This window comes from Paramormyrops kingsleyae, chromosome 9 (genome assembly GCF_048594095.1).
Source record: "Paramormyrops kingsleyae isolate MSU_618 chromosome 9, PKINGS_0.4, whole genome shotgun sequence".
Classification (NCBI taxonomy): Eukaryota; Metazoa; Chordata; class Actinopteri; order Osteoglossiformes; family Mormyridae; genus Paramormyrops; species Paramormyrops kingsleyae.
This window is the reverse complement of record NC_132805.1, coordinates 34,659,004-34,803,182: the sequence shown is the minus strand read 5'-3', so window position 1 is coordinate 34,803,182 and position 144,179 is coordinate 34,659,004. Positions and strand designations below refer to the sequence as shown.

Here is a 144,179-nt window from a genome sequence, read left to right as displayed (position 1 = left end):
AAGGTTATGGGTATTTGAAGGCAGACAGCATTTAAAGCCAAGCCTCTTCTGGGACAGGAAGCCTTTAGCAAATAGCTTGAGTTTTATTAGTAAGATGATATAAAACATGACAAAACAGCCATCCGGAGAAGCTCTGTGATTATCCCGCTCTCAGAGGGATAGGAATATAGGGCATGAGACCCCCCCCTCACATTTTTCTGCTGTAAATCGTTGATTGGGTGGGGGCACCATAGTATAGATAGGGAGGGAAGGGAGGAACGTTGAGCTCGCACTGGAGAACATACTGTAACATATCGTATCCTTCACTAAGACCAGCTTGTAAACCAGATACAACTCAACTGCAAAGGGACTGACAGGCGGCAACTGACCAAATATACTGGGGTTTTTATAGTGTTTGTCGAAACAGAGATGCTTGTTTACCTAGTCCGCATATCCTGTGGAAAAAAAAACGAAAGTGATTTTTTTTAGGTTCTTCAAATCGCAATGCGGTCGTTGCCTCAGACAGGGTTCTCCGTCAGATTATAACGACGGCCTTGTAAATCGCCGTGTAACAATCACACTCGCCTACCTTCTGTTGCTTCTCGGGGGTAGATCTACATATCTGATAACAATTTGTTCATAACTCTTATTAAATGTTCCCTTTTGGACCTGGTCTGTGGTATCTCGCTCGATGAAGTCAGTTTGAACGTCTCACTTTCCGATGTTGACATTTCAATTCATTTTTTTTCTCAGTATTTACATGATCTCACTACCTCATACTTCAGCTGACCTGTTCATGACATGCGGGGTCAGTTACATTTTTTTTGTCATAAGAGTATAAACATTCTCTAGCCCTCTTTGGGTGTTCCTTGCATAATGTTTATGTGTGTTTATTCATTTATTTTGTATCAGGTTGAACCTGCATTCCCCAGACCGGTGCTTCATTAATAACCCTGTTATTACTCGTGGTATTTGCTGACATTGAGGTCGGACACTCAAAGGAGGTAACTTTCCCTGCTTTCCGTGATGAAAAGCCAGACCAGTATAATCTCTCTGAAAATCGATCTCACCAGGCTCAACACTGCCCCCCTCTGCCTGTCTCCCACAGACTGCCTCAGCAACTGCTCCCCGACTTCTGACGAGTACTTGAGAAAACACCCCCAGCCCTGTGCCCCCCTCTCTGCCCAGACAGCCCCTTCATCCTGCACCGATCAAAAGGCAAACGCTCTTCCTGGAGCCCATTTTGCTTCTGCTCTGCGTCGTGCAAGATCCTTCCCAGCAAGGCCGCCCTTCCGCCAGTGAATATATCCAGCAGCAGCATGAATGAAACCTCAAAAGGGAGAAGGACAAACACCGGAAACAAACAATCGTTAACGCTACACAATTTTAAAGGTCAGCGTGCGGAAAAAAGCGCTAAATAAGCAGGAGGAGCACATCTGTGTCAAAACAACAGCTGTAATTATAACACAGCAAGCAAACACCTTAATAATACCCCCATCGCTACGTTTGTAAATAAACAAAAGACTTTATAAAATCAGGGGAGCGCTGCTCTTCAGCTGGTGAGACGTCACCTTCTCCTCCACACTCCACGCTTACCGTTCTCTCGATGGCGTCACATTCACGGGCCGCCGGCTTGAGGGACATGCGTGTGATCTCACAATGGTGTTCATGAGGTGAACTGGGGTGGGGCTGGTCCTATGAGTTACAGGTACAGGTATAGCCAGGACATGTAGAAGAAGGAGGTAGGACAGATAGGACAAGGTGGCGATGGGATGGAGGCTGGAGGTCAGATCTGTCAGGAGGGTGGTCCCTTCTGGAAAATTCCAATCTGCCCACTTAAGACCACTGCACCAGAGAGACACACAAACAGGTGGTGATGAGTTTCACGAGCGTCTGAGCTGCAGGATCATTGACGGATACAAAAACAGGGACAGGGATGTGGAAGCGGCGAGCGCTGAGTGGCGGAGAGCCGAACGTGGGGGACGCAGAAAGGATTCCTGGAAAACTATTTATAGAGCTTATTAGAGCTCAAATAGCAGAAACAGAATAGCACATATTATCTACATGTTTCATTCTACACTTATCTTAAATAATCTAACAACAAATGGTATTAATAACTGGTACTATTATTACTCGATCTTCGTGACGGCTCAAACAGAGCTGCAGAAACAACTGCCCTGGATACGTGATTAAAGCAGATGGGCGGATGGATACCATTAGTGGTGTACAAACAGTCATATTGATATTAATAATATATGCTTAGTCATATGAGTGGTGCCACGCAGCTGCTGCCACGTTCCTGTGGGCAGGCGACTCAGTGTCTGACAGCTTGGGCACAAGCAAAGAGATCTGCTGCCTGATGTGACTCATCCAGAAGGCCGTCCCTCGCAGGTAGACGACACGGGTGCCGTGAGCGGAAGCGGAGCTGGCTGAAGGGCCCTTCCGGGACCAGACTGGGGCGTGCAAAAGCACGGGAGATAAATTCCAGCATAGCTCACAACATTTGTTAGGGGTGTCTCTTTGCCTAGAGGATATATCGAGTGTCTGATGGAAGGGGGGAGGTTTCATTCCAGCTAACTGTGAACCAGTGATTTTATTCAGACCCTCTGTGAATCATTTTCCCATATAAATTCCTTTAGCTGAATCGGCCTTTGTGGGCGGGACGAAGTCTGTACTCAGATGTGTCTCCTGAAACCCAGAAATCTCGACAGCTGTGGTCAACAACGTAGGAAAGAGTTGGGGGGCTGGGGGCAGCAGAGATGGATAGGTCAGATCCAGAAAGTAAAAATCCAGACCAAGATTTAGTTTTTTAGTTTCAACCAACCAGGTTATTGTGACTCTTTGGACTCAACTGGTTGGTTGAAATAGAATCTGGGTCTGGATTTTAACTTTTTGGACCTGAACTATCTGCCTCTGGGCAGGGAGCACAAAGGCCTGATTATTTGGAGCAATGAATGAAGCCAAATTAAATATCTGGGGGTACATCCCCCCCCCCCACCCGGTTCCTATGCCCTGACCTGGGGTGCATGACCATATTTTCCGGACTGAATGATTGAGACCTCCACGCCAAACACTGCCCTCCCTCTGCCCCCCCCCCATGCCACCGGCCCCCCCTCCAGGCTCGGGCTCCTGTACTTGTTTTCGCCACCCTTCACCCTCCATGAAGCATGGAATTAGGAATGATCCAGCACATCGACCCACCTGCTGATAGAATATGTCCGGCCGATATTAATTTGTGCAAACGGCCAGCAGCAAATGCCGGATCAGATGGCTGGGGGTGACAGCATCACACATGCCTGAGTGTCCCCCACCAGGCTGGGGGGCCAAGACTATCCACCCACGCCTGAGGTGACAGAGCCAAACGCTCCTTAGGATGAGGAGCATGGAGACAGACCCGTTTGACTTTAGCGTCGGCTTGTGTTAACGCCTGGACATGCAGGCCCAGTTCCCTTTGTATGAAGGCACCTGCTCTTGTCCACTAACAGGCAGATTAAGAAAGAGGAATTAGAACATTATGCAACATTAGTTCTTGCCTGGTCTTTCCAGGACTGATCTGTTATGACTCCAGTTTAGGGCCAACACCCCCAAACCAGCCATTTCTTTGTTCCACAGACTCTGGTTGTCTCCTTCTGCCAAATGCCAAAGAGGAGAGGCAGGTGGGGGGGGGGGGCTGGAGGCAGGGGAGGAGAATCTCCTTAATTTCCACGTCTGATGCTGACAGCAGATTTTCCAGCTGCTGTAAAGGTGGGTCCTAATTCATAGAATAATTACCGTATGCAAATGAGGGCGATTTCACTGCTGCCCTTTTGCGGGTGACACTGATGCTCCATCCATCAGACATACGTTCCTGGGGGGCGATTTAAAGAGACGGGGTGAAAGCACTGAGACCCTGGGGCAGCTGACCCCCACCTCCCCACCCCTGCCCCCCCACACAGGCTTCCATTCTGCTCAATGTGTCAGCCCCCAAAGCATCATCATCATCATCATCATTGGTCAAAGTGATCATCGTAAGGCAGCATGGGGGGGTGGGGTCAGAGAGTAATGGCGGTTTCTCTGCTTCCCAGTGTGTGTATCCATACTAACCGCCACCTAGTGGTCAGCATGTTAATCCACACCCTGGCACCTGCCCCCACCTTGGCAAAACGAAGAGTAAAGCCAGGAGCTGCTATTCCAAGCCGCCAGTTTAGCCTGCAGCTCTCCTTACCACTCATCTGCAAGGCTACTGACTCAAAGGCAAATTGTCCAGGCTAACTGTCAGCACTAGGACTACCTGGCTAAGCTAACTGGAATACAGTGTAACCGCTCCACATTTGTTGTGTTTTTATTTGTGTCTTAATGCTTCTGCATTTTTTCTCATGTATGGCATGTCGCGCAGGTCGGCACATATAACTCCAAGGGCTGGGGGGTAGCGCCCAAACGGGAAGCTGAGCAAGGCCTGGAGATCTCACCGCATCTGGCTGTCATCTTTGTGACAAATCTGCACCTGGACAGCTGCCCCCCACCCTTTAAACTAGGCCAGGCTGGAGTTCACTAAGACAAAGAAAGAAAGTCAAATAAAGAATGGTACATTCTGACCCCCCCTACTCTGACAGGTTTTGGTAGAGTCCAGGCTAAAAGAATGCTATCCCACAGACCTGGTGTCTGTCATCACTTTCCATCACATGCCTGGTAATTACACCGTGACTGATTTATTAACTGACACCAAAAGATCTCAACCAATCTTGATTTTACGACATTCAATCCCAATTCCTCCTCCAGACTATTCCAGACCTTTTTTTTTTTTTACAAACCACCTTTTTTCTTCAAAGTAAGAGGGCGTTTTGCCTTTCCCTCAAACACACACTCACTTGTATGTATTCTTCAAGTCTCTGTCACATGCACACACCTGCATATGCAACTATAAGATCATTAAATGTGTGTTTACATGCAAGAAGACCATGTCTGTGCACTAGAGTCAGCTCTTATCCTCTAAGTAACAAAAATGCCCTGAAAGTGCATAGCTGCAAGACAGCAGGATTCAGACGGATCATGCACTACATCTTTCGCAGGACATCACACATAAACAAACCGCTCTGAGTGCATCAGCTGACTTGAAACCAGCCCTGTGGAAAAAAAAAATATTATAAAAACCCTCTGCCTCCCGGTAACAACTGTCAGTTTCACCTCAAATGACAGCTCTCGCCATTAGGGGGTGAGCTGCAGCGGGGAGAGTCTCTGCTCTGACTTCTGCCTATTTACACAATGAAAGAAAACAGTTTTATCACAGGCTGGGTTCAGCAACACTTTCCATTCTGCTTTTCATTACCGCCTGCTACAGTCAACTAACATCCTAAATATAAACCAAAAACAAAACATGCCACGATCAAACTGGCGTGTGGTTCAGAAGTCTGAGGACGGGCAGCTGACCTTCATCGTGTCCCTCAGAAAAACTCAGTCAGGTACATCCCCCATAATGCACTCTGCCTTTCTGCCAGTGCCCACTAGTACTTGCAAAACTTCACAAGCCTGAGAGTGACAACGCCATTGAGACGTCTCCCTTCTAATTGCAGAGCTCTCTCACTCCCCAGCCCTTGAGGGGCTGTATTGAGCTTTCTGCGAGTGACACTGAGTCTGAAGGAGCCATCGGAGACCCTGCAGTGACCCCCCCCCCCCCCCCTCCAAGCTAGAGGCATCTGGGTTGTGTTCGGTTATTTAAACAGCAGCATTCTGCATGAGACTTTGAGTTTTATCTGTTTATCTGCGGAACATCTTATGTAGAACCGTATAAAAACAAGCCTCTGGCTTCATTTCTCTGCTCCAACTGCTTCTCTGTTTTCTTTTGGTGTTGATGTCCTCTGCTTCTTGTCACATGTATGTGTTACGCCTGCAGGCTTGATGCCGTACGTGTTTGTAGATAAAAGCACCCGCTAAGAGCATAAACACAGATATAAATGCTCTCTGGGTCTTCATACTCTGCACAGGAAACTCACTGGTGCCACCTAGAGTCCGGGAGGACCTCTGTAACTCCCCGGAGCCTCGTGGTCAGCCTCAGCCTCGGGAGGCTGACTGTCCTCGCTTTGAGTAGGCGTGACACAGTGAGGATTTATCCTTTCTCCTTTTCCGACACTCCTCTGGAGCTGCATTTGAGGAGGCGCAGAGGAGGATGGCCGAGTCCTGTATCAGTCAGCATATCTTCCTCAGTTCCACCCTCTTTCACGTGCCAAAGCACGGGGGGGTGGGGGGGTGGAGGCAAAACAAATGGATGCTCGGCAAAGCAGAGGTCTGTCAGCGGTGACAGCTCAGTGCACAAAGCCGGTGTGTGCAGCACCTCCTGCACACTGTCTAACGCAAGTGCTGCAGCTGAGAAGACGCTTTACAAGACAGTGCAAACGGCGGATCAAAGCACCGTTTACCCGCAAACGCTAACGGCGCGACACTCAGGCAGCACCTGTGACCTGCTGACCCAGGAGACTTCCAGACACCATCTGCCCTGCAGACTATCATCTCTGATACCCGGAGTCTTTCCTGGTGTACCATGACAGACCATGATTTTGTCCCTCGAAGGTGAAATACATTCTCATAGGGTTATGGGACAGTCCTTGCAGAAGTCTGGCTTAGGGGTTACCTAGAGTATTGCTATGAAAGGTCTCACTCCTCTGATGATAGACAGAACTATAGGACAGGAGGATTGGCACAGAGAGATGTTTTTAACACCCTCAGGATTAGATGGAAATGGAACCTTTTAGTCAATCATGTACAGTTGGGTAGAGGGGTGTGTACCCTGACATTTCCCCACCCCAGAATATCCAGACCCCATCCACGTTTCATAACCATCTGTGCACATACAGACAGCAATGACTAATCTCATGTGTTACGCCAGGGGAAACTCTCCAGGACAGTGTAACACTGTCACTGGAAAACATATGTAACACAGGCACTGGGGCAGGTCCCTGTGAAGTTTGCCATTCACTTTGTAGCAAACTATAAGGGGCGGGGCTTGAGGCAGTGATGACAACCAGGCCCCACCCACCAGTGAGCGACTGTCCGCGAGGCTGAAGCTGACAGAGCAAAATCCCTAACAGACTCCGCAGCTCCAGTGTCAGCATGGATTCTGCCTGCTGCTAATTTGCTAAAAACTCTTCCGTTGCTGTTCCTGAAGTGCTGCCTTTGTCGGAGACGGACATCAGGGCTCCTCAGCAGCTTGTTTTTTCCCCTTTCTTCGCGTTTAAGTGCCATAACTGCTGTGACATTGACGACCGGGTGAAGCGCCTGGGATTATGTAACTCAACGTAAATATAAATATGGCCTCTTTCTCCCTTTCCCTGCCTGCTAAAATCCTTCACATCGCTCTGGCAGTGCTGAGACTGCATATGCAAATGGCCTCGGCACGCCGGCGGGTCGGCAGGGGGTGCGCAAGCGCGCGCCAGCGCCGCTGATGTGCCCGCGGACGGCGGGACATGCCCGCTTGCAGGGACTGGCGAAGGTGGCAGCGTCGGATGTCACACGGAGAATCCTTCACCCAATCGGGACATCAAGCACCAGGCTGGAGAATCCTGACGGTAGCAATAATGAGGAGATAATGGGCAAGGCAATTAAAAGGAAATAAAACAGGCTGTCAGCAATTCACTACATTCTGCATGTTTTATTTTTCGGGGGGAACAAGAGGAGTTGGTGGACAAATTGGATTTGCAGCCTTAACGAATTCCAGTTTAGTGAGTAGTCAGTAATATGGACATCAAGAATGACAAAATGTATACATTTTCCCAGAATTCTCCCAGATGTCCTCTGCGTGATTGATAACGAAGTCTTACTTGAAATAATAAGCAATGTTGTTCTATTGTGAAAAGGGTCGGCTTTAGAAGGTCAGGCATCCCTCACCTCTATAGACCCAGAAGACTCACACCAGTCAGATGGAGGATTTCACCAGTGTTTGTGGGAACCTTACAGGCATCCTCATGGGAAGATCTTTCGTGACAACAAGATTTGAAGTTTGGGACTTTCTTGGGGATGGTAAAAAAATGACACACAAGAAGTAAGAAGTAAAATTCCCTTTTCTTCACTCTGTTTTCACACTTCTTGGCTACCCAGGAACTGGGAGGGTCACCCAGTCGCATCTAAATGAAATGGATCACACACACACACACACACACACACAAACACACACACTGCCAATTAGGTTCTAATTAGCTCCTGGACACCCAGCCGCCCCCCGCTTCACAGCCCCCAGCATTGCCATTTTTTTGGTCTTTGCAGTCCTTTCATTTTCCCCGCAGTCCAGACCCCCCCACTACTCCATGTCAATGGCCTTTGATGAGGATACATTAAGCCTCCAGAGCCTCCTTCATCCCATGAACCCTTGGTAACGCCGCCATCTTTGTCTGTGCTCCATCTCACTATTCTCTCTTTTTTTAACCGGCTTCCCTTTCATCCACAGCCCCCCCCCCCCCCCCCCGCAACCCCCAGCCGTGCTCCTTTCTTTCCCTTGCTTCTCGCTGGCACTGAGTAAGGACAGTGCATGTGCGTGTGTGTGTGTGTGTGTGTGTGTGTGTGTGTGTTTTCACACCAGCTGCAAAGGGCCTCGCAAACACGGCCTGATGAGACGCGACAGCTCAGTAGCTCAGTGTGCTCCTCCCTGGCACTGACAGCTGACAGATGGATACCACTCACACAGCGAGGGGGGAGAGAGAAGAGAGACACAGAGAGAGAATCCCCCCCACCCCCCAGGGATGATTCGCCAGCATTACTCCCTGTTCATAGGGGGCAACATTTGATTGAGTTCTGCTGAGAATAATAAAGCCTCCTAGATCAGACACCCCCACCCTCAGGAATGTTATGATCCCCTCCCTTTAACCCCGCCTCCATTTTCTCTGTACATGCCCTTCAAGTGCAGAGGAGGTCCTGTACCCAGTGCTCAGAGTTTCTTCTCCATGCTCGGAGCACCCTGGAGCTGACAGGGAAGCTGAAACCGACACCCCCCCTCCACCTGTGAACACCACCCACACACCCACCCACATCATCACATGGGGGGCCAAACCGAGGGGGCCACCTTTCTTAACTTTGTTTATAGGATGTCGAGGCGAAACAGACTGGTCAACGTTGAGTGGCTGATGTCTTTATGGACTCAGTAACATGTCAGAGTATAGACCCGCCACTGGGAATTACCCAAAGTAGTGCCTGAATTTTTGGAGCCAAACACAGGACGTGTGACGAGGTCCCGGAATTGCCAGGGTTCCGGAACGCCGAGCACAGGAGAATGCTGTGCACACGCGACCCAGCTCTGTGTCGTCACGGTGACAGAGGTGAGCACCTTCACCTGCCATGGCCCCAGTGTCTCACCCCCGCAGCTCCAGCTGGGAAAATCAACCCCCCCCCCCCCCCCCTTGGGTGCCCCCCCGTTTTCATTGACGATCATAAACCACGGAACGCAGTCTTCCCAACGCACGTACATGACTCATCTATAATTTTAGTACTTCCCAGAATTGCATGAATATACACGCATCCTGGCCATAATTATTGTGTAATTTAAGAAAATATGGCGTTCTCCGTTTTGTGCACTCAGTAGAAAGAAGCCGGTGACAGCCTTCATTAGCCCCCTTCAGATGGCTCCCCCATTCTCACTGTAGCCCACACGTGTCACTCCCCTGGAAATAATCTCATCTAGTACGAGGTCATACGGGAGAGGTCGTCGGGAGGCGGGGCTTGGAGCTTTTCCCAGCAAGCACAAGGGGAAAGACATGGGAATCCTGGACAGGGTTCCAGTCCATCACAGAAAATAACAGGCAGATATAAATACAATCATACTATGGGCAAATTGGGGAGAGCTAGCTGGAAGGCTGAATGCTATAGGAGGAAACCCGTGTGACATGTCACACTACCCACAATGCTACTGTGCTGCATTTCTCCACAAAGAAATTAAACATTATCATCAAATCATTTAAAAATCAGAGTGAAAGAGCCACTGAATTCCACTTAATGGAATTAAGTCGCTGCGGACAGCAAGCCAAGCTAATTTGTGTAAACAGAACCTTGTTAACAGTAGTAATCAATTTAAAACAACAAGCTGTTTATTTAATTATGAACAATGGAGCTCTTTTTAATTGAGGTGTAGCCAGAAGCAGGCTGCAGGGGAAAGCCAGACACCTCCAGTTTGCCATGTGCTGTTTGTCTCATTGTGCCATGCTTCCTGGTCATATACACTTTAATTGGTCAGGTGATTCACAGACTATTGCCTCATGGGAGTTGTAGTCTAGCTGTCATGTTGCTTTTAGCTCACTTGCCCAGTCTGGCCCTTAAGTACTGTCATAAACAGGAGATATTAAGACCCAGCAGCCAGGGACGGTATCACGGCTTTATCAGGTGTGGCTTGGGTCAGCCTGCAGCCTCGGTCAGGTATCGGGCGGCAGCATCGCACTGCTTATCGAGGGAGGATCGTGTCGGGCTTCGCGGAGACTGACAGCAGTGACCTGTTAGCTCTCACCGATAGCCTCGGTTTCCTACCCACACCTAGACGGTTGCCTCTCGCCAGTGACAGTCTCAGGGGGAGATCCTGCCGCCTGCCCCCCTCCCCCCTACTTACGGAGCAGCTCGTACCTGACGACACACATGTTTATGTTTATCTGTACCCACGACACCATTGGCCAAAATCTGCCAGACGGGCAAAATGAGCATTTAAATAACACTGACCGTGCCATAGCGCCCCACAGAAGAACCATCCTGTTACCAAGAGGTGGGTCATTCCTTATTCCTCATTTTTAATTGGGATCCACAGTGCTGGGACAGGAAGCATGGCAATAGCATGTCTGTGGAGTCACATGACATGGTTAAAGGACGTGGTCACGTTCCGCTCACCCTACATGCTAAGGCGCTGAGCGGCTTCTGTGACCAGACAACAGACCGAATACGATGAAATGATGCCTTATTTGGCATTTGCACAAGTACACTGGAATGTTTCTTTTCACATATCCCATCATGCTCTCTTCTGAGACGTACAGACATATATATATATATGCAGTCGAGAGCAAAGCCTGGGGTTTGAGAACAAGGTCAACCTGTTTAAACAGAACAGCGCCACTAGAGCATTTCGCTGGGAATATGCAGGGAAAACAGATCCCAGAACTCATTCGCATTGTTCCAGGTTGACGAGCAGAGTGCCGTTAAACGTGCTAATGATCTGTAAACAAAAGATGTCAGTAATGTGTTTTTTTTTTTTTAACAAAAGCCTCATGTGAAGGTTGGCACAGGCACCCGGAGAATGAAATGGAAGGCAGGAGTTTGCCATGTAGCCAGTGTACGGTCCAGGAGAGTCACACATGCTGCATGTCGCTCTAGCCAGTGTACAGTCCAGGAGAGTCACACATGCTGCATGTCGCTCTAGCCAGTGTACGGTCCAGGAGAGTCACACATGCTGCATGTCGCTCTAGCCAGTGTACGGTCCAGGAGAGTCACACATGCTGCATGTCGCTCTAGCCAGTGTACGGTCCAGGAGAGTCACACATGCTGCATGTCGCTCTAGCCAGTGTACGGTCCAGGAGAGTCACACATGCTGCATGTCGCTCTAGCCAGTGTACGGTCCAGGAGAGTCACACATGCTGCATGTCGCTCTAGCCAGTGTACGGTCCAGGAGAGTCACACATGCTGCATGTCGCTCTAGCCAGTGTACGGTCCAGGAGAGTCACACATGCTGCATGTCGCTCTAGCCAGTGTACGGTCCAGGAGAGTCACACATGCTGCATGTCGCTCTAGCCAGTGTACGGTCCAGGAGAGTCACACATGCTGCATGTCGCTCTAGCCAGTGTACGGTCCAGGAGAGTCACACATGCTGCATGTCGCTCTAGCCAGTGTACGGTCCAGGAGAGTCACACATGCTGCATGTCGCTCTAGCCAGTGTACGGTCCAGGAGAGTCACACATGCTGCATGTCGCTCTAGCCAGTGTACGGTCCAGGAGAGTCACACATGCTGCATGTCGCTCTAGCCAGTGTACGGTCCAGGAGAGTCACACATGCTGCATGTCGCTCTAGCCAGTGTACGGTCCAGGAGAGTCACACATGCTGCATGTCGCTCTAGCCAGTGTACGGTCCAGGAGAGTCACACATGCTGCATGTCGCTCTAGCCAGTGTACGGTCCAGGAGAGTCACACATGCTGCATGTCGCTCTAGCCAGTGTACGGTCCAGGAGAGTCACACATGCTGCATGTCGCTCTAGCCAGTGTACGGTCCAGGAGAGTCACACATGCTGCATGTCGCTCTAGCCAGTGTACGATCCAGGAGAGTCACACATGCTGCATGTCGCTCTAGCCAGTGTACGGTCCAGGAGAGTCACACATGCTGCATGTCGCTCAGAGGCCGCCACAGACGTCGGGCTCAGCCCTCTGTGAGCGGCCCTTTGGGTTTGTATAGCAGGATCCTGACTGCTGTGCTGTGACTAACAGCAACTTTCCCCGTGGATCTAATCATATCTCAGCAGCCATTTTTTAACCAATAAATTTCCACTGGCTCTGTTCGTTTTTGTCCAGTAAACCAGTGACCACTGGGCTACGAGCCCAGCGTGGGAAGGGATGGGACCCAAAGAATCCTCCATTCGATAGGGGCGGGGGTTGGGGGGTTGCAAAATGTGGATGAATTCTTTTCACATTCAGACCGAGACGTGGGTTCTCACAGATACATCTGAGTAAAGAGGAAGCGCAGCAGCGGGTCCTGCCAGCTTCCGGCTGCAGCACAAAATCAAGGATTAGAATCCGTTTTCCTTCAAAGGCGGCGCCCCTGGCATCCTCGAAGAGCCGGGGGCCCCAAGCGCTCCCCTCTTTCATCCAGGTTCCATTTACTGCCACCTGAAATTGCTTCTTTCATGTCTCATGGCAGCAAGTGAGGCACAACGTCTCCCTGGAGACGGGCCATTGTTGCCGTGGCGTCAGAACACATTGGCAGCTGATGTGGCATCTGTGTACAGCTGTCACTCAGGCTGAGCCAGGCGCTGATGCATCACATACTCTTGGGGGGGGGGGGGTGTTCGAATACAGGGCAAGGAGCTGCTGACTTCACCTTGCTTCTGCTAATTTACTGGGCCTTGTGTGCATGTGAGATTATACTGCATGTTCCTGTCTGTGTGTACGTGTTACATTGTGTGTTCTTGTCTGTGTATATGCATGAGTTTGCATGTTCATATGCATGTGAGCACAGAGATTGCACATCTGTGTGTTCAGCTGGCCCTGCTTCCCAGTGACCCTCGCTGAGCATTTCCCCCTGGCTAAACAAACAAACGCTGCTTGCCAATCGCCTCTTTATTTTCAGCTACAAAGACATCAGATCTGCAGTACATTGTCTGAGAGGTGCACAGCTCACCAAGTTCACAGAGGAGATGCTTCATTGGTGCATGGGGCTCCCAGGTCTCTGGGTTGATGGAGAAATTGCTGCACTGTTGCGTCGGGGGCCTCATCAGATTCAGCGGATAGAGGAGATGCTGCAGTGGTGCATCAGTGCTCCCAGCTCACTGGAGTGATGAAGGTAACACTGCACTGGTGCATTGGGGGCCTTTGCACACAGGAGTGATGTAACAGATGCTGCAATGGTGCATTGGGTCTCCCAGCTCACTGGGGTGACAGAGGAGATGCTGCACTGGAGCATCAGGACATCCAGGTCACTGGGGTGATGGGGGAGATGCTGCAGTGGTGCATCTGGGCTCCCAGCTCACTGGGGTGAATGAAGAGATGTTGCACTGGTGTACTGAAACCCTCTGCAGGATAATATTTTGATCAAACTAATCTGTAATTCATGGAAATTTCATAAGCCATTAATAATAGAGTCAAAATGCATTTTTAGTCACTAGACAAAAGGACAAGAACATATTTTAACATATTGTCCTTGATGGCTTATTTCCTTTACTGTGCAGTTCAGTTTTAAAGGCTGCGTCTCTCGCTGGAGAAAGGCGACATCATCACATAGCAGACTTTAGCTGAAACCTCTCATATTCCCCTCTGAGCTCCACCTCTCCTGCGAGGAATGACGATGTCATCAACACCGGACCTAATTCTCTAACACAAGCAGTTTCCAGATCTTGATAGGATGAAGGATGCTTGGTTTTCACAGTGGGGTTGGGAATTTGGGGTTTTAGACATCCCATGCAGAAGACAACGTCGGAAACTCCAAAAATAATCCTGCGCGAGATGGTCGCGCAGAGACAGACAGTATATCAAACTGCGCCTGCCTTCCCAACAAGCTTTATTTTCAGTTCCTCCCATTTGTCATGCAACTGTGACTCGATCACATTCATATTCACATGCAGCAGCAGATATGGAAACGAATGGCATAGAGATCCGTCCGAAGAGAATGTCACGCGGCAAGTCAGGTGACGCCTCAGCGGTAAGAAATACACGCGGCGCTAAGACCCGGCTCCGACGCACCCAGAACGGCGGGGGATGAAATAAAGTCAGCTTCCTCCAGCCGTCCAAAATCACTGCGTTAATCAGTGCCCCCACCCACCCACCCACCCCGAGACCCGTGGTGAGGATCTGCTGACTTGTCAGGACCCTGACACACAGCTGTGTCTGGGCACAGGAAATTAGCCGCTTATGTAAATAAGTAGGGCTATCAAGTGAGGGCTACCAGTCCGTCAGGCTGCCTCATCCCCCCCCTCATGGCTGTGTCACATTAGTCGTGCCCCCCCCCCCCCCACCTCGCTTTCCCCATTCGCTCTCTTACTTGATTTACTCTCCCTCCACTCTTTCCCTGTCACCCCATCTCTCCCTTCCTCTTCATCCTCTTCTCCATCTTCAACTCTCACTTTCTCTCCTTTCACTTCGTTTCCCTCGCTCCGGCCTTCTCACCCCGCCCCTGTCCCCTTCTCCTCTCTATCCCCTACCTTTCCGCGGACTGCTCTCCCTCTCTTTCTCCGTATCTTTCACCCCCAGCCTTTCCCCGCCTCATCGTCCGTAGCACATCCCCCTCAAGCCCCCCTCTCCCACCGCCTGTGTTGACGTGCATTTCTGTGTAGTTCTGAGTCTTCAGTCAGCAAACTGCCAGCCGTTTGTAGTCTGGCTGTGAACTCGCCCGCTCCCACCCACAGCCGCCACACGAACGCGAGCAGCTGGTGGCCTGCACCAGTACGGCTCATTCGGCTCACAGATCGACGTGCTCCCGAGATCCAGCCACGAACACAAGGTGTCATTAACTGACAAAATCCTCGTCTCAGTTCAACCCTCTGCCATACTCAGGGTTGGGTCATTGTTCATTCAGGCAACTAGTGCAGCCGACCGTAAGGGCACTCGATTGGGCGATTTTTATGAGGAATCGCTGAGAGGCTAAAATAGGGAGGCCTGTCTATTCTTTAGGAAAGCCAGTCCTTGTCAAAACCTTATTTATTTCATTATTCGCTATCATACAAAACAATAAAACAAGGCATGAGATGGAATCGCGAGCACAACCCAATATAGGCAGTCAACAGAAATTGTGACTCCCATATTCACCCCCCCTCCTGGCCCATTAGCGAAAATCACAATTCAGTGTGCTTAACTCCACGTGACGCACACCCTCAACGTAAAACAGCGAAAGCAAGCGCAACATGGATCGGACTCCAACAGCACTAATAACGTCCAACTAAAAGAAAATACTCTGCTGGGGGCCTCTAAGGCAACACAAAGGCAGATGTAAAAAACATCAGTTTTATTTTAGTTTTCTCAGAAAACTGAAAATTACTTGTTCCAGGTCAGGAAAATCAATCATGCTCCGTTTTCACCATCGATCCAATTAAGCTTTGCTTAGGTTATTCAAAGGCCAGACCTGATATCTGCATGTAACCAGAAGAACATAAATATACATCAGCGACATATCTCAGTTCTCCGAAGCTGTCAGGTAACTAGCGTATATGAGCAACTTTATTACACAGGACATGCTCTGTCCTTTCGGACGAGGTAAACATGACATATTTCTTCTAAAAAATAGCCGCTGGTTCTTGCCCCCCATCTGCCCTCAACGACACCTGCGACTCACCGACCAAAGACAGTTCGAGTGATTGACCCGCCATTATGAAAACAATTTTCTACTCCAACACAAAAGTGAACTCAGTGGTTTATTCCACAAAAGGTCACACTTTCTTTTTAAAAAAATGTGTACAGGGAGGTCTGTTAAAATGCCAGCGCACTTGAGTGTGTTCGCGTTAATAATGCTACCTTTATGTGTTACCTCTATGTGTTAAAATGTACTTAATACGTGAATTTTGGGCAACTCTTAAAATGACATGGTCGCTGTTCATCTACATACATTTATGCGTCATCTGTTAGTTGTAAGAAGTTTCTAAAAATTTGCAGGGACTACACACACCTTAAAGATGGCGGAGAATCACGAAATCGCTTTCGTGATTTTGTCGAGTTACCACACAGTGATTTGCGATTTGAAAACAAAACTACAATGTTGTTATGAGATGTCGCTCCGTTTGGTGTGTCTGGATACATCAAATGTAACAAAATAAAATACAAAAACACTGGTGTGAGAAAATGTATTTATTTAAAATACAAGTAATTTCAAATTACAATACAGAAATACATGTAAAACAGTAACCGCACGTGACACGCGTAAGGGGGCATCAGCAACGTCAAGGTTACCGGTGGCTCCCCCCTTTTACTCTCAGACTCAGTGACTATAAAAGCTTCTACTTTTAGCTGACAGACATTGATTTTGTCCTTCGGAAGAAAAGTAGCTAGTCTGATTTATCGCTAATGCAGTTAATGAAACCTTTTATAGACGGACGGACAGATCTAGATAGATAGATATATTGTAATCTTATGCAATCTTATGAAATGGCGTTCCTTCAAGACCAACAGCGTAAATAAATTACAAAATAAAAACTAGGGAAGCATTTAGAAGTAACATGCACAATACACACAGTACACAAACAACCCGTATCCATGGTGATCCACGGTGCATTTTGGGGGGATTAGCAGCATGAAGAGAGCTTTTTAGCAATGTATCTCTTTTGTAGTGTATTTTAGTGCGTGACAAACCACAAGATGCCACTGCCTGAGCATGCCTATAGAAATTACCTGAATGCTAGCTATAGCAGGCTAGCAAGTTACAGAAATTCACAAGTTTTAGAGCACAGCCCTGCTGTTTGCTAATTACTGTACTTTTCTGTCCTATGATGACATTCAGTGAGCAATTTCTGACAGTCTATAGGCTATTACTATCATGGAAAAAAGAGGTTCACAATGAGCAAACTGGACCCAACAGGACTGGTCATGTGATTTATTTGCATCCAGCCAAAGACGATGATATAAGAGTCTATATGCACTGTGATGGGGGTTCTTAAAATAACAGAAAGTAAATAAATAAAATGACATATTTTATTAAATATTTTAAGTATTTTAAATACATAAAATACAATCTCTCAAAGTAATTTGTTACAAATTACATCTTATTTTTTTCCATCCTGCAAAATACAAAATACTAAATAAGTAATTTTAAATGCATGTCATTGAAATACAGCCTATCTCTGTATGTTGCTGTACGTTGCACATGGTTTCTCCTGGACTTCGTGGGGATTCACAAAAGGATGCTCTGCTTTATGGACGATGCGGGAAACTCACCCAAAAACATCTGCGATAATATGTTATCAATTTCCTTCTATTTTAGATTTTGAAATGAGTCGCATTAATTGTGTGAAAATGAGTCAATACATAAATATACATGCAAACATAACTTTATAAGTATTTTACTGAAACAGAAGTTTCCAGAAACTTCTCACGCCTAACAGATGAAGCATACAGGTGTGCAGATGAACATCAGCCCTGTGATTTTAAGAATTACCCAAACCTGAAGTATTAAGCACATTTTAACACTTTACCAAACACATTCAGGCAATTCAGGTTCTAAGTACTTCACTAAAAGGTACTACTTCAGAGCCTTTCTGGGACCTGAACCTGCAAATGTAGTTAATGCACCTGTTTTACCCAGAATCCACCCTGCTGCTCTGGGGTACTGCCACATTATTTGAGGGAGGAGAGTATTACTTAAATCAGTGTATTTTATTAATAAGACACATGCATCTGCGTCCCAGTGCTTTTATCACAGACGCATGCCTTCATTTTGCAGAGTTTAATGTTTCCCTGGGTCAGACGTGTTTCACTTCTTTAGCCAGTCACAGTCTTCATCGTATGACTTCACTGCATTAATTAAAAGCAGTATTTTCTATTAAGCAGCAGATTGCACAAATTTCTAAAGGACCTGTTTTATTGTGTGTGACATTTGTTATTGGACATGTCATGGACACAAACAGACAAAGCTTAGGAACATGGTTACCTGCAAAGGCTGTATGAAGCAATGAAAGGGTGTGTCTGTTTCATGATGATAATATTTACAAAAATATTAACAAGGCTTGAAGCAGCACCCTTGTGATCCCAAGAACAGAGGCTTAGCCTGCTGAGCCCCACACAGCCTCCGATCTGCTGACCGGATGGCTGGAAGTTCTTAAGTTAAATAATGAGGGGGAAAAACACACACCGACTTGATGATGTCATATGAGGAATATTGTGATTGGTTAAAGAAGTGAAATGCGTGCCCCTCCCTTCTTTACCCAGGGACACATCAAACTTGGCAAAATCAGGATGTCCAACTGTAGATATTTGCTCCTCCCTACACCGTGCCAACTTCACCCAACAAACGTCAAGGTCAATTATGCTTGGATTTGTGATAATCAAGTCTCAAAATTCAGGAGCAAAAATATATTCTTCAACATATTCTTCATGTCTATGAAACAAGCTTTGTTGTCCAAGGGACTTAAGAGACTCCAATACCCAGGACTTAACCAGCACTGAGGACTGTACTAGCAAGGTAGGTGCCCTGTCTCCACCAACAACACAACTTAAAGGTAGACAGTTCTGATCTTTATTATTGGAATAAAGATCTTAGGGATGCAATACCTTTAGTTTGTCACTTCAGTGGTTTTTCTTCATGAGAAAGGTACAGGAAGGCACACACTCCTCCGTGTACAAATAAACAGGATCGGTGCAGTTTAAGAGCCGGCAAATCACTGCTAGGGGCTCTCTGGAGATTTCACACATTCCTTGAGACGTTTTTGTCCCCACACTGGCAGCCCCCAGGGTGACAGCCCCTCCGGTCCCATGTGTTTGCATTATCCGCGGAATCTGGATCGCTCCACCCCGTAAATGATTCAGCTCCTCATCCCGAGGGGGGAGGAGCCAGAGAGCGGAACACTTCACTGGGGGGTGGTTGCAATCGGCGTGTTTATTCCACAGGAGGAGTGGCGGGAAAGGGGGTTGGCGGGGGGGAAGGGGGATCAAACCGCAGCTGTGCTCGGAAAACGGGACAGCTTCCCTTCGCCGAGGGAATCAGAAGTCCCGGCGCCGGGAGCGGCGCTCCACTCGACCGGCTGCGGCTCGGCTTTTTAATCGTGCGTGTGATCCCCCCTCCCCAGAAGACCTTTCCTGTTTTCCCTTCTTTTTCTTTTCCCATGCAGGGAGCCGCAGACCACACATAAAGCAGCCGTGACTGCACCGCTCTCCCAGTCCCCCCAGCGCCATCTGTGCGAATGTCTCCTGTCGGTGACGGGCACATCCGCGGAGGGTGGCCGCGCCGCGCGCGCCTCGCGCACCGATCGATCCATCACGCCCGGAACGGGGGGCTGCGAGCTGGAGCGCCGGCCCCCGCCAGATAGACGGAGATCCACCGTGAAACTTAATCACGGAAGGTCATGTCGAGGAGAGGGGAACAGATTAAATTAGCATAGCATTAGACATGGAAAATGATCTCTGTCAAAATCATCTTTACCACAATTATAATATGTTAATTACGTATTTCATTAAGGAAGTTTATTATGGTTCACAGATGAAATCAAGCGGACAAGAACACCTGGAAGGAGACAGCCAAGACCCATTTTCCAGCTCTGTACCTCTCTCTCTCTCTCTCTCTCTCTCTCATTGTGTCTCTCTCATTCTCTCCCTCACCATCTCAGGTTACCTGAATCATTAAAAAAAAAAAACATGCCCTTGCTGATTAGAGATTGCTAGAAGTTTAAGGGTGATATCAAGTCACACCATACTGGTTTAGTATGTCATTGCATTCCTGCACACCTCTATTAAAGTGAGCTGATTTCAGAATCAGAAAAACTTTATTGATCCCCAAAGGGAGATTATTTTTGTTGATACCCATTTGTTAAAGTTAATGGTCATCTCATTTGTTTGACCCAACGTCGCCTCTTTCAGTGTGATCTGGGTGCGATATGCATGATGCATCTCAGGTACTTAAAAAGAGTCCCCGTCGACCAGAGATGCTCCATGCAAAATGATCACTAGTGCAGAAATAGCTCCGCAAGCTGCCAAGGCAAAAAAAAAAGTCGGCTCTCTTGTGAGAAGGCCCTCCGTCACTGCGTCACTGCACAGCTGTGGAATGTACACCTGGGCCTCCATCCTGCCATGAGCCTCAGAGGCAGCCCCGGTGCATCGTGGGATTGCACCTGTGCAGAATTTCCTATTTGAAAGAACTAGATCTGGAGGATATGAGTTTAAATATCAGATTGGACACCATCCATCACATTACTATTGTCCAATTTCTGCCTGATATCGTGCAGTTGAAAGAAATTCTGTGAGGTGTGTGTGTGTGTGGGGGGGGGAGGGGGGGGCGGCTGGTCAGGTACACATAACATAACATTGTGGGGAACAAATCTCTCCACAACGTGATAAAAACCTGTTATTTTGACGTTGTGGGGACCATTTTTTTGGTCACCAGAAGGGGGAATTCAATTTTATAAAAAATCTGTCAATGGAAAAAAAAAAAATAGCATGCCAAAAGTCTTTGATTGGTTACTTATGGTTTCGGCTATGGCTGGGTAGGGGTTAAGGTCGTCATTGTTGGGATTAGGTTTTTTCCCATAGAGGTGAATGGACGGTCCCCACAAAGATATGAATATAAACGCGTGTTAATACTGTATATATGTACACAATGGTAGGTTGTTTTGTCTGTGCTTACAGGGCTGGCCTCTGTCAGGTCTGCCTTCCTCTAATGCTCCAGAAAACGTTGCAGTTAATGAGTGGTATTTGTCGCTGAATTGTCTGTGGTGTGTGTGAGTGTGAATACTTTGTGAGTGGTTGGAGTATCACACAGCACATCTTGTATTATACACACGGTGTTTCCTGGGATAAGCTCTTAGAAAAGGAAGACCAATGTGACCAGTCTGGTTCTCCTGCGAGATCTCTTTGGTGAAGTGACACTCAGATTCTGCAGTATTAATCATGTGAACCATGCTCTGTGAAATATCTGTTTGTCGAACCTTTTTCCATGTAAAATTCATGTAGCTGGAGAGGCTGAATATGAAATAAGAAATGGTTCATTTACCACAGGCCACTTGAAGAAGCAAGGAGGACCTGTGCTTTTTAAATCATTCTAATAAAATGATTGTTGAACAGATGGAATTTCCTCTCTGACTCTCCTCTCTGTCTGAAGTCGAACTGTTCTGCTAACCTTTTGCCTCACAGAAGATAGACGCGTGGGTGGAGATCATGAGCACCAGAGTCATATTAATGTCGCCGGTGCGGTTTGTGGACCGGCGAGGGCAGGGAAAACACTGAGTTATTGCTGAGTTACCCTTGTAATTGCTGCTGAGTCACCTGAACTTCAGCACAGAGAGAGGAGCCTCTGAAGGCCCCCGTTGGAGTGACCACTCAATTGCCTGCAAGAAAAGGCAGGCACAAGGGTACAAATGAAGTTCAGTAGCATGGAATGGGGTCCTCTCCTGGAATACTGGTTCAGATGAACCTGCAGCAGATGAACCTCTAGAGGAGGTGGGTCCAAGCAACTGGAGGAGGATCCAACACCCAGGAGCATCTGATTGGTTGGTCCCGCCTCCTCTATTTTCTTGGACCCACCTCTTCTACAAGCTGATTGGTTATCTCTATGAACTAATCATTTTTCATTCTGCCCTCAGAACATTTTTGTGTAAGTAAAACTACCATTAGCAAGAAGATCCTTCATCACCAACAGCATTTGTAATCTGTGATTCGGCCATTTTCAAGGACAGCTGAACCACTGGTGACTCCTGGGACAGCTGCGCAGGAAAACAGACACAGTAATAAACTAAGCCAACCGTGGCCCGATTCTTTTTTAATATTCTCATTTTATCCAATTAGCTTCATCTGACGAGCAAAAGGGGAGAACCGCATGGTTTTGATGTGCGGCCTATGCACACCACTGTGCTGAAAATGGCCCTTAGCATACAGCTAAGCTGCAGGCAGCGTGCTAAACGCTAAGCGCCACGGAGACCATGTATGCTCCTTAAGGAGTAGCCAAGATCAGGGAGCCACTAGTTGTTAGCATCCATTCTGAATAGCCAAATCGGAAAGTTTTCTAAAATGGGCTCAAGGTCGCTTAGCATTTCTGGGAAACGCAGGCGGGCCCATGTCTTCAGCGCGTACCACCGGAATCCTGACGGGAATGCAGAAAACCTGAAAGATGGATGGATTTCACTCAGCCAGAAATCCAGGTATATAAACCCCTTTTAATATACCTTAGGGTAGGCGAGATGGGGGGAGGACTGAAAGTATGGAGCCAGCAGTCCAATTAGTGCTGGGGTTAGCGTCTTATTTTTACACAAATCTGTGTTAACGTCAAAGGCAGGCTTGTCTGAACTGGCTTCCCACTTTCCAACTGCAAAATGCAAATATTTATTAGCTAATAATAGTGATCCCTCTCTGACGTCAGGCATTTCTTGATATGGTTAAATGACACCCATTAAGTCTCTGAAGTTAACAGCTGATAACTAGGGGCTACAAAATATTTTTGCTGGCAGTGAAAATATTTTCAAATACATTTTTCAGAGACTAAACACTTACAAACTGTCATTACTGAAGGAATGTCAAGCTAACCATGGCCTTTCTTGGGAGTTAAACTACCACACTTCCTTGAGTAAGTTCTCTTTGCACCAGTTCCAGTGATGGTAAACTGCATTGATTTATTCGACCAGTCATATCCAACATTGTAAACTCCCATTCTGGAAGGTTCCCACCAAACCTACTGCCAGTTACAGTCAGGCATCTGGAAATTTCCTTGAATCGTCCACTGGCTCAAAGAAGCAACTGCATCCTTTCAGTATTATTTATGATAAAATTCTCCTTCCAGCTGACTATATTATGACAAATCAGTAAGAAGCAAAGAATGGGACACAAGCAGGGCTGAAAATGAAGTTCGCCGACTCGCCTGAGACTAAAACTATAGACCAAGGGTGAGTGCAAAGAAACTGAACCCTAGCCTGCTGGCTAGAAAAAATGCATGTAGAGCTAATAATAAACGTTAATGTTGATTTTTAAAGTCATCACGCACTACACTTTCTTTGATTGCATTAATGCATGCATTATGTTTCCACCCAAATGGGAAAAAGTAGAGTCAGTCCTGCGACGAAACTAATGCATTCCTGAAAAACCTCACGTTCACTAAAATACAGTACTGTAGGTTAGAGGGAAGCGAGTCCCAAAGTTTGTAAGGTACACACAACGACAATGAAATAAAAAAGTAAAACAGTGATAACAATCGGCAATAAGGCATTATATTGTAATTTTAATAATAAACTAGGTGTTTTTACATGTTAATCTGTCAAATAATGTTAGATGTTTAGAATCTAAAACTTGCATGGATGTACAAAAAATGTGATTTTTTTAGATATGAAAATCAGTTCGACTGATTCACTGAAAAGAACTGATTCAAAAGGATGATTTGTTCAGGAATTGGACATCACTACCGTTCACTCAGATGGCCATATCTCTTTGTGGTTCGCTTAGTGCTTTTGTTAGAAAACAAATCCGATTGCGGCAGGGGAGGGGCATTGCTTGAGACTTAGGGCCCCATGAAGGCATATCATGTTGGGCCCCCCAGTCTAGACCAATCCAATTATTTTCCAAATTTTCTAGGCCCCCTGTCACTCAGGGGTCCTTGGAATCATCTTAACTTTCACTCCCCCGTATGGCACCCGTGAACTTGGTTACTAATATATGAATCATGCTGGAACAGATTGGCGGTGTGATGTCACACGTTGTAGCAGGACTGGTTGTATTTGCAAAGATGTTCAATAGAGACTTACGATATTCCTTCCAGGTTGTAAACAACACGAGATATCTGGTCGTGACTTTGCACAGAATGCTAGAATTCATAGCGAAAACCAAAACTCTCAGTTACCATCTCACAAGTAACGTGTTAGACTGTGTCGTGCTCTGAATGAGTAAATTGTTTGTGGAAATAAATAAGTGATATATTGTGATGTGATGTGATGGCTTTTGGTTAGCAGCAAAAATTCTTATGTTCCACCCCTGGATACAAGAGATAAACGACAGTCATGTGAACAGATAAGCCTAAAGATAATGAGGAACATGACTGATCTGCTGTGCTATGTAAGGTCTTCATATTTGCGGCTCCCTTAACATGCTTCAAACGTTAGAACGTTGAGTCAGGTCTGAGTAGTTCAGAACGTGGTTCCAGGTTTTGCTGGAGGTGCAACTCAAGGGTGCCTTAGACATTTGTCCTGGTGAATGGATTTCCAGGAGCTGGCCGCAATGCAATCCCTCTGAGGACATTCAGTGCCTTGAAGGTGACAAACGGTGGAGCCGCACCCTGGTTAACGTGTCTGCGAGATGCATGGAGGTGGAGTGGCATCAGTGAAGGAAAGCATATTTAATTCTGCTTAATTACTCTCTCCATCTCTTTTAGTCCTCATCGCAAAAGGTACAGTTCTGAAATATACAGCTGTGGCTCAGTCCTTTCCTTTATACCTCCATCTCTCCATCTCATCCTCTCCCTCTCTCTCCCCATCTCATCCTCTCGCTCTCCCTCTCTCTCTCCATCTCATCCTCTCCCTCTCTCTCCCCATCTCATCCTCTCCCTCTCCTTCTCTCTCCCCATCTTATCCTCTCACTACCCCTCTCTCCCCATCTCATCCTCTCCCTCTCCCTCTCTCTCTCCATCTCATCCTCTCCCTCTCTCTCCCCATCTCATCCTCTCCCTCTCCTTCTCTCTCCCCATCTTATCCTCTCACTACCCCTCTCTCTCCATCTCATCCTCTCCCTCTCTCTCCCATCTCATCCTCTCCCTCTTTCTCACCATCTCATCCTCTCCCTCTCCCTCTCTCTCTCCATCTCATTCTCTCCCTCTCCCTCTCTCTCCCCATCTCATCCTCTCCCTCTCCCTCTCTCCCCTTTCTCTCCGTAATCAGCACTGGCCTCAAAGCTGCTTTATTCCATGGACTCATCCAGCCAAGGGGAGAAATGTGGGCTAATCTTGGGGCTGAATGAGGCCAATCAGAGGAATAATGAGGGAGGCGGCCCCCCCACCTCGTGTCACAGCACCAGGCCCTTAGCAGTACAAATTCAGCTTTTGATATCTGATTTTGGGAGGCTGGGGGGTGAGATGTGGAGGTGGGGTGTCCAGATTGTTCTAGAGCTGCCCACTCAGGCCCAGTAATAAGGAGAAGCACTGGGGAGAGGATAGGGCTGATAATGCCAGTCAGTTTGCATTTCCTGTAAGTGAAACCACGGTGTAATGGTGTCAATACAGCGAGCACTCACTGCTCATTCGCAAGCCTCCGTCCCTCCTCCACCCCCCCCCTCTTCCCCGCTGAGCCGCAATACTGTGATCAGAGTCTGAGCGGCTGAGTCAGCTGCAAGGCCAGGCCCCTCACGCAGGTGCAGCGGGGGTGTCGGAATCGGCACCAGAGCAGGATCGTCGCCATAGCAACATTGCCACTGGGCTATCGCCGCAGGACCGCAGCCATGGCACCATTGCCACGGGAACGCCACTGCCGTGGGCACGTTGCCAAGGAAGGGCTTCACCTGAGCAGCGCGGGGACTGCCAGCATCGCTATGGGAACGTCGATATACGTCATCATGGGGCCACAGTCACAGGAGCACCATGTCAGAGTCGCTGGCTGCAGTGGCCTCTTGTAGCAGGAAGTTGGCGTGTGCTTAAACCACACTTCAATCATAGAGCCAAACGCTCTCGTCCATGTTCGCCAAATGGCCTTGCACTGCCGTCCAAATCCTTAGGAAGGACAGGCTCACCGAGAGAGACACAGCACCAGGCTGCACCGGGACAGAGATTAGGAGCGATCTGCTCCCCTGTGGAACAATGTGACCCATGTTGTCGCTGGCATGACAAAACAGTTCATCAGCAAAAATAAAGTGTCTGGGTATCAGGGAGCCTGTGAACCAGAGACATGAAATCGATGCAGCTCAACACCTGAGCCATCGAAGCACAAGCAGTTTTACAGTTTGTTCAAACCAACATACAAGTGAGCAAAGCCTGGGGCCAGGGAGCATCCATCTCGGGTTAAGGGCCCTTCTCAAGGAGCCAATTACTCTACCAGCCACAGGATTGAAACCCACATCCTTCCAGTCATTAATCCCAAACCTGCTGAGATACACATCACACCTACGCACTTCAAAGCAGAACAGAAATGTTTCATACCCACAAATGGTACTTATCAAAAGCATCGACTGACCCCTGATCTGTGACATCACAATGTACTGTCCCAACTCTAACTGATGTATGTAATAAGCTGGATAGTTAGTGCTGTGGTGAAGCACGGGGTCAAAGATTACAGCTTCTGACAGCTGCAAGAACTACATATCTCAGACCGGTATCTCAGACCCGTATCTCAGACCTGCCATGAAAACAACCCTACAAACTTCTAACCAAACACCATATCAGTAATGTTAAGAAACCAAGTCCTGTTCCCGATCAACTGCAGATGGTGCAAAGTCAACTTAGAGAGACATACAAGCCAAGGAGAACCAGGTTACCTTTGTTGAAAGAACATAGTTGTGCAAATGTGACCATGTGCTCTGATGGACTGGCATCCCATTCATGGTGTTCCCTGTCTTATGCTGCCTGGGAGAGGCTCGGGGGTCACTGGTTCCCCATCCAAGATAGGCAAAGATAGATGTGGGGACTTAGAATTCAACGTGAAGAAAGACAAGGATCTACTGTAGAAGTAAGAAATATGAGTATAAGGAATGATTCTTCATGAAATGTCTGCAAATTCTTGAAACATCATGCCATCTTTCTGATTGCTCTGGGGAAGAGGATGAAGACATTTCCCACTGGGTTCATCGTCATTTTGGTTCGGTTGAGTCAAGGGGCTGTAGAGCAAGGATTTAGTAAAGCGTTGGTTGACCTGACATGGGCTACAGAAGCATTTTGTGTTGCGTTTAAGGCCAAAGAAGTGGAAAGGCAGACTGAAACCCAAAAGCACAAACCAAAGGGTCCAATGATTTCCATTTGACAATAACCTGTTCATGAAGTCGAAGACTACAGCCAATTGTTACATTAGCTTTTTTAATGGTACTGTTTATTCCCAACACGGTGCAGCTGCTGTAGTTATGGTACACATGCAGACAAATGTTTAGCAGGGAAATGCTATGTGACCTCTGTAGACCCACGAACCACAGGATCACTTCCTGGCCGCATATTTAACTGGACAATGGGGGCCAATGATGAAAAAAAAAAAGAATAAGCAAAATTTTAAAAAATGTAAAAACGACAAGCGCAAACTTGAAGGAGCACAGATTGCCAGCAGTGGAAGTGTGATATTTAGGTGTTAATAAAGACAGCTGTTCCACCGTCCTCATCCAGATCGTTTATACATCAGCCCGCTAATGTCTGAGAGAGCCTCAGCTTCTCCTCAGGGTGTACAAAAGGTAGTTCATTGTTTTCCTCCTCTCTCGTCTCCACAAACACATGGAAATGCGAGCGCGGCGTGCGACACGCGACAGCCGTAATTAATTCAGCTCGAGTGTGGCAGCTGTGAGAAACTTTTGTCCCAAGTTGAGCGCGTCCAGAGTTGGCTCTCACCTCTTTGGTGTCACTAATTAGCGTCGCTGGCTTCGGCAGACGCCCTGAGCATCTCCAGAGACGAATCGGAGACAGTTAAAGGGGAAGAGCGATCCCGGGCTTGTTCGGCTGCCGTCAGCGTGTTTTTTTTCTAAATACCTTAAAAGCTGTCATTCACTTCCCTTGTCGTGCCGTGCGATGGCTCGTCAGATCATTTGGGTGCCAGGCAACCTGAGGTCATGTGACTCCCATCCCTTCAGATGCCGTTTAGTGCTTCTAACCCCTCCCCCACAGACAAGCCCCCACTCAAGGGAATCATCCTCGTTCAAGCACATAATCTTTATAATATCCATTTTTTCTGTTATCTACCTTAATTTGTTCGTTAAACTGGGAAATAGCATCTCCTACACAATGAAAAACAGGTACCCCAAACTAAAGATCCTGCCAAACCCAGTATATGCTGGTGGATCGCGAGCCGTTTCTGACCACAGTGCCATCAGGCACTGCCGTCCACGGCTCCTTGCTGTAAATATAAATGATGTTTTCCCACACCAACACCATGCCATAGTTGCCCTGAATTTATTTCGCAAAAAAAAAAAAGTGTCAAAATAAATATGTGTAGTGATTAGTCTTAGCTGTTCACAGCTATTTCATTTGTCACAATTTACGCTTTTATTGATGTTAACACCTTTTTTAAAAGCGTAGTAACACACTGGTATCAATCATACCTCTGAAGCTTGCAGTGCGGCAGAGATGGAGAGAGACTCCCCGGCCTCCCCAGGGGAGTGACTCACACACGGGCAGGCGTCCACTCAGAATACCAGGTCGCACCCTAGCAGCACAGGCCCCCGCGTCTGCCCACCGGCCGGCATGTCTCGCAGGCAATTCGGGCACCTGCTATTGGGCCTGCAGCTAGGCTAGGTTAGCTTTCGGCTTAAAGGGCTGAGCGTGCATTTCAGAGGAACGACCCAGAGGAAGCGGAAAGCCAGTCGGACACCCTGAGTTTCAGCAGGACGGCAAAAAACAGAAGGGAACGGCGACCTCCGCTAACTCCCGGCTTGTTGGCCAGAGCCGGAACGGCGATGCGGGAGCATCCGCCAATCGCGGGGGCTGGCGCTTGAGGCGGCGGTTTAAGTAGCTCCAGTGTGAAACTGACACGGAAGATGGATTTTACTTCTAACACCATGTCCAGGGGTGTGTGTGTGGGGGGGGGGGGGCTGATGAGGGACACGAAAACAAACGGTAAAGCAGAGGCACCGTCAGCTGGCAGCCCCGCGATGGACACTGACCCTGCAGGTCAGAGGTCAGCGAGTACAGGTCAGGGAGCCTGTTCTTTTGTTTAATATTCATATGCACATATCACAGAAGTGTCTTTACGTTCCTCTTCAGGACACAGCCCCTCTAACAATGTCTACGGATCTTTTAATTAACGAATTGTCAATAAAGCTGTAAATTCAGAACTGAACAAATGAATGAATAACTTACAAAGACTGCAACATAAATCTGTTTGAGTGAAGAATCCTAAGCTAACAGCAGGGTCAACTGTTGACTTCACCTCCCAGTAACCTTTGGCCCAGTGACCTATGACCCTGTGATGGCCACAGTCTCCCAGAAACAGGGTGGGGCGGTCAAACCAGGGGCAGGGGTTGGGATTCAAGAAAGGAGAAGGGAGAATACAGATACGAGAAGAATTCTCTCCTTGAATATTTATATCTCATGCAAAGCTTTTGCAAACCTGGGATGCATCAGAGTGGTGGAGATGCTGTATTGTAGCAGCACAGAATCTTCAAGCCCAGTGTTTCCCAACCCAGGAGCTGGGAGGGAGCGAAAATGTGGGATCCCCAAGGACCGGGTTGGGAAACACTATTTGAGCCCAGTGACCAACAATCAGTGCCATTCTCATCTCGTGCTGAAAGGGGACAAAGAAACCACCTGGAAGCTCGTTTTTCAGAGCACGTGGTTTTAATGAAGCGCTGCGGCCTTTAAATGGTGGGAGGCTAACTGACATGAGGGGTCTCCACTTTCAGCTGAAAGTGAGCTAAAGTCAAGCGGAAAGTGTACACGCAGGGCCCGTAAACAGCAGGCTGCGTGCTTTTGCACACCCGTTTGCACACCCGGCCATGGAACATGCATCTACTGGCATGAAAATGGCTGCGGGAGAGACGCCTTGGCATCGTCAGCTCTGCATAGGGGGCACGTTTCACTGAATCAGTTTGAGATCAGTCAGGAGGGACTGGTCTGGAAAGACCTCACTAGGGCCGAGTCAGTCAAACAGCAGGTCTCCAGCTGTGCTAAAGTACTGAAAGGGGGTGGAAAAAACATGCAACCCTCCCTCCATCACACCCCCAGGGTGCATGGGTCACCCTCTGATGGTACATTCCCTGTGCACGTTTGTGGGGCAGGTCATCCTTGCCGAGGGGGGATGAGTGTCCATGACTGTCACGATCCCAGAAGGAGAGACACAGAGAACCTTTATGAAATTAATAATAGTTGCTATGGAAACCCTCATTAGCAGGTAAAAAATAAAAACCCTCAGGGTTTAACGCCCAGCATTGGTTATAGTGATGATACTGTCCCGTTATTTACACGGACGTCGGGATTTCTCACGTACGAGTTTCTGAGGCCATTTTCTACATCCAAATGCTAAAGGCACCCAGTGACATTCATATAAACACGTGTATTCCTGCTAGCGAAGGGAAGAAATAAAATGCCAGGATTCCCAGAACAATTATGGCTACTAGTAGCAGCTAGCTGTGCAGCTCAGAATGACAAATAAAATCACATGTATTTCCATAGTACATTCCATAGTATTTCCATAGTGACAGAGACCATAGTATGGCAATGGGAGCACATTAATCAAGGGAGCCTAATTAAAGCCCATCTTTTTCTTCCATTAGCACCTGCTAATTTGCATCTTTCTGGCATCTTTAAGGAAGTAGTGAAAGTGGTGTGGTGACCTCACACAAAAGTAGTTCCTGATGTAATTAATGTGGGAAGATAATACTGAGTACTTTGGGGAAATGGAGAATCCAGTGCTGTGCTGATATATCAAATAACGGAACCAGTACCACCTGAAAGCCCTTCTGAGCCACTATATCAGAGAGAGGAACTGGCACCAGCCAAATGCGCACATGTGTGTGTGTGTGTGTGGGGGGGGGATTGTTAGAAATAGAAATCAAAATCCATATTTAGATTTTTTTTCCTCTCAAAAGATGACCATGAAAATACCTGCTCTCTTATAAAACTGCTACACCAAATAATTTTCATTTGATGTCTCTTATCATTCTACATCTTAGCATTGAACACAAAGAGAGAAGCCCAGCCAGATTCCTCACATCCACACTGACAAGGGCTAAAGCATGTGTCTGTCACAGTTACTGGAGGTTGAATACACTTATTTCATGCCCATTTCACTTCTGCTGGCTAAGAGTGACCCTTTGGGTGCTCTTCTCTTCTCTACCCACCCGGCCGGTAGGCAGATGTTAAACTGGTCCACGGCTTCTAGAGCGGAAGCTTTTAAAAGCCACCCAGCCCAGTGCTCTGTCTGTGAGCGTGCATGCATACGGGTTTGTTGTTTGTAAGTCCTGTAATATGATAAATGTCTTCCACCTCATAATGTATGTGCTTCACAATATGATATATGTGAGCGTGAACTTTGAATTATGACCCAAACAGAGGCCCATAAATCTTTAGAAATGCCCACGGAATACATTCCTGGAGCTGCATTATTCATGGGTGTGGGGGAGACGGCCAGGGTACAGAGCCAGCGTGGCAACCGCTGAAGACAAACAAACGATGCACTAATTTGGACTGTTCTGGTTTCAAACACCTGGAACATCTACAGGATGTCAGGAAAGCAGGAAGCACGGAACCCAAAGAGGAGTCCGGTTAAGGAACACGGGTGTTTGGCTGACAGGGAACAATGGAGTAAATGATAAAATTATATAATGCAAATGGGGCCCAATGTGACATTTGATGTCAGAGGGCCCAGAAATGTTGTCAAACAGTTACACGGAACTGAAAAGGCGTCACCTTTTGCGTGTGCACATGCATGTGTGCGTGTGCTCTTTGTTTTGCAGGGGGTGCCCACCCCACTGATGTTCACACTGTCCCGCTCCTGATCCACACGCCTGGCCCTCCAGGTCACCGTGGAAACCCCTGGGACAAGGTACGCTAATGAGGGCCATCTGCACGCCGTCAGTCGCGACACGCGGCCGCACGTCCGAGACGGTGCCCCCCACCCACCGACACCGAGACGGTGCCCCCTCTGCTGGCTGCCGTCCAGACACCCGCAGATCAAACAAACTGCGCTCAGATCTGGACCTGCTGTAACGAGGGAGGGGGGGGCGGGGGGGAGAGAGACAAACTAAGAGGGATTCACAGCAGGACGGCTCATGATCTGGGATGTAGTGAGCTGTGGCAGTGTCATTAACTTGCACACTGCTTAAATTAAGACTTTCAGAGCACAATTCACTTTTGTTATCACGGACACATAAAACCAACATATGACCCAAATAAAGGAAATGAAACCAAAATATGGTGGGATGTGGGGGGGTTATAATGAGCTGCACAAAGCATCTTACTTACAATCTGTCAGAAATCAGCATGCTAAAAGCGACTGACTTCACAGCGTTCTAAAAGTCAAAACAAAGCACATGCACATTGCACCACACACACACACACACACACACACACGCACTGGAACGCTAATCAAACCACATAGACCAAGCAGATACATCTCCATTGTTCTCGCACCTCCGACACTCGGCGAGTTCCAGACGGGGCGTCCTCACACTCTCCAGCTGCCTCCTCTTCCTCCTGCCGACTCTAAATAATTGTCTTACCTGCAATACGTTCGCAGGCACCGCCGTCCAAATTAGCTATGAATATTTATCGCCTCTCCCTCTTTTGTTTTAGCTTGTTTTTTCCTCAGCCGTCTTCATCTCCTTATGTTCTGCTGCCATACATTGTTTAAAACATCGTTTGATATTTTCTTGCCGTTTTGACTAAAAAATATTCCATTTACAATATATATTGTATTGGTGGCGTGTATGTATAACTGCACCCTGTATTTTCGATACACCCAGGGGTGGTCAGTCCCAGAGGTGACACTGGCGGGTACCTCTGGTGCAAACCTCTGAAGGGATGCCAACTTGCAAACTGCACTTCACCTTGGGCAGGGGGCGCCAGCGGTGGGACGTCGGCTAGGACTGCAACTGGAGGTCATGACCACTGGAAGTCTCGTGAACAGTTTGGTTCTCAGGTTATGGGGCTGTAGCCAAGTAAATTTAGAGCTACAATCTAACATTAAAGAGGATTCTGTGAACATTCATTGTCTTTCTTCTCGAAATGGCGTACGGTATATCTGTGTCTGCCACATTTTACGTACGCGTTGTTACATTATTCAAGACCAGGGTTATCCTCGCCCCCCAGTCAACCCCCAGATGGCCAAATCTACCAAGAGACCCCCCCCCCCCTTCCCCCCTAAAAAAACAAAGAAAAATATGTGGGGTAGTTGACATTGGCCTCATGTCACTAATGGAATTTGAACCTCGGGTAGAAATAATTGAGTATCCCTGACGTGGAGCGCGGCGTTTTCATCACCTCATGCGTGAAGCATCATTTTAAAGGTTTACCAGACAGAATGTGTGCTGATGATCTCTTACCATGATCTCACTGTCCCTGGACTGGATGCTTTGTAAGTCACTTCGGATTAAAGAGTCTGCCAAATGTAATGGAGTGTAATTATGCAGTTGCTCTGTGTTGCCATTGTCCCCGACACCAGAGCAATGACACACGTCAGGTTAAAAGGACATCCTCGGTGGGGGAGGGGGGGGGCACCCTCATCCAGGAAGGATTGACAGGGACACTCTGTCACTCCCCAGCAGCACAGATGGCTAATTTCCGGAAAGAGTGACAGTTTGTGGGAGCGTGATTATTTGGAACGCTGTGTGGGTGGTGGCGTGGACGTGACCAGCCAATCAGGGGCCGGCATGTTCCGGAGGGTCGGGGGGCCACAGGACGTGCCCGCTGCCGGGACTCTGTCACCGGTGACACTCACGTCACTCTGGGGACCCGCCACTCGGCACGGGTCACGTCCACGAGAATAAGCAAACTGGTGAAATGGTGTAGATTGCGGTGGACCTGAATCAATCCACAAAGACGCTGATTCGGAGGAACCAGGAGCACCTGTACTGAACTGGAATGAGTAAGAAAACAGCACATTAGGGCAGATTCTCAGGCAAAAACATCCCACATGGAAAAGCACATGCAGAATTATCTGTAACAGAAGAATAAGAGATGACAATCTTACAGAATGTTCCCTGGTCGTCACCTTAATTCAAACTGACTGATTTTTAAAATTATTTTTGCCTATTTATACAGCTGTACATTTTACCAGAGTAATTCGGGTTAAGCACCCAGCCGGGTACAGCAACCGGGCCGGCTCCAAGACCTGCAGGTCACAAGTCGATGCCCTTAATCACTGCACCACCTGCTGCCCCATTAAACGGGTTGGTAGGTTGCCGGTTCAAAACCTGGGGGGAGGGGAGTTTGTTCATTGCGATTTCACAGGTAAGTTAGGCATCCTTACTTTTAAGAAAACTTTTCTGCAATTAAATTTAAAAAATAGTAAAGCATCACAGGACTTCAAGGAGGCAAATATTAAATCTGTACTAATAGCTGTTAAATGTAAAATATAAAGAAAAAACCCAGAGAGACTATTTGGGAAACACCATGAGGCCAATTGGCACCGCATGGAAACAAAACAGGGTGCCCCCCCCTAGGTGAGAAAAATCGTTAAAGACACCCCCCCAACCACCCCCATCCATCATCACTCGGCGCATCTCACACAGAGTGAAGACCCAGGAAGACTCTTCATCTCTAGTGCAACGCAGCAGATTCGCCTCATAAATTTTAATTAAACACCCCCTCGAAAAACAAACGGTCAGAAAATACGGACATCTGCCGCAGACGTCATCGATGTTCTCCAGCCGGTCAATCGGCTCCCGCGTTCCTGATAACGGCCTGCCGATTAAATAAATTCATCTGTCCCTCGACCCTCTGCTCAGAAAAGTGGGTCAGAGACAGCAGGTGCCCCCACGCCAGAATCAGCCCCCTCTTTCGCATATCATTCCTGACACACAATGGATTTAGCAATAGCTGCTGTTCCTGAGAGGCCCGATAAGAGGGGGAAGTGAAATCTGATCAGCGACATCTGTGTGCGACGTAGTGCCTGAAGACACGTCCCAGGCATCTGAGTGACGGGGGGGGGGGGTGAATCCGGGTTGGTGGCAGCCCTGCAGATCGCAGCGGGAAGCCCACATGCCAGGAGGAACACGGACACCCAACGTCAGCCTAGCCGCAGAGTCGCCCTTCCTGCACGGCGAGGCGAGAACCGGACCAGCTGGCCTCAGCAGACTCAGGTTTCCCAAGCTGATTTTAACCACCTGTTTTAATGGAGCGGACTCTACGGCGCCCTCTTCAGGTATGCGGTGTTACCAGCTGTAAATAAAGGTTAGTAGACTGTTCTCTTTAAAATGAGAAACCTGGAGCTTCCTGTATGGCCCATTGGGCGGAGCCTATCAGGGACGATGACAGAGCCCCACCCAGCTGGTCATCGCCTTGGCACCTCCAGACCTCCGTGACCCCGAAAGGATGGAGTGCCTTTAGCAATCGACAGGCCAGGCTCACAGAGGGAGAGCGGCCGCGTTTGGGTAACGCGCACGAGGGCGTCCAAGCCGGCTCCCGCGTCTCCCGCTTGATCCTAACAGCCATCTATCACGCCTAGATGTCGGCTTTATTTATTTCCCTGCTTGTTACCCCCATCTGCTCACTTGTCAATGCGAAGTGGGGGGGTGGGGGTGCCCAAAATGAAGGATGATTTAGATGGAGGGAGCTTCGCTAGGGAGATACCACGTGTCCAGCGGGGGGGGGGGGGGGGAGAGGCACAGACAGCAAGGGGTGTTAAATGTGGTATTTGCTCAGCCTCTGACTGAGAGGGATTAGCGGGCGGACCGTTGATTTATCGGTGGTAAAGGCAATGCCTTACCATCTATAGCACACTCCTCCCATCCCATAATACCCCGCAGGGCTCGGCTGGAGAGCCCTTGATAGCCCATTAGCCCGGGGGTGTAGTGTTTGATAATATAACCCAGCCCCTGTCGCCACTGCGTGCAAGTCAGTGCGTACGTGCATAACAGAATGTATAACGCAAAGCTAAAGACTCACCCTTTCTCCTTGGTTAAATGGAAAATTAAAAGAAATGTATATATAATTAATATAAAGCCTTTGAGAAGCAGTAATGATAATAAAATAACACCCGAGATCATAAAGAGTCTATTAAGGGTTTCCTCAGTCACCATAACAGCGCCCCCTGTGCTCACACTGCATCACTGGTGTGTCGGATATGTACGCCAGCCACCACCACTGAGCACCCCTCTGCCTCAGTGACCATCCCTGAGAAGCCCCCCCCCCCCCCCACCCCAACGCCTCACTGCTGCCCAACTGCATCCACCTTTGGTTGGGGGTGACGTAGATACAGGACCAGAGGGGACACAAAGAACGGGAGACACCTGTGTCTCGACCAAGATGTTTGCTCTGTTACAGAATTATTACGAGAAGCTCGTTCTACACGCCGCGTGACGGCTGAAGTGCAGCGTCGTCACTCGTGGGGCGTCAATGGTCAGCGACTGGGGCTTGAAGGGGACAGAGTGAGGTGACGGGGAGTTCGGCAAGAGGGCCCCGGGGCGGTCACCAGCGGGGTCATTCCGAGGTTAGTGGTGGGAGACTGGGCAGATGGGGTCAAAATAAGGCCACTCTGAGTTCATTGGTGGGGGGTTAATGCAACATAGCCAAGCCAGGTCAATAGAAGTTTACCCCCGGGTCAGTGCAAGTTCACATGGTGAGTAGATCCCCCCCACCCCCACCCCCCCCGCCCCAGGGCTGAATTCAGGAGTGACGCTGTTGCCAGTATGAATTGCCCTTTCCTGTCTAAAACAGTCAGCTGGCTAAGGAGGAGGCAAAAATAGGTGCCAGACCTAAAACAGGAACACGGGGGACATATTCTGAGCAAATGAATAACATCAATCTGGTGTCCGATATGATAAGTGATTTAAATATTTATGTCAGTCCTGCAGAGCAGTCTCCCACTGCGACAGGCCGCGGTGAAACATACAGCTTTAGAGAATGGTGCGGGGATGTGCGTTACCAAACAAGAAGCGAACGACTCACACAAGAGCAGAATGACGCTGAAACTGACGGAAGCTTCAGCACGACGGCCGTACAGATTTAACGGGGCGAGTCCCTTTAAGTGGCAGGCAAAGGGATACAGGTCTGGTCGGATTCACGGTGAACGTAAACCGGAGCGATAACTCCAGCACAGCACCGTCAGCACGCGTTAACATCGGGAGCTCTCCGAGATCAGCAGACACGGCGAGGAGATAAAGTGAGAGCTCATGCCAAAAAGTTTACGAGGTGTTGTCTCACACCTTCAGGGAAGGTTCATTTCATACAAACATTAAACTCGCTTCGCTGTCACACTCCATAAAGGCTGCGGACTGAGTTTGCACAGTGGTATTATTCCGAGGCCCAGAGCAGGGCCGGGATCGTGGGCAAAGGCGTCACAAAAGAAACATCAAATCACATGTGAACCCTGACAAGAAACATTTCTCTCACAGAAGTAACGTTGGATGCTACCAACACTGGCAGAAATGCAACAAGGTGATAGTTCACTTCAGATTGCAGCTTCAGTCCATTTTTGCAATCTCACATTTGGGATTCAGAGGGATTGTAAACAAAAAGTCTATAAATTATCAAGAAAATCATCAAGATGGACCTTGTGTTTCTCTCTTCTAATCATGTAGCCCACTTGGGAAGGAAAATGACTGTTGAAAGGACACGGGAGAAAAACAGATCTATCTAATCCAATATAGCTCATGTGAACGCCAGTAGAAGCTGTGTTTACCATGAAATGAAATGTATTCACGCTGGCGGCACAGCCAGCAGACATAAGAGAATGGAGCAGTGGGCTGATCTCACACGGATTCTGTTTGTGGCAAATTTCAAAGCAGAAAATTTATAAGAGTCTATCAACAGCAGAGCATGTGAACAGTGTAGCCAGCAGACGTCCATTTCTCCAAACGGCTATACCGATTCGCCTTTGGTCCATTCAAAGCTCCTTTGACACGCACGTTCCAGAGGAACCTCTATTTCCTGATGGCCAAGTTTCAGTCAGAGTCCTCGTATAGAGCACGCAGGGTTGGACCGAGAACCTTTGTCGGTGGTTAGCATTAGCGATTAGCTCGCCCGCTACTTCACCGCTGGTTTGTGCTCCAGTGCCTTTAAAGAGAAAATTTATTAGTCTTAATCATGTCTAATTAGCCAGGGAACACGGTTAGCACCTGTAATAAGAACACAAAGTCTGATCACCAGAGAAGGACGTCATCTCTGTGTGGAAATGCCGTTAAAAAAGGCAGCGCGTGTGCTAACGGCGGCATCCCTGTCGTTGGCTCCCAAAGAGCCAACAGCCCATTGACTCGTTTTGTTTTCATAAGCTGTCCAATATTAATCGGCGACTATCGGCTGGTGGCACGCAGCGGGGTGACGCCGCTCCCCAGTGTGTCGTGTTCCGGGCCTCAACGTCGGCCTAGAGGTGTACAAAAATACAGCTCTGCTTTCCATTGACGTATTTCATTACTAAATAATGGCCATCAGGATCAGACTCTGACAGCCCATGCTGATTAATTGAAACGAAAGCCCCTTCGTCTTTATACCCAAGTGCCAAGCTAATCAAAGTTTGACAGTTGAAGACATGGGCCACGTTAGCACATCATGCTAATAGATAGAAGCTGCATGCTACATCACCGGGCCTCAGCACCAGATTCTGAATCCCCACTTCCACGGGCCTAAGCTTTGAAATTCCTTCAACTGTAAGCATATGACACATGGATTCTGACTGAGTAAGTCTACTTCACAAGAAGGATGTTTCTGTCACGACTCTCCAGTCATGGGCCTGCCTGTAAGTCCATCGTGGCCACAATCCTGCTGGTTTTCCTGCTGGTCTCGTGTTGGGTCCTGGTTGCCATTAATATGTTCTCTATAGATTTCACTTCTTCCTGCCCCTACCCTTTCCAACCAGGAACTGATAAAACATCGGGCAGAAGTCATCAATATCTTCCTCATTATTGTCATCTGGCTGACACACATAGCGAAGGAAGCACATAGCGCCCTTGGTCCCAACACAAAGGCAAATGCCTGACGAACGGATGCCTGATGCCTCTGTCAAATCCGGAGCTGCCTCAGGCAGCAATGTGGGAGGCCCAACAGAAGTGCCAGTCAGCCCACTGCAGCCTCCAGCCCATGCTGGTGTCCCCCAGATTTGGTCCAGTCTCATCCAAACAGCAAGCCCAGGAATCTTGTTGGAATAATACAGGAGAGTACCTTTGTTAGAGCGGAAACAATTTCTGTTGTCCTGTGGCGACCACGCAGTCAGCTTAACCTCCAGGAAAAGTCTTGTTCTATCTTACAGAAAGTCCCAAAATCGTTCAAAGTCAGAGGCATGATGTCTGCCCATGAGGGTGCCAAGCCAGTAACACTTTACTTGGCGGGGTACAAATAATATAGTATTATACTGTTACTTATGCATTCATTAAGCACAAACTAAGTCTTATTACATACTGATCTCACGTTAATTCATCATTAATGAATTGCGATGTATGTTTTATCTGAAGCAGTTACTATATTTGTTAATTCTGTAAACTTTTATGAACTACTGAAGGAACTACTGAAGGAACTAGTAATGAATAACACTGAAATACTGATCTCATGTTTGTTCATCATTAATGAATCGTGATGCATCTTTAATCTCAAGTAGCAACTATATTTGATCATGATTTGTTCATAATTTGTACTACAGTAGTAACTGAGTTATTACCAAGTATTTGTGCCCCATCAAATAATGTGTTCCTTTCGATGCGGAGGGGCAGCGGCTCTACTTTGAACCTCTCCCAAATGTCTGAGCTCTGCACCCTATCTCTAAGGCAGAGTTCAACCACCCTGCGGAGGAAAATCACTTCATCCACTTTTTCTGCGATCTCATTCCTTCGGTCACTACCTATGACCACAGGTGAGGGTAGGAATGTAGCTCGACTGTTAAATCTAGAGCTTCGCCTTCCAGCTCAGCTCCCCCTGGCTCAAAAGAAGCCAGTTCAGGTGGTTCAAGCATCCCTGGGGAGGCACTTCGGGCAAGTCCAACCCGGAGGAGGCCTCGGGGCAGACCCAGGACACACCGGAGAGATTATATCTCTCGGCTGGCCTGGGAGCGCCTTGGGATTCCCCCGGAGGAGCTGAAGGAGGTGGCTGGGGAAAGGGAGGTCTGGGCATCCCTGTGTAGACTGCTGCCCCCGTGACCCGACCCGATGGATGGATGGATGGATGGAAATAAAGTGTTACTGATAAGCCTTTAAATAACAATAATGGAGAAGCCAAACAGAGGAAGGGGAAACCCCTTTGCCGTTTGGTAAGTGCCCAGTGGTGATGACAGCTTGTGGCAGTAGGGATGGGGAGGGTCTGTAGGAAGGGACGTGAATCGCGATGCATACAGAGCATACACAGTCTCTCACTGGTGGGGAGAGACTGAGAAAAGGCTGCATTGCATCAAGTTAAATTTCTAAAACAAGTATTTTAACAAAAAGGGGCCCGGACACCTGTGATCCTTAAGCAAAACGTGCCAAGCATTAGGCCACCTTGGCCTCAGATCCCACAGGATTCATGTTGTTTTAATTCAGACGGTTGAAATGCTTCTGGTAACTTATCACTGTAAGAAGACACAGCATCAGGACCATTACCTGTCTGTGTTAGGGCTTCCTGGAGCAGCTCCGACATGCAGCTCTTCCAAAAAGGCACCGTGAGATTCAGCCCTAATAATGACGCCGTGCTGTTCAGGACCACTTTGTTTGTGTGTTTGTTTGTTTGTTTGTTTGATTGTTTGTTTATGAGGGATTAAAACGAACCAGTTACAAAAGCCTATTACTACGCCCTTTATCAGCGCCTCACGGGCTCATTTGCATAGTCTTGTCACTGACGAATCGCTTCAAGAGCTTACCTGTTAATTGCAGGCTGCATGCAGATTTTTTTATCAAAACAAACACTTCATTGGGAATGCAGACGAGGTCTGATAATCATTAGTGCCGAAACAAATCTTTCACGAAACCGTCATCGTGGTGCGTGTGATGGCGGGGGAGGGGGGGTGGTGAGGCGCATGACTTCAGGTTACATCAAATCCATTAACGCTAAATAGGAATCCATTCAGAAACGCATGAAGATGAGAAGTGCGGCGTGTTGTGGAAGTACTCACAGTTTCTGCAGGTGAACACGGCAGAGAACACGCGTGTGCGTCTTCCCACACCCGTATGTTTGCTGCGGTACGTGATTAAATGACCCAGTCCAAGCTGTGATTTGATTTCCAGACACAAATTAACAAAGAAAATTACCACACGCTATCTATATAACAGTATAAATTATTAATCATTACCACTGTTTTCACCTTGTCTCCTTTCTCCAAAAGGGAAAGGAAAGGTTCAACAACAAATCAAATAAGCCTTTTAAGGAGCTAGTGAGGCATGAATTGGTGATTTGAAGGTCGCACTGGTGCCTCACACTGCAGAGCTGGAACCCTGCCTCTGCTCTGCATGCATCACAAGTTTCCTGTGAGTTCACTAGTTTGCACCTGCAGTCCAAAAACATGCAGTAAGGCTAACTGGAATCTCCCAACCGAATCACCCATAGTCTATGACTCTCTGTGAGTCAATGTGCTTTGGGATGGACTCCAAGCCCATCGGACCCCAGGATAAGCCTACAGAAAATGGACGGACGGATGGATGGAAGATGCAAGTGAGCATGAGACTCAACCACAACTGTAATGCAAACACCTGCCATCTCCTCAGCTGTCCTCCAATGGGTGGTTTAACACCTACAATCAGGAGCTGGAACAACGAACAGAGAGATGGAGACCAAATGCATAAGGAAGAGGGTGATGAACCCATGGAAGGACTTGGCGGGGAAGGGGCTATTTCTAGCACCTGCCGAAGCACCTGCTGAAGCTGTGGAAGTTCTCCAGCTTTCTGCTGTCACTGAGGCTGCTTCTGTAATCATAACTAGGGGTGCAGGAATCAGCGTATCACCCAATGTGTACCACCCAATATTTAATTTGCCGTCATTCACCCCCCCACCCCCAAAAATATGACCTTAAGATTAACACTATAGTATTACAGCCCATTTCACAAATGCTTTGCAGCCGTGTGACAAGGTCTGCTCTTCCATTTTTTCGAAAGACAGAAATCCCCACCTCTGCACTGGCCTGCCCCCCACCCCCCACCCCCACCAGAAAGCGAGGCAGGATATGCTCCATCACCAACAGGAATTACCCTTTATCCCAGTTAGTGCTTCTGTGGTGCATTTATCCTATATGGACGGAGTAAGCTGGGCAGGTAACCTGCAGAGTTTCATGTCTTCTCACGCTGCCGGCCCGGCAGAGGGACACAGCTCACCACAGCTCACCACAGCTCACCATGCCTGTGACAGTGGCACCCCATTCCCAGGGGTGTAGAGAGTCGCCTGCTCCGCAGAAGGATGCCAGCTGAAAAACCTTCAGAACAGACAGATCGCTCCAAACAGTGCGATTAAAGTCAACTGTCGGTAAGTGAAGGCTTTCGGAGTGTCTCCGCCGTCTGAGCACTCACCCAGCATCTCTGCAGGTTCCTGTTTCTTTCAGCTGTCCTCCTTCCACAGGCCCAGCTGAAAATCGGCAGGATCGACCCACGCCGTCTCTCAGCTTGATTACAGTTCCTGCACAGCCCACTTAAGTGTGTCACAGGAGAACGAGGGTGGATTTGGGAGCCGGAGGAATCAGTCACCTGTGCTGAGGTACACCTTGCTCGTTAATCAAATGACAACAACAGAGGAAAGAAAATGATTTACTGGGCCGGGCTGTAGATTCATTAACAAGAAATATTTTGGTGTCCTATCACAGCAGGGACTCAAAATATTATTATTATTATTAATAATAATAATAATAATAATAGTTGTTAATAATTAAAAACACAAACATTTGCAGTATTACGAGTTTGAAGAGTCTGAATTCTCTTCTTTGTAAAAATTACATTAGATTAGATTAATTTTATTGATCCCAGAAGGAAATTCTTGTGCACATATAGTAGCAAGGTGAGTGTATCATTTAGTGGAAAACAGGTGCACACAGTACACATAATGCAACAAAGTAAAAACTGATATTTAATCATTATGAGCAGTTTCTATATGATCTAAAAATGCATAGTGTGGTTGAAAAAAATCCTGCCTCGACACTCAAGCAGGTATCTGAACCTACGCCCACGTGGTCACGTGACGCAGCGGTCTGACAGCAACCCAAACGTCCAGACATCACTCAGCATGCGGCATCACACTAAATACAAGTGACAAAAGGGAGAGGCGGGCCTCTCTGTAGCAGGGACGGGCATCCCAGCCAGTGTATTGCTGCTGGGCAGCCCAGTGTTATACCATGTGATCACAGGTCCCATGACAAAAGCAAGATCCTTGTCAAACACGGGTCAGGATTTAACCATCTACCACACAGTCCATTAGAGCACCAAGCAGTTATTGACTGACATCCCCCCCCCCACGCCCCCCGTCCCTGCCACTCCCGACCACACACACACATACACACACACACACCCCACCCCTTAAGGAATGTGGGCTAAGGTCAAGACATGTTCCCCCCTCCCCCTCAGATTCTAATAAATCCCCCGCCCTGCATATTTTTATCTCTTTGATTAAAACAGAGATTACTGCCAGCGGCTGGGTAAGATGGCCCCTAACCAGGCTTATGACGGCACAACTCATAGCCAGAGCTCAGCGCAATTGATGCTAATTCTTTCAATTAAGCAAAAAGGCTGTGATTAAACAAATAAATCTAAATGTGTACGTTTGCACAGGAGTTTAATACGAGGGGCAGTGCCATTGGTTGAACCCCGCGTTTGTCACAGGAAGCAATGGTGTTTCACAGAGAGGGTGAGGGTGACTTGTCAAGAAGGATGACAGTCATTGTAACAGACACCCTCTTAATGACACATTACAGCCCCCCCACGCACTAAGAGCTGACATCAGCGGTCCCAACTCCACCCCTGTGGTGATGGCCACACGGCCCAACATCCCAGAACTGGAGGGGTGGGCTGGGCGGGTGGGGGTTCTCGGCGTGTGCGCACACCTCCGTATTTTTTCCGCATGTGTGCAAAACGAGATCTGTGCTGTCAGGATTTGGAAGAAACGGAACCATGGCTGGGGAGAGGAGCAAACGACCAGTGTGCATGCTGCACACTCGGCGTGAACGCTGCATGCTCCGCGTGCATTCCAGACACTCGCTGCAAACAGCGAACGCTTGCCGTGCATGCTGCACACTCTGCGTGCATTCCAGACGCTCGCTGCAAACGGCGAACGCTTGGCGTGCATGCTGCATGCTAGGTGTGCACACCACATGTTCAGTGCTACATTTACCTGGTCAGGTTTTAGTCAGCGTTATTCTTAAAGTGTCCATTTCAAATGAGCACCCATCGTGGACCTGAGGGAGTCCAGAAAAGACCTTTATTTTATCAGATCTTCTTTGTGGAGATTCGTTCATCTATGTACCACGATATCTTACTGGAGCTGAGGGTCCCTTCCCTGGACTTACACCTGCAGCTATCACATTATGAACCATGTTACCCACAATCCCACACGTCAGTGAAGACATGTAGGATTACTCGCCCCTAGCGGGTGATCTCCAAGCCCGATCTCTGGTCACCTGCCTGCACCCATGCTCTCTCCTGTCCGCCATGCTCAGCATAAAGATCACGTCCCCACTTAAATTATGCATGTCAGGTTCACACTCTGTTGACATGTGTCAGGGCTCCGTATGTCACTGCAGGATAACAATGTTGCATTGCCCCTCCCATCAGTGCATGCTGGGTGGCATGTCATTTCTGAAGAGGTGGGGGGAGGCAGGTCTTCTATTGGCCTAGCTCACACCATGACCAGACCATGTGACACAGATACAACATGACAACCTTGTTTATGACGCCTTCCCTTTCCATGGCCATGCCACACCAAATGTGTATGGTTCTGTTTAATCACCAGCCCAAGAGCATCACCCTAGTGCATTTAGGGTGGTTTTCTGGGCCAGGAGTTGACTAAAGGTGTTACACATGAGTAATTAGGTCATCGACCTGCATACACGCATTACGAGTGTGAACCTGAGTGTGTCGCAGCACTGAATAACATAAACTGCATGGCATCAAAGTTTACGCCCTTCCTTGGCCGGCCCAAGGAGGATGGGTTCCCCTCTGGGTCTGGTTCCTCCCAATGTTTCTTCCTACTAGGGAGTTTTTCCTTGCCACTGTTACTCTGGCTTACTCTTTGAGGTCACTGGGCAGCGTGGGGAGTTTTACTTACACAGACATGTTGTGAAGGCAGAAGGAAAAATTATTGGTTCAGAGAGCTAACCAATCAGATTGTAGAATAGGTGTGTCCAAGCAACTAGAAGAGGTGGGACCAAGATATCTGATTGATTGGTCCTGAATCCTCAAGTTGGTTTTTCCCCACATCCTTTACAATCTGATTCGTTCTCTCTCCGAACCAATCATTTTTCGTTCTGCCCTCAGAACATTTTTGTGTCAGTAAAACTCCCACAAGCAATTGGGCAGGGATGATGTAAAATGTTAGAAGACAATGTAATGTTCTGAAAATGTGCTATACAAGAATAAACTGAATTGTAATGAGTTAAGAATCATCACCAACCAGTCATGTTTTATTACAGACCATTTTTATACTACAAATTTTGTTTACAGTGATTCACTATGTGAACAAATGGCGATAATTGCTAGTCATGGAATTTCTAATGGTTTGGGGGATTAATAAAGAGAAAGATGAGTGAGACGTTGACTTTTACAGTTCATGTAAACTTTGCAGGACTTAATCTGCTAGATGATAGTTTCATAGCCATGGGATTATAGACTGAGACCATTATATGAGCAGATAAACGATCACTATTTTACATTTGGTAAACAAGAAACAAGGAAAGGACGAGGAACATCTGAGGAAAATCCGCTTTTTGACAGATACACCATTATTCACAGACATCTTGGGATGCTACAATATCAGATCTGGGTGGCGATTGGTCAAGGGTTCAACAAAATAGCCACAATGGAGCAGTGCTCTACGTATGGCTGCAGATAAACACCGACTGGCTCCTCTCACGTTCACATGTAGAGCAAACTTCATGTTCTGATGAATTTTCCTACCTTAGAACAAATCGATATTTATTGTGTTAAAAAATGCTACCAACATATAACTGGTGGGGGTATATTTGATTGTCACACATTGAGAAGTAAAACAGACATGCATGGCATCAGAATTCGGCATATCCTTATATGTAATAAACGTGCCAGACGTTAAACTGCAAAAAATACCAGCACACAAAGTCTTTTTACCTTGTTATAAGATCTCTTTTAAAAGATATCATGACTGCTGAACTGTTCCTTTATTCACCGCCACTACAGTGCATATTTCACTGAAGTATAGCAAACCATAGTATACCAAAACAGTATTATGTGGTGTGCTCTGTAACAGTGCATATCGCATTGAAGTATAGCAAACCATAGTATACCAAAACAGTATTATGTGGTGTGCTCTGTAACAGTGCATATCGCACTGAAGTATAGCAAACCATAGTATACCAAAACAGTATCCGGCCTATGTGTTGTGCTCTGCTACAGTGCATATCGCACTGAAGTATACCAAACCATAGTATACCATGACAGTATTATGTGGTGTCTGCTCTGCTACAGTGCATATCTCACTTAAGTATACCAAGCCATAGTATACCAAAGCAGTATTATGTGGTGTGCTCTGTAACAATGCATATCATACTGAAGTATAGCAAACCATAGTATACCAAAACAGTATCCGGCCTATGTGTTGTGCTCTGCTACAGTGCATATCGCACTGAAGTATAGCAAACCATAGTACACCAAAACATTATTATGTGGTGTGCTCCACTAACCGAATTTAATAAACATAAACATATGTCACGTTTATACAGATTACTAACTTCTGGGTGTTACAAAACACATCTCATTAATAATTTAGCCGTATGTACTACTAATCTTCTTAAATTGTGAGCATAAATAAACGTCAGTATAGTACCGAAAAACTGACGTACGGCCAAATGTTTCGCCTGTCATCTGAAGCCCTGGTGATTATTGTGCATGCACCATATATAATATCGATATCACATCGCCCAGCCCTACTTGACACGTAGAACGAAAAGAGAGAACACGTGATCTTCCCGAGGAACGCATGTCATCAAATAAATCTACCCTTTCGACTTTCATAACGACGCATATAGCTAATCGCTCTGTTCCACCAGAAGTAAATATTTTACTGATCGCAATCGACACAAAACTTAGCCACAACTGGAGACACTGACAGAATGCACACGATCGCATTACTAGCTGGACTGCTAATCACAGACTAATCAGGTGCTAATTAAGCTGATAGCTAGCTAAAAGCTGTTACCGAAATATTTTCTATCTGCGACTATATTGTAAAGAAATATTCTAGTGGTTGAAGTGGGGAAAACGGGTATTGGTAGTCCCTCTGTTATACAGTACCGGGTACTGGTACTCGCCTTGTTATTCAGTCCCAGCAGATACTGGTGCCTGCAGCTACTCTGAAGAGAAAAACAAAGATGTGTTGGTGAGTACCGGCCCACTTATAAAGCACTGGAAATACTCCAACCGCCAAAAATGGTTTGAAGATGGATGGATCAATGTGCTGTTATACATCTTCAATCACTGAATCAAAATATTAGTCCTACATGATCTCCATGAATTCCTTTGATTTCACATTTAAACTCTACAAACTATCAATGTGACCTGAAGTATTGCATTTTACCCTTTATTTCAAGAAATAAACAGAACTTTGCTTTTAGAGCTGTTAGTCGCCCGTTTTTAATTTTCTGTCTTTTAAACCAAACACCAGGTGTTTTTGATCCACACACCATTCGCAAGTGAACTGCCAAGTCCCTTTAACGGCGTAACCATTAAGTCCGACGTTTCAGCCTGGGTATAAGTGACATTTTGATTAGAACTACTAGTATTTTACACAATCGCATCAATGAGGTCTTTGTGTTCTGACAGACAGCTGTCTCATGGGATTGGACGCCAGTAAACAAGTCAGCTGCCATGGGCTTTGTAAACTGCTCTTTTTCTGTGAAATTGCGCAGACAGTACCTCTTTTATTCTGTTTTGTTCGTCTCTGTGAGACATATAGCGTTTCTAATCTGGACTTCTTCCAGATGATTGTTCAAAGGTGACAGTTACGTGAAACCCTGTACTTTGCGGAGATCAACATCAAGTTTTTTTATTTTTTTTCCCCTTACTCCCCGCTTGTCATTATCAACAAAGGACCCACGTTTTCCCTTGATCTCTTACACCCAGCTTCCTGCAGGCTAGTTCTCATATCGGGAGCAAAACATATTTTTCATACCTTTCAGGTAGTCTCCAGACGCGGATTCTTTTCCCCTCTCTCTCACTCCCTTTCTTATTGTTTTTGAAACACATTGTTGTTCCTCTGTTTACTTGCGTCTCTCTTTCTTTCTTTTGCAGAAGCAAGGTCTTCTGCACATGAAGCCGAGATAGTAGGCTACTGCCTGTAAGCCGCTGTGACTTTTTTGTCTTTTTTAAACCAGCCGCCTCCAGCAGGAATGAATGAAATCTGCGAGGAGGCAGTAAGTCATTTAGGAAAAACCTGCAGCCCTGCCTTGCCCCTCTATCCACAATAAGCGTCAGGATCCCAGGTGTACGGACTTAATTTTATAATACGTGCACTCGCATTGCCCCGGGGACCTGATTTTAATAACAAAGTTTTATTTTTGTAGTCGTACAATAAAAAAAAATGGCGTTGGGTTTGCTCCATTTATTCCGGCTTCTCTTACAAAATAACTTCCACTGCCGGTTTTTTTGTGTTTTCGGGGTGATGAAGATTAAGTATGAAGTCCTTGACCGCATCCTTTGTGGAGAGGGTTTATGATTTAAATGGTGACGTGTGTGACATCACCGTCCTACAGCAGGATAAAGTGTTCTCGGTAGACTACGAGGAGTGACATCAGTGTTATGTTGTTCCTTTAGCTACAAATGCGCTAAGATCGGTTATGTTAAAAATGAATAAAAGTGCAGCTGCTGTTTTGGCTGAGCAGACAGTGCAACGTGACCCCTGCAGGGTGTGTGTGTGTGTTCGGCCAGATGCATATGAGCATCACTCCAGCCACACTCCTACCTCTAGCACTGATACGGTTTTGCGCCATATAACTGGACCGACACCCCCCCCCAAAGCTTCCAGACCACGTCAGCCATCCGCATATAGTGTTTCACTGTATAATCATGGTAAGCATGTGCCCTCCGACACGGTACCTGACATTTCAGGCAGCCCGTGTTGAGTATTTTTACATTCATATTCATAGCCTTTATATTTTGACAAGACTATGTCTCATTTTTGGCGATCGGTCACGTCTCGATCATTGAAAAGTTTTGCGCATCTTTACATTAAATTTGATCGCTCCTTTTATTTTTATTCATTTTGGGCCACCGCACGAGATCTACCCGTCAAATTCAACAGATCGTTTATTGAAAAACACACTACGAACGGATTTATAAAAGAAATGGAAATACGCGCTGACATACACATGCAGACACACACGGATCCCCAGGCGCAGCCCACAATTCGACTGCAACAAAAGCTCCGCAAATCTTCTTAGACTGTTTATCTTCCCCAGTTTCAGTCCGCGCTGCAGGTACCGATATTGTAGAATTTTGTCATGATTACTGTAGCATTTACATATAATGTGCCGAGGTCCTTGACAAAAGAAAACGTGCAGAAATAAATTTCGGGCATTAAACCCACAAATAGCCCAAACCACCAGCTTTTGGGAGCGCGTATCTCTCTTCAAAGCTTTTTTCTGTTTATATGTGATACTTTAGCCTCACCCTAGCTAATCTTCGCCCTTCGTATTTTCCTTTGTTGACGAATTTATGTAAAATGCGAGGAAGGTCAGGCTGTACAAAAGGCGCGTAACGAAGCGGGACAAAACGATACATCCCACCGCAATCGTGTACCTTTTTCACCGTGAGCCTCTGGGCTAAACGCGGCCCCTTTGAAGCTCCATGGCCACGGTGCTTCCACACCATGGCACTAAAGGCACAATTTTTAAAAAAAGGAAAAGACACTAGCCTGTGATAATGTGAATTTAAAGGTAGTGCATGGAGCTGCGGCTTGGCAGGACGGGGTGATGTGACCCTCCACCTGGAGCCTTGACCCGCAGCATCTGTGGTTTTCTGGAGAGCCCACATGAAGTTCTCCTATCTCATTGTCCTATTTAATTCGCGGCGGTCTCACTGACAGGGTAGATGTAAAACATGTCGATGTTTTCGACGAGCCTTTGAAATGGACGCCCATGAAAGACACGGATCTATTCCGGTTTCAGACAGATGTTTGCGTCTGTGACGCCTTTCCGCGGGAAATGTGCGGATTTATATCCGATCAGGCGGATCACAAGTCCAACGCAAGAGCCTTATTATACAGCGTCCACACTCGTAATATTAACTGCAATAGGGACAATTTGACGATTCGGACTCTGAAGTTGAAACGTAATTGATATTTGTCTGTTGCGTTTTCTAATTTCGCTTTGATTATGTGAAAGGTCCTAATTTTTACATGCTTATAAAATGTTACACTGATCTCATACAAAATTTGTAAGAATTTATCGATTTCAGGGGTAATGGTGTAGGCTCTTCTGGATTCACACAAAGCTAACTTGAAGCCCTTTTATACTTTGGGATATGACACTAAGCAGTAAAACATAAGTCACACGAACAATTAAATCAGATCTGTTTTACGGTTTATTTTACAATTAGGAAAAAACAAAACGAAACATAACGTTTATTGGTGCGAGCCAATTTTTACAGTAATAAAACATTGAAATGTATATGCATTTCGCATTGCCTTTATTTTCACACAATATCATGCATCAAAACGGATGCAAGAATAGTTAAAATTACTTCTGTAAACCAAGCTGTAGGAGATACATTTTATTAAAAAAAACAAAACATTTTTTGTGGCTCTACAGTATATATTTATATACATAATTTGTTTTGTTTTTATTTTAATATATATAAAAGGACAATATAAAAGTTAAAGAATGCACATAGGTCTTAAAGTACAAATAATCGTAAGCCGTTGCATTTCGCAAGATATGTCATACGTAGTTTTACACAATGTTGCTAAGCATTTACACGTGACAGACGTCCATGTTTTTACATGGTTTGAAATAGAAGTGCCGCACTATAGAAATAAACTTGTAACAAACCATATATTTGGAAATTACTAAAAAGTGATACTTTACAATGGAAAATACGACATGTAAATAAAAAATTGCATACATTATTTTCAGTTGGTTTACAAGTCTAAAAGCAGCAACTGAATATTACCTCTTGTCGGTACACTTAAAAAGGGTTTGATCTTACTCATCTTCAGTGCTTATCGAGAATTTACAGATCCTTTCAGAGCTGTCAACTTTAGAACTGTAAATGCCAGTAAATCGTTTTAGGAAACAATAGAGGTTAAGACATCATTCAAATCAGTCCAATTTTTAGCTATTCAAATAAAACCAAACCTGGGGCTTTCTTCACAAAATAAGCTTTTATGTTTTAAGGTGCTACTTCCGTCTTCATGTGGGCAGTAGCCCTCTGTTTGGTGTACATAATTCTCATTAGCATCTTCGTTTAAATTAGTTTTTTACACAGTTCTCAATTTTTGTTTTCGGCCACTGCTTTACAAAATAATAATTAAAAAAAAACAGTAGTATCTTGTTTCTTTGTTTTCGCATAAATGAAAACTAGTATATAAGCTTGAATCACTATATGACATGCACAAACAAGGTTAAAAAAAAAAAAAGCAATAAAGTCATGGTCCAGTTAAACTGCCTAACAACACAAGAAAGACCAACTTGAAGGCTCATTTCATGCCCAGTGCAGTAGGGTGATCAAATTTAGTGCAAACAAAATTCTCTGGTCAGACTAAACAGCTGCTCCCTTGGGCTTTAAGGTGTGTCCAGCTTCTCTAACTCCGTGACGAACACCAAGTGGTCCTCGGGGGACTTGCCATGCGTTTTGCTCAGGTGCAACTTTACCGCGTGCTTGCTGACGAAGGTCCGAGTGCACAGCTTGCACTGGTAAAGCGAGTCATCCTCCGACAGGGCCAAGGAGCCGAAGGCATTGTCAGCGATCGCCTTCGCCATAGCCTGCTGCTCCCTGATGTGGTCTATGGACAGCTTTGAGAGGTCCTTTAAGCTGAAGCCCAGATGTGACTCCAAATGGCCGATGTAGGTCGAGGGAGTCCTGAACTGAGAGGAGCAGTCGCTGCATAAGAACACTGGCTGCCCTGAGTCTATGTTCTTCAGAAACTTGGTCCCGCCTGTCCGCCTTAGCTGGTACTTGACGTTGGCTAGCCAGTGAGAAATTGTGGTCATGGAGAGGCCCGTGAACTTGCAGATGTGCACCCGCTCCTGGGGGCTGAGGTCAGTCATTACATACTTCCCCTCAGGCGTCTCTCGAAGGCTGGAGGCAAACTGGGCCTGGAGGATGAGGAGGTGTTGGGGATTCCAGTTTGACTGGCGCCCTTTTCGCTTCTGAATGGGGGACATGTCCTCCAGTGGATCCTCGAAGGTGCTGCCATCGGCGTCTGACTTCTCCGACATGGAGGACGGGGTAGAGGACTTGGGTGTCAGCCTGCCCGAGAGGTTTTTCACCATATCTGAAATGTCCATCAGCGCATTCTCCCGCAGTGGGGATGGGATGGTTTCCGGCAAGCTCGTGCGAGCAGGTCGACTGCCGTTCCCATTATGGCTGCTGTTATTGACTGGAGCAGCGCGGCTGCCATTACTGTTTTTGGATTTGGTCAAGTCCATGGGCTGGTCATCATCTTCATAGCAGTACGGATTCATGGACTCAGCCGGCTTAACCTGAGTTGGCTTGTAGGTGGGCTTCTCCATCATACTGTTGCTGATCTTGTACAGCATAGCCAGAGGGTCCAAGGCGGGGCTGGCAGGCTTTGAGGGCTTGCCCAGGTGGGCATTCATTATTGATTGCAAAGCACTCAGCGGGTTAACAAAAGGCTGCTCAGGTGAATGATCGGTGATTATGCCCAAGCTGCTGCAGCCATTGCTAAGGGGTGATCTGTGACCCTCTGTGCCATTCTTTACCCGGAAATCCACAAGGCTCTCCCTGGGCTCCCGCTTGCAGAGGGATACCATCTCTACACCTGCACTACCGTTCTTCACCCTGGGCTTGCTGCTGATGTCATCAGGGGTAGGGGCATCCCTGTATGCCTTCAGCTCAGGAGAAGGTGCTTTCACAAGGAGGGACTTGAATTTATCAGCACTTTTCTCTTCCTCCTTCTCCTTCTTCACAACCGTTTTCCCCATGACTTTCTCCACCAATTCCTCCATGGCAGAGACGTTGTTTCGGTGGAGAGGGGACAGGGATGGGCTTCGCGGAGAGTGGACGATTGGCACAGAGTCAGACAGCAGTGCTTTCGGGTGGCTGTTGAATGTCGACTGGACCTGGACACTCTGCACTGAGGACAAGGACGACTTCATCGAGCTCTGGATCTGATAGGCAGCATGAATGCTGGGATATCCTCCCCAAGTTGGGGTTCCAGTCTGGGCCTTGCTGATTGCACTAGACACTGTGTTTTCCAAAGACTTGAGGATGTCCAGCCCACCTTTAGGAGTCTCCTCCAGGTCTTCCTCTCTGAGGTACTTATACGGTGCATTTGCATCAGTCTTCTCTCCGGCCTCCTCCTTCTCTACTTTGATCTTCTTTTCCAGCTCACTTACATCCATCCTTTCCTCCTCCTGCTCCCTCTTCTCCTCTGGGCCGGAGGAGTGACTCGGAGACTTGGGCTGTGACTTAATGCCGGGCGTCGGTAACCTTGAAATGGTGGGTGGCAGCGGGATGGACTGGATTTTCTCCTCCACCACCGGATCGAACACCAGCTGCTTGCCCTTCTTGGAAGCCGAGTTGGTGACCTTGAGAAAGTGGCCAGTGACCATCATGTGGGCGGTGAGTTGCTGCAGGGTGTCGTGGGAGCTCCCACACTCCATGCATTTCAGGATCTGGGCCTTGCGTGCTTCAAACTGCCAGGTGTAGCTGGCCCCATTTTGATAGCCGTAGCGGTTGTTGGGTGTGACATAGGGGTTAGCTGCTTTGGAGTCTTTCCCCGTCTCACTGATGGGTGTGCTACTAATAGACTCTGGGGAACATGGTGAGACCAAGTCCTGAATTGCCGCCCGTTTTTTTGTAGAGGGGACCAGCTTGGTGGCTAGGGCTGGAACGGGCTCTTTGAGAGGCACTTTCTGGTAGTGTTTCGTTTTGATCATGTGGACGCTCAGGTCTTGCAGTGACTCAAACGAATGCCCGCAGTACATACACTTGAGCACCTTCTGTGCATCCTCCTTGCCCTCCATCTCCATCAGAGAACGCTTCCTGGGCTTGGACCACCGCTTGCCCTGCTCCTCCTCTTTATCCTTGTTGTCATCCCGGTAGTGACCCGTCTCGTTCATGTGAACGGTGAGGTCCACCAGCGTGTCATACGCGGCACTGCAGTCCTTACACCGGAACTTGCTGGCGCCAGTGAACACGGACCCATAGAGCTTGTTATTCTGCCGGTACAGCTGCACGGTGCTGAAGAGGCTGGGCTCGGGGAGCAGGTGGTAGGGAGCCTGCTGCAGCGTCTTCGCCAGGGCAGCCTGATGCCAGTCGTACGTCACGCCTGCCCCGTTGCTGGTGACGCTGTTAGTGCTTGTATTGTTAACGGGGTGTGCCGCTGTGGTGGTGGAGGTGATTGTGGTTGTGTTTGTGGTGGCTGAAGCCCCGACTCCGGTACTGCTGCCACCATTGCTATTGCTGCTGCTGATATGGCCACTTGCGGCGCCCCCCCTCTTGTTGTGGCCCCCGCCATTAACGCCGGTGCCGCTGCCAGCCAACTTGGCTTTAACGACGTCCGCGCCAATGCTGGTCCAGGAGGAATCGGAGATCAGGCTTGCATAGACTGCTTTCATCTGCGCCAGGCTGTCCTGCAGGGACAGGCCATTGGCCGCCGGACGGGCCTCCCCCTTTTCTCGGACATCCTTCAACAAGACGCCCCGAAGGTCCAGCAGTCCGTCGCTGGCGTCGCTGAGCGGGGAGCCGTACCCCGCATCGGCATTGGTGGTGGTGCTGAGCGGCGAGTTCTGGAAGCTGGGAGGCTCTTTGCCTTCTTCCTCCTCATTGCACACCAGCTCACCGTCCTGGCCGTCCAGGGACAGGCCGTCATCGTGCAGGTGCTCCTCGTCGATTGAGGCAGCCTTTAGTTCATCTTCAGGCACATAAGCTGAGATAGGGGAGGAAAAACAAAACAAATTAAGAAAGATGAACTAGATGTGTGCATAGATGCAGAGAGCACGCTCCATTTTATCCGGCTTCCATTGTCTACGTAGTAACATAAATCATTTCAGTGTGCCCTACAATCATGCAAAATATTAATATTTTGAGATCAAAATTAATATATTAACCCTCCTGCAGCAGCAGAAATGGGGTTAACAAACAGCGTGAGGGACAAAGCGCTATAGGCACAATAAACAAACAGCTGCAGCCTCCCACATGAGAGCGACAGGGAGGAAAAGATTAAAAAGAAATTCACTGAACATACTCGGTCGCTTTAAAACACCTTCAGAATGTGACTGTTTAGATTAAGGCAGATCAGTCATTCTAATGTTCCCATTTAAAAGCAGCTAAACAGATTAATGCAGATACGTTATCTATTCTTTCAAAGGTTTTTAAATCTTAGGCTGAAATGTTAATTAGTTTAATGAAACATTATGTGGTTATTATTATTTACATCATGGTACAGTATGTAAAGGATTCAAATTAAAACAATCTTTACAATATGCAGGTAATCTGCTTCACAATGCTGCTGTAGTCTGAACCTGCAAACAATGGATACCCCTTTCCCAGAGTTCCTCTCCCGTCCTTTGTTTTTTCCCAGAATTTTCTCCACTAGCCCTGGGGGAAATATGACTCTTTACCCAACACTTATGTCAGGCCCTCCACCTATGTCTCCACCTCCAGAAAATACCTGGAGATGGGAAGCAACACCGGTTAATTACCAGTAAATGGCAAAGCAGCCTTTTCCCGTCCAGGTCCCTGAACCCCCCCCTCGGAGGACTGGAACCCGAAACCGCTTATGCGGTTCCCTACAGCTGGGTGTTGTTCCTGATGTTGCTACATCAGCTTCCATATTCGGAACAGCGGGCAGTAGCAGTTGTTAAGGACGTGGACAGGGGTGGGGGTGGGGGGGTATTTCTGTTGAAGTGCCCTTCCGCAAAGATGTCGACCTGAATTATTCCAGCACAATGTCCAGAGGCTTGAACACGTAACAGACAGATGCTTTGAAAATCCGAGCTACACAATCAGGGGACTGCAGAAAGGTCTCACCTGCAAGAGACCCAAACTTAGATTTATGGAATGTCTCAGCTACCTTACAAAGAAGAATAACTCTCGTTTCTTAATGACCTGAACGAGGGATGAACACTAGCTGTGTGTCAGTTCTCAGAGAGTCACGTGTTCAAATTCCCCCGCTCCTACTGCCTGTGGTGTCCCAGTGTGGACATAATGATGCGTTCGTGAGGAAGGAAGGAAGAAAGAAAAAGAAAGAAAGAAAACATATGTTCCAAAACAAGGCCTACATAAACAGCTTCAGACTGTTAGCTCTGCTGACGCCAAGGTACGTAGCTGGTGAGGATGAGGAGGGTGGAGAAACATGGATTGGGGCAGAATGATACCTAGGAAGGGAGCTTGTGCCTAGGATGGAGAACATGAGAGAGCGAGAGAGAGCAACCCCCCCCTCCCCCAGCCCATTCTCTTTATCGGGCACGTCCCCCCCATGCAACTCGCTGTCCTCTCCTGTGGAAACAGATGTTCTGTCAGCTTGAAGCAGTGTGCAAAGCCGCCGTGTGGTAATGCGAGAGGACGCGCTGCCTGATAGGCACAGGGCTGTGCGCGGTAAGGCCACCCGAGATGTGCAGGGGACACATGCATGGCTGCGATGGCGCAGGAGCCTGTGTGCGCATGTTCGCACAGCCCGATGCTCTGACTCCACATCACAAACAAATGTGCAGAACCAGGATCTCCATTACAATTTATTTAATTATTCTATGTATTATCTGCCATATTTTAAATCATATAAAATAAGCAAACATATGCAAATGTGTACAAAATAGTACAATATAGAAATAATAAACTGTAAAGCAGTTCAATATAAAAACGTACGATCGACTGACATCAGTAGGGGTGGTGGGGGGTTTGGCAAGGGCAAAGCGCAGCACTGAGTGTCCTGGGAAGGCTGTGCACCAGACTGCTGTGTCTGAAACGTTTGTCTAGTAAAATAAAAATGAGTAAATAAAAACAATCGTAGGCCGGCGTGCTATTCGGCTCCGGAGCCGCACGTCTCCCGAGAGCGCCTCGACTGACGTGCAGCCGTAGGAGTCGCTCTATGCGCCCGTGAAATCACAGATGCCACATTTATGGCATGGCGTTCCAGCTACGTGCTTCCTCCCGGCCCACCGCCCACGCAGAGCGAGCGACCCCGGGGGAAACCCCTCGCGGTTCAGTTAGGTAACGCACAGCTGCTGCTCATCTACCCCACACGTTTCATCTCGTCGCATGACTGCAATTTCCGCTGCAGTTATTATATAAGACGCGGTGACTGTCGATGTCTTCGCTGTTTTATGCTAAGAAAAACTCCTGTTTGGGGGCAGGCCTGCTTTGCCTTTCCCCCCATCACCCTGACGTCGGGTTGTCAGGTCGACGGAAATGCCCAGCGGGGCCGCGTGCTTCCCGACGTTAAATGGACCCGATGGAAAGTTGCACTGGCATCCGAGCAGAAATGAAACTAGACAGGGCCGTGAGAATGGTGTGTCACCTGGCCGACTCCAGCCGGTGCCGCGGACGACGTCGTCTTCGCTCCTCACCCCCCCCCCCCAACCTGTGTTATTTATTCATTTCTTTTGATTTGGGGCGAGAGCGATCACAGCACCGATTTGGGGCCGCTAATGTCCAATTCGGGCTGCCTTCACTCATCCAATTTAGGCGGTCCTGTTGGTGCCCGAGCGGACCGGGGATGGCGGCGCTTAGCGAGCCCTTGCCTTGCCGAGGCCACTGACAGTCTTATTTCTCTGCTAAATTCACTCTGTCACCAGGTCTCCATTACGTGCCACTCAGCACCGATGCCTTTGAACAAGACTGATCAAATGGTGCAAGCTGACCCAGCAGGCTCAGTAGGAAGCCCCCCCCCCCATCGCGAAGTGTAAATAAAAGGGACATTATTATTTCCTATGTCCTGGTGTGTGGAGACCAAGCCAATTATGGTAACTCTGTGCCATGGCAACGGAGGTGCCACGTTTGCTGTGGGGGAGCCGGTCGGGTCGCTTGCGACCGCAGAATAAAATTTGAGTGCTGAGTGCAGTCCGAAACGACATAACCACACATTTCTACTTACAATCTTGACCGTTAATGTAACGTAAGTAGAGAACAGCTTGTGCCGTTACTTAGTGTCTGTTTTTCAATGAAAGTAACAGCGAGAGCTTCAGGCATCTCAGGCTGGGAGTTCTTTAAACAGGCACATAATACTCAAAGATACACACACAGACAAAACGAAAGGCAGCCCAGAGACTAAACTTACGGGCAACCAAACAAAAAGAAAGACAGGCTCACAGGCTCAATGAAAAGCAACAAAGACTAAACATACAGGCATAGAAACACTCAGGAACCAAAGCAAAAGGAATAAAGACTCAGAGGCCAAACGAAATGCAACACAGACGAAACATACAGGCACACAAACACTCAGGAAGCAAACGGAAAGGAACACAGGCTCTCAGGCCAAGCGAAAAGCCACACACACCCACACTGTAGAGCAGCATATGTGGGGATGCAGGTCTTCCCTAAATTAATATCCGCCCCCGCCGTCCCCTGCTGCCCCCACTGCCCCCCCCCCTCCCCACCCATATGGCAATGGGCCTCTGGGCCAAAAATGACCGGCACTCCGCCACCTCCACGAGACCGGCCACGCTCCATCGGTCCGTCAGCCACGTCGCGCTGTGCCAGGGACGGCCCGGGACAGGAAGGCGCGCGCGGCCAACGCGGCAGCCTGACCACGCCAGCTCAGGAAACAAAGACCCCTGAAATCTGACCCAGTGCCACGGTCAAACTGCGAGCCCTCTCCGTCCAGCGGGGTCTTTCTGGGAGTAAAGGTCTTTCACAAAAAAAAAAAAAAAAACAATTAAAGACATATCATGCTTCCTTCACTGCAGCCCAGAGAAGAAACACATCCTTTGAAGAATACCTTGTTAAATGCTACACTGGATCTGCTTTTCACTGCGCTACAGCCTAACAGAACCAGGCCAGAACTTAGGATAAAAGATTGTCAGGAAGATGAACAGCCACCCTGTGTGGCTGCTAGGGAATAATGATTTTAACATTCATACTTGCTGTTTAAAATGTTTACATTTTTTAAATATTTTGGAATTGACCCTCCAGTGTGGGAGTGGTTGGGAAAAAACACCAAAGATTATGCTAAAGATTTCACTGCAGTTTCCAATCAGACTAACTAACTGATATGCTCGTTTAGGTAACTAAGTTAATGATAAGTGTGGTCATAACAGAGGACCCCCACCGCCCATCAAAGCTTCGTCAAATGAAAAGCATTACTGGAGTGATGCACACAGAAAATACACTTGTGCCATTTTTGCCGTCGCGGCGGAACAGAGGCCAGAGCACCGTGTCTGTACTCCTTTAGCGTGAGGTGAATTTTCCGGGCCGGTCTGTGGATGAGACAGCGTGACAGAGACACAAAGCAGGTCGACACAAAAACACCTGTCTCCAGCAGACGAACTCCTCTGTGCATGGAGCACTGATCCAGCCCCGGGAATCTATCAAACGGGGAGCTGATCCCAGTTATACATTAATGGACAAGCGGCGGCGTGCTGCAGCACTGCTGGCTCTGTGATTGGCTCTCACTACAGTGACTGGTTCACGCTTTGCTCCTGGTCTAATTCCGCGTTCAGCTTTATGTTCTTAGCGTCGGTCGCATTCAGCAGCCTGGCTTAGTCCTCCGGTCCTAAAAATCCTGCTAACAATGCTAGAAGTAACCTCCCCATGCATCCAAGTGCAGAACAACAATACGCAGCCTGCAGGTGTCGAATGCGACGGCAGCTCATTGACCACCACGCCACCTGCTGGTTCACACCCATTCAGTGTCACGGAACAAGCCAAGTACACGCAGTGCCGGACAGCACTCTGACACGCCTCCACCTGGCACCGCCCGGAAGAAGCCGCCCCAGCACCAGCTTTCAGCCATGCCAGCTGTAATGGTTTTGGACTTTCGGAAGGACAGAATGAGAAACGGGAAGCCATTGTTCACGTGCCATGCAGCAACAACCTCTCTCACATACATCATCATTATCTTTAGCTTTAAGAATCATAAAGGGATATCCAAAAGTGGTTCACGGCAAAGTGCTACTACAGGGTTCCCCAACGTGTGACACAGTTTGCAGATTTCCCTGCTCACCTACTAAGCCCAGAAATGAACCGGGGAGCTGAATTACAGTAGGTCTGTTTGAGCATGGAGATCTACAGACGGTGTTGCAGAGTGGCCTTTCAGGACCAGACTTGGGGAACCCTGTTCTAGAACATGCCGTATTAACTAGGAGTGGAACCCCAGCAACTCCAGGCACAACCTGAGGGGGTGGGGGGGGGGCATGAACATTATCTCAACAGGTGAGGAAGCCAGGTGGCAGTTAGATTCCCACCGGTAAATCAGGCAGTGAGCAGACAAACGCCATAATATACAATACTACAATAATGTGATACTGGAATGGTCAGAAAACCATTATGTAAATGAAGTAGAAGATAATTTGTAAGTTTTATTTTCCTCTCCAAGCCGTACAAGGTGTGTATTATTCCACATCGCTCACTGTACGGGGTAGTATTAGGCCAGAATAACATAATTCCATTCATTCTTTTTTTTTATGAATTCCCTAGGCAAAACTTTCCAAAATACTTGACAGAGAAGCATATTGATTTATTAAACACTTTATTAACATCAAGTCAATTTATTACCCTTCCTGCTATATTTCGTATTTTATAATTCGGACGCTTTTTTGAAAATATTTCCAAGCCGGAAAAAAAAAAATCTTCAAATCAAATGGAAAGAAGGACAACTCGAACACCGTGAAACTGTGGGGTAACCTTACCAAATGCTGAACTATTCAGAACAAGGGTCACACAGAATTATCTACAAGACATATCACTATGGTACACAGTATGGTAGGGCTACCATAATACGACCAGAGCAATTTTCATTTCTGTATTTTCCCTTTATTGAATGGACAAGATCCCTGCTATTCTCTGTCCTTGATCAGTTAAGTACAGAGTACAATCAGAAGGGAACTGCTGTTAATCCTTGAGATAAGCTAAGAGTAAGTTACAAATGAAAGCATAGCAGAGGTATTACACCAGGGAGGAGAAGGGGGATGGGGGAGGGGGGGCAAAGGAGCAAGGCGGTCCTGTTTTATTTATAGGGGGGGACTATTTTTATCTGGCTCACGGATGAGAGAAGAGGGTCATGTTCCAAGCCACGGCCACGTGGCGGTGGTCCCATCCGCGGACTCCACACGCACGCACACACACACCCACCCGCCCACGCATCAACCCCAACGCCCAGCGCCGGCGGGGCGAAACGAGCCCATCCGCGGTACCCGCCGTGCCGTCCACAGAGCCCAAAGGCTTCCAAATATGTGGCACCACTGCCAAATGAGTCACGGCTTCAGGACGACGGCGTGCCATGACACAGGAAGCGCACGTCTGAGGCGTGACGGTGGCCGAGGGTCGCACACGGACCACCTCCTTCCAGCTCCACTCGCTCAGAGAAGGCCTAGCCCCTCCTGGCACAGCCCCTCCCTGGCTAATACAAGATATCTCTCCCTCATTTATCACTTTGTGTTGTCAGTAAGTGTTTACTACCTGATGTTTTGGCCCAAAGCCATTTTTATATGGTCCTACTAGTGGATTCTGGACTAAACCAGCTTAAGGTCAGAGCTCATGGGTACCAGATGAGGACTCCCCTGGAATACGACCTAACATCCTCCGGGTCATTCATTCTTTTCCATTTAAAAGGCACTGCATCGCCACCCCACAACCTAGGACTAAAGATTCCATACAAGCAAGCACAACTTTTTCCTTTGTGCTGGCTGTTCAGAAGTGGGAGCCGGAATGTCGGGCGGGGAGTCGGACAGCCAGTCTCATTTCCTGGGAGAGCGGTGACCCATTCGCTGAGCCTGGAGTAATTAAAACCATAAATCTCACTGTCTCCTTTAATTATAACAAACAAACTGGGGCGTGAGCATGCAAACGAATTGCATGTCAGGCCCGTGTTAACGAACCCCCATCTTTCAGAAAATAATAAATCACAAGGTGGGCCTAATTATGCCTTTTCTTTACAATCCAACAAAAAAAAAACATTACAAAGAGACAGTTAAAAACATGCACTTGGCAGAGGTGAAGAGGCACCTTACGTGGTGCTAATCTGCTGATGGATCCGTGTTATATCCGGATCCGCTTGAAAGATGACAGGGAAGAGGCAACAGTGGAAGAGAACCAAACTGATGTGACAGCAAAAATAACTCCAATTAAAACAATCGCTAGCTTAAAAACGGTGACCAAAAATTAATTATGGGAGACTTTTCAGGCTGTGTGTCAGTGCCAGAAAGTGATTTAATTCACACTTCTGCGACAGGACACACAATGGAAGCTATTTATGGGCTGGAGGGGTGGGTTGGAGGGGTAAGTACAAAATCAGTTCTGTATAATGACATAATCTCTCACTTTCTGCGTCTGGATTCTTTAAACACTTCAAATGCCCTCATACAGCATTTGCGGAGTGTGATCTCAGCCTGTTGTTTCACTGAGAGACATTAAATACAAAAAAACACTAAAGAGGCAAAGTTTAGTAAATTTTAAAATATCATTAAACATAAATTGAATTCCTATGCTATGGTACCTGCCCATCCTTCTACACACACACACACACACACACAGGTTTTTTGTGGGACTCTCCATTCATTTTTATGGGGAAAACTCTAATCCCATCATGACGATCTTAATCCCTACCCAGTCCTATCCATAACCTAAGTAACGAAGACTTTCGTCATTTTTAGTTTTTGATTGTATTCACAGATCTTTGTGGGGACCTAAAAAACAGTCCCCGCAATGTCAAAACAACAGGTTTTTATTACATTGTGGGGGACATTTGTTCCCCACACACACACACAGCAATTGGTGGCCCCTGGCCGCCAGTTTCACAGCTGCCATGACGACAGATTCACCCGATAAATCGCTTCTTCCCGTCCCCCACACCTCTCCATAGTCTGACAATGACCTTTGTATCATCAGCTCTACAACCCACATCTAATCTTCTCAACATGGGAGCCTAACACACACATGCACACCCAAACACACACACAGAGCACAGGACCGTGAATCCAGAAGCCCGCCTCCATCACCAAAGTACCCACCTGGAGCGCTGCGCTTATTGGCTTCTCTCCCTGTCCCCCCCTTGAAGCAACAACTGGGAACCGACTCGAGGACACAGCACAGAAACCATTAGACACATGCTAATGAGCCCCCGGAGGCCCTTGTATTCATGTAACCAATCACTGCAAGTGATGCTGAAGAAAGCATTCCTGATTGGATGTTAGAGAAAGCCCCTGCCATTGGCCAAAAGCACCAGTGGGGGGGGGGGGGGACGACGACATGCGTCTTCTGGCAAAACTCTCAAGAAAAATAAATCCAATTTGGATTTAATAAGCACTAATACTCCAGCACTCCTGTCCCACAGACAGACATTGAAAAAGGCAACAGGTGGTCTAGTGGTTAGGGAGCTGGCCTTACAATCTGAAAGCTGAAGCTTCTAATTTCAAGCAGGGTGTGGTAATTGGGGGGGCTGCACTGGAAAAGCAATGGTATGTAGGTGACTGTTTAAATGGATTGTCCTTAATAAATGGCATTTATAACCTGATGCTACCTGATGCCAAAGGCAGAGCGGACCTCATGAGATTGAGTGACAGCGTGAAATCGCAGTTAAAACAAACACAGAATGACTCACAGCTACCAGACCTGCTGGATTCCCTTTTTTTAAGGGATAAGTTCTTTCCTGCTTTCTCTGCCATTCATTCCAGTGCTTAAGCAAGGGGTCACGGAAGTATGGAGATGATTGGAGCAGGCATGGCCAGCTGGGAAGGTACCTACACGGCTCACTGAGTGACAGTTTAGCCCCCTCCCCGCACCCACACGGTCAGCCGGCCCACCCCACGACAGATTGTGGCTGGGGGTGGGGAGCAACTGTCTGTCAGCGAGTGCCAATCAAAGGACACGAGAGGTACCTTCTGGACGGAGATCTGCCAATCGGATCTCAGATCTCAGGCACAGCCTCTGTTCACACCTTTGTTTTCCCACAATCCTCTTCTTCATCCATCTTTGCTCCCCCCCTTTCCCCCATCGCCTCAGGTTTCGACAGCAAGCATTTGGTTACCAATGATAGACTGACAGGTTACTAGGACAGCGACTGGTAGCTTTTGCTCGTTGCGGGGGGAGCAGGTGTTCGGCGAAAGCTGCTAGTGTCGCGTGCAGCATCGGCACCTTTCATTATGTCCCGTTTTTACCGCGGCAAACCCACATGGCTCAACTTCAAAACGTTTGTGCTTCAGCACAATCCCGGGTGATTTATAGGGTGAACGTCTTTGTCTTCCACCTAAGCTGGAAACAAGTGGGCCTTCAGAGACATTTCCTGATATAAATTGTAGATTCGCACTTGGGAGGCCTGTTCCCAAGGGGCACCACTGCAGGCCGCTCAACAACCTAAAAAAGTCAATCGTATCCACATGGGCCCCCTCCTCCTCGCCGACCTTTATCGCTATTGTCATTGTTGAGGAGCTTCAAAAGCCAGCTGGACTTTCCCTCAATTACACCTTCACTTACATCCGTGAATTAATCACTGCCTTCCACAGGACCACAGCTGTTTGCGCTTCCCCAGTGCTTGTGGGGATCTCCTGGGCTTTGCTTGGTCCGCAATACTCGAGCTAGAATGTCGCTTCGCAAACAGCACCAACGACCACGAGGCAGGGCGTCAAAGGTGTCATTAATAAGGAAGAGAGTGCCTTAACGCGCTCGAAGGAAGAAAGGAGGAGCCTGAAATGGCAGAGGGGGAAAAACAGAGGAGGTGGTGAGGCAACGAGAGGGAGACAGAGAAATCGCGCTGACCTTTAACTGCCCTTCACAGGACACATACTTAACACATTACCTCATTTCTGGACTGTTCAATTCACTTTACGACAACTGGGAAATGGGGGGGGGGGGGAGATGGTAGAGAAAACCTCGAACATCAGCCCAAGAAATGGAGACCGGCGATGAATAAGTACACAAACGAGAGATGTGACCTCGCCGCTGACATCCAGCTGTGCACGTCACGCACTGTGAATCATCGCCCTCAACCCCCCGCACGATACACAGAGAGATGGAAACACAAGGTTACTACACTTGCGACCCCCCCACCAAAGCATGACTGTCCAATGACCAAGCAGCAACTTATCACAGATGCACCGCCCCCCCACAAAATAAAGCATGACTGTCCCGCCATCAGGAAGCACCTTACCACACTCACGACCCCCTGTCCCCCCCACCAAAAAAAGTGCATGAGACAGACAAGTCAGCGAGAGGAGGAAAGAAAAGGAGAAAAGAAAATTGTCAGCAAGAGATGTGCGTAGGTTTCCTGACCCACATTCCACCCGGGGCGACGTGCGGAAACTCGCACGCTCTGGCTCCTTAGCCAAAGGTACAACAGCGAACACGATCCCCAAACACTTCTGATCCACCTCAGCAGCTCCGACAAGCAGCATGTGACGACATCGCCTGCTAAAGCCACGAGCCTCATCCCGCTGGGACCAGAGGAGACCTTACTGGGAGAGGGAAGGCCAGTACCCACCTTACAGACCAGCTGAGAGTTTATGGAGTATCCCTAAACTCCCTCTGCCAATGTTCCCCCCTCCAACAGTTTACAACCCCTTCTGCTTTGAACAAAAAAACAGCTGTAGCCTGATCTTCCAAACCAGAGTCAACCTCAGGTTTATAGGGAACATTCCCCAAAAAAATTAATAAAAATAGGTTTAAGACAGAAAATCAAATACCCCTCAAATCATTACGGTCACGTTTATAGGTAAAAAAAATAAATAAAAAAATGGGATATTCACAAAATAAAGTAAAAAAAAAAAAAACCTTACCAACTGCAAGCCATGCATTTCTAGCCTCCTTTTTAAAAAATGATAATAAATAAAAACAAATTCTTAAGCAAATCAAATCCACTTTTAGGATATACGGGCGCTATCTTCTCCCTTAACAAGCACGACAGCGCCTGACAGACGGTCTTTCAAACGCCGGCGAGACCCCCGGAGCCACGCTAAGCGTCAGCTGTCACGCGGCCGCCGGAGTGACAGAGCCTCGTCAGCTTAGCGGGCGCCTGACACCAGCTGCCTGCTACACGCCGGGAGGACTCGGCCTGGAATATATTCTATTTTCCGTATAATGTGAAATAATCCTTTGAGTGAGATAGTAATATACTTGGCATATCTGGGCAATAAAATCTGTCACTGACAGGCATTAATTTTATATTTATAACGGTTTCAATCACGTAATGACGACGTTGGCGCTCGCGAGGAAGCCTTATTACCCCCCTCTGTAATGCGCGCTTGATTAAAGTTACGTCCTAATAATCTTGATGAATAGCCAATGAATCCGGTCTAAAATAACCCATTATTAGACAGATAGTTTTGATTGACTCGTGTTTAAAAATGACTATCCGGCACCGGGAGAGGTAAAAAAAAAAGTTTAATATCATGAAGCACCTAAGTAGTGCTAATTAAACACTTTGCTGTGTTGTTAATGTCATCTTTAGGCGTAAGCAAAAAGGCAGCGCGCGCAGACACCTGACAGAAAGAGGCCTCCTAATTCGCTTCCCTAAAAGACTCACTTACAGACGACACGGCAGCAAACTTTTTTTATTGTTATTTTTAACGGTGAGATACGAGGCAAGAGATTTGCGTGAAAATCGCATTTAAAAGTTCCGGGTCTGTCAGGTTCGGAGGCTAAAGGGGTTTCCCTAAAAGGAGAGGCGGTCACGTGATGGGGGCAGACAAACAGGGGCGCCCGGGGGCGGGCGCAGGGGCTTCGGGTTACGGCGGCGAGGCGGCGCGCGGACCACGGCGGAGTATCCTAATGTAGCCGTAAATCAGGCGGCAGACAGGAAACCCTCTCAAAGAGGCTCATGTCACAGGGGATCAATAGGGAGGGGGCGGGGGGGGGCGTGTTTCTCAGGCTGGCTTAGCTATTAAGAGAACAACGCACACTTGGGAGCACGGGGGAAGGAAAAAACACCGATGACTATCATGTCTTTAACTGTACAGAAAAAAAAACACTAAAATGTTTTTTTTTTTTTAATGAGTCAGTTCCATTGCCCTACCCCTCTCTCTCTCACACGCAATCCATTAAAGTTCTGCAGCTTTCAAAATGCCCCCCAGGGGTCCTTCTCGAGTTCCTGCTCCCCCCCCCCCCCCACACACACACTTCAGTCCCAGAGCTTAAATAATATCAGGCATGACAAATAGAGGCACAGTTCTGATATCCGCAATCCATCTTTGCTTTAAAGACGCATCCATCTTCGATAATGTGGGGCGGGGTGGGGGGGGTGAGGGGATGTGGCTGCTTTTGCTGACCTTCGATGGAGTGGGGGGGCTGGGGCTGCCCTGAATGATGCCTGTCAGCTCAAACGAACAAATGAGACCCAGGAAGCCAAATGGTAGCTCTACTCCGGAGGAACAGAGGGAGAGGAGGGGAAGAAGGGAAGGAGAGATGGATATGCAGAGAAAAAATAGACCTTTAATGGCAAGTCCTGCAGTCTCATCACAGGCGGCCTGGTATGTAGCCTCTCTGCCCCCTCCCCCGCCCTACACCTCCTCCCTCCATTTACCGTTCCCGCCGTACGGACCTCCTGACCCGAGCAGGGTGGTCCGCCAGGGGGCGGCTCCTCGCTCCGTCCTAGCCCAAGTGCACGTGAGCCAAAAAGGAACTTTCTTCGCAGTGACATACAGTGCCTGTTTGAACGGAAGGAGTGTGCGGTTCTGTGTATGACAGTGTGTGTGCGCGGGCAAACCCAGAGGAATATTTTCCTCCCTCTCGTCCACCCCTCAGCACATCAGGTCTGAATTAAATTATTAATCATATGGCGTAGTGTACCTTCATATGGCGTAGTGTACCTTCATATGGCGTAGTGTACCTTCATATGGCAAACTCGCACGCAGCAGCCAGACAAGTCCACTAATAAACAATATTTAAATGCCCCCCCATGCACAGCCATAAAGCAGAATAATAAATGTTACATACAAACCTCAAGAATCAGACAAAAAAAAAAAAAAGTCTCAGAAATGCATCTAAACTCCACCGTCAGAGTGTGTGTGGGGGGGGGGGGACATAAGTTGATGTTGCTAATTAGGCAGGCAAATGCCCAAGTGAGCCGGTCCGTCCCCCCGCACCTCTCTCAGGCTCGGCCCCGTGCACTGCCAGCCGCCCCCCCCCCACGATAAACAGCAGCCACGGCCCACTGAGCCTGCGAACAGAAGGACCGGCCGAGGGGGCGAAAGCTTACACCAAAACAAAAGCGAGTGTTACTGTTCAGTTGTTAGCGATTAATTAAATTTTGAGATTAGTTACATCCTGTCTCACACGATGACACCGACAGGACATGCTGAGCGTGGGGGCCACCTGCAAGGCTGGGTTAGTGGTCAGCTGCTTCCCTGGGCTGTGGACACCCCCTCACAGACACGTGGAGCAGACACACACACACGGAGAATCACACAAAGGAAAAAAGGTGACACACGTTAGAACATTACAGAAATCTCAATGAACACCCGCCCGCCCCCACCCCACAAACCCCTCCCGTCTTTGATTTTCTTTGTTTTAATAGTTCCTCCCCTGTGTGCACAGGGCCTGAAACATGCACACACACACAGCCTGGTACTCATATGCTTTTGGGGACCGTCCAATCATTTCTATGGGTAAAACACTAACTCCAACACGACCACCTTAACCGCTACCCAGCCCTAAGCTTAACTGTAAGTAACCAAACAATTATTTTTTTTTTGATTGATTGATTGATTTTTATAAAATTGAGTTTCCTTTCGTGGGGACCAAAACGGTGTTCCCCACAATGGCAAAGTGACAGGATTTTATGACATCGTGGGGACATTTGGTATACAATGTAATGTATACATGATCCACACACACACATACACACACACCTTCATCCTGGCAGTGTGACTAAAAATGGACTGGGAGGGGGGGCTGGTGGATGGTTGATGTTTCACAGAACCAGCTGGGAACAACTGGGAAATGCTGATATCTTGGGGCCCAAAAAAAAAAAAAAAAGTCCCAATCACGACATGCCATCAGTCCTTCGCCTGCTAGGCTAACCACACAAGACGAGCGGACTGAGGCCACACAGCGAGGATCATCCCCCCGCCCCTTTGTACGCAGTCCAAATCATTTCCTCCGTCTCACTGCCCAGAATGATCCCTTGTCAAAGATCCAAGAGGAGACGAGCGGGAACATCTGTCTCGGAGCTGTCGGTTAAAGAACAGCGGATACGTCACAGGTCAGTCCTCGCTCTGCTGCGGCCTGAGAGCCTGCGCAACATCTTTCAGGAAATAATAAAATCTCACAATACCCCCCACCCCACCACAGATCAGATGGCAGGAATGGCCTGCTGATGCTCTCTGACGTCAAGGCTTAACATGTTGCTATGGGAACCCAGGTGGGGAGGGACAAAGTACATTACTCAAAGGATCGGTCCAGCCTGTAAGTGACCCCCCCCCCCCTCAGGAAACACAGTGCAGGAGGGTGTATGTGGTGGTTAGAAGCCCATGGCTAATCTGACCCAGTGAAGGCCGTGTCTAGGAACCAAGCGATACATCCCCCTTTTTAGCCTGGGGGAGGATAGATAAAGGGCCAGAAAAGGTCTGTATACTTCTCCAGAGCCCTCCGACCTCATGGCTGCGTAGGAAGTGAGCGTCAGTCAGCGGAGGATTTAAATCAGCAGCACTGCATGGTCATAATCAATGCAAATGTTCCTGTAAAGACAACAGACGAGAGAAAAAGGAGCGACGCAGAGATGCAGTTACACCATCGGCTTGGGGGAAGGGAGCATGGAGAAGAGCAGCCGCCTTGGGGGAACGGGGGCCAGAGCTGCCAGGGAGGCAGAGTGAGAAAAGGCCACAGGTGGGGGTGGGCACACGCACACGTATACAAAAAGAGTGAAGACCAGCCCCTCCGGGTCTCAGCACAGAGCCAGTGATGTGAGCTGCTGCAGTCAGTAAAGATCAGTCAAACACATACTAGCTTAGCTCCCACCCCCCAAAAAAAAAAAATGGCTCCACAGGTTTGTCAGGGGGAAGATAGACGGGCGTGAGAAAATGATTAAGCCAAGGGGGCTGTGAATAACTCATCCTAAAGTGGTAATATAAGAAGCTCTGTATCCTGCCAGCTGTGTGCACTATCTTTACTGCTAACCTACACAGGACAGCTTGGCGGGTCAGGACTCCCTGCCCATAATCGGAAGGTCGCCGGTTCAAATCCCATGGTCGGCGGAGCGATTTTTCTGTCGGCCAATTCAGCAAGACCCCCGACGGCTCCAGTGACTGATGGACCCCCCTTCCTCGATCGAAAGCTGCAAAAGCTGAACCAAGCGGCGCTGCCGTAACGTGCCAGTCCGGTGATGTCGCGATAAGCGGTGATCCATGTGTGGTGCAGGTGGAGCTACTGAATACCCACCCCCCCGTAATCTAAGACAGGAAGTGGGACGCATGTTCCCCTCCTCCAGCTGTCCGGGAGAAATGACAAAAATCTGGGTCATTTGCCATTTTCCCTTGTATTTTGTTTTATTTTTTTTAAGCACATGCATGCCAATCTATGTAAGCAACGTGGGATCCTCTGTCTGAGGGCGTGTGCCTTTCCTGGACCTCCTCAGAAACCTGCCACGGGCAGACTGACGACGACAGGTGCTAATTTTCTCACTCATTCACCACAACTCTCTGGTTTCAGCTATCTGGGGAGAGATGGGAGGGAAAAAGAGTGGGAGAGAGGGAACGGGGAAAGGGCGTTGCTGGGAAAAAAAAAAAATCACTGCCCCCTGCAACCCCAAAATTAACATTAAACTGATTTTTTTCTTCTTTTAAAGGACACTGAATATACACATCACAACATTAGGACAAATACTTCAGTAACTAAATCACTGATTCCCTTTTGTTAAAAGCCACTCAGCTTTGCCCTCTTCCGGTTTAGCGTGTGTAAGGGAGCTCACCAGCGCCCCCTGAAGGCCTCGCCCAGTCCAAGATGTCGGCAGGTTCCAGAACACATCCCATTAGCAAGTAATGACGGCACCATAGTAACCACGCGCCCCCACCCTGCTCCTACTGGTGAAGGCATGCAGGGTGAGGGGGATTCAGCCGGATATCGGCAGTCAGCGTGCCAGGGCTGGGCCCCCCCCCACCCCCAAAACGCGGACAGCTGGGCCCTGAGAACACCTTCAGCATGCAGAAATTTTTAATTGACACCTGCCAAGATAATGACACCAGTCGCAGCTGCTGCTGGAGAATTTGTCCCTCATCCTGTTCATCTGTCAGCTTTAATACCCTTCTGACAAAGACCGCCCCCCACCCCACCCCCCCAGCCCCCCAGAACTCCAATCCTAATTTACCTGCAGTTTCGTTTAACGCGTCAACCTTTGAAACCGTTCCTCTCCATGTTCTATTTTTCGCATTCCTATTTTTTGCCCCCCCACCCCCCCCCGTCATCCACCCCCTCCTCCTCCTCCTGACAGAGAAGAGCGATGAGGAAGGCAGCAAGCACAGCGACACGGGGTGGAGGACAAAAATCCCGTGGAGAGGGTAGCCCCTGCCAGCCCCCCCTCCAGCACCACCACCAACATGGTAGCAGATAAGCTGTGCTGTTTTTTTTATGAAGGGGGGGGGGGGGGTGCCGAAAAATTAAAACTCTTATTAGGCAAAATACCCCGTAATTGCTCATCTTTTATTCATACAAATGCGGCCAGCTAAAAGAATCTCAGTCATCGAGAAGCTGGTCTCAACTTTATCGGGCAGTTTTCGGGAAGACGGACAGCAGCTCCAGGAGGGAAGGCTGCACGTCCCCCCGTCCCGAAATAACACAGGCATCGCCGTGATTTGTAATGATCAAAACACAACAGCCAGCGTTCGCATTTTTCAACTTTACATCCCTAAAAATGTTATTTTTTTCTGCCATATAGATTGCTCTGGATTAGCTGTCACCCAGTGAAATATATTTTTAAAATGTATTTTGTAACATCTTAGCAACTACCATTGTATAAATTACAAAACTTGCTTTTACTTAAAATGAAGAAGAGGTTTTGTAACATTGTCTGTAGGGGGGAAGCTACATTTCAATGTAATTACTTTAAATGCTAAATATTCAAGATATACAGTTGTTTTTTTGTTATCTTTCGTATTATTTTCAGTCTGGCCATTCCACTTTGGTAGTCTGAAGTGAATGGATGATCTGAGATAGCCCCCCCCCCCCTCAGCCCCCCACAGAAACAGGGAGAGACAAAGGGGGATAGATACAGCTTAAGTATTATTATCACCTCGTGGCCCAGTTCAGCACAATGGATACAAGTAAGACATGCGTCACAAACCAGTACGAATGTAGAGCGCTTACAAAGCAGATAAGCGGCTGGTGTAACCCCCCTGTGACCGTATACACCGGCCCTGGGCGCGACATGGTGGGAGGTGTGTGAATCCCAGAGCCGGCTTCGCGGCTCGGAACGTGTGTGTGTGTGTGTGTGTGTGTGTGTAGCTACAGACAACCCTGCCCGTACATCCTCAGCAACCGCACCACGCGAAATGTGTCCGAGAACAATGAGCCACAAGGGTGGCTTGGCGCACTAACACATCCGCACGTTCCAGAACAGACCCGTAAAAGGCGTCGCTCCACTCCACAACCACCCAGGACCCACCAGGACCCACCCGCCCTCTGCGGCTCACCAGCCTACTCCCAACAGCTCTAGCTCAGGAACACGAGTGTGACCTCTATAGCATGTAGGCAAGGATCAATATCACCTGTTAACGAGGAGGACAGAGAGCTAAACACACACACACACTGTGTCCACTCTTACGAGAAGAAGCTTACTTATAGGGGAAAACATTATTTAATATTCCTGTAGGGGATTATTTAACTAAGTTTATTATTATTAAGAATACGGTAAGAGAGGGTGACACAGTTTAATGTCACCAAGGTCTGAAAATCGCATGCCAAGGTTTCGTCCCGCGAATCCATTCGTGCGGCAACAGAAACTAGCCACACGGCCTTCTGGGATCTCCATAGGTGACGAGCGACCTGTGTGTGTGCGTGTGTGTGTGCGTGTGTGGCACCACATAGGAAATATAAATAAAATATCTACTACCAAACAACCCCCCCCCCCCCCCACCATGCGTAGAGCCGAACAGCTACATAAATCACACTACTGGAATGTACAGGAAATAATCGAGGCCTCACATCTACAAAATGCTTACTGGTCATATTTGACACCATCCACAAAAATAAAAAATATATATATTAAAACAGTGACTTTCAAAAGTATAATTACACATTAACAAATAAACAATATGAAAGGAAAAAAAATCATTCAAATTTTAAATAAATCCTTCTACCCTGTTCAAAAAAAAATCGCTATAGTGAGTAGAGTATGAGTAGATATCTACTTATATAAAAAAAATAATAATTTATAAACCAATCTTTGTACAATGTTATGATAATTCATGTAAATTTTAAGCAAGCATCTAACCACATAATTTTCCAAGAAGCAGACAGATCCCAACATTGGCATTTGACTGTAATGAAGAAACTAACGCAGACAGTATAAAATCTGCACGTTACAGTGTTACTGTAATGAAGAAGCTAACGCAGACAGTATAAAATCTGCACGTTACAGTGTTACTGTAATGAAGAAGCTAACGCAGACAGTATAAAATCTGCACGTTACAGTGTTACTCAGGCCGCTAACCAGCACAGCGTCCGCGCTGTTATGCTGATCGTGACTTTATCGTTACATACATTTCCCCAGTTGAAATAGCACTCCAAAACACTCCATGTTTCATAATGAAAGTTTAATTATGAAATCTTATTAAAAAATGTGGCAACGTATTTAGTTTCTATTTTAAAAGAAAATGAGAAAATCAAAAAAGCAAACTATCTAGAAAAAAAACCCACACATAATTCTCAATTTTAACAAACATATCCAAACATATTCTTTTGGAAAACAAGCATTTGAATTTTGAATTTCTGCTCGTAAATTTAAATTCGCTACTATTCTTAAGCACTAAAACAGATTCACATGATGCATAAAAGGGAATACTAAAATGTATTTCATGATGAACAATAGAGAGATATTTTCCTCGGCTTGAGTTTGGACTAACCCAGTAGGTCTCTGCTGGGTATGCGCTCTATTGTACCGCTATGAGTAAAACTGTGTCGAGGTCATGGGACTACGCCCTCCCGGCAAGGCAGTTGGACCCGCAGCACAGTCGGTGTGTCAGCGGCATCCATGAACACAGTCGGTGTGACGTCGTGGGCCCCGAAGCCGACTCATTACATCAAAGTCGCAGACGGATTTGCGTTAATAGCTAGGCCCGTCATAAACCCGTCAGGGTTACAGATAATTAGGAGCACACAAATAAAGCTGGCAAAACAACCCCCCACCCCCCCCCCCCACCAACCCTCACCCTCCACCCCAGATAATTATATGGTTCTGTCACTACGCTTTATGCAGATGACCTAGGCTTGGTACAAGACTTGTTTTGCGTACGCTGGCCTTCCTGTCATCATTGATCGCTGATGCGGGAATCCTACACCAAAATTACACTCAAACATAAGGAAAATGTTCCGCGTGCTGGTGTGTTGGGCTGTGCTCCTTGACGAGGGTGATGCGACCTATCGTCTGAAAACAATGCAGAATCCAATGGGAATGCAGGGACAGAACAGAGGCACAGTACAGTATATCTTTTTGAAAACCTTTATGGTTAAAAATAATATGGTTCAAAATCCAGGGGTGCTACGACACAAGGGAGTACAGTGGATAAAATCTGAAGAATGAAATCAAGTCAATGTTTGAAAAGCAGAAGGTGGGACCATCGGGATATCACGATCGTCCACCGGCAACCCCAGCCAATCTCATTTCACCCAGCAACCCCTGGCCCGTTCGGTTCAGGACCTCTGACCATATAGGAGGTTCCCCTCACCACCCAAAAAACCCTCTGCGAGACAGGCAAACCGACTGCTTGGTAAGCTCCAAAATCCACAGATTTGTGGGGGGGCTCTGAGGGGATCTGGTTGCTGAGGCCTCCTGAGCCATCACACTACCGCACATTTTGGATGAGTGGTCCCTGGGGCGATTTTGAGGGAAAAGAAACGGATACACTTCACCCTTCGGCGTGTGATTGGCCGACAGAGCCCATTATGTAAATCCCCGGCCATTAAGTACCAATCAAAATCAATATTACAGCTAATTCTCCTTGAAAGTTTGCTACTAAATCACTAACCTGGGTTAGAGTGAACTGATAAATACCTATACTCAAAAATCAGCAAAAAAATTCGGTGGGAGGATCAGATTCGAATATTTTTCGCTTAAGAACTTTAAAACCTCAGTTCAATATTTCATCCTGTAAGTTGAAAATATATATCGCGCACGTTTCGATTCTACTCACTTGCAGTTCACACAATTCGTCACAACCAAGCGTTTGCAATTATAAACTAGCAGTTCAAAGCTTTTTCCTGACCTCCTGTTTGGTCTGCTTCAGCACCTCATATTTCAGAAACTGTTTAAAATTCTGCAACTGCCTTTTGTTCACTCTGGCTGTTAATGCCCAACTTCAAAGGCAGCTCCTCATTAGGACAGAGGTAGAAATCCCCATCATCCATTTACATTTGCTAAGAGCTTTATATATATATATAAAATACTTGAAAGCTCGGATCAATAGCGCTCAATCGTGTTTGTGCAATGAAACCATCTGATGGCTGATAGAGACCCCAAGTCGAGCTGCGCATAAAGTCGAAGCGTGCAAACTAACGCGCTTTTAGCACGCGTTAAACTCACTGACGTTACAGCGTTACATTGTGATCTGTCTGACGCGCTTGACTCAGTGGGCACAGCTTTACAGACGCCCAGTAACTGGAAATGATCTGACTTCCCCGATTACTCCTCCTTGGGAACAGGGGGAGATAACGACACCGCTTCTTTAAAAACTTTTCCCCTCCCTCCTTTTTTTTAAAAAAAAAAAAAAGAAAAGAAAAAAAAAAAAGAAAACTGGGGAAGAGGGGTGGGGGGGAAAGTTGTCCTTTGAGTGGCTAAAGCTGTCACGAGCATGCGTGTTTCCATGGTGAGTGATTTATTGATGTTTATCGGGGACGCGCGGATCAAAGGCGCCACGTGACAGACGATCAATCACGCATCAAATCAAGAATGGCAATCCTCTAATAAAAGCTTGCAGAGAGAGAAAGAAAGAGAGACGGTCAGCTTCCTGTCAGTTTCCCCTCCCTTGGCTCCTGATTAAAAGATGCATTTGCAGTGTACTTTCTTACGGCGCGATTGACCCGAAACGACACGTTTTGTCCCCCGAAAGAAACAAACCCTGCAGAGTTTAATGCGTTCATATAGGCTACCTAAAAATCCGCTACGCACAAGATCCGCAGAAATGCGGATAGAAGCGCGTCCATTCTGACAAAGAGTCGGGGCTGTACATCTTACATTTGGGGGGGGGGGGGGGGGGGGGGGCAAGTTACATCCGTATTTGTACGTCATTTTAGGACTGTGTGTGTTACCTCCTGCTGTACATGAACTGTCTGGTTCAGAGGGGGGGTGCAGCTGAAAAAATACTATTTTAACTGCGGTTCTGTAAGGGCTACGGGGTCATACTCTTAAAAAATAAAAATAAAAAATAGGGATATTTTGCGATCCGATGAATCTCTGGTTTTACATGCAATCCCTGACAGATAATTTTTGTATAGTTTTTGGCTAAGATCCGTTTTTTAATCCTCACAGTGTCTGTGAGGGATGCGTTTCGCTTACCTGCAGAGCGCCTCGGTTCTTGTTGCTTCCGCCTCGGCATACTGCTTCTGGTGACTTTCCTCTAGTCTTTTCATGCAGGAACCAAAATAAATTTTCGACCAGCCGAGAAAAAAAAATAAACGATGTTTTTCTGAGTGTTGCTTGGATTTTTTTTTTTATCCCCTGAAAATATTGGATTCCTTTTCTTGTGGGATAATTTATGAGATAAGTCCTGAAGTCTGTTGAAGTCTTTTCAACACAGCGGCAAAGCTCGGTGTATCCCTTTTGTAAAATGAACGTTTAAAGGGTAAAACGTTAAAATGAGCAAAAAATGAGGAAAAGTCCCTGCGTAGCTGCGACGCGAAAATTTCCCCAACTCATAGCGCGTCGCCGGAGGACCGCGTCCGAAGGGCAGTCAGGGCAGCCGACTTTGGCTCAATCCCACCGCGTCCATGGGAAAAAGATCGCCAGTCTGACAACGATGGATATTTGACGAAAAAAAATAAAATGAAAAACAAACACTTCCAGCATGAACACCTTTTTATTGTATCCCCGTATCAGCGCTCCTGGTTCCCAGAGCTACAACCGAAAGGAAATTAGGAGAAAACAAGACAGGCAATTAGATGGTTAATGTCAGTCAGTCACTACGCCACCTCAAAGCTAGATCAAGAAAAACCTTTGCCGTCAGTGAAATACTTTCCGTCTCCCCACACCCTTTCACTCGGGCGGCTTGGCTAGGCTCCTTCTTCAAGCCGCATTTAGGAGCCCGAGCGCTGATTTCCCACTTTGGCTTGGGAGCGCACGGCGGCGCCCGACGCGGCGGAGCGCAGCGCACCGCGACTGCGCCAAATAAAGCGGACGCGAGATCCCCCCGATCCGGCGCGGCAGCCTGGCATGCAGGGGTCTGCCAGCCCCCGGAAAAGTCCACCGGCGGGGATCAGCCAACCCCTGGAAAGTCCAGCGACGGAACGGTCCTGGGCTGAGAAAAGGCAGCCGACACACACATCCAAACCCAGAAGCGCCTCAGACAGCCTCAACTGATAGACAGACGCATCGAGTTGGGTTTTCCTGCTTCACTTTTACTCCTCCCCTCGCTACGAGCGTCACCCTGACAGTAAAACCTACCTGTCAATCTTTTTAATTGTCTTTTTTCCTCTCTCTCTCTCTCTCTCACCCTGAACTGAACGCCTTGACAAAGGAAGGCTTGGATCTGCCTCATGGAAACGTCAAAGTCATGCGATTGTGGAGCATTAAACTTGAGCCGCTATAAGAGGAGTACAATAGGTTATTATTGCTAAGCTAATATGCCTGCAGATCGTGTTAATTTTACATTTGGAAATGTGAGCCGTTGCTTGATTTCCATGGGTTAAACGATACTTCCAAGCAGGCTACAGATATTCAGTCAGAGAAATGCGGGAGTTACTGTCGTTAAACTATTACAACTCCGTAAAACACCGTTTATAACGTATTTATTTTAAAAACTTCCCTGTAAAAATCTGACTGTAAAGGCAAGGTGGAAATTCATTTTAATAAGAAAGTTAAGATGCCTTTGCCTACAAAGCAATCCCTGTGCAGACTTTGCTCAGATAAGTTCTCGGGAATCAAAATCTGCGTGGAAAATTTTTCACAAAACGTACAGTTTTCGTGATAAAACACTTGTGCCGAGTTGCACTCATTGTACATACTCCCCCTTGTTCCCCATTTCCCGACATGTGTGCCCCCTCCCTCTCTCCCTCCATTCCTTCCTTTGAAGGATGTTTGAAAACTGCAGATTGATTCGTTTCACCTTACTAGGAAGTGAACGCTTTGCACGGGAAGAGGAGGGACTGGGGGCACCGGCTCCACCGCAGCTAGGCTGCTCCGTCTCGTGTTTATCAGTGGCACAAATTAACGCGTTAAAACAATAGGTCGCGCGGTCTAACGACAATCGTGCCATTTTCTAAAGTCCGCCGCACCCGCTTTCGGCTCCCCGGTTTAGATGCAATCGGTGCACACAGAGTGTCCGTGAACTTTGCCGTGCTCGTCCCCCCTCCTCCTGCAGCCGTGGGGCAATGTCCACTTCACTTTTATTCAGTAACATAAGAGTGTCTTTAGCGTGCGGCTGGGGACGCGGAGTGAAACACGCACTTTTCCGCCCGCCCGCAGTCCGGCCGCAGCCGCGTCGCTCCGTAATAGACATGTCGTACTCCAGTCACTTCATGGATTTTAAAGGCTCCTCGATACCTAGCGCCATGAAAAAGCTGTTGGTGACAAAGCTGAGCCAAAAATTCAGGGACGCCGTATCCTTGCAAACCGTTCCGGTCCCGACACCTGGCGACGGAGACTTACTGATAAGAAATCGGTGAGTTTTATATGGTATTCTGCCTTGTGTGTAGCCGTTTTATCGCGTTTGGGGAACATAAAATGAGATTAGCCTACATATCACACTATTACATACAAGTGTATTTATTAGATCGGGTAAACAACTGTTCTCTAATATCCGAAATGGGTCCTTACCTCTTGCTGTGAAGCAGCGGTCCCGTTAGAGTCCCAGCCGATTCCAGTCCGATCATTTATTCTGGACGAATTTTGCACGGCGCAAAAAATGTAGAGATATGTCGTAGTTCCGCCCCAACATCTGTCTATCAATCCATCTGTGCATGTTGATCTATCTGTATCGACTACGTCACGTAGCCGCATCCAGAAAGCCGCCGGGACTTGCGGGAAACACGGAGATGCAGCACAAGGAGGAGGACCGCCGTGCGTCCGCTTAACGTAGCCGCTTCATCACCCTTCATCGGTGCTTGGTGTTTTTTTTTTTTTTTGGTCTTTCGAAATAATATCATCGGACAAAACGAAGGTTCACTGATCTCGAAAACTGAATCTGCAATTCTTATTTCTCAAAATAGTAACGAGACGCTCCGTGTTATTTAAAAGCTACATAAATCGATGATTAGAGTAGTTCTGGTTCTTTCATCTTGAAATTAAGGTTTATTTGGGTAATAACTTTTGGTGAGTTACGCATCAACAAATATGAAGACTCGCGAATTTAATTTACTCAAGTAATTTCGTTCAATTCGCTCATATAAAAATGACTGAATAAAATGTTACTAGACGCTGTATTATATAGCCTATCATTATTATAATTCACTTAACCGCATTTTAGACAGGCTGTACCGTGTGTACTATTCATGTAAAAGGACAGAACTTTTAAATATACCCAAACACGGTTACTTAGCTTAGATTTAATGCTATAATACTTTAGTGAATTTTACTACTTTGCAATCAGATGCACCAATTCTAATATTTGTTATTCTCGTACATTTTGAAAAGTTGATCACCCAGACAGTCCACTTTTTACATTTATTTAAAACATCTTGGTCCTGCAAAATTAGCAGTTTTATGCGAAATTATCGTGCGACTTTCTCGTATTTATTTCCTCTACCTGTTTATTATAGGCCTAATCGTTTACAAACTTAACGAGATATTTGTTATTGTTCTAATAAGTTGTCACCTAGGCAGTTAAAGGTTTTTTTTGTTGTTGTTTCAGTAAATACTTCGTCTAATCTCTGATAAAATCTTACTTCATGGCTAGTAGAATACAAGTGTTATGGACGCAGTGTACTGTAAACAAAGGCACCGTTGTAGAGATCTTGCCCTTTTTGACTCAAGCAAAAAATATTCTATACAAAATATAACGTTTCCGGCGGTTTACGCGTTTATATATTCTGCTTCTAAAAAATAAAGCGAAAATCCAAAAAGGAGCCCTTAACTTAAAATGTGATATTTGCCAGTTAAGTAGGATTTAACAAATTTCACGGCTTTGAAGTTATTTTATTATTTGCGTGCCCTTTTCCAGCAAATCCTAATTTCTTACAGTATACATTCAAATTGTAGGCTACTTTATAAAATGCTGATCACAAAAAAGTTTAATATGGGCGAAGTAGAACGCGTGTCACATTTTGTTTCGCTGTATGTCTTGGGTTTTTCCTTCATTTCTAAGTTACCTGACTTTACAAAGCCAGGTACCGTCTGGCAGGTGTTTGTGAGAAGCGGGTCAAAGCGCTGCTCAGGGGCTTCAGGGCCAGAAACTCAGCTGGCGCGCCGTGAATAGAGAAAAATATCAGTTTACCTATGAACCTCGGCTTCCCCGCAGAAACGGGGTCGCATCTAGATTCTGAGGATTAGTGTATAATGTTACTCATCTGCAAGAATGAGGCCGGTATCGGATACGCAACATTCATCCCCAAATAAACCACTAGATGCAGTGAGTAGCCTACTATTATAGTATTGTGGTCGAGCCACCGCGATCATGTGTAGGCCTAATATATTAAAACGATCTAAAATGTAAACAAAATGGCAGGAAGGAAGTGGAAACATTTCATTGATATCTAATTTAAACGGTGCTTTGCGCATCTCATAGATGGACTTTATAAAATGGTGTATTTGGTATGTGGTGCTCAGATTTAATTTGTAAACTCATCACTGTGTTTTTAAGGCTGTTCTGTTTTTTAGTATATGTAAATACTGTGTATAACAGATTTATGTAAACGCGAGTCTCGGGAATGGGGGGGGGGGTGTCTGTGTTTATTTAAATATACCCATGTTAAGTGCTTGTATATCTCCTAATCCGACAATTGAAAGTCTTAATATTTTTAAATGCCCAAATGTGTTTAAGGCCCTACATATATTCATTATGACTATTGTTGTTTTATTATCATTAGAATGACTGTTACATTTAGTGTTTGGCTACTTAATGCTTTAACAGTACGTAAAGTACCTTTAAATTGGCCGAGAGTACAGCAGTAGCACCTTGTTACGCCGATCTGCTTTAGGGTCGTGTATAACCACACTGTCCCTGTAACCGTACTGGTTAAGAGGGGCCGGGTGACCTGGCTTGCTGGCCGAGCCGCATGACACTGAAGCATGATGTTGGCGTGTGGGGGCCGGTGGAGCACAGACAGGAGCTCTGATCTTACAGCCCCCCCTTTAGGCCCCCATAGGTGTTCCCACAGTGTCTGGCGAGTTTCTGGGGAAACTCATTTTTGGGGCCTAAGACTCAGGTGAAAGGTGGATTGCATCTCTCTGAGTTTTTCATTTGAGAGATCTTCACGTCACGTTTGCATTTCGGGGCTTTAGGTTTTACTGAACTCCTTCCCACTTACTGTATCATTTTAATAACATGTTGAGATCGCCACCATAAAGATATTTTTAGTCTTCATCGTCGTTTTTGTTATATTATTAAAATTATCATCAGCAGTAGCAGTAGTCTGAGATGTTACTGCATGACTGAAACAATAGTAACATAACAGATTAACAGATACACCTGCTTCTCAGAAACAGACCTAAACATTTTGTGATGCTTTTAATGAAAAACTTAGGATCTTGTGACCATGAAAACAACCTGACGTATTTTTTTTTAAAACTTGGGGGGTGGAGCAGTAGCAGTAGGTGGAGCAGTAGCAGTCAGAGACTGTCGGAAAGTGTCTGCTTAATTAGTGCCGTATATTTTTGCTGAACACACAAGAGACCCAGTGTTGTTTGGCGTGTCGACTAGATTTACACGTTTATTATAGAACATGGACAAATTTACGTAATACATTACAGGAGGCTTCACATTTACACTGTAGAATTGGAGACGTTACTTATCTTATCTGCATTTAATTATCTCAAAGAATTCACATCATTTATCATTGTTGTTTCAGCCTCATCTTGAGTGTTTTATGCAGCCAACTCAAGGTGCAGTAGATGATCCCATACAGGGATTTAACCTTGGAGTCTTTGTCATTTGCCCAGTTTCCAGTGCACTGAACCTTCAGCAGTAATGTTCTGGAAATCTACACTGCAAATGCATGTGTACTCACTACATCTCGTGTTGTTGTCTTCGCCATTTTAACTATTTTGGAATTTCACCTTTTTTTTTACACTGCATTCGCCATGAGTCTGTGCTCACGTCCACTCAAAAGTAACACGAGAAGAATTTCCTTGTTCAGTCCCATTTAATTGGAGTATTTAAATTGAGATTAAAAACTGCACGGTGCATGTGAAGCACAATGATGAGTCCAAGCAAAAATAACTTTTTTTTGTACATACTTGCTTCATATTTTCTCTTCATTTTTCTTTAAAGATGATTCCCGAGATCAAACGTCTTTTGAGATACTGTCTGGGGAGAGAAATGCAGAAGACTATATACTGTAGTGTGTATGTATTTTTTTCCCACGAGCAGTAGATACAGAGTCCTTGTAGCAAACAGTGCGTTTTGTTTCGACGCAGTCCTATTTTGGCGGAATTTCATCTGCGGTTTTTCAGGAGGGATTTGAGCTGGTTCGGATGCAGCGAATAGCAAGAGGAGAGTGTAAACTACAGTCTTCCCATCAGAAGTCAGGGCTTCTGAAATGGTTACTTTTCCACACAGGTGTTTAATGGCGATAAAGAAAACTGGACTTGCTGGTTTCAGTGGGCGAGGTCATTGAACGGGTTGGGTCCTCACCGTAGTAACTCTGAGGGCTGCGGAGGTCGTGACCTTGTCTAATTCCTTGGCGAAAGCCTGTTTGAAAGCACTCATCCGACACCTCTGCTTTTATTACAATATTTGACACATCACATGTGATGTCATAGGCTTGTCATGCAAATTTTTTCATGTGATTTGTCCCTGGGGAAAAAAATATATGCTGTGTATAAATATAGATGTTTATCCTGTATATAATGACAGCACTCATCTTGTGCTTCCTGTACTTTCAACCTTGTCATCTGTTTATTTTCATGCCGCATGGCATCTGCTCTCTCCCGTCTGTGCCGACGTGCGAGTCTGTCTCACGTTGCCCCTTTCCCTCCCACGCCACTCAGATTCATTGGCATCAACGCGTCCGACATCAATTACTCGGCGGGCCGCTACGACACCTCGGTCAAGCCGCCTTTCGACGTGGGGTTCGAGGGCATCGGTGAGGTGGTGGGTGTGGGCCTGAGCGCCAGCGCACACTTCACCGTGGGCGACACCGTGGCCTACTTCGTGGAGGGCGCCTTCGCCGAGTACAGTGTGATCCCCGCCAAGAAGGGCGTGCGCGTGCCGGCCATAAAGCCGGAGTTCCTGGCGATGTTGCTGAGCGGCGCCACTGCCCATATCGCGCTGAAGAAGCTGGGCGAGTTGACGGAGGGCCAGACGGTGCTGGTGACGGCGGCCGCCGGGGGCACCGGCCAGTTCGCCGTGCAGTTTGCCAAGGCGGCCGGCTGCCACGTCATAGGCCTGTGCTCCTCTGACACGAAGGCCGGCTTCCTGAAGACCATTGGCTGCGACAGACCCATCAACTACCGCAAGGAGGACCTGCCGGAGGTCCTGCGCCAGGAATACCCACGCGGAGTGGACGTGATCTACGAATCCGTCGGCGGCGATGTCTTCGATCTGGCCGTCAACAGCTTGGCCGTCAAGGGCCGGCTGATCATAATCGGCTTCATTTCCGGCTACCAGTCAGACCTGGGCCTCGCTCCGGTAAAAGCCGCCGCGCTCCCGGTCAAGCTGCTGAAGAAGTCCGCCAGCATGCGCGGATTCTTCCTGCCGCATTACCTGTCCGACTATGGGGAGGCGCTGGCGAGCATGCTGAGCATGTATACCCGCGGCAAGTTGGTGTGCGAGATCGACCGCGGGGACGCGGCTCCTGGGGGCAGGTTTGTGGGCCTGGAGTCTGTGTTTCGTGCCGTTGACCACATGTACAGCGGGGGGAACCTCGGCAAGGTGGTGGTGGCACTCGGTCCGGAGGCCGAGAGCAAGCTGTGAGCGGGGAACTGAACAGCGCAGGGACAGCAGTGTCAACAGACACACGAGTAAAACCTCCCCAGTATGAGTGAATTGAAAGTGCCTGTTCTTCTCTGTACGGCTTAAAGTCAGCTTGTTGACTTTGACTGTTGATTTAATTTTGACTTTCCTGTTCATTTACATTGAATTCTTACACATCGTGATAGTAAAACTCAATAGATTACAGAACAATGCAGACTCGACTTTTCATTTCTTTGGTAAAAATCCTAAGTTTTTCTCTCTCACTTTACGGCTGCTTTAGTTTAAGGTGTGATGCAACCACATGTGTGTCTCTGAACGCCATGCCGAACTGCGATCCCCCCAGTTCCTTCTAACTGTGGGGATAATTGGCCAAACAGGGAACTGTGAGCTGAGCTGTCACGAGGCTGCTCTCATATTGGGGGGGGGGGCAGCTGAGGATCTGGGGGCCACGAGTCCAGTAGGCCTTTAAAACGGGGACGCCGCTGCCATTATGTGCATGTTAAATGCCCGTTAAGGGGACGACGGCGCGCACACGTGCTCGTCTATCATGAACACGCTGGACACTGAACGCCACAGCAGACAAGACCACAGCCTTTAAGAACCTCTATTCACAACCTTCAGCAGTCAGAGATTTTGTGTTTATTGAAATACTGTTGGCTTTCTCCAGTTAGTGCTGGTGTGCTTTTTCCTTTTGGCTAATGTACTATTTTTGTTTTCATATAAATAAAACTTCATTGTGCTGAGTCCTGCACTGCGGGTAATTATTCCAAGAAACTGTTTAACTGCAGGAAGATTTTATTACATTCTGTGTTTGCTTACTGGATGGTTTATGAAGTAGCCTGTTATACAGGGGCTTTTAACATTTGTTGTTGTTTCTTTACAGTTCTTTTTCTGAGATTGTCCTTAAAACAGCAGTATGTCCGCAGCAGAAACTCGGTTAAAGGTTCTCACTTGAGGGGCCACTGGAGACTCACTGCCTGGCTTTAAAAAGGGCAAATCGTCGACCTGGAGTTCTGTTCCGTAACGATGCTGCCGCTCGCTGCTTACTGGCCGGTCCTTTGGGTAGACATGTGGGCTAGATAACAGTCATCACGGGGGAGGAGGGGGGTGCTTGCAAAGTAGGTAGGGAGTAAAACAACAGGGCCCCCTGCCCAGATAGAGCTTGTGGTGGTCAGACCCCCACCCCCCACCCGCATTACTCATAACGGGAGAGATGTCAGCCAGGAACTAACAGAATACACCAGGGCTCTCCACTGCGAGGCGGCGATTCCGGAATGCTCTGCCATTAAATAAAAAGACGAGAACAAGCTCCTGCACATTGGTCCGTGTAAGCAACCGAAGACACCACAGCGCTGAAGCGTTCATGTTTTGCTCCAGGGTTTAAGAAGTTGCTATGCAGTCAGAGGACCATAGGTCTAGGTCTTGTTCTCCCGCAGCTGGACCCAGTGCTGAAGCTGCTGTAAACCCCCACCATTTACAGAGTTGGACTATTCCATGGTTGATCCTACCCTAATTAATGAAGTTGGAACAGACCATGTGTCACAGAGTTGGACTGCTCTGTATGTCTTACCAAACATTCACCACCCAGTTTGAGCTAGTCCATATGTTTTTTCGAGTCAGAACTGGACTAGTCTATGTGCATTATCCCACCCTCAGTGAACAGGACGGACTTTTCCATTAATTTTCTCCCCGTCAGTTCTCTCTCTCAGTTCTAACTGGGGGTTACTACTATCTACCCAGCACGGCTGTTGCACACTGTTCACTGGACCAGGATTTTCTTCAAACTGTCATCAGACGGTTAGGGGGGAGAGCTCGTATGTGTGGCTCCTGTGTGTTTACTTCCGTTACCTCACCAATCTGCTGTCTTTACCTCCTCACCTGCCCCCCTTCCAAGCAGCACTGTAAAGTCCAGGTGTACGAGACCCCAAGGTGGCCGTCTTCATGTAAATCGCTCAGCAGAAACCTTTCTGTCCCATCTGGCAGGCTGAGCCGACCCATAACAGCCTCACGTCGTAACGTGACACCACATTGGTGAAATGCTCGACACAGTCCCAGCAAACAGTACCCCCACCTGCAGAGGCAGAGCCTTCATGTGGCCTCTCCCAGACCGGACCCCAGCTGCGGAGCACCAGCGTATTCCCTGGGGGGCCCTTTCTCAATACTGGCCCACTCCCCCCTCCTGCTCAGTACTTACGACCTAATTACAGCATCCTACATAACTAATTAATCACCGTTGCCCCAATCACAATGACAAGGCCGCAAAGGTGACTTTCCTTAAAAATCTCCCTTTTGCATGATTTTTTTTTTACCTCAATCACCACAATTATGTTCTCCAGATGTCTGTCCAACTTTCAGCCCAAGTTCTGTACTCAAATGGCCGCCAAGGTCAGGATGCATTTCACACGCATTCCAGATATGACTGCAGTTGAGGAAGGTGAAGGTGGCTGATGTGTGAATGGGAGGAAGATCTTCAGGTGAGAGGATGGAGTTTACGTGTGTGTGTGTGTGTGTGAGGGATCAAAGCCACAATGACATGCACGGTTACATCAAAGGGCTTAGATGACACAGGTAGCACAGAGGAATTTAATTAATTGACTTACTTACAAGATACCTCTGTAGACTGTGATGGACTCGGAATTGTCCCAGGCAAGGTGACCACTCACTCTCCGGTACTGTCATAGCCAATGGCGATAAATCACAATCATTCCACGTGATCTGATGAAGAATTCATTCTAAATTAATGAGAAGATTTATAATGAGAAAGAACTGGAATGTGGGGGTGTTAAAATGGCCACCCATTGGCATTTTAAGCCAGAAAAACAGTAGAGTTTTATGCTGGTGGATTTTTTTTGCCTCCATGCCCTTCATGAGAAATTTGCCAGGTTTTTAACCCAGATATTTAACCAACCAATGAGCTCTGGTCAATGTGGTTGATGTGCATCTTCCTAAAGTTCTTGGTAGGCTGAAATGTGACATCTTTATTGCAGTACTTTCCATATATTTCCATATATTAGCGAGGTAATATTAAAAAAAAAAAAATATATTCTGCGATAATTCTCGGTAGATGAGGGGAAAAAAAAGAGTCAAAGACTTTGGTGGTTGAACATTCTCACCACCTTGGAGCTGAGAAACACTCTCAGTGTGAAGCTGGCAAATGAACCACAGCCGTGTCCCGCGGCCCCTTTTATACATTATTTAGGCAGAAGCCTCTTTACAGTTGCTATAAAATCCAGCCATTCTGTCATTCATTGTCTTCTGGAAGCTCTGGTGAGCTTGCTGGTCCTTGGTCTGTTCCCCTTAGCTGAAGTTTAGCTTCTGTGCCGGAATGGAGTCTGTCGGATCGTGGACATTTTGTGGACCAAAAATGTAATCAATCAATACAGTGGATTAAGTTACACTTCAGTTTTTTTCCCCCCCTGCCATCTTGTATCGCTATTTTCAGGCTATGAATGACTCATCCATCGAAGGATGAAGCTCTCGTGGCTGTGACGCCACCGCTTCAGCTGGTGCTCTCTGAAGACATGGAACTTTCCAGAAGAATGCCTCCAAGTCTGTGCCAGAAAGTGAAGGCCCATCAGTAACGGACAGGTGCTCCGACCTCACCCCATAGCATTCTGAGATTAGACACTCTTCACCCAGGAAGCCTTATTAAGCAAAGCACACCAAGACTCAGGTTGTAACTTCTTCCCCTTGACAACTGAGCTAGGAGCAGTGTACTTTCCACATGGCCTAGGTTCAGCTATCCCGATCAAAATGACTAAGCTGATCTGGGATCAGCTACGCAGGGGTTCATGACAGTGCAGTGTCACTAGAACCAGCAGGACAGTTCTAAAATTGACTGCTTGGGGTGTATTTTCTGACTTCAGGTTTGTGCTGATCTGTTGCATTTTTTTTTCTCAAACAGCTTTTCACTGGGGGAACAGAGAGGAATCTGCTGTTGCCCTGTTGCCCCAGGCACTGAGTCTCCTTTTCCCTCAGGAAAACATGCTCTCCAGTGCTTCGTAACAGGCCTATGAATGCCATACAACACACCGGGTTTGACTGATCACTTGTGGGTGGGTGAGGGGGGCGGTTAGAGGTTTTTTTCTTCAACAAGGTTGGTGAAGGGAGGGGTCTAGTGCCCACTCTCCGTGTGACGGACAGGTGCGTGACCATGCAGGACCGCCTGTTGCGGATGGGGAGGGCAGAACATGCAAAAATTACACGGTACGAGACAGCCAATGGGGTCAGGTGTCCTGGCGAGATTCTGCGTGCATCATTCATTCATCGCAGGAAATGGGTAATGCATTTCACGCCTCTCAGATCACGCCCGCCCTCTCCCCGCCGCATTCCCTCTTTATCCCACATCACTTTCCCTGAATTGTTTTTTTCTTTGTCCACCGCATTTGCAGAACCAGGAACCACCCCCCCCCGATCCTCACCATGTGCCGAATTAAGCCTAATTGGAAGAGATGAACGCTCAAAGCAGGAAGTCAACTTTGCCATAATTAGGCAGCTTTACGGCCCGGCTTTCCGGCACGCTGCATGTTTACCTTCATGTTGAGGTTGATGTTGGCCAATTAGAGACAGGGAAACAGTTTAACCTCCGTCATTCACCACGTACAGAGGGTGGCGGGGCGTTAACCGGGGGGGGGGGGGCGAAAATCTCGAGGAGGTGCTGGAACAGCACAGCGACATTTAAAGCATCCAAAATAGGAGCTGTAATTAAACGAGGTGGCATGAGGGTGTAGCTATGCTAGGGCCCATTGTAACATTGGTGGGGGTCAGAAAGGCTGCTGGGAAACCTGGCATCTCCTCCTGGAAGGAGGTGACACTCCTGCTCATCTCATAGAATACATTTTAATTAGCACCTGAGCGGCAGCGGAAACGGCAGGCAAAGTGTGTCAGCGCACAGATAATTATTTCAATACAATAATTAGCGGCAGAGGCCGAGCGGAAGGCAGCGGGTCCTGCGACCCTCAGGGATCAGGGTCAATCGGCCTCAGCTCGAGAGCGAGCCTGGTGTTTAAAAAGAAGAGCCTGGGTCCTTGAACGGTGATGAAAAAGAGAGTTATAGTGCTGGGTGCCTTAACCGCTACGCCCCCTGCTGCCCAGATGTGTGAGAAGTGCGGGATGGTTTGTTTAGTCCCAGAGAACACGTTCCACCCATTATCCTCCATCTCCAAGTGTGCTTGGTGCTGCAGCTGTGATGATATGAGGATGGGGGCTTTGTCGACCTGCCTTTTAAGTGACTGATGGACTCCGTGTGGCCTTAGAAGTGTGCATCTCTGGAGGGGTGGCGAGTACTATCCATGCCCCACACGAATCTCAAGTCCTGCCCAAGCCATGCCCACTGAAACCCAGGCTAATCGGTTTCTTTTGCTCGTGTTTAGAGACACACATGCACAACCCACAGTGCTGAAGGCCTGGTTTAAGATAATATAATTTGTTCTCACACTGTTCTTCTGTCCCTAGTGTTGCTCATAAATTAATACAAAAGGATCTGGCAGGCAGGCGACTTCCTCTTGGCTCGCTTTGCCCATCGATACTTGCATTTGCATTTATTAATTTTATTTAGCAGACGCTTTTGTCCAAAGTGATGTACAAGTGAGGCAAACAGCACGTTAGAAACATGCAGCTCTCAGAGAGCTGCGTGGGCATAAGTGCAGCTATGCTGAGCTTCTGATAAACGCCCAGTTACAAGTGTAAGTAGTTTAGGGGCAAAACCTACACGACATCTTCCAACAAAGCAAGAATCTAATAAGACATTTCAATGACCTGAAGTACAAAATTAAGGACATTCGGAGAACATAGAGAGAGAGAGGCTAGCAGAGGAATTCCTGAAACAGATACGTCTTGAGGTGTTTCTTGAATGTATAGAGGGAGTCTGACAACCGGATGTGGTTTGGCAGCTCATTACACCATCAGGGAATCGTACATCAGAAACTTCTCACGTGGTGGAGGAATTTCCAAGCGGCGTTGGGTTGCTGACTAAAGAGGGTGAGATGAGATGAAGGTCTTAAAGAGCCTCAATGGAGATGAGTGCTTGTCCATTAATGGATCTGAAGACCAGCACCAAGGAATTGAACATGATGCAAGTGCCTATAAGGAGCCAATGGGGAGAGACAAAATGGGGTGTAACATCAGAACACTTAGGCTGATTGAATACCAGATGTGCTGCTGCATTTTCAATTGTCTGCAGTGGACCTGCTAGTTGAGAGCTGCAGTGGTCTAGTTGAGAGCTGCATACAGTGGCAGAAAAGGCCTGATCTTCCTTGTTATACAGGGTGAATCTGTAAGATGGGGAGACTGCGGTTATGTACTCAGCAATGGACAGCTAGTCGTCAATCATTACTCCCAGGTTCCTGGGGGACCTTGATGGAGACAGCATCAATGATCCAAGCTGAGCATTGATGTCATGATGGACAGTCGGGCTGGCAGGGAAGACAAGACGCTCGGTCTTGGAGAGGTTTAACGGGAGGTGATGTTCGCTCATTCAGGCTGCGATATCAGAGAGGCATGCAGAGATCCGAGCAGAGACTGTGACATCATCAGGGTATATTTGGATGTCATCGACCGACGTAGTCGTGGTAGGAGAAGCCATGTGCCTGGATGATCTGGCCTAGAGAGGTAATGAAAAAAGATGACCAAGGACAGAGCCTTGGGGGATACCGGTTACTACCCCAGGCAGCTTAATTTTACTTACTGTGTTCTTTATACTTTCTGTATCCTTCGATACTTCATCGTCTTTACCATGTCCATCGAACATCATACCCACTGTGTCCACAGATGTCCTTTGATGCTTCTTCACACTTTCTATGTCCTTTACTATGTCTATCGATACTTCATCATATTTACTACGCCCATCAATGCTTCCTCATGAATTAGAATTTAGTGAATGTAGTGAATTGTCATTGTTGACACACCACAGCACACAGTGCAGAACAACGAAATGTGTCCTCTGCATTTAACCCATATATGACAATGTGACATAGCAGGGGGCAGCTAATTCAGCGCCCGGGGAGCAGTGCTTGGGGGCGGTACCTTGCTCAGGGTACCTCAGTGGTGCCTTGCTGGTCGGGATTCGAACCTGCAATAACCTGCAATCTTTCAATTACAAGTGTGCGTCCCTAAGCATGTCCATTGATGCTTCCTCATACTTGCCATGTCCATCAGCATGCTTACCCAATCTATTGATACTTCCTTATTTTTACTGTCCATTGATATTTTGATACTGTTACATGTTCTCATGCAGCGCTTTTAAGAAGGCCACAATCACAGTCGATATGTTCCCCCTTCCCATGTGTGCATTATGGTGCCAGCCATAGAAACAAACACAGGGAAAAAATCAAGTAAATAAGCAGATGTATTTCTCACTCGCTTGTCATCACGCCAGCTCCCTCAGTCTGGGTCCGCCGTATTGTTTTATGGATTACAGGGTCTTAATGCCGCGGCCTGCTGTGTTATGAAAATGGGATATGTGTGCAGAGACTTGGATACATGTGTTTTGCTTTCAATTAATATCCAGTTAGCCTGAGGTGCTGGCCGTTCACATGAGTCTTTCTGGCTCAGTCATGTTTTCTGAGCTCTTGGCCACCTCGCTCCCCCCCTTTTCTCTCTCTCTCTTTCTCTCTGTCTCTCTCCCTCTCTCTTCCAAGCTCCAGAGCTCATCAGTGAAACGTTTTGATGAGCAGGCAATTGGCCCCTGCTTTCCGCTTGCTCCGCCTCTGCTCATCCCCATTAATGGGCTAAACTCCTCCATCTTTGTAACCGGGGGGGTTGGGGGTTATGTGAGCTATCTCACCAGCAGCAAGCACCTGAAAGTGCATTGACCACGATGCACCTGAAAGGTTATTCCTGCATCAGAATCATGGGGACTGTAAAGAGAGGTATTAGAGGAAGACAATATCTACCATGAGAATGCAGTCAGTCTATGTTGAATGCATGATTGACATGAGAGATCTGCATTAGAAATGGTGTGAAGGTCTGGGTTTCAGACCTGAATGCAGCAAATGTGGTCACACCACTAAGCCCATGTGCGTCACTTCAGTTCAGTCCATGCCAATATGAATCCTTTAAGCAAATAACACACTGTGACCAGCACTGTGCTGCAGACAGAGTGTGGAGTTTACACAGAGCTGTATAAAAGACGTGGTGTACAATTTACACAGAGCTGTATAAAAGACGTGGTGTAGAATTTACACAGAGCTGTGTAACTGATACAGTGTAGCGTTTACACAAAGCTGTATAAAGACATGATGTAGAGTTTACACAGAGCTGTGTGACTGATACAGTGTAGTGTTTACACAAAGCTGTATAAAAGACATGATGTAGAGTTTACACAGAGCTCTGTAACTGATACGGTGTAGCGTTTACACAGAGCTGTATAAAAGACATGGTGTAGAATTTACACAGAGCTGTATAACTGATTCAGTGTAGAGTTTACACAGAGCTGTGTAACTGATACAGTGTAGTGTTTACACAGAACTGTATAAAACACATGGTGTAGAGTTTACATAGAGCTGTGTGATACAGTGTAGAATCTACACAGAGCTGTACAACTCATACAGTGCAGAGTTTACACAGAGCTGTGTGATACAGTGTAGAATCTACACAGAGCTGTACAACTCATACAGTGCAGAGTTTACACAGAGCTGTGTGATACAGTGCAGAATCTACACAGAGCTGTGTGATACAGTGTAGAATCTACACAGAGCTGTACAACTCATACAGTGCAGAGTTTACACAGAGCTGTGTGATACAGTGCAGAATCTACACAGAGCTGTATAACTCATACAGTGCAGAGTTTACCCAGAGCAGTACAATAGAGATAGATGGTGCCATAATGTACAGAGTCCATATATTTGTCTGCATTTTAATTGCAGTATCTATTATGCTTTTGTTTTTTTCTCTGGCCCCATGACAGGAGTCCTCTCAGCATGGGATGAAGAAAGGCAACGACGAAGCATATGGATGCGATTTCCAGGACGCTCCGTGGAGCGAGATGTGCGACACGCGTCAGGAGCGGCTGGGAAGGCCGGCCCACTGTCTGCCGGGGGTCACCTCTCAGGGCGGCGGCTGAAACCTGCGTGACATTATGACACCTCTTTGGCAACGGCCACCAAACGCACAGGTTTTTGAATATAGAATGTATATGTGGCTATCGCCCCCCCCCCACCCCCCCGCTAGCCTTACAGGGAGGCTGTACACCTTAAGGGAGACATCATCAGCAGGGGTAGGTGGAGGGGGGGGTAATTTTTGTGTCAGGAAGGTCAGGTGACTTGGCAGGGTCAAGCACAGGAATGCTGTCAAAGGAAAAAGAAGCAAACATAAAAAAATCAGACGCAGAAGTAAAATCTGAAATCTTCACTTCGTTACGTAACCTTCTCACACGCCTTGCCCTTCGCTGCTCTTTCAGAGCGGGGCCTTTGCTTTGAAGTCATTTTTTGAAATTCCTGCGGTAAGTTATGCGGCTGTTTAACCTGCGTTTCTCCCCTGACAGAAATGCAGATAATGCAGCTGATGAAATGCTAATGATTTCATCTTTCAGAATAGCGAGCCGCTAACTTCTCACGGGCCGCGTCGTCAGAGCCGAGCCCCAGGAATTTATTAAGCGGCGCGTGATTAACATTCAGAACGGCCCGCGGAGTCGCTCGGCCCTCAGTCCTGCCGGTGAGAATTTCCACCCCCGCCCCGGCTAGAACTGCAAATGCACGTCGTTGGCACGTGAACGCACTGCATGCTGGGTAACAGGCCCGCGTGTATTTGCTGCGTTTTCCGTGCTGCTGTTTCTAGGCGGCAACACACCGTCTCTTTCAGTCTTACCCCCCCCCCCCCCCCGCCCCCATCTTCAGCCTTTTTTTTGAGCTGTGGCATAAGACACTTTATTTTTTTTTGGTGGGGGGGGGGGGCATGCTGACTCCTCTGGGTGAAAAATAAGCCCCTCCTGGCGGGCTTTTAGCTTGGGGCATGACGTGCGGGAATCACAGCGACAAACGCAGCCCTCCGGCGCTGATCCAAATGCGTTACCATCAAACCCAGGTCGCTTACCTAATGTTTACTTGCTCTGCCATTAAATACATGCCAAAGTAGAACCCCTACCAGGACTAGAGGAGCTGACACAGCCAATTTATCAGACGGGGCTTCGAAAGACTAACTTAAGATAAAAATAATGGTATAATAAGGCATCTCCAAATAGCATATCTGCTACTGCTAGGTGGCTCTTCCATCAGATATCAGAGGAGCCATCTTGTTAGGTAAATCGAAAAGGTATGAGCTTGGTATATACAAGGTGTAAGGCATGCAACCAGGCCAGCCACCTCCTGCTGCCGCTGGCGTCTGATTGGCCAGACCCACGGCTGTTTCCCGCCTGCCGTGGCACATTGGCCAATCGTAGACGGCTCCATCCCGTCTCTGACTGACCGAAGGCCATGGGTGTGGAAGCCTGTTGGGTATGCAGAGGTCTTATTTTATACTCTTTTGGACAGCTAACTGAATTGCTTGGCTTCAAGGGACGTGATTTTTTTTTTTTCTCTTCGTAATTAAAAAAGAAAAGTAAACGATGATAATTAATCATCTAAGCTGTGGGACAGCATTCCCGTGTCAGAACACAAGTAGGTTCCTCCACGCCCCAGCAGAGAGGAAGTGACAAAAACAATAGCAGCAAATGACCCTGCACTTCACAGCAGATTAAAAACACTGTTAAATACTCATACAAATGATCATGTACTGTATGTCTTCTATAGAAATAAGCTTCAGTCTTGTCCCAGTGGTTCCTTTTTTCCTAATACAACCATTCGGAGAAGGAAGGATATATTATTATAATTACAGAATTAGTTCAAGAGCTTATGAGCTCAGCTGGGAGGGAAAATTAACACTAACTGTGGCGCAGGATCAAAATTGTTTTGGTGAAGGAACGTGAAGGAATGAGCAGTTATGGTAAGTAATGAAAAACATGATGTTCAGCTTTGTTTAATGTGATACTTTCCCAAATGAAAAAGATATTTCATGTATCTGAAACATCATTGGTAACACTATACATAAAACTGTAATCTGTAATGCATTATAGATACCTTCATAATGCCTTATAATGGTTGGTATAAGAATTAATAAAGCATCACAGCATCTTCTATTGAGAATCCTATGGTATTATAGGGTTGATTATAATACTTCATAAGCTCCAGTGAAGCTCTCATCTATAATGCATTATAATGTGTTATGCCTTTTTATAAATACACTATATGGACAAAAGTACTGGGACACCTGGCCGTTACACCCACAGGAACTTTTATGGCATCTCATTCTAAATCCATAGGCACAGAGCTGGCACAGCTGCCAGTCTTCTGGGAAGGCTTTCTGCAAGTTTATGGGGTGTGTTTGTGGGAATTTTGCCCATTCACCCAGAAGAGCATTTGTGAAGTCAGGCACCGATGTTGGACATGAAGGCTCACAATCTCCATTCTAGTTCATCCCAAAGGTGTTTGATGGGGTTGAGGTCAGGGTTCTGGCTGGGCCAGTCAAGATCTTCCACACCAAACTCACCCAACCATGTCTTTGCAGACCTTGCTCTGTGCACTGGGGCACAGTCATGCTGGAACAGAGAAGGGCCGCCTTCCCGAAACTGTTCCCACAAAGTTGGAAGCATAGAATTGTCCAAAATGTCTTGGCATGCTGAAGCATTAAGAGTTATCTTCACTAGAACTAAAAGGCCCAGCCCAACCCCTGAGAAACAACCCCATACCATTATCCCTCCTCCACCAAACTTTACAAGTGGCACAATGCAGTCAGGCAGGTAATGTTCTCAAGGCATCTGCCAAACCCACACTCATCTATCAGACTGCCAGACAGAGAAGCGTGATTCCCCATTCCACAGAACAGGTTTCCACTGCTCCAGAGTCCAGTGGCTTGGCCATGGAAGCCCATTCCATGAAGCTCCCTGAACAGAGTTTTGTGTTGGGATTAATGCCTGAGGAAGTTTGGAACTCCTCAGTTATTGAGTCAACAGAGCGTTGGTGACTTTTATGCACTATGCGCCTCAGCACTCGGCGACCCCCCCCCCCCCCCAGTCTGCTACTTTACGTGGTCTGACACTTCGTGGCTGAGTTTCTGTTGATCCTACACGCTTCCACTTTGCAATAATCCCACTTACAGTTGACAGTAGAATATCTAGCAGGGAAGAAATTTCATGAACTGACTTACTGCAAAGGTGGCATCCTATGACAGCACCATGGTTGAATTCACTGAGCTCTTCAGAACGACCCATTCTTTCACAAATGTTTGTAGATCTGACTGCATGGCTAGGTGCTTGATTTTATACACCTGGCAATGGGTTTAAATTAAGCACCCAAATTCAGTGATGGAGAGGTATCCCAATACTTTTGTCCATATAGTGTATTTATAGCCATGTTTATAATGCTTTATGAATGCATTATAATGTGTTATGAATGAGTTCATAGATTCTTATAGACATGGAAACGCTATAGTTCATAGAAAGTTCATAGGAAGTGTGAGGCTTGCACTTTATATTAAGGATGCCACGCCAGCTTCATACCTCCAGAGTTGTGGGTACGAATCCCACTCCTACCCTATTTGCATAGTTTCCGCCCACAGTGCAAAGACATACAGGTGCAGCAGGTGAATGGGAACGCCTGTATGTGCTCAGTTATGGGCTGGCATACAGCCCCAAAACCCCCCTACCGTGTGCCACCTGCCACCGGCTCCAAAGCCCACCTCCCCTGCCTGACAATGATTAGACGGTGGATGGATGATTTATGAAACATCATTTTTCACGTAGCTGATAGGGCTGCTACTGCTTCTCTGCTAAGTGTTAACTGTGTCGTTATTCCAAATTTGAATGAAGTGATCTGTCATTAATTAATTCTGCATGTAAATGGGTATTAAAGCCCAACCGGCTTAGAAATAAAAGCATTTTGACTACATACAGACACATAGCAGTATAGTGGAGGCGCTGGGTGAATGTGAATGAGTGAAGGTTTGCTCCACAGGCAGAGAGGGGCACGGCTGACCCCGGCCCCCAAAGCTTCCTCTCCGCATAATTTACACTCCATAACGTGTGATCCATGCCAGGCCCTTATTAACTGTTACAATCCAACAACCCCCCCCCAGCATCACCAAGCCGGGACATGAGGGAGGCGGGAGAGGGGGTGTGATAAGAAAATGAAGAGGGGAAATCTGACGGAATAAAAAAAAGAGAGACATCATGTTTAACTTGGACTTGACCTTAACAGATGAGGACGTTGTCAGGGGTGCATGCAGAGCTTTTTGTTGACGGGGGAAGGACAGTGGGTGGGTGGGTGGGGGGGTGACAGCCCAGATACACTCCCCCCTTCCCCAGGGATGTGGTGCCTCGTCGGGGGGGCAAGGACACATATACATCCAGCAGGGGCGAGTGCACAGCAGAAGTATCCTGAATTTTAACTGCTGAGATTGCGCATGCTGTCCGATGTGGGGATGGGGGGAGGGGAAGGTGGGGGGGAGTTTAAGCATCACTGCTGACAGGGCAGGACACGGACACACGCAGGCATGCGGCCTTCGACGAGTCCCCAGGAGTGCTGCAGCCAGAATGCACCGGTGGTCACCGGGTGGTCCAGACTCAGTGTCGGGTTAATGGCTCCACTCGGGTTAATTGGGGGGGGGGGGGGGGCTGCCCCAGTGGAGGTGCGGACCAGCTGTTTGCTTGGCCTTGGTTGGGTTCTCATTTATTCAAGCCTAATGTAGATTCCTGCTAATGGTGGACAATGCCCACATTTCTGTCGATAGAGGCTGCCAATCACCGTCAGCGTCTCTAGCAGGTAGGGTTGCCAACCGTCCCGAACTGTCCGGGACATCCCGAAATATGGGTGATTTTGATTTGTCTCATCAGGGGCAGCCCCAGTCCCGTATTCCAATCACAGCCTCGTCGGCCAATAATAGACTACTGTAAGCATGGCAAAACTCATGCAAACGTTGCTATGAGACACGGTTGTCGGTGTGCGTGTGTGCACTGGCCACTAGTGGCTTGTCCTTTTACACTGTGAAATGTGTAGATTTATAGTATGAAACCTTGCGATTTCCGTTATTGTTGGTCAGCTGCTCTGTAAGAAAGTGTCCCTCATTTGGAGTTGAGAAAGTGGGCAACCCTACTAGCAGACAGAGTGTAACATGTTTTGTGACTGGCCAGTTGGAGACGGCCTTGAGCTGTATGTACTGTGGTGTCTCTACGTCCCACAGCCGTCACCTCAGAGCGCACAGACGGCATCGCTAAGACACACATCGCTAAATTTCGCTGGTTATTACCAGCTGTTTTTCATCTTCGGCCCACCCTACAAAACCTGCTTTGATAGAAATGATTGGCCAGGCTCCAAGATAGCTGACGTTTCAGCGGAAAATACGTTAGCGGTCCTGTGACATGAGCGCAGACAGCTATTAGTCACACCCAGGTCTGTATGTAAAGTGGGTAAAGTGTCACACCCATAATGCATAGAGGCGGGTTTCTGAACAACTGGGACCACTGAACTGTGACAGGGAAACAGGATCCAGTCCGTAATGGGCCGCCCCACGGATACAAACCTGACCAGTGCCCAGGAAAATTTGCGGAATATACCAGTGGGTCAGGGGAGTTAGATGGAAAATTTACTGATGGGTTGGCGATATTTATGGGGGAGACACCCCCCCCCCCCCCGCACAAGCTGGCGACTTGATAAATGACGACTAACCGGGCCTTATGCTTGGAAAGGTTCGAGAAACCCAGGATGCAAAAATCCTATGCAGAAAATCCAAAGCAGCAATGGGCAGATTGTCACATTAAATCAGACTGGAGACGAACATTGTTAAAATAAAGAAATTAGGGTTATTCTAAGGCTTGTGACAGGGTTTTATCTATGTATGATATATGTGATGTACATTTCACCAGGCAGGAAGAGAAAAGGGAGAAGTCATCCAATGGCCTTCCTCCCCCCCCCCCCCCCCCCCCCCCACACACACACACACACAAACACGCACAGACAAACACACACAAACACCCAGAAAAAGATACAGGATCGAAATCATTGTGAGGTGGCGGCAAAGATTCCATCCACCGATAAATCCAGAAATCCCACCATAAGTGGGAAAAAAAGATCAAAATCTGGCTTTGGTTTTAAAGCGCAGCGTAAAATAGGAAGCAGGCTGCAGTAGCAGGGAGTGACACAGCAGCTCTGAGGGTGACACACATCTGTGTTTGACTAACCCCTAAGCGACGACGCGGGGACTCGCATACGGGACACAGAGTACACGCCCAGCTGCTGCCAGCTGCTTCTGCAGGATCACAGAGACAGTTTGACTCATTCTATCAGCTTGGGTCTCCAACATAAATCAACGTGCAACGAAGGGATATTAAATACATTTTCACTCAAAGTCTATACGCGACTCGGTGAATCCTTCACGCTATTCACCATCGTCGTCCTCATCTTCATCCCCATTTCCCTTTATGTCTTTATGTTCTCTTCCCCTCAGCTTCTCCTTAAACACCTAAAGTTGAGAAACGACCGTCATTTCTTCGCTCCCTCATTCTTTCTCTCCCTCACAGTCTCACCTTTATTGAGTCTGTCCTCCCCCCAGTTCGATTTAAACGTGCTCCTTGTGGAGGTAAAAGACCATTAGAGAGATATTATAAAAACATCATTGACCTTTAAGAGGCGGCACCACGCGCACGGAATCGGCCGTTACCGAGTTTTAGGGCGTCACACCACCTCACAATACTATCAACATATGCCAGTATTAATAAATCGCCTCTGTCACTATATTAAGAAATTTAAGCACAACAGTATAATTCTTTATGATGCCCATAAAGGAAGAGAGCATTCATTTTATTTTCCTCAGAACTTTCCTAGCACACTACAGAGTTACGTGATTCATTCTGGCTCTGTCTCAACCCTGACCCGTCCTTCTCAGTCCTGGTTACTTCTCAGGTTTGCCTCTGAAATCAGGTGGTCTGTCAGGGGGTGGAGTCATGGCGTGTGCCGGAAACCCGCCTGGCTGTCCGCATTTGTGTCTTTTTCCTTCTCTGTTGCAGGTGGATTGAGTCCCAAATTTGGAACAGCCGAAGAATTGTTTGCATACCACAGTATTTTATTTAAAAAACCATAATAATGTTGATTCCAATGTCAATACAATATTGGTACTACTAATGATTATTTTTTTCAGTACTTATGTTTCCTTAAAAGCAGGAAGGAATAATGAGGAAATATAACCTGAACCACGAGCGACAAGGAAAGTAATACCTTATCAGACAGAGTTCTCTAGTCTTCTGTCCCTCTGTCTGCCTGTCTCTGTCTGTCTGTGTCTGTCTCCCTGTGTCTGTCTGTCTCTGTCTGTCTGTCTGTGTCTGCCTGTCTGTATCTGTCTATCTGTCTGTGTCTGTCTCCCTGCCTGCCTGTTTGTCTGTCTGTCTGTGTCTGCCTGTCTGTGTCTGTCTCCCTGCCTGCCTGTTTGTCTGTCTGTCTGTGTCTGTCTCCCTGTGTCTGTCTGTCTGTCTCCCTCTGTCTGTCTGTCTGTCTGTCTCCCTGTGTCTGTCTGTCTGTCTGTCCCTCTGTCTGTCTGTCTCCCTGTGTCTGTCTGTCCCTCTGTCTGTCTCCCTGTATCTGTCTGTCTCCCTGTGTCTGTCTGTCCCTGTGTCTGTCTGTCTCCCTGTGTCTGTCTGTCCCTCTGTCTGTCTCCCTGTGTCTGTCTGTCCCTCTGTCTGTCTCCCTGTGTCTGTCTGTCTGTCCCTCTGTCTGTCTGTCTCCCTGTGTCTGTCTGTCTTTCTCCCTGTGTCTGTCTGTCTGTCCCTCTGTCTGTCTGTCTCCCTGTGTCTGTCTGTCTTTCCCTGTCTGTCTGTCCCTCTGTCTGTCTGTCTGTCTCCCTGTGTCTGTCTGTCTGTCCCTCTGTCTGTCTGTCTGTCCCTCTGTCTGTCTGTCTGTCTCCCTGTGTCTGTCTGTCTCTCTCTTTCTCCTTCATCTAAAGGTTAACTGAGGGGCCTCTTTGTCAGGCCACTGTTTCTGTGCAGTTTCCTGATCATGGACCCCCCCCCCAAGGCACTGTCGCCACAACATAAACTCAATCCCATCTCCCCACCTTCCAGCCCCCAGAGAATATTGATCATCACAATTTTAAAAGGAACGCAGACAGATGGTTTGTGGCCTTGTGGTCACCGTCGCGGACTGGGAAGAGAAAGGCCAGACCAGTACGTGTTACAAAGGACACGGATCCGCTCAGTCTGCTCTGTGTTTTCTCTCCCCCCTAACTTATCGAAACAATAGGGAAGGAATCGCTGCAGGCCAGCATCAGAGAAGACAGCCCTGATTTCCGATGCAGCTCCCAACACATCACACCTAACAAATGTACTTTCATCCTTCACTACCTCAGAAAGACAAAAGACATCACCTGTTTCTTCCTATGGCAGCAGGTGGGGGTAGGAGGGGAGAGCCAGGATTGGCTGAGGAGGTGCTGACTGTATCTCCTGTGTCCCCTGCTCCTCGGAAGGCAGAGGTCCTGCAGGTTTAACAGAACGCATCCCGACTGGCATCTGACTGTCAGATAACACAGTGAAGGGCGTCACTGTTGAGGTGGACTGAGTGAAGACAGACCAAAGCCACAGCCTCACCAGGAGAGTTATTCTGTGATAGATCATCTTTTCATCCATCTTCTACCTGCTTATACTGGTCAAGGTTACAAGGTTGTGTATCATTCTGTTGATTATATCCTCAGCATTGCTCAATCCCCCCCCCCAAGTCTTGCATGTACCGGTACCCTCTATTCTGTTCCTCTAGTGTCATAAGACAAACTACAGCATACATCTTAGGGATCAGTAGCACAACATATTATGTCCTTATTATAAACATCCAGGTTTTTCTTTATTATGCTAGAACTCTACATTTTATGGTCTTTTTTCAGCACATAAGCCTTGTAAGGGGTGTTTTGGGTGTTTCCAGTTAGCCGAATTTCACTCACTAATTATCTATTCACGGTGTTCCTCCCACAATCAAAAATAGGCAGTTAGGTGAATTGTCCTTGTTGCGTGACGGTGCCCCGTGATGTTCTGGCCTTCCCTCTGGGGGGGTCCTTTTGCCCGCTGCTGCCCAGTTTAAGTCCCCATGATGCTGTATTACATGCATGCAGGAGTCGTTATCACATCAATCATTTTTCCCCGTCATTATCTGCAGCAAAACCTTGGCTGTTATCTGACTTCCACATCATTTCACCACGTTCACGTGGCGCCTCGATGAAGCCATGCAGAGATTACATCACTGTATACAATCCAGCTATTTCTGCACAGGCAGGGGTGTGGCGCTGTTAAAATATAAATAGTAAATGATGCAAAGGGAATGGGGGGGTCTCTTTTCCTTGTTTTAACACAGAATTCCTGTTATGGCTTTCATCAGGCTCTGGGTGCCTGACACAGGATAATTAGTGAGACATTTACACACGGCTTGGGCCAGGAGGAGTCGCAGGGAAAGAGACGACAAAAAAAAGGGTCTTTATTCCAACACCCGATATAAAATATGGTCTTTGAAGCTTATTTTAAAAGTTCACCTTTGCTTATTAAGGGCCTGAATGAACGCAACAAAAATTATAAATTAAATTAGAGCTAAAGGGTAGGGGGACACCTTGGGCAGGATGCCAGACTATCACAGGACACAGGGTTCCTGTGAGGGGGGCAGGTGGCCACACAGGTGGGGGCGTGCGGGCGTTCCCATATATGTTCTAGATGCCCTGGTTGGGCCAACTGCAGGTTCTCAGGAGCCTCACACAGTCGATGATTCCACACAGGTGCCATAACACCAATGAAGGAGAAGCAGACAAAATGCAATGAGTCACACAGTCCAATCGCTCTCCCCTAAATGACAATGACAATGACACCACCAGCACAAAAAAAAAACACATAACAGGAGTATAAGCAGTAAAAGCAACACTGGCTCCTTGCTGCTATTTAGTACAAAGAGCGGACGAGTCGTCCAGCAACGAATGGGTGACGCTCGAGAGACACTTTATGAAAACCAAGGTCTTTGTCTGGCGTGGTGCTGCAGGGACCTGAGGACAGGCTGTTATTAATGAGGATGGCATCTAACAGGAGGGGCGGGGCTCTCCAGGCGCTGGGTATCGAGTGGGGAGGAGAGGGAGGCCGGGAGATGAACCTCCATCCTGCTTGGGGGGCGAGAGCCAGAGATGGGGTCAAGGCTATGTGTCTCAGGTTCAGGATACTTGTGTCTCAGGTTCAGGATATCTGTGTCTCAGGTTCAGGATACTTGTGTCTCAGGTCCAGGATACTTATGTCTCACTACAGATGCTGGGACAGAGTTTATTTACATGATTTTTTTGTGAGTTAGTAATAAGCCGTGAAGCTCCTGGAAGAGGTCAGATGTTCGCCGCTTTGATGAGGGTTCGGCAGTGTGGCTTGCTGGAGCTGGTCCACACCTGCATGTCAAACACCCCCCCTCCATGGAAATCATACAGGTGATAATGTACCTGTTGTCAGGCCAGGGTAACATGGGGGTATGAGAGACCTGATGATCACAGTGCAGCATTTGGCTCCCACAGTTGTCCTCAAAAGTTCTCCAATGGAATTTCAGGATCACTGGCTGCATCTGGTCACTGTAAAATATAACCCTGACCCCTTATAAATTTCCCTTCCACAGCTAAACCCTGGTATATTCTGACTTCCCCAAAACCTCCCCGAACTCAAACCGACTAACTGGGTCAACGAGACACAATCAGCAGCATGTGAGACCAGCATGAGCAGCAAAGTGGTCCTGTTCTCCCTGGCTGAGGTTCCTGACAGGCCCCTCCCTCAGAGCCCCTGATAGGCCCCTCCCTCAGAGCCCCTGATAGGCCCCTCCCTCAGAGCCCCTGACAGGCCCCTCCCTCAGAGCCCCTGATAGGCCCCTCCCTCAGAGCCCCTGACAGGCCCCTCCCTCAGAGCCCCTGACACGACCCATCTGTGAATTCCCACTAGCTGACTGATTGACACCCATCCTGCCAGCTGTCCTGTTTCCATGGCAGCAAGATGAGACCAATACAGAAATAGGTTTTTTTTATCATTAAATAAATCCAGCAAAACACGTCGTAGACCTTGCAGGTAGCTTCCCTGCGACTCGGGAAATTGAATAATCGTGATCTGCCGCAGAAATGTCAGTGATGGCCATATATGTCTAAAAGTCCTTTCAGATTGTGTTGGGAGTCTTTGCCTGGGGTGACGATGGAACATTCACAGACGCACGTAGGAAGAGCAAGCAGAGCTCTCTTTTTGGCAACATGGAACACGAGATGTATTCCCAAAAAGCCAAAGGGAGAATTCAGACGAAATTTTAAAAAAAGAACAACCAGATTACAGGGCAAGGGCAGTAAATCTGCATGTGCCCATTTCTTCACAAAAAAAAGAAAAACACTGAGTGAGTCTATCAGCTTGGCACCTGCTCCGGAACGTTCCAGATGAAGCAAAGGTTGTCTTCATTAAGAACATTAATATTCATGACACATGGTAATTTTGACACAGAAAAGGTCTCAGTAACCTTTTCTTGTGTGAGATTTTTTTTTTTAACTTCTCAAGGAAATTACAGTCCAACAATGACTTAATTAATGCTGGGCTTCCTCACTGGAGTTTGGGGGGGGGGGGTGGGGCTGTCAGTTTGGGGTCTGTGGCATTCGTCAGGCACAGGGGACTCAGAGAGAGGACAGCCAGCCACCTCCTTTGCAGATTTACCCCCTTATCTTACACTGGTTTTTGTTATTGTTCAGCGCTTTCTTGTTTATTGGTTTGTTACCTCAGAGTCACGGAATGTGCCGGAAGGACAGAGGCCTCCGAGAGTAAAGGTGTGCCTGGAGAACATTCCCTCACTTCTTGGGCTTCATTGTAACAGGTTCTCAAATCCTACAACCCCCCCCCCCCCCCCTCCCCCACACAAGCAAGCTTATCAATTCATGCCTTCCTTTATCACTAAATATATTCATTCCCAACACCGGCAAAAAACATTTTCTTCTCTTCCCTTCTATGGCTCCAAGGCAGAAAAGAATATTAAAAGATAAAAAAATAAGTTCTCAGTAACAGGAGCATACATATGTATATATGGGAACACACACACACACACACACACACACACACGGGGACACACACAAACCCTAGATACCCAGTCAAGGCCTTTTACCCAACCCCCCCACCCCCCCTCCCAGCACCCAGACAGTAAAATATTTGAACGTAAGGTTGCATTTTCTTTATCGCGTCCCATAAAAATAGCAATTTGCCAAAGCCCTCGTAGCACAATACAGTAGGCAGTGTGTAACCGTGATAACACGGAGATGACAGATAGCTTTACACTGGGAGGTTTCCATCCCGTCTGCTCCAGTGGTGTAATAAATCGCGCGGAAAGATGGAGGCAGAGGAGCCGCCTGCACGGCCACACCTCCGGGAGCTGGGAGGAGTGTGGCCAGCGTGGTAATTACACACTGGCAAAATACGGCATTAATTAGGCCAGTGCCGGAAAGTGAGGCCGCCTCATTACGCAGACAGTGGTCTTCCTCGCCGGCGCCTTTTCCTTTCTCTGTGTCGCTGCTCACACTGGGCTGAGTCACCGGACTGCTCTCGCCTCAGACCCCTCAGCTCCCAAAGGTCCTCCTGACATGAGAGAGGCCTTTTCCCAGGCTCCCTCCTCACCTGTCGCGCATAAATGAGGGAGGTCCGGGGGGGTGGGGGGCATTTTCCTGATAAACATGCTTGAACTTGCGGGGGGTGGCAGGTTGCACTTGGATCGGTATAATCGGAAATAATTAACACGGAGGAAGCGGCGTCATGAGAGCACAGGCCCACGGGGGCCTCGCCAGTCCGAACTATAATCTGCTTTATTTTTCACTTTATTCCCGCCTGCCCTCCCCCGGCCCGATCCAGCTCCCCACTGGCGGTTCCACATTCCCCAATCCAGTGATTCCGTTCTTATCAGTTTGCCGGCTAACGGCAAATAATTTTAATAATCCACGTGGGAACGAGCGTCGGCGTGCACGGACACCTGCCAGACTCCCGCGTACCGGCGATGCTGAATCATTACATCTCTTTACGTCTGGCCTTCACGGGCTGTGCGGATCACCTGCAAGCCGGACGGATCGGCGGTATTTTCGGCAGGTGGTCAGCTCCTGCTGGCTTCACGTGGGGCTGCCGGCTCTGCTCCTCTCACCTGCGCTACACGTCCAGCTCCGTGTTGTGGCTAATTGGCAGAATTGCACCCCTGTAAACGTCCGACAGTCCTGGAGTGAATGACAGATACCGCAGCGTGTTTCAGTCCCAGACCTGAATCCCGTAAAGGCCTGGCTCAGCGGCGCTGGTCTGGCACGTGGATCCGGGTCCTGACTCCCGTTCCCTGATCTCTGCGGGGTCTCACACGCCGTCACGTTCCCTCACTCATGCAGGCACTGGGTGCTTCTCCATCGGCATTAACATTAGTGACAGAGGCCCATTAGGGGACATAGGCGGCCGCCTGGGGCACCGTCTTCAGAGGGGACATGAGGTCATCGATCCACTGGTGCCTCCGCCCCCAATGCAGACCATCAATGCAGACCTGCCTCAGGCACCACATGCTCTTGAAGCAGCACTAGTGACAGCAAAACGCAAGACCGTGAAACAAGTTCCAAAATTTAATTTGTCACTTTGCAAAATGAGTTTATCTCCGTTACGAAAAAGAAAAACACAAAATCCTTCCGTTTCGCCAAGCACTGAAGTCAAGGTAAACACACGATGCTGGAGAGACGCAGGACAGTAAGGGCGACGGGACGTAAAGGTGGTGAGGTTTCCTGGAGCCATCCGGCCTGAGTCCTTCCCTTACGGCTGCCGGTGACCTCATTGCCTGCTGCTTGTCCCCCCCCCCCTTTGGGGAGGCCTCGGTGCCCCTCGTCTAATCACCTGTGCCAACCATGGCAGAGCCACTCAGCGTCCCAACGGGGAACCTGGGGACACCCATGTGACGCAAACGCTACAGAGTGTGGAGTCAGTGTCCATCACATGACCGTCTGGGTCTGGGGCGGGGCAGGGTGGGGAGGGGGCTTGTGCTTCCTGTTTGCTTTGGCCTCCTTTCGCATGACACCCATTTTCTTCGGTGACGGTTTCGGAAAGCCTCATCCCAAACCAAGAGAAGAGGTTCAAAATGCATGTTATTAGCAGCACAGGAAGCTGAAAGTATCTCATCTTTAGAAGCTAATTAATGAGAAATTGGACTAAAGCAATAAATGGACTCGTATTGTGGTTGCTGGAAAGTTTCCAGGATGATGCTGAGATTAAGGCAACCTACCTGGCCAATGGAACCAGCTACCCCGAGCTTGTATGAAGCGAAACTCTAATACGACAGTTCAGAGAGGTTCAGCCGGACTCTGGCCGAGCTCATGAAGCAGCACCGGCCTCACAGACAGCCAACCCACAGATCATGACCCAACCAGGATGGTTCATTGACCCAGTCGTCCGACGAGGGGGTTTTGTTCACAGACCAGAGATGCAGCCAGAACAGGAATAGAGGCATGCAGTGCAGACTTCCTGGAGGTGAGGTGGAGGTCAGCTTTACCGCACCCTGCCGGGTGCTGTTGGTACCTGCCGACGGGCATCAGAACAGGCGAGGCGATGAATTAGCCGAGTTCCGCACAGGTAATTAGGCTGGTGGCATATCGTGCAGCTGAAGGCAGATCACGGTTATGGCAGTTATGTAGAGCATCGTGCTAAAATGTAAACACACAGCGGACGTTCAGCTCTCTGCCAGAGGTCCCTCTTCATGTTAATAATTACAGCTTATCCAGCTACATGGGCATGACGTGTTGCTGTGTGACGGCTGGAGCTTCTGCCCCATCGGCGCACGTCAGGCCTTCGCATTATAAGCGCAGGCTTAGCTTCTCTGGAAGCTGTTGGGTTTCCCTCCTTCCCATTCTCTTAACCCCCCCCCCCCCCCAAGCACTTGAATCAAGGCCTATTGAGGCGGATTAGCGAGCAGGGCCTCCCCCGCCACCCCCGCTTCCATCCGCGGCCCATTCTGCGCCCCCTCACAGCTGTCGCTTCTCCTCCCCGTCCTCCGTCTCTCTCCTTCATAGCTCTCCGGCTTTCTTTGCCCAATGCACTGAGCTCGGTACCCCTCTGCCCCCCCCCCCGCCCCAAAACACTCGCAGCTAACGCTACGAATCCCTGCTTTTAATTCACAGATTTTAACGTGCCTTCTTCCCAGACGTTCTCTTCTCCCTCTCTGTGGCTCCCCTTCATTCCTCCTTTCCTCCCTCTTTTATTTGCCTGACTAGCTCTCCTTTACTCCGCCGCCTCTTTCTCCTTCTCCTTTTCTAAATGTATCCATCTATAGTCCTGTAGATTCTGTCCCATTTGTATTTCCCCCTGTGACATTCCTGCAGGGATTGCTTAAGGATTTCGGAGCCGGGGCCAATTCTGCCTCCCGCTTATGGATCAAACTGACAGTTGGTCAGCATCAGCAGATTACCGACCATGTGGGTCTGACACCTCTGCATTGTTCCCCCATCTAAATATGAACAATAAGGTCCAACAAATATGCCTCTGACAGCTCATTCGCTCCATTCACTCTTATCGCTCCCATGGAGCCATACGGCGTGATCAGAGACGCCCCCCCCCCCGCCACCGCCACCGAGAGAGGCGAGCAGGCAGTGGTGGGGGGGCGGGGGGGGCGGTGCTCTGGCTGCCCGTGTCTGTGCTGGGAGGGGCAGCGACACATTCTCTCCCAGCTTGAAGTGCACCCTGTCCCGGGGGGGGGGGGGAGGGGGTTGCCGCGTCGAGGGAGCCAGAGGACACTGGTGGTGTCGATGCGCGCCGTGAAACGCCGCAGATGTCAGATCACGGGGGGGACTCAGAGGTCCCTGGTTGGACGGCCCCAACAGAATGTCCCACTTTGCTATGAGAGACAAACATCCAACCTGTGAAAGTCACTCAGTTGACAGGGAATTATACAAATCCATAGAAATGGAGCGAACTGGGGGGTCCTGGTTGTGAAATTTGTCACTCAGAGTGGGGGGGGGGGGTCATCTATCTATGGGGTGGGCAGATGATCGGTGGCCATGCCGTCGTTTCTAACTTTCTGTGGATAGATTTCCGATACATTGAGCATCTCTCTTTCAGGGACCGATTGTCTCTTTGCGGGAGACAAAGAGGTGGAATGTCTGCAGTAAACTGTATGAAACTGGGTGTAGAAATGCTGTGTTTCATTCAAATATATGATAGGATGCTTATTTTTCAATATATTGAAAAGATCTTATACACTATTAACTTTAAAGTCTCTCCATTGGACAAGGAAGACCAAGGAAACACAATTCGAGCCTAGCAGGGACAAACTTCACTTGTTTTCAAAGAGACTGAGTGCGGATGACTTTCAGCTGTGTCATTCATAGCCGAAACGGGAACCTGCCCTCGATTCCCCTGCGAATACGCTGGAGCATAAGTTAGCGGGACTGTAAAATGTGAGACGATGCATGTGGTTTCGGGTGAACGCACTTGCTGAGCTAACATGCAATGCTATTAATCGGCCTGGTGTTTCCGCCAGCCTCCCTGTGGTGGTGGGCGTGGTGAAGAGGCAGCACCAGCCAATCAGCAGCAAGGGCTCCGGGCACCGGGCCCCGTGCCGTCCAGTGAGCCACCTCACCCGGGCTACTTTGGTATATAAGAGCATCCGCTAAGCTAATTAAAGGAATGAGAGCCCTGGACAGGTGGGACGGCCCCTCACTGGCCCGCCATGGGTCAGAACGCGTCACACGGTTGTTTAAAGGGAGCCTGGGGGGGGGGGGGCGACTGACAGCCGTGTGACGGAAAGGGGCCCGTAGCTATCGGGGGTGTAGGACAGGCGGGCACGCTGTCAGAGGACGCAGCTGTTCGCCTGAGCCCCCGCACCTAATCGCACGCGATTGACTTGTGCTCACCCAGACATGCTGAGGACGGGAAGTTTGCGCGAGTCGTTATTGACTTGTCATTTTGAACATCTTGGCTGCCTTCCAAGCCGTTCGCACGTCGCCCTGCAGACGGAGAGACAGCTGTGCGGTGACCGACGTGAAGGATCCAGGGGACGTAACGCACCCCCCCCCTCCCCACCCGAGCCTCGTGAAGTGAATAACGATGCAGATTTTCATTGTGGCTTCATTTTATGCCTGGAGTACAAGGAACCTTTATGTGCATCAAAAATTAATAAAAGCGTGAAATATTTAAACGGTGGTAATAAAACAGCTTTGCGAAACTCTTTACAGTAATTTAAGTCATTGTAACAATTGTTCATTTTGCATGGAAGGAAATGCAAAAAAAAAGAAAGATATGGAGATTTTCTTCATATTGAGCATGATGTTCCCGGTGAAGCATGGCCCAGACGAGGTCACCGCATGGCCCAAATGGACCAGTTTACACCGTGTGGTATCTGCAGGTCTTACAAAGCGTGCTGTGCTGAGTTGAGCTTTCTGCTGTTAGAAGAAGGACAGGAACCATTCATTCTTTGAGTGATGACTCCATAGGAGGAGGAAAGCCCACCGAGCCACTTGTGTGTTCCTGAAAGACATCTTTGACATTGCAATCCATCAAAACAAAAGCTGGTCAGAGCCAGGTCCCCCCACACAAATAAAAATGGTCAGTTCCGCAATGGTGTAGACAGCACAGCAATGCACGGGACATACCAAAGCTCGACAGGGGAGACCAGTAATCACAATATGCATATGGACAGCAGACCTCACAGCTCCGTGTTCGACTTTCCCAAAAATACAAAAAATATTAAATAGAATAAAAAATGGCTTTTCTCTGAGGTACAATAAACTGCCTAAAACAAACCATGGAAAACAAGAACTTCTTAAGTGCTCTAAAATAACTTCTGGAATGTTCCTTCTGGGACCGTGAAAGTGTGGATGTGTCCTATTTGTCTCTCTCTTTCTCCCTCCCTCTCTCTCTCTCAGGATGTTTACTGGGTTTGTCACGCTGACGTCTTTTTCCCCCCCATCAAGGCCCAGGTCTCCGTGACTACAGTGACCTTCACGCAGCGGGACTAAACACTCCGCTTTCCATAACGACTTTCTAATTGGAGCCACAGGACGCGAGAAGCTGCTCGCAAGGTGGTTGTTATGATCAGGTAGTGGCAAACCTGCTGAGGGTTACAAGCGAGGCGGCCGGGGTGGTGGGGTTGGGGGGGGGTCTTTGGAATGAGTTATTCGCTTAACATGAGGGCAGACCAGCCCAAGAAAAAAGGGAGTGTGACACACTGGCTGGGGTAACGGCACTATGGCAGTCGGCCAGCTTCAGAATATCCATGGACATTAATCATAGCTGCTGCTGCCTGTCTTTCATCTTTGCCCAGTTCCAGTTCCTCCCATCGGAGGACTGTCGCCCCAGACCTACTGTTCCCCTCATGTCATTCTCCTCCGGATGTTCGGTTTTCCTGACTGAAGAGATGGAAAAGTCCAGCACATAACCGGGAAGTTCGAATATCTGCAGGACAAACTGATTCGTTCAGTACTTACAGGTTGGCAAGAGAAGGGGAAGTTGCTTCATTCCTCCAATCATCCCGTTAGGTGTGGCCATGTGATTCGCCACAAGAAACCTGATTGGCTAGAATGTGAACTGTTGGGGTTCACACCAGCTGCTCTCTGCACCCCACATGGTGCAAGTGTTGCAGATGCATGATAGTTATATTCAAAATGAAAATTAGTAAATCCAATCATTCATAAATATTAAAGATGATTTTTTAAAAATCTCCAACGAAATGTGCATTTCCAAGAAGCACCTTGATGAGTACCCTGGAGCCCAGATGCAGCCCTTAGCCCGGCCTGACTGGGTGGCCCTTGTATAACAGATTCTGGGATCAACCACCCTGAACTCACTTCAGCCGCTCTAGGGACTGGGAGCCACGCTGCTTAAAATTCCAGTCTTGAGGACCAGACAGATTTTCCAACTCTCAATCCCTTGGAAAAGAACAGGGCGAGTTCGGTAAGGGTGATGAGTTGGATCAGGCTGGAGTACAGGGCTGTGAGGCGATCCTGTCCGTTATCTTCCAGAGACGGTGGTTTTGGGATATGCAGAGGTGCTTTTACCCCTCAGTTACGCTCGCGTTTAAGGGCACCACAGCAAGCCCTCCCAGACACCTAAACCATGAACACTGTTGGTCACAAGCCCAGTTCCTTAAGTAGTTTGCCACCTGCTGGTCCAGCTGTAAAATCTCCCAGGAGTGAAGTAAAAGCTGCACATCAGAGCGCGGTAAATAGTAGTGGGAGGGGTTATGACTCCCACCAAGGCCTTATTACACTGCTGGTAATCTGGGGGGGTGGGGGTAGGGGTGGTTCTCTGCCTTTCCCCCTGCTGCCTCCTGATTCCCAGCATCCTCTCTGGGTACAGACCCGTTCCAGGTTTCCATCAGCCGTGTCTGTGCCCCGAGACTCTCACCGGTGCCAGGCCTGTCAGGAAATTAACTCATCAGACGATGGCGGCAGCTGCTAATTTTTTCCCCTCACATGTCAGCCGGGTTGCCTGCTGTGGCTAATAACGCAGCCCCCCCCCCCCCATCTCTGATTAGGAAGTGATTCAGAAACAACATGGGCGGACACACGCGCCGCATGCTCACTCACGCACACACAGCTACATGGAAAGGCATGCAGGCAAGCAGCTACACACGCACACACACGCCTAGAACCTCTCACTCACACCTTAACTCACAAACACACATACCTAGAACCTCTCTCACACACACCTAGAACCTCACACATGCCTAGAATGTTTCTCTCTTCCACTCACACACACACACGTACAGAAACACGCACACACCGGTCACAGATACATGGACGGAGACACACACCTATACCGAAACACAGACACGCTCACACACACACACCAAGGTCCACACAAAGACACGCCACCCCCCCCACCCTCCCACGCACACACACACATACATACTGTGTTCCATGGTACTCTGTGTTATTATTTTCCATCCATCCATCCATGCATCCATCCATCCATCTCTTAACCACTTATCATGGTCAGGGATGGGGGGGGGGGGTGCTGGAGTCTGTCCCAGTCAGCGAGGGCACATGGCAGGGGTACACCCTATTATTTTGATCACAGTAAATGACAGTTTCAGGGAGGGTGTGAGTGAGTGTGGAGGGGTGGAGGGAGGACAGCGGGCAGGAGATGAGGGGGTTTCTGGGGTGGGGGGGGGAGGGTGATGCAGGGAATAGGTAGCGTTTCACAGCCAGATGAAACAGATTGGCTGTCAGGGACGGATGGGGATTTGGCGTCGAAAATTACAGGCTACCATTACGGCGTGAAAAAAAGGGGATTTCAGTAGAGGCCCTCTCCCTCCTCCGGCCTCCATTCATGTGAGGGATTGTAATCCAGCACACAGTGCCAGCATGCATTCGCTGGCTCCTGCTGCTGGGCCTGCAGCGCGCGGCGGTCATGTGACCGCGCGCCTTTGTGCCGCCAGCGCTCATTGTGCGACTGAAAGCCCCGGGGGGGGGGGGGGGGGGGGGGACAGAGGCTCCCAGTGCTGGACAATTCTTTTTTTCATGCAGGAATGCGGTTTTGGTCGGAGCTCAAGGTGTGCTTTTGGTGACAGATGGCCGCTTCCCGACTCCGTGCTGCTATTGGCCGATTCTGACCGCACGCACAATAAAGGATCACGCCAGTACAGTGTCTCCGACATGCACTCACGGCACAGTATGGTCAATGCAACACAGTGCATTTCTCACCTACTATTTCGAGCTGTATTTAAAAAATACAATCAAATGCAACCATAATCTGATATTTAACAATAAAACAAAAAAAGTGATCTCATCAGTCCACCCATGTTGATTAACTACAAGGTTCTTAACAAATTCATTTCCAACCGTAAAACATCTATTGAACTTTTATGGAGTTTTATCAGTTTTATAGAGTTTATTAGCCCTGCCTCACAGGTGGAATGCAGCTAAGGATTGTGGGTAAGTAGCTTTTAGGTTTGTTCCATTTTTAATTCCAAGTACTTACGTATAACCGTAACCCTCAACATGCATATTACACAGGCATGGCTGGATTATGGACCGAACCAGTGGGGGCCGGTGTCCGGGGGCCCCCAAAAGGATCATGATCCCTGGTGACAGGTACTCTGAATCTGACCCACACAGAACCACTACACTACAACCCAAGAGGAACCAAAAAGAATTAACACACTGGCAAATGGACCCAAGGAGAACCAGATGTTTGACTTGAGCCTGTTCCCCTCCCCGCTTCTGATACCCCAGCATCTGGACAGCAGAGAGCCTGCTGGAAACATGGGCACCAGGGCAAAAATGAACGGAGAAGAAGGTCATGGATCATCAGCGCTTTATTTCTGAATAGAGGGACGAGCTTTGCCCCTTAGCCATTAGCACCCCTTTCCTTGGTAACGGGGGGGGGGGGGGGGGTCAAGCAGTTTAACTCCTTCAATGCTATGTACAAACCTGGATGCATCTGCTCTGACACCCTAAACTACAGAAATTCCCGATGGACTTTTAAAAAACACACTGCTTTGCACCTCTTCTCAAAAAAAAACCCGACCACAGTCCAGAAGGACAAACACAAAGTGTTTTGCTTCCTTACTTGTGGTGTGGTGCAGAAGTGCATTGTGGGTGAAAGCGGACCATTAGTGGCCCTTTTTCCTGATAAATCCTAGGAAGGGGGGGAAAAAAAATACACCAAACGAATCAAAACCAAGCAACAAATAAACGAATATGCAAACATCTGACAGCTTTTTGAAGAGAGAGCCTATGTCATTTCCTGCAAAACACGCTGTGGAAAATGACTGTTCTTAGCCAACAGCTGTAATAAAAAACCAAAGCAAAAATGGTTGTACACAGCTGGACAGCTGACAGCACACGGAAGGTCCATGTGCAGATCACATATCTCGCTGCACTGCATCTGTAATCCTCTTCCAGCTTCTGAACGCTTTCTTTGTAATCATGCTCATTTCCTTGTGTAATTGTTGTAACTGTAGACTGCAGTACCACAGAAATTGACATCATCCTGAGTTATTATTGGTAGAAGTATTTGTTTTTAAAAAAAAAAGAAACGATTCAACACACAGCACGGCAAAACGAGCAGACAGCAGGATTGAATGCCCCTCTATCCTTCCCCTCACTCCTCCATGATGGTGTCCTGCGAGGTGGAGTTGGAATATACCACCACGCTTTCGACAGGGGCGGCCTCAGCACCGGTACCGTAGACAGCACCCTCCACCTGCAGTGCACCGTCCTCTAGCTCGGTTACGATGAAGTGGGTGCCCTGGTCGTTGACGATGACCTGCGTCAGCCCCTCCTTCATCATCAGCTGGGTCGCGGCAAACTGCAGCACCTCCTGCACGACGTCCTGGGGGCCCGGCACCCCCACGGCGGACCCCACTACCTGGGTCACCACCTCCACGGGCTCACCGGTCTGCTCCTCCAGCACCTCGCCGTAAACCTCCACCGCGGTCTGCTGTTCCACCTCCTCAGAATGCTCCTCTCCGCCCGTTGCCGGCCTGCTCTCGTAATCTTTGTCGTCCTTAGGGCTGACCTCCGGTTGGGCTCCACCCCCTCGCTGCTCGGCCCCGCCCAGCTCAGTAACGGCACAGAGCAGCGCATCCAGAGTGCTGGGCGACGTGGAGGTGGCCGCCCCCTCCGCGAGCTCCGACTCCCCAGACTCCACCAGCACGTACTGGGTGGCAGCGGTGCCATGGTGGTGCCCGGACGCTGCGGCAGTGGTGCCCCCGGTGATGACCTGCCCGTCCTCGGTGATGTGCAGCACCTCGGCCAGCGTCTGCAAGGCAGCAGCGGCGGACTCCTCCAGGGAGCTGTCCACGGCCAGCTCGCCCCCGTAGCCCTGGATTATGATGACCTGCTGCACGGCACCCGCCTCCTCGCCCGCTCGGGCGACCCCCACGTGCCGGGTACCCTGGGAGGCCTCGTCTGCTGCAAACGCCGTCTCAGTCTCCACAAAGGTGGCGCCCTGACCCTTCAGGCGGCACTCAAAGGACTTGGACACGATTCCTGAAAGAGGCGCACAGACAAACCGACACATCAGCACCACAGACATGAGAACCAGGACAGTGGACAATGGCTGCCTCCCCGACATCCACGACATACATCAGAAGACAGACTTTGAAAGCAGGTCTCAGTTGTCAGCGGTTCTGTGTTGGAGACCCTTTCTTTGCTGATCAGAAAGACATCCCGGTAGATCCAGCATCCCACCACATAGACCCACTCACTGTCCTGATTTCCTACAGACAGGGGGGTCTGTCAGACAATCCCTCCCAGCCCGGGGCCAGACCCACCCCGGTGCTCCCAGAGCACAAACACAGGCACAGTCTCGCCAGTAACACCTTATTACCATAATCATTTTTCTTCTCTTTCTGACTCACTTGCTCTGACTTTATATCCCGCCCCCCCCCAGCCCCCATTTTATTCAGAAACTTAATAACTTCAAGTGCTGTCCCGGATGATGTTGAAATACTGCCCCAATAAAAGGTAACGGCTCCAATCGAACCGTAAAGATTCACTGCGCTGTCCGTGCCTTAATGAATATCACATAGAAATATGTGTCGTTCGGGACGGCTGTCGGGGGCGGACCAGGGGCCATGCAAGGTGGGCGGAGCTCGTCTGCCACATTAAAGCATTCTAACCCTATTAGGTGCCGGGACGAGGCGGGACTGGCACGGCCACACGTGGCGATAGTAAATCCTGCAAGATTTAAATGCCATTTAGGTTTTATTGTGTGAGGAAGCGCTCAGATTTACGGGCTCTGCACCGCGTCACGTTCCCTGCATCTCCATCCCTGCCTCGCTTCAGCTCATGCCCCCGTTCCGATTAACACCGGCTCTTGACGCCCTGAGAATAAATAGCAAATGAATGAAAAGAGGAGCGACGTTCAGATTAAAATGTTTGCAAACGATCAGATGCGGTAGGCGCGGCCGGTGGGCGTCGTGCCGCCATGAATAAAATTATTCTGTTTTTTTCCCCCGAAACCTATTCGGGTCCCTCTGTCACTTAGTTAGTAACAATATGTAAAACGTGTCCTACTTCCCCGTTCCGCAGATCCAAGGAGCATCTTGATTTAGGCTGCTGTCAAATTTCGGGATGTTAGTCTGCGCTTATTATGTGAGTGTGTGCAGTGAAGTGCATGGGACTCTTCAGCCTAAGATGTATTTTAAGGACTGGATTCTGCTGCTTTTCTGGTCCTCGCTGTCCTCCCACATCTCTTCTGTCCAGTTTTCACACTTCATCTATAAAACCTGCGGGTCACGGGAAATACAGGAAATGTGAGTTTTCCCCTCCCAATGAAGTCCTCACAAGTGGGGGTGATGTCATCGGGGACGACCAATCACGTCCAAGTCCGCCGCTCCTCGAGGAGTGGAGCCTTGCGTGGTTAGGAAGGCCAGGCTTTCAGCGCCGGTCCCCGCGAATTTTTATTTTGAAATGTCGACGTTTCTGAAGATGCAGGTGTTTGTGTGCGTGTGCGAGTGACTAGTGAGTCATCTGGTGCCATGAAACCAGCAAACAGGCGAGGGAAGTCGACAGAACGCAGAAAATACACTCAAACCTGTTAATTAGGATGTAAGAGCAGTGTACATGGAGATGAACACACATTCCTGTGCATTAAAGTCATTGTTCCTCATCACAGTGTTTCCACTGGGGATAGGGCTGGTCGAAATAGCTGGCAAGCATCTGATGGTGCTGAAATATGCCTTCATTGTTTCCCCTCAGACTGAATACAGCCAAGATGGTGATGTCAGTGGTTCATACCGCAGAATGGCAGAGCGGGGCATTGATACTGGCTGAGTCTGGGTATTGGGAGAGACACTGAGCGCCGTCAATCTTTACAGTTCGATTGGAGCAGTTACCTTTTATTGGGGCAATATTTCAATGGAATGGGTGGAGCACTGAGACTGGCTGGGCCTGAGGGATGGGTGGGGCACTGAGACTGGCTGGGCCTGGGGGATGGGCGGGGCACTGAGACTGGCTGAGCCTGTGCAATGGGCGGGGCACTGAAACTGGCTGGGCCTGAGGGATGGGCGGGGCACTGAGACTGGCTGGGCCTGGGGGACGGGCGGAGGACTGAGACTGGCTGAGCCTGTGCAATGGGCGGGGCACTGAAACTGGCTGGGCCTGAGGGATGGGTGGGGCACTGAGACTGGCTGGGCCTGGGGGACGGGAGGAGGACTGAGACTGGCTGAGCCTGTGCAATGGGCGGGGCACTGAGAGTAGCCGAATCTGGAGGATGTGTGGAGCACTGAGACTGGCTGAACCAGGGTGATGATTTTGATACTAAGGTTTACATTTAACATTACAGAACACAGATGCATCTGCCGTATAAATATCACTCTCTGCACCACACCACATACACAACTAGATTAACACCATCCTGGTGTGATATGCACATATACAGATATTATTTAATTCCCCAGCAGATAAACAGTCTAAAAGTCGTACAATGTACCAAATTTACCCACCGCACTGGCAGGCCCGGTCTCACAGATCACGTGTATGTGTGAGGAGCGAGGGGGGTGGGCGGGGGGGTAGACAGGCAGGCTGTTTAGTAGAACCTGCTTTGTGTGAAGAAGGCGGGAGGGTGGGGGGGGGGGTGACTTAAAGAGCTTCATCGTGACTGTCAAGATATTTAAGGCTCAAGCTAAAATTCAGCAGACAGCTCTGCTCCTCAAAAAATAAAGTAAATAAAATGATAAAAATTCAGGGAATCTGCTGAGGAACAGAAAGTGAACAGATACCACAGGAAAGGTCACATTACATCTATGGAGTTGGGGGTCAGAAGGAAATCAGATTGTCATACTTCATATAGCAGATAAAGCTTTCTGACATGGTGAGGGGCAGTGAGGTGTCAGCCATGTTTGCCCCGCCCTGAGGGGTGTGTGTGTGTGTGTGTGTGTCTATGGGGGTAGGCGCTGTGTTATGATCCCTAATGTATGAGCATCATACCACATAAGCCCGTTTCCCTGACTATCAAAGGCTGATCACCGCACCGAGGGGATTGTACACTTAAATGTCATGTTTGTTTTGCGTTTGCTTATTTGTTTGCTTGCTTTGTTTGGCTTTGTTTTGTATTCTTTTAGTATTAGGTGAGCTTAATGAGATTAGTCGTTGACAAAGAGCTGGAGCACAAGGAGCTCTTGACGGGAACCTCGTCGCTCCTCAGATCTTCAGCTCCCGGCAATTCGGTGTCATGGGGAAACATAGATCTGCTCTCCCTCTGATGACATCACAGATTGGGGGGGCGGGGGGGGGGGCGTGGCATTCACTGCATATTCGTTGCAAACAACCCAAACGTCTCTCAGCGCTAGAAACTGAGTTCACCCCACAAAAGCCATCTCTCCCTTCCCTGACGAGCAGCACTGCGCCAGCAAACATAGCCACGGTTCCTGCTCTTTATCCATCTACTTCACTGATCTGGAGTCAGTGAGAAAAGGGGGCTTGGAATCCCACAAGGCTACCAGCTGATTTCAATCATTCCCCAGCACTGCTCAGACACAGTCAGACCTCCTCCTGCGCCTCATGCTCCTTAGATAAGCTCCACACCTTCAGTGTTTCACCCCAGTTCATGCTCTCAGGTTTCTGCTCTTAGGAAGCTCCATGAAGGACCACAGCTAGCATGCATTTGCATTCATTTATATAGCAAACACTTTGTCCAAAAACAAGGCAGATAATATATCACAAGAATCCAAGCATCAAGGAGCCACTGAAGGAGCCACTGAAGGAGCCACTGAAGGAGCCAGCTTCCAATGAATGATCCGCACCCGAGCGTTAGCTAAACAGCCTTTTACAAATGCTGCATTGTACAAGACTCTCAAAACGAACGTGCAAAGCCAAGCACCAGGACACCATCGCTAAGGTCCACCAAGCCCTGCCTGGCGCCATTTTGAAGGACCATATGTTGTTCTATATGAGGAAGAAAAGTCCATCATTGTTAAAATCACAGGTCCTCTGAAAACCTGAGGTTTATTAAGGAATCTACCACATGAAGTTGATATCCAGCCCCTCCCTCCATCAACAAGTCCTTCACCAAAGTCCTGACCTGTTTACTGATTCTTGACACTTCTGGAAGTCAAGAGAAGATGACATTTTAGCTGAAAACCCCTTTTTTTGCTAGTGACATTTGACCCACTAAATTAATACGCACACTGTTGCTTCAGGCTCATTTGAATGCAAATTCAACCAACAGCTTTTTTTTTTGGTTAAAAAAGGAGACAGGAGAGATGGGAGAACATGCCGCCCTGTCGGTTCAGCTGTCACACTTGGGTTGATCGGTGGCCTCCGTATCACAAAATAGGCCAGACGAGAGGGACAATGGCCACGGACGGCACCTTTAATGAGTGATGAAGCCCAAGAGGTAGTGGGCCTGACAACAGCCCATTCCACAGTTTTACATTTTTGACAGCTCTCCTCATATTCTTAACTGTTAATGAGAGCGAAAGTGGACAGAAGCAGTGATGGTTCGTAATGCTCAAGGGGGCTGAAGGGGGTCTGACCGGGGCAGCACACCCAGGAGAAGGGCAGTAAACATAGACCCACACCTGCACAATTACAATAAAATTCCTGATCCCTTCGCTTCCCTTAGCTGGTAGCTGACGACACTTGAATGAGCCTTGCAAAGTACGATGATGGCGTTTAATAGGGGCACTCGCAGGACTCGCTATGGTCGCCTCATTAAAGGAGCGCCATTGCTAAGCAATCCCATGGACGCTTCTCTGCGAAGCCTTCAGAACACCTCACGTGGTCCACCAAGACTCTTATGATGCGGATCATGGAGTATAATGTTATAAATAATAATGATAATTAAACAGAGTGTATTTATAAGAACCATGTTACTATAACCTACAGAGCAGCTCTTCAGGGGTTCACGTGACGTACACGCACCTCTCTCTCTCTCTCAGGGCAGGAGCACCAGCTCCACGTTCGCCTGGAAGCACAGAATCACACCTTGGGCTTTTCTCTTGGTCCCCATCCCAGGACCTTCAGCCCCAAAGAATGAGGGGAGTGGCATGCTGCAGAAGTGTCATCGCTGATGACGGATCTCGCACGCGGAGCTCAGCTCAGTCCCTACACAGACTCACAGAGCCGCTCCCGCCTTCACGGGATTGTCATGGGATGATTACTCTGTGGGATTATCACCCCGCTGACTCCGGGACAGACAGCCAGAGACAACTTCAAGTAAAACCACACATGCCGGTACTTATCAATTGGTATTTATCAAAATATATCAATTTGTCAATAAATTATCAAGAGTTAAGTCAAGATCAATCAGGAATAACACACATTCCTACAGGAAGAGGACAAGCCATGTTTCTGTAATCAGTCTTTTAAAGACAGGGAAAGTGGAGAATGATGGCTTGTAGTGGTTTTAGTGGACTCAGTTACTGGCTCACGCGCTGGGGGGGTGGGGGTTTCACATATTAACTCGCCGTTCCTGAGCGTGAGCATGCACGCTGACACACGGCATCGTGATGCAGTCCCCCTCGGAGAAGCTTTGACCGCATCACACGTCACGCTTGGATCTGCCCGTCTGATTGAAGAGAAATCAATTTAGAATCCTTTCAAACGTTTGTGCCCACAAAATTAGTTACTGTTTCACAACGTTGTTGCTGATTCATTGACAAATGCTCACTGTGCGAGAGAGTATCCCTGAATCACAGCCTTGCGTACCTCCACAGGGTATTAGGTACCAAGGTCATTAGACAAGGGCTTTATTCCCCACTACATCAACTGCCCCAAAACTGAGACATTTCTAGAATATGGCCCATGTGTCATAAACTTCAACCCTACCTGATATGAACCCTTCAGAATGACCGTCTTCTTTGTGTACACATTTCACTATATATCACTTTACAGAACAGAACATATATTAAACAGTATGAATCCCCAAACCGTAAACCATCTATGCATAAATAAACACAGATGCTCCTCGAATGGGCTCACGTTCTGAAGAACACATCCTAAGTTGAAAATATCACAAGTCCAACTGGAATACGATGTATGTATGCACATGCAGGACAGAAACCATCATCGAGCGAGAAAAATGAGCAGAAGACAGACGCCTTGCACAAGGCCTCGGTCTGTACACACCCCCTCTTTCACTAACTGCTCACCTGGCCAATCAGATATTAGCTGTCAAACCCCACAGGAAGCAGAACATCACCCACCTCACCGGATGCGGAGAGAATCAGTGTTTCTCACAATTAAATCTTGAGGAGACGGGGGGTTTGAGGTCTCCACCCATTTAAGGGGGTCTAGGTGGTTGTATTGGCTGGTTTTGATTAGCGGGGGGGTTACACCCCCCCTCCCCCCCATGCATTAATCTATCTGTCTTTCCGTTTTGCTGCTGGCTGAGCAGAGGGGCGGGGCAGTGGCTGTGGAGGAGCTGCACTCACTCGTTCATAAACCCGTCAATCGAATCCCCCGAGGCTCTGCTTTGATTACTTCAGCAAATTAGCCATGTCACATCCTGGTACGAATTAACCGGTCAGGTTTAGTTTTGAGCTTAATTAACACTGCTCCTCCCTCTCTCCCACACTCGCTCTCTCTCTCCTGATTTGTTGATTAATTATGAAAATTTAGTTAGGAAAAGCAATGCTAATTATTAATCAAAAAGTAATTATCTGGTGTAATTAACCAAAAAAAGTTTGTTTTTTTTGTTCCTGTTGTGGTATTTCTGGCCTTATGGGATGAGGAGGCCATAGAGGGTCCAGCTCGTTTAGGGGGGGGGGGCTCAGCCGAATGCTCCGGCCCCACCCCCTCCAAAGACGGCCTCCGTATTTAGTGAGTGCATTAGCCTAGGCTCCACAGGTAAACACGTTCTGACCACGGTGTCCTGAGGTCCTCTTTGTCTGCATGTGACGTCACTGGGAGGGGGGTGGGGGGTGGGGGATCATAAAAGGCACCGTAAACGCTGTCTGTCCTGAACCCCGGCTCACCTCGAGCGAGCGCTGTGCTCCCTGAGAGGTGCAAATAAAACACTTGGCTGTTAACATGCGGCTGTCAAGTCGGGCCGCGCTGGACGCGGGGGGGGGGGGGGGGGGGGGCATAAATCAGAAGCTTAAAGGAATCAGGGTTCATCAGATGTCCTCAGACTTACCTTGCTAAGACGCGCTCCGCAGCCGATCTGTTTATATTACCCCCAGATCATCCCCGTAATATTTACTCTCTATTTACCAAGTCGAGGCAATATGAGCGTATTTATCACTCGCCTTTGGCTAAATATAGTGTTTCCTGGGCAGTCAAGCTGCCGCTGTGGGAGGTTTGGCCCTAATCTCCATCTCCAGGCTGACAGGCAGGAGAATTCCTGACCAGGGCCTCGTTTCATCTCCGCGTCTCTGTGTATCTGACAGTGTAAATATTTAGCGATACTGGACTCGCCTTGTGATCCTGGCCAGATGGACTGATTGATGTGTCCCCCTCGCACTGCCAAGAAGCCATAGGCGTGTTGCATAAGCCACTCCTCCGCCTCCCGGGGGGGGGGGGGGGGGGGGGGGGCGGGGCACCAGAGCCTGGACACAGCTCTCAAACCTCAGGTACGCGATACCGGGCTGCTGGGGGGCTCACAGCCTTGGCACTGAACACATCAGGGCGGGGGGGCCGCTGCCTCCCCCTTCCTTCCCCAGCCGTGATACTCTAGGTCACATGACGAGGCTGGGGGTGCCCTGTCCATTCACATACGGCAGTGACACCAAGATGTCCTCCGCTTTCCTTTATTAAGCATAAAATCCCCAAAATGGTGTCTTATCAGTAATGGAAATGGTTCTTAGCCACACGTCTCTCTTGAACAGCTTCAGTCATTAAATAAACACTCCCAGAATTCACCAAGGCAGCTCCGTGTGTCCGGGCTATGCTCTGCCGCCCCTCACCCTCACCCGCGTGCCTCCCGTGCTCCGCCGGACTCGCGCCGCGAAGGGAAAACCCCCACGGGAGGGTTCCCCTCTGCTGAGATGTGGCCTCAAAAGTGGTGTGATTGTCATGGAAACTCGAGTGAGCCCGGGGGGTGAGCCTGTCCCAATTTGTCTCTCTTATTCATGCATTTAAACGTTTAACTCCTCACCCCCCAACTCTCTGGTTCCGCGAGACTAAGATGGGAGACATTTGTTAGCTTATTATAAGCAGCAGAACCTATGCAAGCCAAAGCCAACGTAAAAGGCTCAAAAGGAGGGCAGGTGCCGTACAGACTGGCCATGATGGAGAAAATGCCTGGGCGAAGCCGAACCACGAGCAAACTGGGACAGAGTAGCGTTGTGTAAGCTCCAAACTGGGCTGCAGATACCTGATATAATTTGTACATAATCTGATGGCAAGCAATTGTGATAAAGACGACAGAATGCAGGAAACCATATGTCACACTTTCATGCAGCTGTCAGAGTATATACACACACTCTATCACAGCGAGTGGGCATGGCTACAAGGAGATACTGGTTATGAAGAGGGAGCGGCTAAAAGAGATACTGTGAGGGGGTAATTTGAAAGGGGGGGAGGTGCTGGTTACAATAGACAATGGGAGGAGCTGTTACAAATAAGGGAATGTGTCTACATGAGATAATGAGTAGGACTATTACAGAGACACAGGACATACTGGGAGAGTTCAGTTACAGAGAGGGGGAGCATTTCAGGCCTGTCAGACCGGGTATAGCTCTTTGCACTTAAATTGTAGTAAAATAAATCTTCATTTAACTGTGTAAGGATCAACATTTAAACAGCATGTTACAGAGACATAAGCAGGGCAGAGAGAGGGTGGTCTGTGAGGAGAAGACACCTCGTGTGTAACACGCAAACGGGTCCCACCTGAAACATGGATTCAGCGCAATGAGACTTTTTATTTTCATTTACCTCAGAGGGGAATCTACTTTGTTCATCTAACTGTGTTCCAGCTTCTAAATCACATTGCCGTGGTGATATGGTGGGCCAGCCAGTCCCTGGTCTTTTACTGGAATTACCTGTCAAGTGTGCATTGGATTTCAGAAGTACTGCTGCATTTATATTCTTGTAAGTAAATTATTTTAAAAACACGCACACACAAAGCCCAGTAAACTCAGCCAAGCAAATGGCATTTGGGTGTTTAGAGCAGTGATGCCGCACGACTAACTGCTCGTGCTGTGTGGGGGCTGAGGTGGTCACCCCCACAACCCCCCAGCTACTCTGAACGTCGCTCCCCCATCATCACGACTGAAGCCCACCCACTCCAAGGCTGCTCTGAAATGCCCCCACCCACACACACCCACACAGTCTGACCACAGACTAACACATCGATCTGTTGTGGCTTGCCCCTTGCCCCCACCAGACCCCCACCCCACATGCCACTCGACTCTTCACACCCCACACATGTTCGAGGTTCAGGCCGACTGGCGATCGGTGCAGCACGTGCAGCCTGATGCCTGAGGGGTCCTAGTGCCCCTCCTCTCCCTCCTCGCTCATTCTGCTGGAGGATGACTGACCACAGCCACACTTGACCTATGCACTCTGAGACAAAGTGCTGGACTAAAACAGCATTTATATCAAGAATAACCCATCACTTATGGAGGAAGGGAGCGGCAGTAAATAGCGGTTCGAAGTGACTTGCACGCTCTCCACAGCCATTAACCAGCCTTTTTCGCCGCAGTACTCTGCCTCTTACAATAGAGGGCAGGATGATTTTCTGACCCATTGCTGCTCTCTTCTCTCTCAGTTGTGAGACACAGGGTTTATCCATCTTCCCTTTTGTATATTTACACAGCTGCATTTTTTTACGAGCGTAAGGTAACACAGCAGGGTGGCACCCCAGCGTGAAAACATCAGCTTCCTCTTTCTGTGACTGAGAGCTGCTCCAACCCTGTTCCTTCTCATGCCCCTTGCCGCCCCATGCCTGCCCATCCTGCCCCGTGCCTGTCCATCCTGCTCCGTGCCTCCCCCTGCCACCCTGTGCCTCCCCCTGCCACCCTGTGCCTTGCCATCCTGCCCCGTGCCTCACCATCCTGCTCCGTGCCTCCCGGTGCTGCCCCATGCCTCCCCCTGCCATCCTGTGCCACACCATCCTGCCCCGTGCCTCATCATCCTGCTCCGTGCCTCCCGGTGCTGCCCCATGCCTCCCCCTGGCATCCTGTGCCTCACCATCCTGCCCTGTGCCTCACCATCCTGCTCTGTGCCTCCCGGTCCTGCCCCATGCCTCCCCCTGCCACCCTGTGCCTCCCCCTGCCACCCTGTGCCTTGCCATCCTGCCCCATGCCTGCCCATCCTACTCTGTGCCTCCCCCTGCCATCCTGTGCCTTGCCATCCTGCCCCGTGCCTCCCCATGGGTCCACAGATCCTTGAGGAATCCCCTGTGCCCCTCCTCTGACTTTTCAAAAAAGCAAGATATGGATATTGTCTTACCATCTCCAAAAGGCTGTTAAAGGCCAGATCAAATTGCACATCCCAACAAATCATCAGGAAATAGAAAATGCCGGCCAAAAGAATTAACAACACACCAAAAACAGAGCAGTTGGGAAAGTGCTGGCGCAGGTCTAGAACCTTCTCACAGGACAGGGCAGGAAGAATCACTGTGTACATGGACATCAGTGACAGAGGTAAATATCAGAGTTTTCATGGTCACCTCTGACTGTCAAAAGCAGTGCTGACAGCAGGAGAAGGTATCTCACGGTATAACACACAGAGTTAGGGACAAAAACAGTCACGAAGAACAGGCACCATGTGGTCCAGACTGAAGAACAGGCACCATGTGGTCCAGACTGCAGCTCTAGCTGACCTGAAAGGTCAACCAATATGTCACTAAGACTGGAGAAACTGGTCACACGGCAGCCCTGGGAGACCATTATATGCCTGTCCCAGGGGTCTCGCACCTCGGTGAAGATCATCAGCTACAAGAGAAGACCTTCTGCTGTCCGCTGAGACCCAAGTGACAGCTAACAAAGCAACGTTAGCACTGTATATAAAAAGCTAGCGAACTGTGGAACAGGTAGGAAAAAAGCAATTAGACTTAGATTATCAACTAGAATTTTGAATACAATGAGTTTTACAGGCGTAGCAATCACAGGAGGTCGAAGGGGGATATCGCTCCGGCCAGGTTGTTTAGCTGAAGTTAAGGCCGAAACCTGGAGGTCGAATCGCACCCTCTCTGCGTCTGTGGCGCTTTCATCCCACTATCAGGCATAACTAACCGAATGTCTCTTTAGCCAGATCAGCCTAGCTACCCGGCACAGGCGGTGAACCCACGCTGTGTGACCTCTGACCTTCAGCTGCCCCCGTTAACCTCATCCCTGATTTTGTTTGATTTTAAGTCTTCAGGAACCAGATATGCAGCAGACACTGGATGCTACCCAAGGAAGCATAGGGTACAGCCCGCAGTCACACACTGCAGCCAGTCCAGCACAGAGCCCGCAGTCACACACTGCAGCCAGTCCAGCACAGAGCCCGCAGTCACACACTGCAGCCAGTCCAGCACAGAGCCCGCAGTCACACACTGCAGCCAGTCCAGCACAGAGCCCGCAGTCACACACTGCAGCCAGTCCAGCACAGAGCCCGCAGTCACACACTGCAGCCAGTCCAGCACAGAGCCCGCAGTCACACACTGCAGCCAGTCCAGCACAGAGCCCTCAGTCACACACTGCAGCCAGTCCAGCACAGAGCCCTCAGTCACACACTGCAGCCAGCCCAGCACAGAGCCCGCAGTCACACACTGCAGCCAGTCCAGCACAGAGCCCGCAGTCACACACTGCAGCCAGTCCAGCACAGAGCCCGCAGTCACACACTGCAGCCAGTCGGCCTACTTTCCTGTACCTGGGGAAACCCCTCCTCCTGAAAACAGGGAGAACGTGCAACCTCACACTAAACACAAGTGGTTTCTTTATCCAAAGTTGTTTTTTCCCAATTTTCCTTTGGGTCCCTCCTGCCCCCTGGAGAAGCCCCCACCTTCATTATATTATCATTACTGAGCCAGAGTCCTGAATGCCCACCACCCCCGGAGAGCCCCCCCCCCTGCTCCCCTGTGCCTCTTTAACAAGGTCCCTAGCGTCCCCCGCAGTCCCCTGCCCTGCCTGTAGGGGGCTTAACCCCTGACACGTCCGTCCCTCTAAATCTGCAGCTAAGCTAGAAATTCAGACATGAAAGCAAAGAATGATGCTGGAGAAGATGGATTTCGGTTTATCCACGTCAAAGACGGAAAAGAAGAGAGAGCTGACAGACAGCTGTCACAGCACTGCGAGGCGTTAAGGCGAGGGGCGTTAAGGCGAGGGGCGTTAAGGCGAGGGGCGTCCTGGTGACAGCACTGGCACTCAGACCAAAGGGAGACTGAGACCCCTGCCACCAGGTAGCTATGGGCCGGGGACTGTCTCGGTCAGGCTGGTTCGGCCAAACACCTGTGACGACAAGTGAGCTCTTACATGCCACCTCTGGCTGGGGTTCGAGCAACGCGGCAATGAGAAATGTCAATGGAGGAGGAAAGACCCAAAACACAAACTAATCATCGATCCGCTTGCCTTATGCAGGGCTGCGGGGGTCCAGAGCCAATCCCAGAAGCTATAGGAGCAAGACAGGGAATAACCCAGGATGGGGAGCCAACCCCTCACAGGGCACACACACACACACACACACACACACACACAGAGCTACACACACACACACACAGAGCTACACACACACACACTGAGCTACACACACACACACACACACACACAGACAGACACACACACCATTCATACACATGTTCGGGCAATTTGGCAACTCCAACTCACTAACCCAGCGGAAGCCCAACGACAGCTTTGGGAGAACAGTCACACACCAATCAGATGTAAGAGTCTAGAACCCTGGTCCCAGACTGCTAACCACTGCACCACCACGCTGCCAAAGCCTAATCTAAAGGCACGCCTTTAAAAGATCCATGCATGCAGAAGTGACAGTCTGACACTGATATGAAATAATAAATTAATACCAGCACGATGACAAACACATACCCTACCCAGCCGAAACCTCGGCCGAAAGTAACCAAACAAAATATAAGACATTTTTAGTTTTCTGATTACAGTCACAGACTTTTATAAACTTGCCCCTTCTGGGGACTGAATGGTCCCCCATAATGTGAAAATAACAGGTTTTTATCACATTGTTCCTGCTGCCTGGCACAGAGAAGTATATGACGGGCTGAATGCCGTTCCGAATACGACTGCCACGGTCCGGATGCGGGGCAACACACAGCGGTCTGCTCCTCCTGCAGGAGCCCGTCACAAGGCAGACCTCCACCTGACCCCGAGGGCAATGTCACCCTGCTAACCCTCCTAACCCTAACCCTAACCCTAACCCTCCTAACCCTAACCGCCACCAGGCAAGGTGTCTGTCAAAAGGCTGTAGGACACGGGCATAGAAAACAGCTGAAAAAGGCCACTGATGAAAAAATGTAGACCAAAGATCACAGACCGAGATGGGTCTGCCAAAGCAAATGCACAGAAATGATGAGAAAGGATATGGATGGAGGATTATGAGCGCAGGTTTATCGGTCAATGCAGAGCGTGAATGAAATTCTTCCCTCTGCTGTCTGCTATGCATTCCAGTGAATGAACTGTCCACAGCTGGAGACGTCAGGCTATTACCTCAGCAGCTGGGCCAGCCAGAAATGCAGCGGCTCCCGAACCCAAGGTGGGCATCACCTTTCAGGGGCTCCCTACTGGGGGACAGGGGGCCCCCTCCTGAGCGCGCCCATGCTTCAGAAGACCCTCTGCCAGCCTGGAAACCCCGGGGTCAGCAGGCACCCCCAAGGGCCCCGCCGTCAACTGGCAGATGGTGATTCTCTCAAGTCTCAGGGAACATATGCTAAGGCTTCCCGTCACATCGCCAGCTGCGTACTCATGGCGTCCGGAGGTGATCATCACACCTTCACGTGCCTGCAACGGGAGCGCCGTGGAAACGGCCCGACAGCGAAACATGAGGTGAGACCTAAAGTCATACTGGGTACACGCACATGCCCAGTCCCAGGAGCACAGGCATGCTGAAGCGACCCTAGAAGGTAGGCAGGCTTTCTTCTGAGACACTCCAGAACTAAAGTATAAATAACATGCCTAACATCCACAGATGATCCTGTCCCCTCCTGTGCTCCAAGCCACACCAGATGCTGAGCTACCCTTTGCTGATCAATAACAGTGAATCTCCTGCACAGCACAGGTTTCAAACCAGTAACCGTGATGGACACAGCCGACTCTTCCTCCCCTGGCTTCTGTACCCCTCCTGCATACCCACTGCTGGAGGACAGCCGCCGTGAAAGCTTCTGGAAGGTTCCACGGTCGCTCATCCTTCCCGTAAACCCTCTTCCCATCCGGTTGATAGCAAAGGCACTTTTTTAAAAAGAGAAAAAAGAAGTGAACAGACAGACGAGAGCCCACGGCCCGCGAAGCCTGTCACATTACAGAAACATGCCTCTGTACAGTAACAGTAAATATCCCTAATTGAAGTGGAAAAGCCATCCCACCCCCCCACTGCAACAGCATTTTTGATGAGTGGTAAATTGGAAATGATTCTTTGTGCCAAAGCCGCACGGAGGTGCCTTTCCACTGCGAGCCTGCCAGTCACCGGCAGTGGGTGGGTTAGGCTGCCGTCAATCCGAGCATCAGAGGCAGAGGGAACTGGGAGACTCCAGGCCGGAGTGAGGCGAGGGGCAAAGGCGCCGCGGGACCAGGATCTGACTGTCTGAAGGCATGAAGGTACCCAGGAATTCTGCCATCATTAGTGCCCCCCCCCCCCTCCCCAATAATGCAGATTGAGCAGGTCTGGCTGGGGGGTGGGATGGGAAGCACAAAAGGAGTGTAATTGCAGAAAAAGGGGGGGAATCTTACAACTAAACCTCCTCTTGCCAAATCGAATAGGAAGCACTAATTTATTCAAATGGTGGTTTAAGTTCACACTGCAGGGCATGTTAAAGGATACAGAGCTAATGGAGGCCTGTGTGTGTGTGTGTGTGTGTGTGTGTGTGGGCAGTGTGTGCGTGATATGAGGGTGTCTGTGTGGTGTGTGAGGTATGTGTGTTTCTGTGGTGGGTGTGTGCATTCATGTGCATATGTGTTTTGTGTACACATGCAGAGTGTATGAGTGTGTTGTGTGTGTTGTGAGTATGTGTGTGAGTGATGTGTGTGTGTGTTTTGAGTGTGTGTGTTGTGTGTGATGTGTGTGTGTGTTTTGAGTGTGTGTTGTGTGTGTGAGTGATGTGTGTGTGTGTTTTGAGTGTGTGTGTTGTGTGTGTGAGTGATGTGTGTGTGTGTTGTGAGTGATGTGTGTGTGTGTTTTTGTGTGTGTTGTGTGTGTGTGTTTTGAGTGTGTGTGTTGTGTGTGAGTGATGTGTGTGTGTTTTTGTGTGTGTTGTGTGTGTGTGTGTTTTGAGTATGTGTGTTGTGTGTGAGTGATGTGTGTGTTTTGTGTGTGTGTTGTGTGTGAGTGATGTGTGTGTGTGTTTTGAGTGTGTGTGTTGTGTGTGAGTGATGTGTGTGTTTTGTGAGTGTGTGTGTTGTGTGTGAGTGATGTGTGTGTGTGTTTTGTGTGTGTGTTGTGTGTGAGTGATGTGTGTGTGTGTTTTGAGTGTGTGTGTTGTGTGTGAGTGATGTGTGTGTGTGTTTTGAGTGTGTGTGTTGTGTGTGAGTGATGTGTGTGTGTGTTTTGAGTGTGTGTGTTGTGTGTGAGTGATGTGTGTGTGTGTTTTGAGTGTGTGAGTTGAGCAGGTCAAGCAGTATAAGAATACATAGTCATCTTGTGCCCAGCGCCAAATTAATTGCACCAATTATTCTAGGAGAGAGTTGTCTGATGTGGACCTGTGGAGGGGGGGGGGCTGCATGTTTAATTAGCTGTCCGGTTAAATAATTGATCGGAGTGAAAGAGAAATAGATGGGTGGGTGGGAGAGCCCTTCATCATGTCTGTATGGAGGAGTACACAATCAGGAGGGGCCTGGGGGGGGGGGCTGGTGAAGAGTAACCCCACCCACCGATGTCTCTCGTTAACCGAGCCAAAACTTGTCTTCACAGCCCCCTCCCGCCCCCTAGCTATCGACAAAGAAAATGTCCTGAAATTCCTGAGCGATATTCTTCAGGATTGGAGACAGGTGATGGCCATGGACTGCGCACAGTCAGATGTCTAACTATGTTGGTGTGAGTTTGCTCACAAATTCCTGCAAAGAGAAAAAGAGCGTATGCATGTATGCCAGGCCCAAGCACCCCGTCCTCCACACACACACACACACACACACACACACACACACTGCCACGGAGGCAGGAAGCACGTGAAGCGGGCGGCGGTTTTAATTAAGGAGAGGAGCGATTCTGCTAATCTGACAGACCGAGCGTAAGTGATGAAAGGCGCTTGTACCTCCTCATCCATTTCACGTTTGTTCCAATCAATTATTTACCCAGACAGCCAATTAAGAGGCGGGGGAGCTCTGGGTCTAGCTCACCACGGCAACGCCGAATCATTCCACTTTGTAAGAGGTCGCAGGAGGGCCGTGCTGCCATCTAAAGCTTGCTGGAACACGCAGAGTCCAGCACACCCTAGATTTGAGCCACCCGCCCCCCCCCCCCGACTGACCCTTTGCAGGATGCTGTGTACCTGTGACAGGGAGGGGCATGTAAAATGACTTCATGTGACATGGTCTAGGATATTGAGAACAGAGGAAAAAAAACACCCATACATACTGATGGCTGCAGAGCACATCTTCAAGCTAAAGTGTAACCGCATGCTAACAGAAAATGCAACGCTAATCAGAACCGAGAATGCGACACGAACCACGTTAACAGAGGAGGTACTGCTAATCATAAACACTTGCTAACAGAGAACCCAATGCTAATCAGAAATACACACTAACAGAAAACGGTGCTAATCAAATTCTCACGCTCACAGAAAACGCAACGCTAATCAGAACTGCATGTTAACAGAGGACGCAATGCTAATCAGAACTGCATGCTAACAAAGAACCTGATACTAATCAAAACCACATGCTAACAGAGAATGCAACGCTAATCAGATCTGCATGCTAACAGAGAACCCAATGCTAATAAAAGCTGCAAACTAACAGAGAACGCAGCGGTAATTAGAACAGCATGCTGAGGATGTGATGCTAATCAGAACCACATGCTAACAGAGAACCTAATGCTAATCAAAACCGTACACTAATAGAGAACCCAACACTAATCAGAACCACACAGTAACCGAGAACATGACGCTAAATCAGAACTGCATGCTAATAGCGAACGCAATGCTAATCAGAACCGCATGCAAACAGAGAACGTTACGCTGATCAGAACGGCATGCTAACACTGGATGCAATGCTAATCAGAACCGCCCGCTAACAAGAGCAAAATGCTAATTTGAACCTCATGCTAACTATGAACCGTATGCAGACGTATCACCCTGATGTATAACCACACACTGAGCAGGGCTCTTTGGGTAGAACTGCTCGCTAAGTACTTGAAATAAACTGTTAGTATCCAGCAGCTTTGTTTACTCACACAATTGCATGTAAGATAACTCATGACAAACACAGAGGGAGTGTTTTTCTCTGCTACAGGCAGGTAAAGAAACAATTAGCGTAGCTCTCAGGTCAATCCAGGCAAATCAATAGTCCCTGATGCCATTATAAGCCTATTGACCAAATAATACTCTTCACCCTGACTCACCCCCCCCCACACCAGCAAGAGTAAGAAGGGATCAAGCTTTTCAGAGCAGAGCTAATTAGCCCAAGAGTCGTGCATATATGGACAGCCCACAAAAGACATTACACTCAACTGGTCAGGTCTTACAAATTGAGAGCTGTGCATATTTAACATCCAGCAGGAGAAGCGGTGGTCTTCTAGTCTGGCCTGACAAAATTGGCCTATGAACTGCAAATTTTTCTGTGGGAAAATGAGGGGGCTGGTGGTACAACTGTACACATTACATTCTTGCGTTGTTAAAAAGTTTTCCCTCTGAGCTATTAATTTCATGCGTAAGATTTAATATGTGTTACTTTAGGGTGGCAGATGTTCTGCTGATTGAAGAAGCAGAGTTTTAAAGCGGCGATTTCTGGCCTCGGCAGGGCTCCTGGACCTCTGACTGTTCTAGCTCCAGTGAAACTACCTGCTGTGTAATATAAGGTGATATTATTTGGCTGCAGGAAGCTGAAACAAGGAAAGTCTGTCCCAAATGAGTGACGACTCAGGAACCCGACCCAACTGAACCAGAACCTGGCAGGGAGGCACTTTTCCCTTGATCACCAGAATTTTTACCCTCTCTTTAATGTCGTTGCGCTGAGGCGGAGAGCCAGGAGCAGAACTATTCTGTCTTAGGACATGGGGGAGTGGGCTGGGAACCAGGAGGACACACGCACACCGCAGAGTGAGTTTCCGGACCCGCCAATGCCGCTCCATCAGTCAGCCGTGGCACCGGGTGACCACTGAGGACCAAGCCCATAATGGGTCTTTATTTCCATGTAAGGCTGCGCTGAGGGCCGCGTGCGTGCCGGAGTAATTTACGAGCCTGGCTCAGACGCACGATCTGTCATATTAAGCTCCTGAACTCCAACCCCCGCCCAGCACCGGCAGTACCGCGGGATCCGGGGATTCTGACATGTCAGTCAACCCTCCGAGTGTGTGCGGGGGCCCTCGACGGGGACGGGGGGGCGGGGGAGCAGCGCAGGCGACCTAAATCTCCTGTGAACACACCTGTCACATACAAGCAGGAGGTCAGAGGTCAGCTGAGCCACTAACCACCCATGAAGGAAGGAAGATGGAGTTTTGGCAGCGTAATGGCAGGTCTGACATCACAGTCCGCAGCAGGATCGTGAAAAGTGGACAGGGGAGGGATGGGGAGGATTTCTGGAGGAACGTTTAAGCTTCAAAGGCCCAAATGCTGTCGACTGGTTAGACAGGCACTGCAATTTCGGAGAAGAGTGAGCGATAAAGGGTGCGAACAGCAGAAAAACGACAATAAAACAATGTTTTTGCGGGCATTTTGTACATTAACATATACGTGATTGCGGATGTAGGTTGATACGCTATCCTGGCTTCTCCAAGACAGATTTAAATTGCCAGTTTGCACATTTACACACATAATGGAGACCGTTCAGCTCTCCCCTCTTATCTAACACGACGCGGCTCCTTCCGTAGGAGGTCACACTGTCCACGAGCCCCACCGAGCCCCAGGACACAGCGTCCCAGGCGCTGTGTAGTAGCTTATACACGCGATTCCCGCGAGGCCCGGAGCCTCAACACAACAGGAGATCGGATGAGTCAGACATGGATGCTGCTCTCTTGTCCTTCAGCAAGACACCCGGTCAGAGGCTACAAACAGCACGCTAGCCCAGGTCTGAGGAACTGTCACCCAGCAAGACACACACGAACACACACACGAACACACACACGATAGTATTTATATCTTTGTGGGGACCGTCCATTCATTTCTACGGGCAAAACCATAATCCCAGCGATGACAACCTTAACCCCTACCCAGCCCTAACCGTAACCATAAGTAACCAACCAAAATACAAGACTTTTGCCATTCAAAATTTTTTGATTGGAGAAAAGGTGGACCCCACAATGTAATATATACATAACCCCCCACACCGACACACAGACTCACAAGAGAACCAACATTACAGAAGCACTAACAGAGAAGAAGGGTGGATTTATGTTTTATCGTCATAAAAGCGTAGGCTCTACCAGACATTCCATAGCAATAAACAGAAAACGTGACGTAAACACGGTTTTCTGTCTGGAAACTCTGGAAATGATAATATAACCTAAGAACCGCAGAAGGGAAACATGGGGCAGCATGATCTGCCTCTTGGGGGGGGTGACATATTAGCATTAAATAACTAAATCCTGCTCTTTTCAGGCAGCTGAACTTCTGTGAGGAGACTCTGCGGCAGTGCCCAGGGGCCACGAGGACCTGAACCGGACAATGCTAATGCTATGCGCCCCCTCCCCCGTCACCCCCCAGGGGCAGGGAGAGTCCTGCCACCAGTTAGCCAGCAGCCACACAGAGCCGCCCCATACCTGTAGCTGCTCAGTGATGAGCAGGAAACTGGAGGCAAAAAAATAAAATAAAGAAATATTCTGGGAGATTAACCTGGGGGGGGGGGGGGTGTTAGATAAAGGGGCTCGGTGACAGCAGCATTATGCAGGTCTGACCCACAATCACTCGCCGGCGTTTCCGGCATGGGACTGTTCCGCGGCCCCCTCATCTCACATCAGCGCCTATGCCCCCCCCCCCCGAATTAGCCTCCGGCAAAGCGGCCACCACCGGCCTCGTCCACCTAATAAGGAGGCCCACGTCCTGGAAGGCGTCACACAGAAAACTAAAGTCCCCCCCCCCCGGACTCTTTTGGCTTGCCCCCCCCCACAGGTGTCAGAAGGGATTTCACGCGCTGTGCGTGGCTGTGAATCCACCACGCCCTTTTTAGTGCTAATTTGCCCTTTTAGGTTTAATCTCTTTTATGGCGGCTTTCTTCACCGTTTAATTAGGCTACAGGGAATCGGCATAGACACTCTCTCCATGTCAGCCCCCACCCCGAACCCCCACCCCACCAGGGTTCCTCTCTCTCCTTCCACTCTTCCCTTTAACTAATTCCACTTGTGTCAGTGATTCCAAAGCTGCCTGTGAAGTGAGCAGCAGTGTAGCTGGGAATTCTACCCAGACGGGCCGACCCGGCCCAGACCGGCTCTAGCCGGCTTGCTTCCTCGAGTTGGGCCGGGGTCCTGTCCCTGCGAAGTGCGCCCCCAGCAGTCTAAATCCATATCTGCATCCTGCAGTTTCCTTCGTGCCTGCGTGTCATATTTTTTTAACTGCATGGTCGTAAAATGTCCCTTAAAGGCTACTGCTGCCAGTGCTGTCATGCTTACTGGGGCCCAAACACTGCACAGAGACACTGGGAGCTGTACTCTGATACCCCAATACCCGGCAGAGCCGTACCCCAGCCGCAGCTGGTATTCAGCATTTCACAGGAAGCCTGGCTTTCCATACTGGTGGGGGCCTCGGTGAAGGCAGGGAAAGATGGGGTGTTAGGTCAGAAGCTGGACACTGCTGGGGGGTCACCTGGTGTAACTGGTAGGTACCAGAGATTCAGCCGGGGGCGGGGGGACACCAGTGAGAGTGTCTGCGGCAAGTCAGGATCCAGTGACCCGATGGTGTGGGTGACTGAGGCTCTGCTGTCACCCATCATCCCTGACCTGGGGAGGTCGTGGCACGCGAAAAAGGGGGGGGGGGTCTTATGCAAAAAATTAAGATTACTGTAGACGTAGATATCAAGATTTAACCAAATGGGTAGAACCACTCCCAGACGGCCATGGGTACCACATTGTAATGCGTAATGCTGTGGTCCAGCCCGGTCCGCACGATAAAGCGGGTCAAACGGCACTCCGGTTAACACAGACACCATGAAAGGAGACTGGACCCCACCACAGTGCAGGATCCGATCAGCGAGAGTCCGACATGAGGTCCGTCACATGTAGGACGACACGACTCCACCCCCAGCCTTTGGGGATCAGGGGCACGCCTGCCCAACCCACTGGCAGGAAGTCCTCGTTTGTGGGCCCAGTGTCACACGTTTGCGCGGGAGATGGGTTTGAATAATGCATGGCGTCTCCGGGAGCGGGCCAGAGGTCTGTCAGCGCCACGTCCTGCCTGCGCGGGCGAGCAAGAGGCGGGAGAGGGGAGGGGGGGGGTGCGCAGCCAGGCGACCGGGACGGGACGTGGCAAGGAGACGGGCTACCGGAGACGTCTGTCTCCATGGGGACGGCCTTCGCTTCATCATCATGGTGATTGTTGGTGCGTTGGTGTGCCTGTTATTCCCAGTCTGTCAGCTGCCGTGACGGAGAGTTCCGGAAGCGGCGGACAAGGGGACGGCAAACGTACGCGCGCGCCCTCGTACTCAGTGTGGGGGTGAGCCTTTAAGCCGTATGGATGCATCCGAACGGAAAGGTACTCAAAGACAGTCCTGTATAAATAAAAATTATTTTCGAAAATCTGAAAATAATGCTCCCAGACACGAAAAAGGCAGCGTGTCAAACATCCTCCACGTCTGGCTATGGGGCTCTCCACGCTGTTTGGGGGCAAGTTTTGGTGCGGGGGGGGGAGTGGGGGGGGGGGGTAGGGTTGGGCGGGTGTGAGGCCACTCTGTCTGTTGGGCAGGCAGGGGGGGGCATGTATCTCCAAAGTTGTCCCATCTTCCCCAAACTATTAAATGTAAATATCTAAACCAGACCAGCAGTTGTGTGAACATACAAAAAACAGCATATCTGCATTAAACAAGTTAACACCCTCCTCAACCCCCACCTGTCCCCTAGAGGAAAAAAAAGCAGCAGAAAAACAAAAAGAAATTAAAATGACATTGTATGGTGGGAGAGCTCCTTACTGTGAACACAATGAGATAGCAGAAGCCTCGACTGATTGTTTTACAGTGATTACAGTACAGTTACACCGGGCCACTGACTGCCTTGGACTGACACTGCCGAAAATGTCACGCCTCAGTTCTCATGTGTGCTCTGGATTATCGTGAACCCCGTTTAGATAAAGCCCGTCTAACATCCCTTAAGGTCACGGACTGGTGGCTGTGGGTTGAAGGGGCCGGCAGGGGCCAGGAGGGGCCCTTAGATAAGATCTTATCCCAGAAAACCGGATGAAAACATTTCGGACTGTTTGGTGGATAGAGAGCCTAGTGCCTGTTTTTGGACTGAGCAACTCTACGGAGAACCTTGAGGTCCACTTCCCAGCCTCTCACTGTACCAGCCTGTGAAGGATCTGCGGAGGGAGGCTGCAGACCAGGGAACGCAGCGAGAGCTGCAGGTTCTCCTCACTCGGAAAACAAGGCCGTCTGGAAATCGATATGTCGCCACGCGACGACACGGCCGTGAAAACATCTGTCTCTCAGCGGCTTGTCGCCTCGATCGATCGCACCCCCCCACCCCCACCTCTCGCTGTGCCAGATGTTCATCTCGGGAAAACGTGTTTGGAGAGGCGTCGTTTTTTTATCCTTGCCATATTCCGTGCGGACCTCGCGGTAGAACATGGCTCCGGCTCCAGGCGCACCTTGGCTGCCACTTGGCAGGTCCTCGCCAGATGTTCCGCGTTTTTCCTGTCACCTACAACAACACTTTCTTTTTTTTTGGTAATGACACTGTCGCGTACACAACTGCCACTTCTAACACCCTTTTATTAGGAACAGCTGTTGATTCGAAAGCACTGTGTACCTCTAGCTCGCAATCTGCTGCGGGAACCACGCGCAGGTACCTGCAAACAAAGATACGCCTCTTCTTCTCCTCACCGGTAGAGCTTGAATTACAGTACGCTGAGCTTCACAGCACCAGGTCCGGCCGAAAAGAGCGTCAGGCCACCCTTGATCTGAGTTTTAAACTGAATAATATTACAATAATATCATTTAAGATATTATTGAAGATTTGTATTTCTTTGTAATATACATAATGGATTCTTTGTAAGGTCATTTCCACATCAGCAGCGTGGATCCGCTTTCCATACAGCCGGCTTCAAGGCATTCTATGGTACCTTAACGGAGGGGAAATTATTCAGACCCAAGCAGAAGATCACAGATCTCTGCACAATGGCATGTAGGCCAGATCCGACGACACTGCGGCAGCGGGGAACAGGAGACGCCCAGGGAGGTGAGTGGAACTGGCTGTCTTTGATCGGCCGCTTTGGAAAGCGGTGAGGTCCCAGATCCACCGTGACCCCGTTTCCCATCGTGCACTGGGACCAGTTACCCGAGCCCGGGGTAATGGTCGGAGATGGATAAATCGCCTTTGGGCCCTTGCTTGGTGGCTGTGCCAGAACACTCATTTATGGGAATTAGGTGAAATGCTGACGTGCCCACACCTTCAAAGGAACAGGAACTGAGCCCCGCCTCACGCCTTCCTTCCCCCAGAAACACAAGGTCCACCCCGGAAATAAGCAGCCATATCTCATCACCACGAGCCTCCAGCAGATCCACCCGGCTGATGCATAAGCACAGGGGGGCACACGGGGGCTGGAGCAGATCTGGGCTGTGACCTGAGCACAGGAACTGGGGCAGTGTCGCTTTAAGGCCCATCCCAGCACGGCAATACAGGTCTGACTGCCACACTAACCCCGTATTCTCCTGAAGAACAGCTCTAACAAAGCGATACTCAGAGCTGATAATTGAGCCTCCATCCTGTTGTATAAAAACCTTTAAAAAGATTAAACGAGGCCCTCATAAACGTCAGAAACATAACAGCCAGGGTTTGGGAGCTGGGCGTGAGGACCACCTCCACACCTGAGGGCAGATTCAGTAACACCACACCAACTTCCACAGCTGTGATAAGAGGTTTCTGTGGCTGGTGAGCATCAGCCAAGCCCACAACGCTTGCCACGCTGCTCCGTCCGAACACTGCTCTTTCTCCCCAGACCGGCCCGTCCGACGCTCCATCGACTGCTGACTGGCGCGAAGGCAAACACTGGCCTGTCATTCACTCTGCTGCGTCCATTTCAGGGCTGAAATGGGCCTCCCCTAACTCCCCTACATTTCTTGGCTCTTCCGAGAGGCGTATGGCTTTTATTTAGGAGAAGACTGATGTAAACATCTGCCTTTAAGGATTTATAACTGACTCAGAGCAGGAACAGAGATGCTACATTTGATAGCTGTTCCTATCAGGACCCAGCTGTAGGAATCCTATCCTCACACCAGCTCAGAGTGCCTGCGATGCTCTTCTCAAAGGTGACCGTGACCCTCAAAGCAGGCAGGTTCTGGAAAGGGTACTTTACCCAAACCATTTTCATAAACTTACTGCACAACATCCATTTCTGTTCATCTCTTCATTGTGTTTTGCTGGCAGGATGAAGTCGACTGAATGAGCACATTACCTTACCAGATAACACCGTAAATATTTTTCTGACGTTTCTTTAGCATAATTGCAACAATACTGAGATGCCACCTTTACTGACTTTGTATCACTATCTGTTGTTATCAAGGCCTCTCCCACCTCATACCCCGATGTCATGACCTCACACTCGGGGGAGGGGCGGCGAGGGTCATTTCATTCTGAGCGGGACACGGGAGCCTGGGGAATGCCAAGCCCACCCACCCACTCACTCAGGCACTCTGCCCTCCTCACCATCGACTGTCGCGCCCGTTTGATGCGTGCCCTTCAAAGCAGGAGGGGTGCGGGCGGCCATCACAAACGATTTACCTCCCGCCGGGGGCCCGTGCGTCACTCTGACAGACGCTAATCAGCGCAGCTTCATTCCATGTCTTCTCAGTTCCTTGCTCATTTCTGGGAGCTTGTCCTGTCTGATCTGATTAGGCGTTCGAGTGCTTTATGGCGGGGGGGAAAAAAAGCACCACCGGAAACTGCGATCCGGCCTCTCCTGCCAGGCGTTATCAGCCCCCCCCCCCCATGTAATGGCTGTTATCTATGTCCCATCCTGCTCTGGAGCTCTACAGCTGCACTGTATCAGGCTCACAGATGTTTTAATTTACTACGAATGCAATTTAAGGGCTTAATTAATGTACCTCCATCAGGTGCAGAAGCTCCATGCGCAAAAATACCTAATTAAATAAAAAATCTGCTAAATAAAAGTGGTAATATTACTAATTTTATTAATTCTAAAACTAAGAATAACAATGCTGATAATAATAAAACTGCCTATCGTTAAGAGAAAAGCAGTGTATCACTATTCTTAAAGAGTGCCAAAATAAAAACTAGTTTTTGAGAATATGTTAATGACTGACTCTCGAATGCATTCCATGGCAAAGCTTCTCAGAAAGAAGCATGGAAAAGTGACCGCAGCATTCCAGGTCTGTACTGGGAAAAAGCGGCCATTCCGGACCACAGTGACTGCAGCATTCCCGGTCTGTACTGGGAAAAAGCGGCCATTCCGGACCACAGTGACCGCAGCATTCCAGGTCTGTACTGGGAAAAAGCGGCCATTCCGGACCACAGTGACCGCAGCATTCCCGGTCTGTACTGGGAAAAAGCGGCCATTCCGGACCACAGTGACTGCAGCATTCCCAGTCTGTACGGGGAAAAAGCGGCCATTCCGGACCACAGTGACTGCAGCATTCCCGGTCTGTACTGGGAAAAAGCGGCCATTCCGGACCACAGGCACGGAGCGCTACGTACCTGCGTGCAGGTAGGCCAGGTCCGGGTTCTCGATGTCCGGGTGCATCTCCTTCAGGTGGTTCCGGAAGTCCATCGGAGCGTTGGTTCCGTAGTCACACTTGGGGCAGTTGTACATCTTCACACCCTCATGCTTGCCCGTGTGGAGGATGTGCTTCCGGATGTTCTCGGCACAGTTTGATCTGGGGGTAGGGAAGAGAGAAAAGGAATTATATTAACAGAGATAAGAAAAAGCACTCATCTTTAAGATTATTCCAGAAAGTTCTGTGAGTGTTGCCTGCGTCTGTAGAGTGATTAATAACAGTTAAGCGTGGGTATCCGTAAGACGGGGGTGGTACCCAGTCAGAGCTCATAGAGTCCAGCCGGACTCCACACATCCACAGGCACATTCTCCCATCAGGTCACCTGACCATCAGAGTGCAGAGATGGACCCCCCGACCCGGCCCCCTCCAGCAGACAGCAGAGACACCCAGTGGACTTTCCCTGTGTATTTGCACTGCTCTTGTTTCAGCTGTTATATAACTTCAGGGGCAGTGGACATCTTTGCTGTCTCTTGCCATAGAAGCACATCATCCCAGGCCAGTGTTCTGCAGTCCTTGAAATGACCATGCCCCCCCAGTGGTCCAGGCCCCCACCCCAGCACTTCACCCTCCTCCTCCAAGGACCTGTGTCCACCCGCTGCGCCCCTAGAGCATGAAGAACAGAAAGGTGACACCCTGTCCATCCCCGCAGGTCTGAAACCTGCACCCCCATGCCTGCTATAATCTTTACCCCCCACCCCACCCAAATTTTGAATTTTTATATAAGGAACATGCATCTGGGAGAGGCACTGTGCAGGCCTAAACTTCATGTGGAGTCCATTGCTTACAGGGAGTCAGCGACGTGACGCGAGTCACAGCAGCGGCTGGTGCGACCCGCCCCTGACCCCCAAAGCGCGTGCCTCCCCACAGCCCTGAGGGCATCACACGCCTGTCCGTTCCCATATGACACGCGGGCGGAAGACTGCTCCGGCTTGTTTGTCGAGGAGCTGCTCTGCTCGCGGCCACACCTCTCCCTCCCTCCCACCCCCGGACACACGCGCCACTCATTCTGGGGGGGGCTCCATCCTGCTCCTCCGGCATCGCGGAGACCTGCACTTCCATATCGCAAGTGACAGCGACCGGCTCGGGGAAGCGGGTGCACGAGGACTGTAATGATGTCAGCGGAGGTGCTGGAG

At 48.6% G+C, this 144,179-nt stretch overlaps 3 protein-coding genes across 5 annotated transcripts in view; 1 reads left to right on the top strand and 2 right to left on the bottom strand.

Annotated features, from left to right (window-relative positions):
• Positions 1-50,732: 50,732 nt before the first annotated feature.
• LOC111844554 (teashirt homolog 1-like) lies at positions 50,733-79,922 on the bottom strand. Of its 2 annotated transcripts, XM_023813107.2 has the most exons (3): positions 79,675-79,922; positions 77,200-77,757; positions 50,733-55,281 (listed from the first exon to the last, which is right to left on the bottom strand). In XM_023813107.2, exons 2-3 carry the CDS (start codon positions 77,237-77,239, stop codon positions 51,950-51,952), a joined length of 3,372 nt encoding a protein of 1,123 aa, XP_023668875.2. In that variant the 5' UTR covers positions 77,240-77,757; positions 79,675-79,922; the 3' UTR covers positions 50,733-51,949. The 2 variants fall into 2 exon arrangements, with proteins under 2 accessions (XP_023668875.2, XP_072572988.1); XM_072716887.1 differs by lacking the exon at positions 79,675-79,922 and having other exon boundaries at positions 77,200-78,476.
• Positions 78,963-85,671, top strand: LOC111844564 (prostaglandin reductase-3). The gene is made up of 2 exons (XM_023813119.2): positions 78,963-79,519; positions 84,004-85,671. Exons 1-2 carry the CDS (start codon positions 79,230-79,232, stop codon positions 84,926-84,928), a joined length of 1,215 nt encoding a protein of 404 aa, XP_023668887.1. The 5' UTR covers positions 78,963-79,229; the 3' UTR covers positions 84,929-85,671.
• A 29,532-nt stretch (positions 85,672-115,203) lies between these two features.
• znf407 (zinc finger protein 407) overlaps positions 115,204-144,179 on the bottom strand; it is a 104,239-nt gene continuing 75,263 nt past the window's right edge. For both annotated transcript variants that reach the window (XM_023812614.2, XM_023812623.2), the window contains exons 8-9: positions 142,967-143,145; positions 115,204-116,899 (exon numbers count right to left, since the gene is read on the bottom strand). In XM_023812614.2, coding sequence (XP_023668382.2) covers positions 116,010-116,899; positions 142,967-143,145 — 1,069 coding nt within the window. In that variant the 3' untranslated portion in view covers positions 115,204-116,009. The remainder of the gene's footprint in view (positions 116,900-142,966; positions 143,146-144,179) is intronic.

What these genes read in the sequence shown, in the direction of transcription:
- LOC111844554 (XM_023813107.2), bottom strand. Translation starts at nt 77,239, where the DNA reads ATGCCGAGGCGGAAGCAACAAGAACCGAGGCGCTCTGCAG. An exon ending in AGAACCGAGGCGCTCTGCAG is followed by an intron (nt 55,282 to 77,199) that starts GTAAGCGAAACG and finishes CCCCTATCTCAG; the next exon opens with CTTATGTGCCTGAAGATGAA.
- LOC111844564 (XM_023813119.2), top strand. Translation starts at nt 79,230, where the DNA reads ATGTCCACTTCACTTTTATTCAGTAACATAAGAGTGTCTTTAGCGTGC. An exon ending in GACTTACTGATAAGAAATCG is followed by an intron (nt 79,520 to 84,003) that starts GTGAGTTTTATA and finishes CACGCCACTCAG; the next exon opens with ATTCATTGGCATCAACGCGT.